The sequence below is a fragment of the Sparus aurata genome, chromosome 7 (genome assembly GCF_900880675.1).
Source record: "Sparus aurata chromosome 7, fSpaAur1.1, whole genome shotgun sequence".
Classification (NCBI taxonomy): Eukaryota; Metazoa; Chordata; class Actinopteri; order Spariformes; family Sparidae; genus Sparus; species Sparus aurata.
This window is the reverse complement of record NC_044193.1, coordinates 7,820,368-7,934,673: the sequence shown is the minus strand read 5'-3', so window position 1 is coordinate 7,934,673 and position 114,306 is coordinate 7,820,368. Positions and strand designations below refer to the sequence as shown.

The 114,306-nt window shown below is 40.3% G+C and overlaps 7 protein-coding genes and 1 long non-coding RNA gene across 11 annotated transcripts; 6 read left to right on the top strand and 2 right to left on the bottom strand.

Annotated features, from left to right (window-relative positions):
• Nucleotides 1-6,560: 6,560 nt before the first annotated feature.
• Nucleotides 6,561-89,859, bottom strand: LOC115585582 (uncharacterized). Of its 3 annotated transcripts, none has more exons than XR_003984726.1 (5): nt 89,789-89,859; nt 87,904-87,972; nt 45,167-45,225; nt 37,663-37,796; nt 6,561-6,992 (listed from the first exon to the last, which is right to left on the bottom strand). It is a non-coding gene; the product is annotated as an uncharacterized LOC115585582 (long non-coding RNA). The 3 variants fall into 3 exon arrangements; XR_003984728.1 differs by lacking the exon at nt 6,561-6,992 and adding an exon at nt 18,080-18,189; XR_003984727.1 differs by lacking the exon at nt 6,561-6,992 and adding an exon at nt 34,451-36,157.
• cebpb (CCAAT enhancer binding protein beta) lies at nt 11,297-12,835 on the bottom strand. Its single transcript, XM_030424045.1, has one exon. It carries the CDS (start codon nt 12,636-12,638, stop codon nt 11,772-11,774), a length of 867 nt encoding a protein of 288 aa, XP_030279905.1. The 5' UTR covers nt 12,639-12,835; the 3' UTR covers nt 11,297-11,771.
• peds1 (plasmanylethanolamine desaturase 1) lies at nt 16,737-24,208 on the top strand. Its single transcript, XM_030424046.1, has 6 exons — nt 16,737-16,940; nt 17,865-17,984; nt 18,065-18,156; nt 18,294-18,438; nt 18,593-18,805; nt 20,267-24,208. Exons 1-6 carry the CDS (start codon nt 16,805-16,807, stop codon nt 20,386-20,388), a joined length of 828 nt encoding a protein of 275 aa, XP_030279906.1. The 5' UTR covers nt 16,737-16,804; the 3' UTR covers nt 20,389-24,208.
• On the top strand, nt 25,611-30,663 carry LOC115585580 (ubiquitin-conjugating enzyme E2 variant 1-like). 2 transcript variants are annotated; one of them, XM_030424049.1, is made up of 4 exons: nt 25,611-25,744; nt 26,742-26,890; nt 28,497-28,622; nt 29,555-30,663. In XM_030424049.1, the coding sequence occupies exons 1-4, from the start codon at nt 25,645-25,647 to the stop codon at nt 29,699-29,701; spliced, it is 522 nt and encodes a 173-aa protein (XP_030279909.1). In that variant the 5' UTR covers nt 25,611-25,644; the 3' UTR covers nt 29,702-30,663. The 2 variants fall into 2 exon arrangements, with proteins under 2 accessions (XP_030279909.1, XP_030279908.1); XM_030424048.1 differs by having other exon boundaries at nt 25,616-25,744; nt 26,730-26,890.
• slc52a3-1 (solute carrier family 52 member 3-1) lies at nt 35,607-39,932 on the top strand. Its single transcript, XM_030424042.1, has 3 exons — nt 35,607-36,644; nt 37,696-37,819; nt 38,089-39,932. Exons 1-3 carry the CDS (start codon nt 35,644-35,646, stop codon nt 38,299-38,301), a joined length of 1,338 nt encoding a protein of 445 aa, XP_030279902.1. The 5' UTR covers nt 35,607-35,643; the 3' UTR covers nt 38,302-39,932.
• scrt2 (scratch family zinc finger 2) lies at nt 73,996-82,803 on the top strand. Its single transcript, XM_030424044.1, has 2 exons — nt 73,996-74,680; nt 78,098-82,803. The coding sequence occupies exons 1-2, from the start codon at nt 74,521-74,523 to the stop codon at nt 78,892-78,894; spliced, it is 957 nt and encodes a 318-aa protein (XP_030279904.1). The 5' UTR covers nt 73,996-74,520; the 3' UTR covers nt 78,895-82,803.
• A 30-nt stretch (nt 89,860-89,889) lies between the features above and the next one.
• srxn1 (sulfiredoxin 1 homolog (S. cerevisiae)) lies at nt 89,890-92,416 on the top strand. Its single transcript, XM_030424051.1, has 2 exons — nt 89,890-90,227; nt 91,279-92,416. The coding sequence occupies exons 1-2, from the start codon at nt 89,988-89,990 to the stop codon at nt 91,486-91,488; spliced, it is 450 nt and encodes a 149-aa protein (XP_030279911.1). The 5' UTR covers nt 89,890-89,987; the 3' UTR covers nt 91,489-92,416.
• A 6,700-nt stretch (nt 92,417-99,116) lies between these two features.
• tcf15 (transcription factor 15) lies at nt 99,117-100,685 on the top strand. The gene is made up of 2 exons (XM_030422168.1): nt 99,117-99,778; nt 100,340-100,685. The coding sequence occupies exons 1-2, from the start codon at nt 99,299-99,301 to the stop codon at nt 100,400-100,402; spliced, it is 543 nt and encodes a 180-aa protein (XP_030278028.1). The 5' UTR covers nt 99,117-99,298; the 3' UTR covers nt 100,403-100,685.
• Nucleotides 100,686-114,306: the final 13,621 nt, after the last annotated feature.

Genomic DNA, 114,306 nt, shown 5'->3' with positions numbered 1-114,306 from the left:
TGTTAAAGGAATAGTTAGACATTTTCAAATAAATGTTCATTTGCTTTCTTACCAAAACAAATCAACAGAAATCAACAGCACCCTCATGTCTGTATGGTAAGTATGAAAGGCACAGCCAGCAACTGGTTTGCTTAGCTTAGCATAAACACTTGAAACTGCTAGCAGGCCTGCATTAAAAAGGTAACAAAATACACCTATCAGCACTTTTATCTGTCTCTAATTAACTATCTAACATCTGAAGTGTGAAAAGGAGATGTTGTGGCGAGAGTTGGATGAGAAAAAAAGCACCTATCATCTCACTTTGATTTTTTTGTGAGATGTGATGTGTTAATTAGTGTGTGTTTTAGACGTGCTGGTAGATGGATTTTGTTAGCTTCTCATTTAAACAGTGATTCCCAATGTTTCCAGGCTTGTGACCCCTCAGTCTAAGCAGTGAGTCGGGGCCCCTTGTCAGTAGTTGTTAACATTTTAATCGAAGAGAGACATGGAACCAATCACAAAGGGCATCACAGACTATCTTAGATAGAATTTAATTGTCTTTTTCATGATGTTGTCAAATATGTCAAACACGCTAGGAAAAGCAATTTGGTGCTTAAAATAAGAACAGCAGAAAATGACATGAGAAATAAACAATTTAGCCTATTTCACATATCTCTGCAATGCAAATCAACTGCATGGAAGTGACTGTTGTTAATAATGTGACGTCACACTGATTCTGTTTTCACCTTCTTATCCTCTCTGACGATTTAACTCAAATAATTGTTTCCCACAGAGGTTAAGATATTGAAAATTCTTCCTTTCCTCTCCATTTAATCATTACACCACCAATCATATATTTATTTTTTTTGTCCTTTTAGAGGTCATAAACAAGTAGGTTGGGAACAACTGTGTCAAACTATCAAACTGTATATAACTTACTGTAGGTAAAGAAAGCTCCATCTCGACCAGTTAAACAGTAAAATGCTGCTCACAATCTGATGTTACCGTGTTGGTGCTGTTCCTGGAACATTATAATTAATGTTCCTCCAGGACCGGCAGCACAACTGACTAATCATGTTTTTAGGGAAAAAGACTGGAAAAATACACATAAGAAGTTTTCTTTTTAAACACATGTTTAAAGTGAAAGTGAAAGGGTCACTTTTGACACAAACCATGTTTTTCATAAACCTCACCAATGGTTTTTGTTGCCAAAACAAAAGTATTTTTGTTCCCCTACATAAAACCAAACAGCGTCAGGAAACTGAAAAGAAAACACAAAGTAAGAAGTGAGCAACATCAATTATGATTTTTCAGGAACAGCGCCATGAGTTTCAAAGCTATGATATCAAAACAACATGATAGGTGCGGTCTATCAGATCATGTGTTAATACTGCTGCATTAATTGAGCATTTTACTGTTATTGTCTGCTTTAACCTGAGTTGTATACAGTTTGGTAGTTTGGTCCAGTGGTATCCAACCTAACGGTCAGAGGAAAATCTGATGAGTCATGTGATGATTGATAGGAGGAGAAAGAAGAAGAAACAAAGTTCAGCTACACACATTTGTATGAATGTTTTCTTAACCTTTCTCTAATGTTTGCTTATTTAAACTATCAGATATACCCCAGTATTAACAAACTTATGATGTGACAAAATATACCACAGGGGCCTTTTTTTTCTGTATTTCAAGTATTTTTACTACATAGTAGATTCAGCAGATAATACTAAGGAAGGGATTTTAAATGCAGGACTTTTTCACATATTGGTATCAGTGCTAAAGTAACAGATGTCCAAACACCCTTTACTCCTTACCTACACAGCAAGTGCTCAGACTTGATATTTTCTCCTTGACCAAACAGCACGTATGTTTCTAAGTCTTATGTAAAACACGGTGTTGTTGTTCTCACCACTGTGTCAGTGTGATGTCTTTGGTTACGTCTGTTGAGACGCTCACCCGTGAGCAGTTCCTGTTCCTGTTCCTGTCCCCCTAAGCTGCCTCTGTTGAGGACCAACCGTCCGCACACACACTGATGTGACATATAGTTCCTCGACTGTCATAGGCTAAGTTCATGCATTTAGGTCATAGCGTAAAACTGGAGGGGTTGGAGCTGGTGCTTCCCCTCTAGGTGCGCTTCTAGCTCCCGCATCCTTCCTCTCGCATAACGCAAAAAAGGAGCTATGACGATATCGACGTGTCGTCCACATGTAAACAAAAGCTGGCTGACCTGTCTGCCTAACCGCGGATGTTACCACTGTGTTCTTTGAGGTTGTTGTTGATGTTTTCTTCATGGCAACTACGGAAAAAAGATTTGATGCATCGGATGTGTTATTGTGGGTTTTTATTTTTCATGATGCAACACTAAAGCCGTGTCAGAAAGCATGCGCACACTTGTCAATGACTTTGTGTTTGCATCAAAAACTTTTGGAATCGAGGTGAAAGGTAAGAAGTGGTAAACGTGAGGAAGGTCACATTGTTAAGACGGTGTGGGTGGTGAATGTTTTCATGGCTGCCACCATCAGCAACACACCCCACTTCCTGTTGAGTAATCTGTTCATGTCAAAGCCCACACATGACTACTACTATTGTGTCAAGCTGGTGTCTTTGATTTTGTGAGCGTATAGCTGAGAGTTTACTGTACGTTTTAGTCATTTACTTTGCAGCAACAGAAACAACAACAAAGATCTCGATCAGGCTGTCTTACACGCAGTCACAAGATCAGCAGAAAACAATCTTCCCACAGATTTTTTCTTCTTATCATTCTATCAAGGTACACACCTATCCTCTCTCTTTGTACGTTACGATAAACCAGTGAAAACATCAATTTCCGACAGAACTGATTCAATTAAACTACATCCATAATTCCTCTGATTTAATTAATAGATGCAATTTAAAGTAAGTGCCCTTCCCATGCCCTCAGTCCATGCCTTTACACAATTGGTAGCATTTCTTAAAATGACAGATTTTCACTTCCATAAAATTCACACTTTTTGAGGTGTGGTTGTCAAAATAAAACAGGATGTTCCTTTAGTGTCTGGTAATCTAGGAAATTTCTTTTTTTTTTTTAGAGGATCGCTTTGAGGAATAGTGCAGTATCTCTACCGCAGAAAATTCAGCCCCGCCAAAGACTAGCTGGACATCTTCCTTTTTAAGTCGTGCAATAACGAAAGACAAAAGTAATCATGGAGGATTGCATGTTTGTGTGGAGGAGCCAGCATGACAATGGCAAATTAGCTTTGAATCAATTTTGGCTCATATCTGGTGGGACGGAATTTGTTGACTAGGAATGATTCATGTGAGTTAAGCCTGAATGACTAAAATAACTTATATCCACAATTCCACTGATTATTGACCTCAAGGAAAATGGAACCAGTTCATCACCAGTGGTGACAGTTTTGGTTTCTGTCTCTCTGTCTGTCATCATGGCAACTGTGGTCCTGTATACACTCATTTTAGTGGGAATTGCCTCAAAAGCAGTTTTGAGTCCTTTGTGGACAGCTTTTTGTCAGCACAGTAATGTCAAAGCTGTGCAAAATGCAGTCACACGTTTACAAGTGTGTGTACTTGAGATCAAAATGAAGGCCGAGTTTGAACGTGGGTGTGGTTCGAGTGAGGGCCAGAAGAATGGGCTCTACTTATTTATGTCTGACATACAGAGTTTTAGATGCTGTCTTCTGTTCAGTGGTGCAAAGTAGAAAAGCACATTTAATGGTGACCTTTGGTACAATGTTAGGTACTTGTACTGCAGTCAGGCTTGGAGAGTAACAGAATACATGTACTGGGATTATGTAATCAGGATACAGAAAAAAGTAACTATTTCGGTAAAGAGACATAAAAGAGTATGTTATGCGTTTGTAATTCATTTGAATCACACCAAATACACAAACATGTATCCTTATGGACCAAACACTCGTTATTAAGATGAAATCATTGATAGTTATTTTCTCTATTCTGGTATTGAGGTTGCCCAAAACTAACAGACAGCAACAAAGTTACATCACTTTCATATTGTGCTACTTAGATTATGTCACTGACTACATTTTATAACAGGCAACTGTATCCAAATTCTTGTTTTAAGCAATTAAAATGTTATGCAACTTAACACACTCAACAGTTGAGTGGAAAGCTGCATTTAATTCACAGCAATACTTATATACATATTGAGATCTGACATAGAAATCATATGGTCAGCTTGTTAAATGTGATGCATTCTTATACATAACACTACCTATGTTGCTCAACCAAATACAACATTATGACTAAAATGTACCTATTGCATTGGTAAAATCTCTCTATAAAAGCAAGGAATCTCTGTCTGAGAGTCTCAACATGGCTGCTGCGTGGTTCAAGGGTGTGCAACGTCGCATTTGTTTGGACTACAATGATACCGTTAATAATTTATTTCAGAAATGTTTTACAAATTCCGCTAGCATTGCTAACCGTAGCCACCCAGTCACGTGCGCACCAGAGCCAATCACTGCAGAGCCCGACTCCACGACACACCTTAAGAAACAAGCGATTTATACCTGCAGCGGTGCGAGCTGGACAGGGATTTGGTGGCTCGGTCCCGTTCTGTGCATCTAAACTGACTGTTGTGGATTAATTAGACTAAACGAGTCCGGACCGAGTCTGTTCGGGTCTGAGGAGATCCGGATATGCGAGGACAACAAAGTGGAATCGGAATCTGTGGATGTTCGTGTGTAGCTAGCTGCTAGCCGCTAGCCGACCCACTTCCCGAGGCGACGGACCAGACGCACCGGCACGTCCGAAACCGGACTTAGGGTAAATAATGTCCGCCACACTGTTTCGCGAACATTGCCGTCACGTTTGCTTTGCGTCTGGTGCAGGAAGAAACGGTTAAAACGGGCTTTTGTCACGAAAGTGTCCAAGCAGCAAGTTTGGTTGTTGAGGAACAGGAAGTTGTGTGAGGGACAGAGGCGGTGATACAGACAGCGACAGAGATGGGGAGTTTTGAGAGTTGAGAGATTTGTGACATACAGCATGTTTGGAATGTATAGTTAGTGTGTAATGTAGTGTTTGGTGTGGTGTGTTTAGTGTGTAGTGGAGTTGGTTTTTTGTGTTGTGAGTCAAAACAAGGAGGAGACTGCTGAATGTGGAGCAGGCAGGAATGAGCTGAGGAGCCTGAGGCATTGCCTGCATTTAAATGTAAATAGTTACGTATAACTTTGTGAATTTCAAAAACTTATGCACAAATTTAGCAAACAACAATTTATATTTGCATTATAGCTAATGCAATTGGTTTATTAAACCGTTTGTGGTTTTCACAGTAAAAAATCTAACTTTTTCCTACTCTGATTTTATGTTATTTTGTGATTTTAGGTCCATAGTGTTAATATAATATGTCAAAATGAAAAAATAACTGTACAGTCACACATGTGAGGTTGTGCTGAAAATAATGACACCAAACAAGACAAGGTAAATAGTTTTTAAGGTGAAATATAATAGTATAATCGAAAGTAGTCAAAAACAGTCAATTATATCCCTGACGTCCCACCTTCAAACACAACCTCATTTGGCCATCCATGAAAAAGCTACTGAACCTCCCACTTTTCTATAGGAAAACATGCTTTCTACGGGTAATGCACTAGTTAATCTAAAAACACTTAAATTATGCTAATTATCTTATAGTTTACAGGGCTTTGTGCAAACTTGAAGTGTGATTGCTGGATTTTCTATCATAATAGCATGTATTTTTATTGTGGTATTGTACTTGTAAGTATGTCCTCTACCACTGCTATCTTTTATCAGTACATGACGTAATGCAGGATAGTAAAAAGTACCCAACACTCTACTTGAGGCAAAGAGAAGATATCGCATTTAAGCATTTTACTTTGGTAAAAGTGAAAGTCAATCATACGAATAGTACTTGAGTAAAAGTCTTAAAGTAACTGATATTGAATCTACTTAAGTATCAAAAGTGAATATCTGGCAATGAATGTACTTAACTATCAAATTAAAGCAAAAGTTAATAGCTATTATATTCACATGAATGTTTGCACATACTGCATACTTTGGGTCAACAGATAAACTGCCTGGTCAATCATCAGATCTTATATGATAGTTCAGCATATTTTGATCACCAGAATCATTGTGTGTTTTTGTTTTTTCTGATCTGATTGTGTGTAAAATAAATCAATTTGGAAATTAGCTACTTGGGCTCTGATGCAGCATGTAATCTGACTAGTATGTAATGGAGCAAAAAGTACAACAATTGCCTTCAAAATGCAGTGAAGTAGAGGTGACGTAGCAGAAAATGTTAAGTACAGTTCTCGCGAAAATCTACTTTGTTTACATTCCATCACTGCATAATGCTGTTGAAAAATAATCATGATTTGGTGATATTTTAACATTGTGAAATTGTGTGCTGAATAAACATTTCAAATATTTCCTGGTCAATCGTTCTCTGAGTGCTTCTTTTTGTTCGGAGCAGTGATGGAAGCCTTCTTTTTGTTTATTATTTAACAATGGAGGCCACTAAACCGCCAAAATTGCATTTCAATCAAATGGCATTAACATTTTTTATAAATGAATAAAATGTCATTGAAATCCAAATTAACACAGGGTTTGATCCCACACATGCTTCATTTACATGTCAATTTATACATGGATTTATTACTAATATAAAATGACAGTGTTCTGTTTGCAATAAGGACACTTAATTTAAGCTTCCACACACTTGGTGACTTGAAATGAACTCTTCTCTCACTTGTGTGTTGCTCTAATAATTAAACCAACATTCATTTTGCAAGGATGGCCTGGTGTTACACAAGACATGGGCAGTGATACTTGCTGTGTAGTGACCACAAGTCACTTCTGCACGTCAGTTTTGTATTTTCACAGTCATCCACAGCAAAATAGCAGAAGTGAACAAAGATGTTGAAATCTTGGTGCACTTCAAGTCAGATCATCTTTGGTCCGTTTACCGTAGCTCAGGCGGTTTGGCTTCCCGTTACACTGGTCCGGATATCCGCCTGCCCTTTCACTTAGAGAAGGAACTGTAATTAAACATGCAAAATCACAGTATTAAAATCACCAATACTTAGAAATCACATTTATCAATATCAGCTTTAATTGTGGCGGAGAAGACGACATAAGTTTGGCTACCTTAACATCGTATTTCAGAGTTTAGGGGGCCCGGACAAGTTGACCAACTTCTGTCTTAAAAGTCCGTCAAACTCTGAGCAAATGTCTATATAATATACATACAAGATCATTTAGGACCCTACAACAATTAAGATACAAACTTGAACTTTCTGAAAGATTAACTACAGCTTCTTGCTTAAATATTAAAAAACAAACAAACAAACAAAAAATTACAATATCTGACTGTCCCAAAAGACTCTAAAATGACTGCAAATCAGTGCAAGGTCTCTTAAACTGGGATCAGTCTTTGAGATTAAACAAGATTATGAACTTCATACACAGTTTAAACATTTTTAAAGAGAATGGATCATAAAATAGAAGAAACAAATGAGCTTGTTTTTTAAAATACTGACCAAGAAGTTGACCAGTCAGCTGACATTTTAACAAGAGTCGTTATAGTATCACAAGGTAACTACGTTTATCTACATTTATCTTAAAGTAAGTAAAAAACAAGACTCATGATGAATCATAATAGAGTCGTGAGGTACACCACAACTTTATTCTGATCATGTGGGTGAGAGAGGGTTTTGGTTCCACAGTCAAGGAAGGGAACGTATTATGGGACGGACAGGCCTGGCACACTGTTAGTCTTTAAATGTGATTTGTTCACTGTAATAAGAACACTTAATGTTGCCACATCATTTAGTTGCATGTCAAAAGTAGTTTTGGGCTACAAATGTGGACCAAATCCAGAGAAAATGGTAATTACTGTGTAGCTACTGTCATGTACTGATTTACATTTTGTAATTGATGTGATGAAAAAGTTGATGGATTAGAATCGATTTGGCCCGCCAGATGTTTTTTTATTGAAAAAAGAAATATGCATATATTTTACAGAATTATAGAATAAAGTGACGTTACTGCTGTTTTATTTTTAGTAAGGTAAAAATACCCTCCTAATATGTAGGATCCGCATTTACTAATTATTTTTTAAAGCACAGGAAGTCAGTGAATTAAGGGAACTTGGTATCTTAGTAACATTTTGCATCTTAATATTACAACACAATACAATACAAAACCAGAGACAGCACATACATTTTCTGCCTAAAATTACTAAAATTATTAATGTAGTACAGTATTTTTCTGTTGATTGACTTTTGAAACAATCGACTTACTGTTTTCATCTCAATACCATAGATTCATATGAACGTGTCATGCCTGATTCTATCCGTGGAGATGCAGTAGGACCTATTCAACTGCTGATCCTTTAACAACTTATGACAGATCTTTTGATCATTTTGTTCAACCCAGTGTCAAGGGAGTTCATGAAATAGTGATGAAATGTAATCTATAGGAATTGTGTATATCTGGCAAAAACTGTCAATGTTTGCTGCAAACTCAAGGCTCTCATAGCTCTATGTGCATGAATCCTGATGGTTTAATGTTGTCAGTGTTAAAAGGACTGATTGTAACATATAACAATAATCACAATCTTTACTTACGCTACCCAAAGTGAATCCTACAGATTAAATGTTGTGGCTGTTTGACAAACTGGAAATACATTTTCCTAACCTTAAACAAAGTGCATTTGTTGCCTTTGTTCTGCAGGCACAAAATAAAGTTTAAACAAATCATAATAACAAAAAATGTTTTGTTAGTGGGTAAATTGGTCAATTCATTAGTTATAATCTTTAACCTACTTCTAAGATTACAAAGGTGAATTTTTTCTTGTGGTTTGCATATCTGATGTGTCTTTTCACATAAAAAACAACTAATAAACAAAGAGTTGGGAAAAAAAATAGAAACTGCATTGTTTTAACGCATTTAGTGTTACAGGCCAAGAAAAGGTAATGTAAAAGTCTGGCTCTTGGCACTTTCCTGTGTTTTCTGGCAGTTTGCACATCCATTTCTCCATCTTCATGTTGTAATTTCAATTAACACATCTATGTGGGTTGTAATGTAGTGCTGCAAGCCAGCAAATCGGACCAAAGCCAAATTAAATAAGCCCTAAATGATTGAGGGTTGAGTACAAATCATTCCACTTTTTGATTAATTTGGGAACACAATGTGATCCAACGATGTACTTATGTGTTTTGAGGAACAAAAACCTGCGAAGACTTTTTAAAACATACGCAAAACACACTAGCGTGACTCATAGGTAAATAAAAATTCTTTCATTTCTCAACAGCTAGGACAGAGTGAACATTCGAGTGACAGGTGTGTGTGTGTGTATGTGTGTGTGTTTGTATTGCTTTATCAGTGGAGTTTTTTAGGAGGTCACTTGGCCTGAGGAGGGGCTCTGATGCAACGAGGAGTTTACGGACAGACACTGCCCATTGACGGTAAAATGAGGAAAGGGGGCTGGGCTAAACTCTCAAGAAAAGAGGTCATCCTGTGTGGGAATTTCCCTCTCTCCTGTCAGCATGTGAGCCAGGAGCAGGGAACGACTGCGTGGGGCTCCGATAGGAAACGGGGGGGGGGGGGGTCATCGAAGAAAGAATGCCTAGAATGTTTGAATGAATCTGTGCCAACACTGACAGCTACAACATACGCAGCAAGCCAGCGCAAGATGTGTGCTGAAGAAGTCACAACAACAGAGTGCTGGATCTTAAATTATCAACACAATATCCGACACATTACTCTGTTCCTGTGGCTGTGTTAATTATGTTGAAATCTGTTCGCAATAATCAGCGTTACTTGCACCATTTTGTACCCACTAGGGCTTAAAGCCAGGCCACAAATACTTAGAGCTATTGTCCTGTGTACACGAAGGATAACAATGTCTTATTTAAATGTGGGTGTAGCATTCTTCAAGTGATGATGTGTTGGAAAGGGAGGATATTGCACAACAGTTAAAAGCCAAACTGTTCCATCACTGAGTGTGTTGAAATATCCAAAATGTCAGTTCCCACTGTACAAAACAGCAACAGCACAGTTTTTATACTTTATTTAGAGAGTTTAACTTTTTTAGTGCCATCGTGATGAATGCCTCCCCTTGAAAAGCTAACAGAGGTGTTTTTCTTCCTCGTCTCTGCTGTTTGAAGTGAGAGTTAGAAAACAATCCCCACCCTGAAATGTCACGGATCACGTACAAATCCCACCAGGCCTCTTTCTTTATCCTCTCTGTCTGGGGTTTGCTTTGCTCATGACAGATAAGTTTCATATTGTGCACACAGTGAAATGCATGCTCAGGGCTTGGTAAATTCCACTGCAAAACCAATTGTCAACTTATCTGTCATGTCTGGTTTAACCTCCTTTGTCACTCCCAGTTTTTAACTTCTACATTTTCTGCTGAGGGTTTTCCACTTGAGCGTTAAACGACGTTTGCTTAGGATTATACATATCTCTCATAGCGCTCACTCCCCTCCAGGTTCTTGGCTGTTGAAGCGAGACCTGAGGTGGTGTGAGGAGGTTAGTTGCTGATTAATTTTCATGCAACCTTGAACCCCTCTCTGGGCCAGTGGACCCAGCAGACTATTGACAGAGCCGTGTGCTAAAGATAAAGCTAACATTTCTGTGCGGCGTGCAGTGTGATCGAGTCGGTTTTTTTCCCTTTTTTTGTTTTTTGCTGCTCTCAGCAGTATCGTTTCAGTCTAAATTGGTTCGATGTAAATCCTGATCTGACATCTTTTGTGTCGAATCATGTCGGATAAAGAGCATACAGAGGAAAAGCCAAAAGCATTACCAAATAATCGTGTGGAGAGTTGGCTTCTTGCTTTTCTTGGTTAGGTATAAACCTCTCCTTTGTATTAATGGCAAAAGGGAATCTCAACAAATCCTCATTTTATATTCTCGATTCAGGACCTGAGGTGGTTTCTTTCACCATACAATTGCCCTTAAAAACCACTTACATGCCATCGTTTGCTTTGTGAAATCCACGGCTGATTCCAAATTTTGGTCATAGTGATCCGAGGCATTACATAAATGTCACTGATGACAGCTAGATTTATATAATTCACCCCATATCTAAAAAGAAACATTATATTCCTACATTAGTTTGATACATCTAGAGATTTTGGCATTTGGCCTGAATTAAAAGGTTGTAAATGTGCCTTATCGTCGAGCCAGTTTTTATCTGCAATATGTTGTAAGTGACACACACCATACTACACTGTCTGACTATCGTGAGTCTGAATATTTAAAGCGAGCGTGCACGTCTGTCTGAGCCTACACCTGCTGCAAAAAAAGGACAGAAAAGAAGAAATTACAATTGAAATTGTTTAAACAAAGTATAAATCTGTTTAATTCAATAAAATATCAAGTACAATTAAAGCATTTCCCATTTCAATATTAAATAATTAGACTTATTTCATTCATTGCCAATAGTATTACAAAGAGTTGCATCATTTCACTGCAGCACAACTCTTCCCTTGACAACCACACTGCTCCAGATACACAAAAATGTAGAAATTCACTCGCATGTATGTAAAACCTGCACAGAAATACTGCATACACAAAATTACATCTGAGAATAAAGCTACAGTGACATGTGAAGAATGGTGAATGATTGCGCAATCCATGCACCCACTTCTACAGTCCCATTCAAAGTGTCCTTGTAAACTGGTGGTCACTGTCTTCACCTGTGAAGCGTACCGTTTTCACCTCCGGCTCTAAAGTCCACCAATGATTAGACAAGCGGCCCAGTGATCCGTAAGGAGTCACTGGAGGAGGTTTTTTTAAAAAAAATTTTTTTAACATTGTCCAGTGGCGGAGAGCAGATTGCGCAGGGTGGACAGCTCTCTGGACAGCTGCTCTACGCGCTTTTGTAAACGATCGTTCTCCGCAGCCAGTTCCAGCACTTTATGTTGAGTCTCCAAGTTGCGCATTTTTGCTTTGTCCCTGCTCTTCCTCACGGCGAGGTTGTTCCTCTCCCGCCTCACCTTGTACTCTTCACTGTCCTTGTCCAGGCGTTTCTTTGACTTCCCGCTGGAGATTTTGCCCCCGTGCGATGGTGACCTGCTTTTACCTGACGGGGCAGGTGTGCCGGGCGGGCTGGAGCAAGTCGAGGACGCAGTGGAGATGTTCCCGAGGCTGCCGCTGGTGGACTGGTAATGAAGGTAGGACCTCATGTCATAACCAGACGATCCGTTCTCCATCTTTGCGTCTTCCTGACTATCGTCTCTCTCGGCAGCAGCAGCGGCGGCGGCAGCTCTGTAGCGACTCAGTTCGGGGCTGAGCACACTATCCACACGGGTCTCCTGCAGATCGGTGTAACCCAGCGCGTAGGGCTCCCTGGGGTCCCTCAAGTTGTCGCACTGACTTGTCTCCAGCTCGTTCAGCAGCGAGTAGTTCTTGTAGCTCTGTAAAGCTGCAACTCTCTTGATCTTGTTCTCCGCCAGGAAATCTGAGTACACGTCCCCCTGTTGATGCTGCTGCGGACAGTGCAACGCTGAGTCCAGGTAAACACTGAAGTCTATCGCTCTCTCCCGCTCTTCAATGCCCAGCTCCGTCATCGAGTCACCGAGCCTCCAATATGAGCTGCCGCTGACGGGACTGATAATGCTGTCTCGGTTGTGGATAGCGAAGCTGCCCTCGTCGTAGAAGCCGGCCACTTCCATGGATCTTAACACCCGCCGGATTGCAGGAGCATGGAGGGCAGAGATCAGACGCCCTGAGTGGTTCTGGTCCGGTGGTCTCAGATGTGAAATGGCTCGAGTGTGTGAATGTTGTTTGTTTAAATCCCCTTAGTCACTGCCTGTGACAGCATGCAGTGAAACTACTTTGGGGAGACAGCGCGACTGGATAGAGCAATTGACAGGTCTTCCTGTCTCGTGGGGGTTTTTATGTAGAAACAAGGGGCGGGGTTTAGCTGGGCAGGTGTGTGACGTACATCGAGGAGCCAACCGGACAACCTGTGCTGCTTTTAGAGGGCCTTTCCCACATTCAAATGTCTGTCTCCGGACATAATGATTAAAAAAACAACCAAATCTGTGTTTTTTGTGTTTTGTTCTTGACGGATATCTATGTCACAGACTTCAGGATGCAGCAGCAGAATAAAGAGGGGAAATGCGACCTTTGTGGTTTTCATTAATAAGAAATTAAAGGAACTAAAACAGAAATAAAAAGTTGAACATAGAAACCCAGAGAGCCAGACAACATCTGTCAATAAAATGAGACGGATACTTCTGGTGGACAGCACGTCCCTTCACGCCATCTACAGTCACGACTCATTTACTCGACAATAATGGAAAAATCCCAAAGACAGGCAACCCTTTTCTGAGTTCATGCTTAATCGTTTCATAAGAAGACACCCCGGTAAGCAGTCGGGAACACATCACCAGACAGCTGTTTCCCCACAACATCAACAGACTTGTTAAAAACAGTCTGTGTGTGTTGTTGTGTGGTAAAAGTACAAGATGATGCATCAACTCCAACACTGTATGAGGGTCAGGGTGGGTGTTGTGAGAATTGCAGTCAGCCTGGTTTGTGTCTAAAATGGTTCAGTGTGTTTTCAATAAAGTCCAACAAGATTTTCTACATGTCACTGTGCATCTTGATTTTGTTCTAAGAAACATATATGCTCAGCAGGTCTAATCAGCCCAAATGACTGTCCATAACTTGACTTTTTGCTCTTGTCACAGAGTATTAAAGTACAAGCTCAATTTTGGATTCAATGTGAGGTCCTACTGCCATCCTGTGGTGAGATTCATGAATGTACATAAGCAACATATCTTACAAGAGGAAGTTTATCCAAGTGTGCTATTACTTCTTTATAAATGAAAATAAGAGGATATGCGTTCAGTTTACTTTGTATGTACTTGTCAGAGATATACTTTACAAAGTGAAGTTAAAGTTTACTTGGTTCATACTGAAAAGTATACAGAAAAGTCTAACCATTTGGCTCATACCTGTATTTAAGAGGTAGAATGTAATATTGGAGAAGGAATTAAAACTCAAATATAATATTATAATATAATGCTCAAGCTTAATATTCACAATATGAATGGGGACACCTTGGTACCTTTAAAACAGTAAAGTTGCACTACAAAATAAAACTTAGATATAAAGTAGTTGTATACAGAAAGTTACTAATCATACACTTTACGTATACTCAGATGTATATTTTTATAGACTAAAAAGTGGGTGCATTTACTCTCAAGAAGTACTGATGTAGTACACTTCTAAGTATATGTCTAGTACACTGATATAATTGCGTTTACTACATAAAGTAGACTTGGAAATTTATTTGAACTGTACTTTAACCGTCAATTGTATTCTGCTTCAACTTATCATGAGAAGTAAACGTTGATTGCAGGAAAAGGAAGTTGAGCTGGCGATACATTTCTATCATAGACTAAATGATTGAATAAACTCAAGTTTTATCCTGTGTTGTTGTTATTAGTGACTCTGAGGAAAATGGAAGCAATTCAGTTGTCTTTGCAACAGCGGAGGCGATAATAATAACACTTGGAAATGCTATGGGGGGAATATTCGTCTTTTTCCATTTAAAGTTGACTTTATAAATTTAACTGGAATTATGCTTCATTTTTGTGAGGGATAAGAGGGTTCATCTAAATGTTTAGGACACGTGTACCTCTTCATAAACTGTTTCACTGGTGTGCAGCCAAAAACACTTTCCTGTTTGGGTATGTCGTCAAAACACCTCCTGACTTTGACTCAAATTTACATCCTTCCCCTTTACAAGCAAAAGAAAGCGCTGGTGGTACATTTTATTCTGTGACTCATTGGGATCTGTGACCTAATTGCTATGATGTATCTTATCTTTTGTGTGGATTAACTGTTAAATACAAAAATTGTGACTCCCTAGATAGAACATACACTGCGCCAGATCGACATGGTGGAAGGCCCTGGAGCAAATATTTGCTGTTTGGCCCCTAACGACCAACCACCTCCAATCAGTTAAGTATGTCCTCGGTCACCTCCTGGTTTCAAGTACACTGACATTGTACACATGACAGCTTCATTATTTGGCCAGAAAGAAACCAGGACTCATATGCTGGGAAAATACCACCTGACAGACCTCAAAGGTCTTAAAGGAAAAATTCAGCCAAAAAAGTAAATTCAGTCATTATCTAGTCAACCCCATGCCAAGAGAAAGTCAAGTGAGGTTTCATAGTCCGCAAAGCATTTTTGGAGCTTCACAAAGAAACGCTGTACTCTCCTAAACAAGTAAAACAAATGGGACTTGTTTTGAAATATATTTAAAAAACCAGAATGGCTCCAAGTCTCACAATACCTGAGATGCCTGAGAATTAATTTAAGAAGACATTATTTACACCCTCTACACCTGGTAGAGTTTGTGTATCAACCTTAAACTGAGTGCGTTCTTAAAGGCTGTAAGTAACGTCTTTTCAAAAAAATAATTAGAGGGATAGATATTTGACACAGATTCTCTCAAAACCTGGCCACAAGATAAACTAATAATGTGAATCCTATCGGAGCTGATATTGTGATATATTGATGCATTAGTTACCAAATATGCAATTAATCAAATCAGCAAAACCAGTTGGCACATAGTGAACCTTGGACTTTTAAGGGGCCCTTGCCAGAACTATCTGGTTTTTAATCCAGCCTTGAACACACATTTTTGAGTATTGAAATCTTTGTCCTGGCTCTTACAGCCTACTTTACCTGAGTATTTTGACATAGTTTTACTTCTACTTCACTCAATTTCAGAGGGCAATACCTTACACCTTTAATACCACTATAGTTACTAACTATTGTGGATTCATATCCCTCAAAAATAAATAAAACCCAGGCGAGTGAATGAGACCCAACTTAAATATATGTAAGTGCTGTGGCTAAATACAAATTTGACTTCTACTACATGACTACAAATACTTGGTTTATACTGGAAGGTACACAAAAAAGTCTGTTTGGCTTTAAAAAAAAAGCTGGCCAAATTAGTCACTTCCAAATATATGACTAATACAGTGACATTAGTTAACTCACAACATTAAGTAGACTTTACTTAAACTGTCAATAGACAAGTTTTAGTTAGTTGGTTTTAGTGGTAATACCAGGACCAACAACTTACTTGTACAGGACTACTTTTTTGTCGTAGTAGTGGCAGTTACAGAAGAATGGAAAAAGCTAAATTGTCGGCTAACAGTATCACAAAGTAAAGTATACCTAAAGTTAGCTAACATTAGCTAACGTTAGCTACAGACAGCAACTGGTCCTACCAGACCAAGTGAGACTGACTGACCCTGACTGTAATGGACTAAGCAACGCTTCGTTTCAGTGTATATGGATTCAACTTTGGGTTTATAGGGGGAAGAATGAGTCATTTCTTATTTTGAAAGTTAGCTAAGTTACACAAGTTCTCCAAACTTCTCCCACTGAGCCGTTAACATCTCACCTGACTGAGTTGACAACCAGGAGTCTCCTCCACGGTTAAAGCTGTAAAATCAAACAATCTAACGGGTGACAGATGACGCTACAACACCTAACCACCCCACTTTTTTCATTTAATGTGAGAGGGCTCCATCTGCTGTACATCCAGCAGTAAAGGCTGAGCGAGCACAGCGAGCTTCAGAGAGGACGGGTGGGGTCAGGAAATGCGGTCTTTCCGCTCGCAATCCCTATTGGTCAATCGGCTTTCTGGGGAACGTCTCCCCGAAAGCTGATTGGCTGCTGCGCTCAACGGTTTGCACTTGATTGGTTGAAAACGCTACGCTGTCTGTGGGCTGAGAAGTTGATGATTCCGTTGGCTCCTGACTGTGAGTAGAGAGATTGAAGGGGCTGGGCCCACGGTGGAGAAATGGCGAGAATGGTTAACGAGAACGGTTGTGGAGCGGAAACACAGAACCCCGAGCCGCAGGGACCGGGCCGAGGCGCGGCCAGATGGGGTCCACAACACGCCGGCGCCCGAGAACTGGCCAATTTATACTCACCAGGTGAGTGGATCCTCTTAGCGGCTCCGTCTAACGAGCCCGTTCGCCCGGTTCAAGTGTCCATAAGTGGCGTGACATAACGACAGGCTTTACACAACGTAGTTAAGAAACAACAAAAAACTACTAAATTCAACAGCAAGAACACCGGTTTGTCTTCAGCTGCTACTGATACATGACACCGAACAATGAGCGACAGTACTGTGTTTGTCTGTGTGTGTGGGTCAGTCACACTTTTGTTGTTACACAATAGGAATCATGTGAGATTTGTTGAATTTGTGTTTGAGTCGCTGTTGTCCTTTTGACATTTCGAGCATCAGGCGCAGGTTAGAAGAATCCACTGCTGTGCTTTAGGCTCAGGAGCCTCGTTCGGACGTGGAGCTGCTGTGACCTTTCATAACAGCGCTGCTGCTGCTCAGTCAGCCTCATGGACTGTAACTCAGAGAGAAAAGCATTAACAACTGAGGATCTGAACAGTTTTTAGATTCCACTCAAACAGTCCTCCCACCACCTTACATACTCATTTTTTTTTGCTCTTGAATGTACAAAGTGTAAAGCCTTCACACCCTTTGTACAAATACTTGCTCCTCGTATCAGGAGAAGGACTGGTCTAGGATCTGAATCTCAGAGTTTTACCTGCCTTAGGGGCTTCTTTTTTAAATGGAAAGTGTGGACAGGTAATTCAGGCCCAGCTGCTCACCAGCCATGACACTAGTATAGCGAGAGGAACGTTACCTCACTGGGTCACTGTTACAAAAAAAAAAAAAAAGCAGCTGATAATGAACTGCGGTGACTAGATGAACTCAACCTTTGGACATTTTAGATGAAGTGATGTAATATCAAGTTCATGTGCAGGACTGGAGACGTGATATAACTGAGAATGTTATCAGGGAAGTGTTCCATGTTTAATCATGGTGTTTTTCCTTTAAGGCAAAAGATGTCAAGAATGGATAAGTGTCGTCCTCTGCTTCTCTCTCATGGCCTTCAATTTCATTCACCTTCTTGCCAATTTCCACCTGGGACATCTGTGGTACATCCTGTTGAGCATTGGTAAGAAAAATTATACAATGTTCTTCAGTTTTTCCGAGCTGTGTTGGTTGTTCTCACTTTTCTCACTCTCTCGTTTTCAGCGGCAGGAATACTCACGGCAGACTTTGCGTCCGGACTTGTTCACTGGGGAGCCGACACGTGGGGATCAGTGGATCTGCCCATCTTCGGGAAGGTAACCATAACCTGATCTCTCATCTATTTCTCCCTAAAATAGAATCATTTGTTTGTGTTATAAATACTGTGAACATTTTCCCGCATTTACATTGCGTACTGTTTCCTGTTTGACACCCTGTCTGATCTGTCCTGCAGGCCTTTATACGACCATTTAGAGAGCACCACATCGACCCGACAGCCATTACCCGTCACGATTTCATTGAGACCAATGGTGACAACTGCATGCTGACCATAGTCCCCCTAGCAAACATGGCCTTCAACTTCCTCACCCTCTCCCCCGGTGAGTTTTGTATCAACAAACTCAGCCTGACATTTACTTCTACATGAAACTGCTGTGTCATTTTCGAAGCCATCACTTAAAAGTAGCTGACCCAAGAAAAAAGGAAAAAGACATCAGAGTTCTGTCTCATCCTGCCTCTGTTTCCCTTTCGCAGCGGAGATTTACCATAACTACCCCTGGTACTGCTACTTGTTTGCACTGGCCATCTTCGTGACCCTCACCAACCAGATTCACAAGTGGTCGCACACGTACTTTGGCCTGCCTCGCTGGGTGGTGTTCCTACAGGACTGCCACATCATCCTCCCCCGCAAGCACCACCGCGTCCATCACGTCTCCCCTCACGAGACGTACTTCTGCATCACCACAGGTTCGTCTTCATTTCCTCGTTATGAAACTGTGCTTGTGTGTCGTGTTTTAAAGTGAAACTGAAAACTTTATGTTGGAGTTGGGCAATGTCTACCAAACTGGCATATGATGACGTCCACATTGAAACATGAATGATGATGACATTGTTGTTGGGCAGTGGGGGGGGGGGGGTTGTAGGTAGTGTGTCCCCTCTAGGTTGCCATATGGCAGGAGCTCAGGGCATTCAGGGTGAGACTATTTTGGTTGCACATGTGCACAAAAGACTCTCCAACAAAACACTGTCGTTGGTAGTGTTGGGGAAAAATATGATTCTCCCCTGTCATTCTCTCCATACAATCGGAGGTCATGCGTATCTTGTACAGATGTTAAAGTCTGGATAACGATAGTGACAATTGCTCTACAAGAAATCTTCTCATGGTCTCTGCAACCTAGATACTCAAAGCTATTGTAAATATGTCTACAGAACAGATGTCTGACGAACCAAGCCAAGGCTAAGCTAACTGTTTGCATAAACCTCGTAAGGAGGCCTTCGATCTATCTGTGTTAGCAGACTAAGTGTCTCTGACCTATTTTACCTCTTAGTCCTCTAGCTAGAGGGGAGAGAACTATGTATGGGAAGGATGCTTCCTGAAGCTGTAAGATATAATGTGGACATTTGGGAAGACTCTGTGCAGACAGATGTGATGTTATTTTGCTCCATCGGTTTCTCTGAGTCTTATTCATCTGTTATGAATAGTGAAGGCGATCTGAAATTCCACAACAGGGAGCACTGGTGAGCCTGAAATGCAGTTATTAATTTACATCATTAATTTTTTTACACAATTGAGGTTCTCACAATTTCTTGTTCCATGTGCATTGATTTTAATGCAGAAAAATAAATATTCCTGTTTAGAATCTTCGAAATAATGTGTTAAGAAATAAAATGTATTAATAGGTGCATCTAAGTGAAAAGGTTAGGCGACCTAACAGCAATCTCCGACTGTCTGATCCAGCCTAGAAAACTGTCTCCCATTACCAGCAGAGTCAGATCAACTCTCACATTCCTGGCTGGCCTGACATTCACCCTTGTGACAGATTTAAAAGAGTCTTCGTTTTCGCCCCACATCTTAAGCTTAGTTGTGTTCGGCTTCGGAAGCTGGAAATAAAAATAGAATGCTAGTAATACTGAGTCACCTAAGGTTTAATTAGTCATTTCAGGTTTAATTTGAAAGTAATAAATGGAACATGGAGATGTGGTGTTAGTGCATTGAGCAGCAACGAACTTCTTTTAATTTTCTCTCCGACATGGAACAAACGCCAACAACTCCCACCTCACGGCAGCTCTGAGGGGACACAATACTTTACTGCTCTCTCTGGTTGGGGGCCTCTAAAATCATGATGTTTCGATGGCATCTTCCAATAGGCCCAGCACTACTTTATGAATGAGAGTCAGGCACTCTGTCATTGAGCTTTCTCTCTCCAGGTTGGCTGAACTACCCTCTGGAGAAGTTCGGTTTCTGGAGGAACCTGGAGGATCTCATCCAGAGTGTGACGGGAGAGAAGCCCAGGGCCGACGACCTGAAATGGGCTCAGAAAGTCAAGTAAAGCTGCAGGCTAACTGCACCCTACCTCAGAAGACGCTGGTTCCGTCCGGCTCATCCCCTCTTTTGCCTCACTTAAAACTGTAATCCGTAGGAAGAAAAAACTAACAAACACTTTCTGATGCCATAGCTTTAAGTCTTGCACATTTTGTCTGTTTTTCAAGAAGAGGGCTCTGTTGACGGATTTTCTTTCATTACTCACTCACGGAGATCGCCATTTCAAATTGCAATATATTCTTCACTCTGCGTATGTCGAACACAACTCAACTCTGAAGGTATGGTCAGATACGGAATTTTGCGATCGCTTTCTGAGGAGATTTAAAGGTTTTTTTTTCCCTCACGACAGAAATTTCAAACAAACCCAAGACAGAATACTTGAAAGAGTGAACTCTCCCTCGTCCTCATCCAGAGCCACAGCCGTTTATTTGCGGAGTGGATGAATCGCTCTATATTTAGCACTGCTTTATTTTCTCTGGATCAGCCTTTTTTTCATCTCTTTTAAAGGGTCTATTGGTGTGCAGGTAATAAAATTGGATGTAGGCCATGGTAAGTAGTAGGGGTGGGGTGATGTAGAGGTTTTTGGATGCTTTACCAATGTTGAAAGCTTAAGAACAAATTTGTTAATTGCTGTTACATTTGTTGACGTCTTGCACATTTGATTTTCGCTGCACACTTTCATTTTGAAAGAGAGGTGATTACAACATATGTTAATGAATTAGATTATTTTTCATTACTGAGTCCCATTTTTGTTTGCTACAAATCAAGACGCAGCCATATTTAATAGTTTAGTCATGGATTTGTAAATCTTAGACAACGACTACAGTTACAATTGATGCAAAATGTGAGGTCTGACGGCTCAGAAAATGAGTTTTAAAGGAAAACAAACCAAAAAGTAAATAATAACTGTACTGCTAATATTGCTGTCAGATCCCAAGCTGGCAGTCTGATTAGATTTTGCATTGTTTTGGACATTGAAACATTCTGCATCTACATCTTTAAAGGGGCTCCGTGGAACTAAACTAATGTTAGCTACTGTTTGCTCTCTGTTGGCCAAGAGAGCCACTAGAGAAGGTGCATAAAGTCACATCGTTTGAACCGCATCCTTCAACAAATTAAATTCACAATCAGGGAGCATCACACAACTTAAGAAACTAAGTGAGATGGAAAGGTTCTAATTTTCACATTCACTCCCTGAGCCAATAAAAAAGTGATTCTTATGTGTAAATTGCTACACATTCTTGCACAGAGCCCTTTAATAATAATGGATGTGCAATTTTCAGGCCAAGCTATTCGATCAGAAGAAGTCACTTTGATAAAAAAGTGTGTGACTGAAGTCAGCGTTGATGCTTAACCATTAGAAAACCAGTCCAGATAGACTTGTATGATCTGGTTGTTCTGCTGAGTCAGAAGACTTCTTAGATGATTGTGTGTCCTCTGTGAAAAGCATTTTAAGTTTTGACTCTTTAATAGACTGTTCTGCAAAAGAGAGGCGCATGAAGTTTTGTCGAGCTGCCTTACACAACACAGATGCAGTACTTGTGTGTTCTTCGTTGTTTTGTTTCATTTGCAGCACTTCTCTGTCTTTCTGGGATTTGTGTCTCAGTGAATCAGACACAGATGCTCTTAATATGTGCCAACAGTGTGTAACATTGTTTTCACTCCCCACCTGTTGCTATTCTTTTGTATTGTGGGAAAGAACGGTCGGTTTTCAGAGCGTAACATTCCCTGTGAGTTATGTTGCCACCGTGTACCGTCTTGGTAACCGTGACAAACAGACTCGGTGATGTCACAAGGGCTTCGATGAAGGCTGACGATCCAGGAATTTATTCACGCTTACAGATGAGATTATGTAATTAATCGGTCGGTTGAGAGTTTTTCTAACGGTTTAGTCTGTTGTTTGTAAATGTATTGTACAGCTAATAACTATGCAGTTTAATAAGAGGCCCTTAACTATATGTCTTAACTCATCTGATTAGGTTAAAATGCCTTTCTTTTTCTAATAGTTTACACCTAGTTGCTAAGTTGGAAAACTGGAGCTCAAAAATTTAGCTACTTGATGAACTGCATGAAAAAATTACTTTTACTAATTGAGATGTCACAGACGTAAGAATGCGTGCATGCCTACAGCATGTCGGCTTGTGCAAGCAATACACCAGGTCACCAGCTTTCCTTTGAGTTTGTGTAAAGCAGACGCTAACCGGGGAGGATTGTGCTCGCTCCAGGTGAAATTGATCGTGCTGCTTACAAAAAGAAGACCCAGGTTCGAACCACCCCAAATATTCTCCCGTTCCAAGGAAATCCTGTCAGAGGTTTTTTTTTCGGGTTTAAATGGAAGGAGCTAATCTTGCTGTTCGGTTGGGTTGACCAGGTTAAAGGCTGAATTATTAAGCTTCTGGTGTTCTAGTCAAAGTAGACGATTTAGTGATAGTTAATTCTTAAGCCAAAATTCTGTTCTATGTTGTGTAATATTCCAGTTTTTTAAATCCTTCATACTTGATCATATGAAATTATTCACCATAGGTCAACAGCCGGCTGCAGATTGCATAGTGCTTGTAGAGTTTTGTGAGAAGCAGTTTTTTGTGCTCTAGGTTGTGTGATACATGCTGGTATACGGATACCGTTAAGTGTCTCTGCGTCACAGTTTAAGGCCTGCGTTCAAAGTCCTACTCCTGTAGTTCTTTTGGATCAGTAGTATTAGGCAAAATATTACTCGGGCACCACTAACTGCAGTCAGTAGACAGACAGCTTATTTTTGGCTCTACTGGATGTTTCATTGCTTCAGTATATTACTTTTTGTGATAATATAAGGTTGATGACGGTTGTAAGGATGTTTTGTGTTTTTGTAAAACTGCTAAATAAGACAATAGCTAAGGATAACGGTTAGAAACACAGATTATGATATGCCATAATTAGTCTGGAGATTGACTTAACTGACACCCTTTAAAAAATATGTGGTGAGCTCACAAGGAACCCAAACCATATTAATCTTGCTATAATTGCTATTTATGGCTGTCATAGTTGGGAGTCTGGTTGCGAGTATCGATCTATTGTGCATCGATTTATTCTTCATTCTTATTCTCCAGATGATCTCAGGATTGTGGTTAGAGCGATTTAAGGTAGTTTATTATGAATTTGTTGGGAAAACGAACACTCCGTTAGTGAAGTTAAGGCCTTTATTTAGTTGATAGAAGTCGTTTAAATCATTCATTTCCGTCAGATTCTGTTGGCCAAAGAAGCCGAATGATTTTAAATGCATTATAGCTTCTATTGTAGCCATATGTCAGTACAGTTAACTTGGCCTTCTGTTGTTGAGCTAGAAGTTGTGATTAAGTTGTGTTTGGTTTTCAGGCTTAGACAATGGGCTGCATTGGATTTGAAGGGTACTTTGTAATGATGATGTGTGGTAAACTAAATATTTCCCCCACTGGAAACAATTTTGTGAAAGCCAATGAACGTGTTGGTAAGTGGTGTGGGCAGTTGGTGTTGGTATGTTTGACATTCTGTGCTGAAATCACTTTTGTAATGATCCTTGATCTTTTTATTGAATTGCCTTATCCTCTCCCTGATTGATTTACTTTAAAACTTGCCAGCGATATGGGAAAAACAATTTATTGACCGACCTTAAATTTACTTGCCTCTCAATTCTTCAAGAGGCGAGACCCATATGGATGTTGTAGTTGGTTCTGTATGCTGGTGGTGATGGAGTTTTAGATATCAGAATAATGCCTCGATGCCTTTCTGTTGTCTTCAATTTGGGAGACTAACAATGTATATATTAAACTGTATTTATAAATAAACTAAATAAACAGTTGATAATTACACTACCTGTTGTGTCTGATTAATGTCTTTCTTTCTTCTTTGCTTTAAGATGTTGTAGCTATGATAATTCAACTGCACTTTCTTTATACTGTTACTCTCTCACTTTGCCTTTATATCTCACTTATTCTACTTTAAGAGTTTACATTCAGAGCACACTGCTTTGTAAGAAAAAAAAAATGAAATTTTTCATTATCCTATCACCCCCATGATGAACAAAGGTTTGGTGAAGTTTTGTAGTCCACAAAACATTTCTGGAGCTTCACAGCAAAACAAAATTGCAGCATTCTACTAAACAACTTAAGCAGATGGGGACTGTTTTAAAAAGTAAACAAAGAAAACATAAAATGAGTCTCTGATTTGAAAAGGCTACTTCTGCCATTTTAAAGCCAAATTCGTCACTTTGTCGCTTCTAAACCAAATGGGGATTATACGGGTTCTGTAGACTTGGATTAAGTCAGGTGAGCTTTCAGTTGTTTTTTTAAAGGGGCTCTGTAGAACTTCTGTTTTGTGCTTGACTCCATTTCTCAACTAACATTAGCGACTGTTACTCAGTGTTACCAGAGAGTGGAGAGAGGAACTGACACAAGGCACTTGAGAACGTGGATACAGTCACATCTTTTGGATTGTTGCGGACAATCCGACCCAAGTCCTTCACACAGAAATCCACAGTCCAGTGAAATCAAATAACGTATTCATCCACAGGCTTGTATAGGCAACTCAGAGAGACGAGAAAGGTCTAATTTTTCACGTCAAACTCCACTTTACTCATGTATGGCCAATAAAAATTGGATTTATGCATGTAAATTGCTACAGATTGTAACACAGAGCCCCTTTAATGTTTTAAAGATCCAACTTGTAAGAAATGTTGATATTTGAGTCTCGCTGCCAACTTGTCAAAAACTGATGAGTTGGGAGTGAGACTCAAAAATCTATTTTCTTTACAAATAGCACCTTTAAAACAAGTCCCCATCTACTTCGGTTATATAGGAGAACGTTCAAGTGCCATTTTGCTGTGAAGACCAGAAATGTTTTGTGGACTATAATAGCCGACTGTCCATCTACATGGAGTTGTGTAGATAATGACTGATATTTCCTACTCGGGTGAGCTTTTCCTTTAATAAGCTGGTATCTGTTGTGATGCTGGCCTCTTTCATGGTCTATTTAAACTAGCACTGCTGTCTGTGGCTTTGTTTTGTCCTTCAACACCAAACACATTTACCACTCATCCGTCATTATCACACCTCTGCTGCTATGTCACACCCCAAGTTTATGATTTAATCTACATAGTTTGCATATTTCCTTTGAAACATTAACACTTGTCTTATCCTCCTTTTTTCTAACCATCTCAGATGGGTTGAACAGATGTATCAGACTGTTTCAATTCCGCTTTAAAGCAGCCACATAATCTGCTCCCCACAGCGCGAGCTCAACAAAGGAAGCGATGCGCTGCGTTCCTCGCGCACGCACCGTCAGCCACAATGGCAAACGTGCGTGCGCGCTCCCGCTGTGCAGCGACAAGATGGCGGTCGCCGCCTCATCAGGTAAATGTTGGAGAGAAATAAATCGCTAAGAGATGCGGCCGTTTAATAATCGGCTCAGGGTATTTGATAATGTAGCTCACAAGCTCCATAGTGAGTTTAGTTATCTAATAATGCAACCGCGGTGTAAAAAGATGGGAGCTAACGGAAACTGGAGCTTGAATAGAGAACAGAGAGGAGAATGAATAGGAAGCGATGTTATTAGCTAGCTGTAAGCTAACGTAAGTTAAGTTAGAAAGGCGACGAGCTGCAGTATTACTGCCGAGAATTGAAATACATGTCTTACAGTGCGTTGATACCATTCGTCTGCACACTCAACATTATACGACTTGTTCGCTTTCGTTTAATGACGTGATTTAGCATGTTAATGGTGTATAGCGATGACGCTAGCGAACCAGTATTAGCATGTTTGCGACGTAAAACTGTATGCCGACTCTGAAAAAGGAAGTGTCACAACCCCGGGTAATTAGTGGTTATCGATAGATGTTTGGTGCATCAACATTCAGTTTCGTGCATGTTTAAGCGAAGGCCAGCAGACGTCAAAGACTATACGTCTTCCGAGACAGACCTCCAGCTAATCCAGACGACATGATCTATGTTGGCTTTAAATAAAGAGCTCCAGAGATGCCGGTCAAGTTAAATTGCTGCACCAGCTGGCAGCGTGACTGTTTTTGTTTGCATGGCTCAGTAAACGGTGCAGCACCACCTTGCCTCACTGCAGAGGCTAAATGATGCAGCATTGTTGAAGCCAGATGCTAAATTATGGGATATGAATGAACATCAATCATCAGAGAGCTGCTGAAAGCTGGTTACGGCAGCTGCTCCACATTTTCCTGTCACGTTGTCTGTGCCTGCATGAGTCATGCCAGCTCACACCTTTATAACTGCAAGTCATTGCTCTGGCTGGAGCTCTTGTAAATTGTCAGTTTGGTACGCTTGGTGTTTTATGTGTTAGGATAACAGTGTGGCTGTGGTTTTGTGTGTGTATGTCTACGAACAGGCGTTAAAGTTCCCCGCAATTTCCGGCTCCTCGAAGAGCTGGAAGAAGGCCAGAAAGGTGTGGGAGATGGGACCGTGAGCTGGGGTCTGGAGGATGACGAGGACATGACCTTAACCCGGTGGAGAGGGGTGATCCTTGGCCCTCCAAGGGTGAGTGGGGCCAATGGGTAACACTTAAGTGAGGATTGTGCAATAAGCCATAAAGTGGCTGAGAGATCAACAGACTCATGTAACCATGTCAGGTGTCAGGTCGGCTCAGCGCAGTGTACAAATCAGGATCTACAGTATATTGGGGGTGGGACAAATGTCAATCTTGCAACATGTTGTAGGGCTTCCTCTTGTGATAGGATTATTGATACACTGGTGCCAGATATTGATAATGGTATTTGAGCATGCAGTGGCTCTGAACAGCTTCCCTGGCAGAGTCCTTACTCAAATAACTCCTGTGGTGTAAACCTGATTTACACAGCTTTTAGTGCGGCATAGTTTTGTCCTTCCTCTAACATTTACCTCTAGACCAGAACTGTTAAGCTTCCTGGTGGTTGTTTCATCTCAGTTTACTTCAAATTCTGTGATACTGGGACCCAAATGCAGTAAATAATCACATTATTCCTGTAAATGACCATTTTAGGGGTATTTTGTGTTCTTCAGACAGACGGATATCACCATGTATCGTTGGGCGATTTTCTTTCAATTAATATACATCACAAAATCACTGTATTGTAAATCATACCTTGTGATTCACAGCCCCACATTATATGATTTAAAAAAGAAAACTTAAGGTTAGCTATATTTTAGGATTGATTGAAAGGGATTGAGTGTATTGAATGATGCAACCGTAGTTGTGAAATTGAATTTAAGGCAGCAGCGCATTAAACCCATTACTGACGATAAAATAACACATAATATATTACTGTGGAATTACAGGAGGCAACAGGTAATGCATCATAAATCACATCACAGAATTCGTTCCTTTTTGAAAGCAATCATCTGAAGCATTGATTCTTTACACGCTTGACTGCTTGACTGCCTTTTGGGACTTGTTGCAGCTTGATATGGATCTGCAATTTGTATAACTAGAAGAACGCTAATGCCGCATTCCAGTCAAACATTCGATAATTTCCACCTTCTGACAGACGAGTGCTTTAGTGCACAACGCCAAATGTCAACAAAAATCTTGGCTCACTGTAACACATTTATGTCTCTTTGACTAGACACAAGTAAAATCCTTGCAGCCTCCTTGCATTTATAAACCAATTAGAGGATGGATAATGACACATGACACCATTATACATTTTATTTCATAGCACTTTTACTCCTGGTATCTAAATATTTAATTCGCAAGCCTTCTACAAGTACTGCTGTCTACAAATACATCCTGCCCCCTCCCCATGGGTGTAGTCATTGTTTTGTGACGTCAGACAACTGCTCCCTCATGAAGTAGGTGTCGATGGATGGAAGTAAAATTCTGGTTGTGAGGGATAGAGATCAGAAATGATCAAATTCTGAGTTGCCTTAAATACTTTGCAGAGGACTGTGGATATCAATGTATGTCAGACTCTGCCATTTTGTGCTCTCTCCATAAGTTTAAACCTATGTATTTACTTTTCTTATGGAAGTGGGTAAAATATAGTTACCTTTCTAATAATTTGGGGTTATTTTCTCTCACTGGTGTTGTTGAAAACATTAACCACTGTTGACTGTTACTATTCACTGTGCTGTGAGCTCACCTCTCCCTCCTTGTTTCTGTCCACAGACAAGCTATGAAAACAGGATGTACAATCTGAAAGTTGAATGTGGGCCAGAATACCCAGAGTTACCACCGTACGTCAGATTTGTGACGAAGATAAACTTGAATGGCGTGCACACCTCCAGCGGTGTGGTATGTAAATCTTTAAACAAGTTCATTTTTTCTAGCATAGTTCCCTAAATGTGGATGCATCAGCAGTAGTCTTTTGAAATGGATGATCTTGTTCATGCAACATTGATGAACACGTCTGTATATCTGACGCATGTAGATTTTGTAATATCCAAGTATCTCCAAATCCAAATGAACTTCTTGTGATGAAGAGCATTTACATAATTTGAGCGTGTCTGCATGTAGTGCATGCTTAAGTCAAGTGACAGCTAATGCAATATTGGATTAATTTTGGCACAGGAGAATAATGTAAATGGTGTGAGTTATCTACATCTCCTTCATTTAGGATGGATTTGCACATTCTTTAGTTAATGTTAATTAGGATAGGATCCAGTTTATGATGTGTTTGTGATCTAGAGCACATTGGTTTAATTCCATTGCCAGTTTCTACCCTTACCCCTCATTTTTGAGTGCCCCTTGCCTCTCAAAACATAGTTATAAGGGTTATTGGTTCAGATATTCTCACTGAAATGGGGCAATCCTCCAGGACCCTTACACATCGTCGGTGGTTTTCGATGGTGTTTATGTAAACTGCTGCGACTTGACATTTACAATATGGTGCATGATATGCCATTTATCTGATGGAGACAGAAAATCTTAGATGGTTGCACTTTGCATTGACATTCAAAGGACAGAGAGTTGTCATAAGCCTTGGTTTGAGGTGTTAAAAAAAGGCTAATTTGGAGGGCCTTGTAGCTCTAACACTTTGCCCTCTATGATGAACTGAGAGACCCTATCCCTAGGTGTGAACACACAAAACAGAGGAGGAGGGCTAAGTGGTAGGAGCCAGGGGTGTAGGGGATTGGGGCATTGTCCTTAAAAAACCCTTCTTGGCAGTGTATGTTTGCTTTGCAGGATTCAGAGCGTCACAGCCTCTCTTGTTCTCTGTCCTGCAGGTTGACATGCATGCGGTGACTGCACTGGCCAAGTGGCAGAACTCCTACAGTATCCAGATGGTGCTGCTGGAGCTGCGACGGCTCATGACATGCAAGGAAAACATGAAGCTTCCTCAGCCACCCGAGGGCCAGATCTACTCCAACTGAGCCCCTGCTACTTTTGCCTCCACCACCCCCACCCACAACTCTTCTGTTTTGCTTTCATCCCTTTATCCCCATTCTACGCAATGTGACATTCCACCTCCTGCCGACACTTTGGCAGAGCGCGCACACACACACACACACACACATAATTACACATATAAGTACACATACACACACATAAGTACACATGTACACATATATCAGTATAAACACACACAGCAGAAGACTTAGTATACAGTAACAGATTATGCAAACAGACACACATTTATCTGCATACACACAAACACACAAACTTATTGAGCATCATGAAGGTCATTCCAGGCACTGGCCCCCTCGCTCTCCTATCACTGGAGCTCTGGGTGGACTCAGTCCACACCAGATGTGATCATTCGAATACTGTACATGTTACTAATCTTTTTTTATTATTATTTGTTAAGAAATGCAGATTGTACAATAACATAAATAATCTTATTGAGTGTACCTCGTTGTGTGTTGCCTTTTTGTAACATGGAAAACAGCCTCATAAATAACATAATTGCACATATTTAACAAGACGTGTGGTTGCTGTTGGTTACAAGATAGTATACAAAACCCCCTATCCAAAACATCTTCAGTAATTTAAACCATGTGTTCTCATGTGGCCAGATAAATTCATGACTGCAGCTCAGTGCGGTGCCTGGAATCGGTCACATTATTAACATTTTCCCCTTCCATGTCAGAATTGTCCCAAGTTAACATTGTACATGTACAGTATCTCCACCACTATATCTGATCTTAGTATGCAAATCTACTGTAGGTCTGCAGAAGTCCCATGCTTGAAAATAGAAGTGAAATCAGCTACCTCTTCAGGTCCTGTGTAACGTCAGGGGAGTGATCTGACTTGTGAAACTGTCTTTGCTACTTCATGTAACAATTTGTTTTACTTTCTCCAGTGCTACCATAAATCTGAAGTCATGCTTTTCACACATTTGTGTCGTTTCAGGTCACTACATGTAAGTGCTCATGTGCTGCAGGGAGTTCATGTGGAGCCTTCCTATATGATAACTTCTCTTATTTACCAAGTTATTTGCGTAACTTCTGGTCTCTGAATCACCCAAGCTGATTCTGCAGAAGTGTGATGCAATCAGTCTTGCATTTAGAGTCGAATTAGATGATTGATACCAGCCTCGAGTCCATTAACAACACGGAAGCTACAGCCAGCATGTGGTTAGCTTAACAGAAAGGAAATACATTTAAAGCTTAAATAAGCCTGTTGTATCCGATTCAGTCTGACTGGCCAGTACACAAAATAGCGAGATACATCTTGGAGTTACTTCAAATAGCTGCAAGAAAGTGTATAAGCATAGTTCAAAAATGTAGAACTATTCCATTAAACTTTTGTTTACAGTTAAGCTCTTACTGGATCGACTTCACCGTTTCTGCTTGTAGATAAAAAATGTTAGTGGTCAGGTTTGTGTGGAGACAACGTATACGATAAATTTTACTCCCAACATATAATTAACTATAGTTAAATGTCCAACTATTACTGTAATGTATATAATGGTTTATTGGAGGAAAAATAGACATTTTGCCACAATAGAACTTGTTTCCATTAGTCAACACAGGGATACAGAATTAGAACTTAAAAATACTTTTAATTTCATTGTCTTAAATATGGAGGACCATCTTCTAAAACCCTCAGTTTTAACTGTTATGAAGCCTTCAGTGATGAATGTTCTACATGTTTAATGAGGTTACTGGTTAAAATTAAAGACTATGGTGCCCAAGACTATCATAAATAAACTTTTGTGAAATTCTCTGCTCTTTAATGTTTTATCGAGCTGATGCATCCAACCTCAACATCCAGAGGGCAGTTTTTATTTTACCTTTGAGTAGATGACTCCTTGAGGAGACGGTGTCCTTACAGCTCCCCGAGGCCTGTAACCATATTTTTTACAGGTCGCAGTTCTAGACAAGAATCACAGAACTAAAACAGCTATTTAAGGTGAAAATGAATAGATAAATGAATTAATGGTGTCTCCGCCGCCTCACTTTCGTGGCGAGCTAGCAGGCGAGTCTTTGTCTATTTTAGTAGCTTATAATTAATTGCTGTGCACTTGATTCAAGGTCTAAGTATTTAAAAGGGGTTGCTATAGCAATTTGCCACCTGTTTGTACTTTTAGCCTACTCAAGCTCCGGTTCAAGAACATGTCTTTGTAATTCATTTAAAGGTCTTTTAATATTAGGTTCTGTGTGGATTGCTACAGTCTTATGTAACCTAACACTTAAAAAACATTGCTAATTATGCTTCTGATAACATTCAAGATAAAAAAAAGATAGCATCAGTTACGGTATCTGCAGATAATCACATTTAGATTTCAGTACTGGACCATAACAGAATACAGTGAGCATTGCTAATCCATCAAAAATCACACTAATCATTACTCCTTTCATAATCTTTCGACTAAATTAGGGCAGTGGTCCCATAAAGTCCCATAAACTGTTGAAAAATGTGAGTTGTGAACAAGCAGCATGCATGTGTACATATGTATTTGATCTTGTATTTTTAATTATTCTATTGCCTGTTGCCTGCCCTTTGTAAAGCACTTCATAAAACAATATGTTTTTTTCATTATCTTATCTTATCTTATCTTATCACCTATCATGTCAGTGACAATGTCATGACATGTGCTGACACCGCAGCAAGAACCCTTCCAGTAAAAACATCTATCATAAGTATTATTTGAGGTTTACCCAAAGTCCACAGGCAAGAAAACTGGTAAGGCAGTGGAAAAATACAGACTTGTTAAAGTGTAAAAGGTTTTATTGAAAATGCTCAAAGTCTTGAGCAAAACCTGAAATGTCAAACTCATTGTGTTCATTATGTGGTGAGACAGAAAGGTGTTCTTATGTTTGTCTCACAGTTTGTGCAAACATAAGAACACCTTTCTGTCTCACCACATAATGAACACAAAGAGTTTGACAATAATGTTAGATTTTATGACATTTTCACTACAGCTTGGAGATATTGGAGGTATTATATCATTATCCTAGTATGAGACTAGACGTCATCTTTTTGGACATCTTAATATGGTCATATGTCACAAGTGTTGTCTTTTGGTGTCCTTAAGGCTGCATTACACTAAAGTGATGTAATTTTCTGACCTTGGCAGACTGTTCTACTTACTACTACTCTACTGTTCTTTTACTCACCTTTACCCACTTAGTCATTGTGTTGTTATGTTGTGAAAGCTCATCCCTACAATAATATCACAATATCATTATGAAGTACTTTTAAGTAGATTTCAAAACATGTGGATCCTTATCGTGTATTGGGATACAACCTTGATGCTTTATTATTTTAAGGCCAAAAGCACTGAAGCCTAATTTTCAGTTTGAAAAGCACAGGTGTAACATTATCAACGACTGCATTCCATTCAGGTGAGCCAGTTACCCACCCCTGAACATACTGGAACACAAACAGAGCCATTGTTCATGTTATTGATTACACCTGTGCTTCTCCTGCTATGATAAGTCAAAATATGGTAGAAATTTATGACTCAGCACACCCACTTCTCAAGAGGCAGATGTTGTGGCCTTTGACGTGAGGACAGCCGTGTCTTGTTACCAAAGAGGAATGAAGAAAGTAGTTACTTAACAGCAATCATTTTGCAACAGACCCTTCTACTTGCTGCCCAGAGCTTGATCACATGCTGTGTCCTGCACCTGAGGCCAGCAGGGGGCAGCGCAGGCCGGGCCTGTCAATAACAACTACTGCAGCACATTCTGTTTTCTGCTGGAGCAGGCAAATGTAGGTGAGCAGTTATGTCAAGGGCACCTCATAGTGCTGCAACCATGACTTGACCTAATTAAGAAGTGGGTGCAGTAAAGACGAGTGGCGGAGTGGATAAAGACTCTGTTACCCAGTGGCGCTGATCAGCAGCTGCAGTTGGACTCTGACCTACCCAGAAGCCATGTGATTCCCATCAGTGTGTGTATTTAAGAACAGCCAAAGGAGGTCTGTCACTAACCTCTATATTAGATGACAGCAAGTCCTACTCAACGCCTCCAGGGACTGAAGACACCCGTGAGTATATTTCTCAAACATTGTCTACCAGGCAGTTTATTTGCTGTGTGTCACTAAGGTAAACTGTGTTATCTCTTTCTTGAAAACTTGAGTATCTGTTCTGTGACCACACTTTCTCTCCGCTAGCTTAGGTGATTATCAGACATTATTTAAAGGTGTAACACTGTTTTTTCTTCAAAAACTTTCTCAAACCAACACATTTAAATATCACGAGCCTCTCCACAAGTCATCGTTTTGTCCATCATGAGATCAGCTTGAGAGCGTCATGCATGCTGACAGTCAGAGCACTGAGGCCCACATGGTTTGGTGGACTCCTCCACAATGTGTGAAAGGGATGTGAAACTTGTGTCAGCTGCCTGAAACATGACTTGCATACCATGTGTGTGAACTGAAATGACTTAGATATCACACTGGCTTTATCTTCGAAGACGCTGTCCTTATTTACTGAGGGTGACTTATAAACTCAGCTGGCCTCATCTGACATGTTCTCTCATGAATTATCAGATGTAGGTGTGTTTCTATGTCTACAGTGTTGCATGGAGGAATCAAGTCTGAGCAGCAGTGGAAAGTACATGTATATTACTTCATCCACAGTAGCTACTATTTGTATTTTGAGTTTGTCAGTTGTGCAACTTTATAGTTGTACTTAAAAACTATTTTAGAAAGAATATTTATAAGCCAGTACATTAATTTGAGAGATATTTATTTATAAGTTCTATATTACAAGTTATATTGCAGAATAATATTAGAATAAGAATAAGAATAATAACACAAAATGTGTCATAGAATATGCTACGGATTAAACCGAAGTGTTGTTCAGACATTAATGTAATCATACTAGTAATTAATAAATACAGGTATTTCATACCATTAACACAGGGTACATTTACTTTTCATACTTTTTAAATATAGTTTTCCTTATAATACTTGTGTACTTTTACTTGAATGAAATAAGAAAACAGGACTTGTAATGGAGTCATTTCAGATTGCTGACTGATGTTATTAAAAAAGGATCTGAGTAACACTGGCTCTGACCACAAGTTTTAATGACTCACTGTATCTGATTCATGTGATCGACATCAACAGACCACAAAAAAAGTGTCCAATGTTCTTCTTCACATTTTTAACCTAATTTTAACAGTTATGATTTAGATGATGTCACCAGACAGATGTTTCGTACAAATAAACTAAGTCATTTATAGATTAGTCGATCACATGTGCATGAATAAAAATCTTCAATTTTCTCAATGATTCATTATCACATGAAAAAATAACAAGACTGGCCAAAACCAAGTACATAAAGTGCTCCTCCAGCCTCCCAGATGATCAGCTCCAGTTGAGAGACTGTCCTCATTTTCAGGAGTAATATTTTGTCTGCACAGGAGGCAGTTAACACCAAAGTATATTTGAAAAGGTAGTTGTTCTTCAAGGAAACTAAATACACTACAACTGTCATGTTTTGTAATAGGACAGAAAGTGAGTTTCTATACTGTAGAAAGAAAGAAGAAATAATATTTTCAGTATAATTTATTGGTTGTTGTCAGATTCTTCTTCCTGTTTTCCTTCTTTGCTGTAGGCGTTCAAACTCACACCAGAGCCTTGTGTGTGATAAAAATCTGAATGTTCTGACATTTTGTTACATTCAGATAGCTCAGTATTACAAATGTTACTTTCTGTATTTTATCTGACTTCTTCTGGCACCAGCATTTACCCTTTTATATTTGATACAGTTATTTGAAGGGCATTTCATTAAGATACATTTTGATGTACGTATCTTTGTTCATTTCTGCCTGACCTTTTGTTCAAGGTACGACACACAGCAGAGGTGGAACCATTCGCTGAGAAGGCTTCTTCTTCTTCAGACTGATCCGGCTTCATCATGGCTCTGCTGGTCCACATGCTGGCCTGTGCCTTCGGCCTGGGCTCTTGGGTGGCGGTGAACGGTCTGTGGGTGGAACTCCCGCTCATCGTCAACACTCTGCCGGAGGGCTGGGAGCTCCCCTCCTACCTGACAGTCATCATCCAGTTGGCCAACCTCGGACCACTGCTCGTCACCCTCATGCACAAACTGTGCCCGGGTCGTCTAAAAGAGCATGTTGTCATTTACTCCATCCTCTCCATCGGTGTTGTTTCCTGCATCTTGCTCGCCTTCTTCTGGGATGAGACTACGATAGTGTTCGGGGCTTCACACAGCACTGCCTTCTTCATCATCACCTTCTTCCTTTCTCTGGTAGACTGCACCTCCTCAGTTACCTTCCTGCCTTTTATGATGCAGCTTCCAGCAAAATACATCACCACCTACTTTATTGGAGAAGGGCTGAGTGGTTTTATTCCAGGTGTGGTTGCTCTGGCACAAGGTGTAGGCATGGCCAAATGTGTCAACTCCTCTGAGACTGCAGCAAACCAGACAGGAGAGAACATGTGGTCATTACACACAGAGTACCTTCCTCCCAACTTCTCCACTGAAGTGTTTTTCTTCTTCCTGGCAGCCATGATGTGCATCAGCCTGGCTGCTTTTGTTGCACTGAACAGGCTTCCTCGGACGTACGAGCTGTCCACTGAAAACCTCGTGCCGGACACTGCCGCATCTGTCAGCTCCGGCCTGGATAACCCTGGAGCAGACACTGATAGAGAGGCTGTGAAGGGCCAGGGTGAGGGGCCAGACCACAGCAGACAGGCCAACACGAAACACACCGTGTACCAGCTGACCTTCATCTACTTTATGGTGGTGTGGGTTAATTCTGCAACCAACGGCCTGCTGCCCTCTGTACAGACATTCTCCTGCATGCCCTACGGGAACCTGGCCTATCACCTCTCTGCTGCTCTGTCATCCGTGGCCAACCCAGTGGCTTGTACCATTGCAATGTTCTTCCAAAACAGGTAAAAATAACAATCGCCAGGTGCTCATATGATCATTTCTCCTGTTCATACTTGTGTGATAAAGGATACGTAAATGTGATGGCAGATAAAATTAACAGTCTGTTGTTATGAGAGCTGAAGTGAAATTGAAAAGGAAAAAAACACAATTTAAAATCCCATTAAATGTTGTAACTCTGCTAATAATCAAAAGATGGGGACAATCTAACGTCTACTTAATATTTTTTTCACAACTTTAGACTTCATCTTAAAGATTTCAATCTGGTTATTAATTTTTTTCCGCAAAAACAGGTTGGACACACAGTAGAGCATCCTTATTGTATGACTCATAAGCCCCAGATCTTAGTGGGTAAAATGAGTGATTCCATGAACAAATCGAGGCGGGTTCAGATAAGTTAGTTATAACAGCAGGACGGAGTTTTAAGACGGCAAAACTACTTAAGAAAATAGTGCTGGTGAATTTTATGGTTATGAAACCAAGTGACAGGTCTTAAGTACACAATGTTTTAAAAATGTGCTGCAGTGGACAGGTGCTGACTTTTCTTTGAAACTGTAAAGTCATCCACAAGAACCCATTTCATCTTTTAGAGGAACAGAAGTGATGTGAACAGAAGTGACTTCAGCTCCAACAGTTTGTGTTACTGTCCCTCCACTGCAGCTCAGGAAGGAAGCACAATTCAGTGAGGTCTCATTGACCTCTGATAAACTGGAATGTATTTTTGAACAGAACAAGGGGCTGTAGATTTAGTCCCCAAAGCTCATTAGAAAATTATTATTAAATTGAATGATCAGTATGACTCTGGCAAGCACAACCTGTTTCAGTGTTGATATGGGGACCTGACTGGAGAAACGTATCCTTTTATCTTGTTGTCTAATTTGTTATTTTTTATTTGAAGCGATCATTATCACTCCGGTAAATGGCTTTGGCACACAGTGAATTCTGGATAATAAAAGTCAATCAATCTCCCTTTCTAAGAAAAGTAATCTATTATTTCACACTGGCTTCTTAGAAATAAAGAACCTGCAGCTGGTAACGATCCTCTTGTGTGTTCAGGTCTCTGGTCTTTCTCGGTGTGCTGATGGTGTTCGGGACCGGGTTCGGCAGCTATAACATGGCGATGGCAGCCATGAGTCCATGTCCTCTGCTTCAGGGGTCTGTGGTGGGAGAGATGCTCATTGTAAGTGAAAAACAAACATGTTACACTAGAGAAACAACAAAATATGGAAAACATGGCTCCGTGGCTTTATCAGGGAAAAATGTGACAAAGTTCAACTCCTGTTTTTTAGTGTTATGTAACTCTGCTTCCTCTCATAACTGACGATGACGTGACTTTTGGACTGTTTGTGTGTAGCTGAGGTATCAGCATTTGAAAATGACGATTTATGATATCCTGATACCCATATCCTGATATGTCCTGAAGTCCTTTTGTTTTATCGCCCTCACCAGGTGCTCTCATGGCTCCTCTTCACCGGGACAATGACGTATGTCAAAGTAATGGTGGGTGTAATCCTGAGAGACCGGAGCCACATCGCCCTGGTCTGGTGCGGAGCTGCAGCACAGATGGGCTCACTAGTAGGCTCAGTCACCATGTTCCCGCTGGTTAACGTCTACGGACTGTTCAAGTCAGGAGACTTATGCAACACTAAATGTCCCTTATGACGTTGATCTGAGATTGACGGTACTAAGGAGGCTAGAGACTGACTTAAAGGAAAAGTTCAACATTTTCGGTAATATGCTTGTACAGTTCTTGCAGAGAACAAGATCAATACTGCTATCTTATCTGTGCGTTAAGTATTACACCAGAGGTGGGAGTCAATTAGCGCAGCTTACCATAAAAGCTGTAAGCACGGAGATACCGATAGCCTAGCTCTGTCCAAAGCAAGTGTACCAACTGTGATGTCACCCATGGGTTTGTGGACTAAGGTTTGAAACCTGGAGTTTGGCATTATGTGTTGCCATCTTGGTTTTTCTCATCTCGGAGCCAAAACTTGGATAAGAGGGTGAAACTGGGGAGGATATCCTGGTTTGATCTGACCAGCCCAGTCACCTGAATAAATGTTTAAAGTTGATGTTGAGCAAACATTTCAAGACTGCATTTCAAGTGGGAATTCACTGGACATTTTTAAGGAGTCTTCGGGACATCTCCTGCTATTTTCGTGGCAACCAAAGCAGGTATTTAAATCCTAAAAATGAGCTTTTCCTAAACCACACCAAATGATTTTTTTGTCTTTACCTAACCAGACCATAAATAAAGCATTTTTTAACAACATAAAATTGAAAAAGAAATGCAAAGTTATAACATTGCATAAATGTATATTGCCAACATTTATTTTGGTGACTGGCTTGAACTGACTGAGATCCTGAAGACAAGCTATGTTACAATGTCGCTTCACACAGCATGCTGGATTAAAGGACTTAAAACCAGCGAATGAGACTATTAACTTATTAGAAATGTATTAACTGTGTAATAAATCCAGTGAGTCCCCCCTCACAAGTTATGAAGTCTAAAAAGATCTGGCGTTGAGCAGCTGTGGTTTTGTGGTAATCTATTACTTGGTAGACAGCACAGCTGTGTATCCTTTGACATTTTAGGTTTGTATGATTAAACAATCAAGATAAAACATGTTAATTAGTGAGCTCTGGGGGAGCTGGTAAGCAAGTTTTTACCTAGACAGATTGTTTCCCTTACTTCCAGGCTTGATGCTAAATTAAGCTAACTGACTGCTCCATATTTAGCCTACACACACCAGAGTGGTATTGATCATCTCTGGAAAGACAGCGAACACGCAATAGGCCAGAATTTAGAACAACTTTGAGGTTCTTTCTGTTTTTTTACCATTATTTTATTTCCTTGCAGCGTTGTGATTTCGAAGCCATGTTTCCACTTAACGTTATCGATTTCTCTGTCGAAGTGATTGAATACACTAAGATGGAAAACCCTATTAACTTATATAAACATAAATATACATTCAACACTGGAAAGCAGCTATTTTTCTTGATTCAAACTTGTCAGCCCCTTTTTGCCCACTAGATGGCACAGGCACACTTTTATACAGTATTTTAAAATCTGCCACTCTTCATTCTGCAGGCACTGAACACCAATCCTCACATGAAACACATTTATATTGTGCACATTAAATTAATAATTAATAAACTGATTTATTTAAAAAAAGACATTGCGAGTTTAAGATTTAATGCTGACCTTTAGCCACATATTATATGGTATGTTTCTGCTCAGATATAACATGCATGTATAAAATGTAAAGCTAATAAAAGGAGGTTGTTGATGAGTTTCATTGCTGTGAATATGTTACATGTAGAATTATACTACCAGCAACAATCAGTGGGATGTAATGTAGATGTCCAGGTATGGTGAAATATAGTTTATACAGAGAGTGGACAGCACAAGTCCTGCAGTAACTATTAATCCTTGACATTTAAATAGATCAATTCATGTTGAGCTATTGTTATGTTGGACAGCAGATACTATACCGCTGGTGTTATGTGTACCGAGCAGTGAAGAATAACTAAGTAGATTATTGAATAACTGTAAGTAGAATTCTGACATACATGTACTTGGGAATTGTCCACTTCAACCCCACTGCTCAAATGGAATACAACACAAGATCAAAACAGTGAATCCCAACCATATGGCTTGTGACCCCTCACAATCAGTGTTTGGTTTGGGCCTTTTTGCCATTTTTCAGACGTCCATGAGTTGTTATCAGTTCCACCAAAAGAGACATTTATCCTCTAGACTTCTCATGTGTTTTAATCTAAATTTCATTTTCAAGGCTGCAAGAGTTAAAAACATTCAAGCTACAATGTCGTAGTGCACACATGTGCTACAGTCTCATACAACATCACATTTATATGTTAATATGTTTTTTGTGTTTTTGTAGCATTCAAGCTATTAAGATCGCAGCACTTGATAAACATTATCAGTAGCTGAGATTACATGGACCTCATATAACCATCTGAACTGACCTGACCGACCCGACCTGAATGAATTTTCAATCAGATCTAGAGGGGTGGGGTAAACCTTTGATTATCCTTAAAACTGTGCTTTGAGGTGCTTTGTTTACATGGACAATATTTCTTCATTCTGACTAAAGATTTGGGGTCAACTGTTTACATGAGACGGGATTATTAGGATCCGGTGGTTCCATACGACAGCAAAATTAATCGGACCAGCTGTGTGACGTGCACAAAAGTGAATGAATCCGGAAAGAAATCAGGTTATACATCGTTCACATGGCAGAATTTTTATTTTGATTAATTTATAAAAAGGTTTTAACTACCTATCTGCAAAAATGAAATGGTATTTTGGTTTTGGTCCGTTAATTCTTATTCAGGTGTTTATATGGACCATTTTTATTCTGTTCGGGCTTTTGAAATTATTTCAGAATTTCACAGCTAATGTAACTGTGTAACCTGATTGTTTCTTTGTGGCGTTAAAATCAGGTGACATTGCTGTCAGGAGGGACAGAAACATGGCGGTAGCAAAGCAGAACTGGTCTGCGGCCAATAAAACCTTTTTTAGTTGGACATCTTTAAAGATTTAGGGATTTTTGTAGGTCAAAGGCTCGAAAAGACGACCTGTTAAAACAAGTGTTTGAAAAGATGCCGAATTCACTGAACCAGAAACCACAGAAAACCAAAACATTGCTATGTCACTGTTTTCTCACAACACTGTTTAGTCCTAACTATAATCAAGCATATTTAGATTGCTGTAAGTGCTTTAAGTAAAGGATCTGAATACCTCTCCCACCACCGATGAGAATTCATATTATTTTGTCACCAACCCTGGTAAGAGCTTCATTCTTAGCTAAAGTGACCATGATAAGCTTTACAAATGTATTATTTATTGGCGGCCATGCTGCTGTTATTGTCCACTTATTGTAATTTATTGTTCACGTGATGAAGACTGCAGACTGGATTAGTCATGGAAATGGTCAAACAAACAGATAGAGATAAACAGCCGTGGAAAACCAGACAGACTTGATCCTATAATATGTCTGGTCAGAGCCCCTTCATCCCTATCAAAGATGCTGCTGCACATCCTCCGAGGAGGACGGAGGGACGCTGGTCATCCATGGGAACCGCAGAGTGGTTTCCCATCAGCAGCTGTTCCTCCTCTCTGCCCCCTTGCCCTTCAGAAGGAGAGCGAGAGGTTCCCCGGCCTGGAGGAGGAGGAGGAGGAGGGCTCTAATTACTGATGCTCAGCAGGGGCCGATGGCTGTTGCTCCTGCCGCTGGTCACTTGGGAGCTTCCCTGACCCCGACACTGAGTAAAAACAAAAAGATAAGGAAGGGAAAATGGGGCCACAATTAGCCCTATGTAGCCTCCAGGGCCTAGGATCAGTGGAGGAGAAGCACAGATGGGACTTTCTCACTTGGATTTGTTGAATCTACATTGCAGTATTGTGTAAGCTGCACAGGAATCACTGCAGTCAGTTGTTGCTGCAGGATGGACGTAATCACTTCAAACAATACATCAGATTTATTGTTTTTGTCTTGAAATAAAAAGAAAATCAAGACTGGTTATAAACCTGGAGCGTTCACCTGACGACTGCATATAAATGCGGCTCTCCAGTTGTTAACGTGACCTTGAGTATTTATGTGTAATCAAAAGGATTTTCTCTAAGCTTCATTAGCTAAATTCCTTGATTGGCTCAGGGCTTTTGTGTCGGGACAAAACAAAGCAGCAAAGAAAAGTGTATCATTTCCCTGCGAGTGTCAGATGGTCCCATCGCTCCTCCAGCTGGTCAGGAGGGGCTGTGGCCACCTGGATTCTGTGTCCCAGTCCTGTGAGATCCTGCAGTCTCCTCTGCCATGTGAAGACTCCACTTACTACGCCACTGAGAGGTCCATCTGCTCAGGACGACACCTCCCAAAGAGCCCCCCACCCCCTCTACCACTGCTCCCCCACAGCTCCCCTCCCTGCAGCCAACCACTGTGCCTCTCAGCTAAATGAGCAGCGTGTCAAATGGAAGGAGGATTTACCCTTCCTTTAACTGGATAAGAGAATGAATTCACAGCGCCATGATGCAATGAATGAATGAACCCACCTGCACTGCTGCTGAATCGACAGATATGTCACGTGTGTCTGACTTTGTCCGATCTTCTTGTTCAGCGGCGGGTTCACTGAGTAGCATGTTAACGTTTGACACGATGTAAGAGCATGGTCTCACAAAAGGAGGTTTTTTTTTTTTTTTATAGACAAAAATTACAGAACGCGTTGATATTAGTTTGAACCGTCAGGCCGACAGATTTTGGCAGCTGATGTTCAGGTGAACAGCTTGTGGGTAAACCAATTGCTGATGCATGCAGACAGGCACAGCTCAGACAGCATCTCTCCCATCAATTTCCACACACAGCCCATTTAATAAATGCTGTCATTTTATTTGAAATTGGATGTGACAGCCCTATGTCATTTCACTATAGTGTCTCGGAGCAGACAGTGATGCACATGGGCCCACTCCTCGTTTTCTATCAGCAGGTATTGATGTTGCTTTAATGAAGTGCCTAGCACTCCACCCTAGGAAGAGACAAGTCTGTCAGCATATGTAAATGCTTCCTGCCTGTCATTGTTGTGGGGGGTTCAGCATGGGTCAGCATAGATTCCCCCTCTGGGAACCCTTTGTTCTGGGGCCCGACTGTGCCACATGAGGGGACCAATTACAGAGCCGCACAGCAGGACGGGGGTGCTAACTTGTTACCCCGCTGTAGTGAGCTAATTATTACCTCCACTCTGTGGGAAGTATAGAGCCTCTGCAGCATGGATGTGTAACAATGGCGAGCTTGTCTGTATGCATGTAGCTTCTACATAAATTTTTTCTATTTCCAGTATATGACGAGACGTTTCGCTCCAGTGGATTGGTTTATATCGAAGATGCCATCATCACAGTTTGGGAAAAGGTCATCCTAATTTTCCAGCCATAAATAGCTACTGAACTACTTAAATCCCAGAGGAGCTCCTTTGCATTGTCAATGCAAAGGCAATTTACAGGCTACAGACTGCCAACCACATAACCTTGATGTGGTGTCAAGAAATGATTTATGAAAATGCATCCTGCTCTCCCTGTCCCGAGTGAGACCTGGTTGGACCCGGAGTGTTGACATAAAGCCCATACAGCCGAGCAAACAGACACTCGCTGAATTATCATTCATATCATAACATCTCAGTGGGCCTTTGTTCCCACTTCCTGATGAGATACTGGCAGCCTGTTTCTCATCAAGGAGTGCAAGACATTTGCCAGGTTTTCAACGAGCAGCAAAATGTTTCAGCTCCTTTATGCAGTCAGTAGAGATGTTACGTCAGGCATCTGATGCAAAGTAACAGTAAGCAGGTCGACCTAAATGTGTAAACACACCTCAGCAGTCGCTGCGTTTGAGAGGGTGAAATAAAGGTCGTATTTTTTTGGACAATATACCAAACACACCTCTTGATGCATATAGACGCCCTTCCCTTCTTGCTATTAGCCCCCTCCCCTTTCATGCGGCCCATTCATCTCCTTCTCCCCACCCCCAGTGACCAGTCTGGCCCAGCTGCTAGGGGCTACCAGTCCCCCTCGTGTGTGGGGCCAGTCAAGTGGAAAATGGCTGCTACCGAGAGAGCCCACTTTAGAGAGCCATCATCCTTTGAAGGGGCATGATGGCCTCTGACAGCCACAGTGTTAACATGGAGCCCAGACGAACACAGCACTGCTATTATCGTGTTTACTAAAGCAAGAGGAGAGAAGAGGGGATCAAGGGGAGACCCTGTTGGTTGATGTTTGAATCCAGGGGTGGCGGGGTGCTTGTCTGAGCCACGCCACGGTGGCATTGTGGGGAAACATGACATGGGATCACTCACAGCCAGGTGGAAGTTGTGTTTCAACATGTCAGTCGAGCTTTTAGCCAACAAGTCACTCGGTGTGTGTGTGTCGTGGTGATGCGTTTTTGTGTCTGTCTCGTGCTTTCTAACCTTGGTGCAAAGACACTATTCATTCACCTGTCTCAGGCAGATATGACAGGTAACATCAGTCCTGCACTTACGGTTTTTACAGTTGCTTTGGCACAAGGTTCTTGGAGTTCGATTATAATCAAATGATTCAAAAGTCTATTTTTGCAAATAGATTTATTGTGTGTATTTTAAAGGAAAATATCTGATGAGATGGTGTGTTTCAGAGGGATCTACATCTTGTTTCTAATTCTAAATTGTTCCTTATTTAAATTACTTTTTCTATTTCCTGTTGCTTCATATTGGTGGTCATAAGAATGTGCTTCATATGAAAATAAACCTGTAAACAAACAGGAATGTAATCTATCAACGTGTTCTTCCAGCAGTGGCAGTGAGGTGTGTACGTTTCATGGATGACATTTAGCACGTCCGCTGACACTGAAGAGGATAAAATGCTCTCAGGCAGGATGTGACTTATGACACCACGACATGTTGTTTTGACAGAGACCCCTATTTTACGCAAAATTTTGACATGATTTGATTTGATTTTTCATAGTGTATTATACTTTATCCAACTCACCTCGGCTTCATTATGGCCATCATCATCCTATCTTTTCCTTACAGACCAGTTCACCAAATCTGAAGAAAAGAAACATGTACAAGTCGTGAACGTAACATTAACACATCATCACGTTATGAATGGATATGCTTTTTGGCCTGTTGTTTGATGCTGAGCAGGTAGTGTAAAGTACGTTTTTAGAGCTTTGTTGCTGGCTTGCTTTGCCTAAAAAAACCAAACCACACCATGAGAGCAGTAAGAGTGAAAAATAACGGCTTCATTGCTGCCTGCACAGCTAAACAATGAGATGAAACTCATTATAAAGCTTCATAAAGCCGTGGGGGAGCTGCAGGTTTAGGGGATAATTTTCTGTTCTTCTGTTTCTTCAAGCAACCTTTCTCACATTGTCATTTAATGCTGGTATAAAAGTAGTGATTATAGCTGCTTTATGTAATTATAACAGAACATGTTATTTTGGCGGTTGTGAATTTATATAATTTGGCCTGAGTTAAATAGCTGCAAGAATAACTGCTGCATTGCGGTAGCTAATGGGGAGCCTAATAAACTAAAATACATGTTTTGAGTGTCTGTCAGCCTTCTGCACGACAACTAAACAACATAAACTGATGTGATGTTTGTATTTAGTGTTTTGGTGCAGAAATTGTTCCTGAGCATTTGGGAAAAACAGCTCATTAGCTCATTAGCTGGTGCAGTGCGCTCTAATCCACCTTTGACCTCATGTGATGTGTGCAGCCCAATTTATGGATGCAGTTTGGATCAGCAGCAGATAAAAGCTGACATCGTTTCATCCCGCTCTGCTCCGGCTGGCTCGACTCCAGTGGCGGCTGACTGCTGATCTATGGCTGTAACTCGACCAAACTGCTCTCGCAGCTCCGGCACATGTTGCTGGAGGACACACGTGGAGCTCAGAGTGAGCAACAGTGATTTTAACTGCAACAAATGGTCGAGGTTTGTCATTATCCAGATTTTTGGTGAAGGGATCATTACCTGCCACAGATGCCACTGTTGTTTTGTGTCTCCATTTGTCCTGAGGCTAGTATAACCACGATACTTGAAAAGAGCAGGAGGTGCCTTTGTTTAGACGCACACCTGATCTTAGCAATCAATTGGCAGCTCTACTCTCGCACAAGTCTCTCAGGCTCTGCCTCAAGGCCGTCCATCTGTTGCTGCCTGGATGTGTGGCTATGGGTGAGTGTGCTTGCGTACAGGTCGACATCTATCTGTGTGCACAAGCGTGTCAAGAGTGGGAGGTTGCAGAAAATATGTAATTTGTGGTTTTGTGCCTGTTGACACCTCTGCTCCCAGAGGTGTAGCTCTCGCACTCTCTGAAGCCATGAAACTGATATTTAAAGCAGAAAGAGGTGACAAACAAATGTGGCAAGATGCTCGGTGTGTAATTAGTGCAAAACAGATGTAGTATTAGAGAGCTGGGGGAGGAGGGGGAGGTCTATAAATCTCTACAATGTAAAGAAATGAGCATAGTACGCCTTTTATCTCCCCTGTAACCAGAGGTAAAGATTTACACGCAGTGTAGAAATCTAAGGTGAAAAGGACAAAAAGATGCAGTCTTTATACAACAGAGTATTACTTCCTGCTGACTCTGCACTAAGCTGCTGTTCATCCTCTCTTCTCTGAGAACATTAGAGAGGCTTTTGATGGCGGTGTTGAATGCCTTCCGCATTAAATACTCCTGCGTGTGTTTGTGAGTGGAAATGCCTGGACATTTAAACCAAAGTGTCTTATTTCATTGAAATTAAAAAGCAGTGCAGAAGAACAGTGTAGATGATCAGAACAGAAAGACTTAACGTTCTTGTAAAAAGGAGATTTTAAACTGAGTTCTGTCTCGTCTATGAAGCACTCGGATGGTCCATCGCTCAGCATGAAACACGATGACAATAACAGGAGGCGAGGACTGTGAAATAGCATCCATAGCTTATAATCATTTACACTCCTGAGAATAATGTAACCCACTCACTGCGATAAACGTTATGAATGTAAACCACGTATTTGTTTTGTTGCAACTTGAGGTTCCAATTTTCAATTTATAGTTGTGAAAACATTGGTTATGATGTGGTTAGATTTAGGTACGAAGACAACTTGGTTAGTGTTCGGAAAAGTTCATGTTTTTGCTTTTTTGGTCGCCGGAAATACAGCGAAAGACCTTTTATTTTGGCCATCGATAGGGTGACACTTTTCACCGTGGTTTAAGTCATTCTATAAATCAAGACAATGTCAAGACAATATTTGCTGTTCTTTCTGGTATTTAATCAAAGTAAACATTAGTAATATATTGTACATACTGTGAAGTATTATCAAAACAGTTACAATAAACAACCAAAACTGCAGGGGTACAAATAAGGTAACAAAAGGGGCATTGGGAAAATCCTTTGAGGTGGAGGGATTATTGAAGAACCTATAAAATATGTGGGTTATGTTCCCAGAAAGACAACAGTGGAACTCACCAATGTATAATTTGTTCTTACTGTGTAATTAAATAGTAAAAAGGGAGAACAGTCAATGCCTTTTATCACAGCTGACTGTCATTTTGGGAACATAACCCATTTGTTTTATAGGCTCTTTAATAACCCATCTGAGTGCCTACATTTATTACATGACTCTGTAAAATACGGGCCGTATTATAAAATGTTAACACAAATTGTACCAATTCAGTGCTGTTATATTATTTTTAAATATTTGGGGGATGGTGTTGCCGTTCCAAGTCGCAGGGAGGGTTTTCCTTTTTTATAAAGTGAAAGATAATGTTAGATCCCCCTCATCATGCCAATCCCTTTCATACAATCCCAAAAGGCATAAAATTACTGAAAAAGGCAGACATCAGAACAAATAACTAACAAGCCAAAGACATATAAGCAAAAAGGGCAAAAAGGTCAGGGCACAGCGTACGTATTGTTTTATGATGGAATACATAAAGCACAGAACTTGGTCAATTTCACATACAAGAGAAAAATGACCCGCCTCCCCTCCTGCTTAATTTTTATTAAACTAACCTCAGCAACATTTTGTATTCATTTTTTCATTTTTATTATTATCTGGTGATGGCAAAAATGTACTAAGCCATGACAGAGATGAATATCAAACCATGGATTTTGTATACCATTACAACCCTACAGATTTTTGTGTCCCTTTTGGGAAATTTTGACAGCAAATTGATGCATCTCTATGACGCACCCATTGCTTTCGGCACGGTGTAGATTTAATCATTTTGGACAACAGAGTTCAACAGTCCTTAAGGTGTCTAACCCTTTGGATATGCTTTATTTCCGTGACTAAATGATATACCCAATTTTGGTTAAAGAGGAGTGGCCTGTCTTTGAGCTGTTCTGTGTCATCTCTACTTTTTGCTGAACTCAAACCTCGTTGCGGAGCTTTTGTTGCTGTTAGCTGTGCTGTCGTACGACCAATAACCGATAACAGACCGCTGAACGGTGGCTAAGTCTGGGGGCACTCGTTTGATAATCCTTGCTTATATCCGACTCTGGCTACTTAGAGTAGAGATGGTGAGCTTATTGCGTTTGGGGAGATTCTTATGTAGAAGCAGCACTAATTATTCAGCTGATGAAAGCATATAGGGAAAACACTGCATAATGTATCCGGGCTGTGCATGACCTTGTAAATATCGAACCTCTCTGATGCTTGTGCTATATGTAACTCAATTCAGGGCTGTTCTGTGTTGAGTTTGGTCATTATTGATTACAGGATACATAAGAAACTTGTGAATGAATAATTAATTGATAATGGAAAAGAAGCATGTGTTGCACTGTTCTGAACGGTTACCTTCATTCTTTTCATTGTGATCAAATTAAACATTTAATTTGTGGTGTGCTTATGTGTGACATTTAGATCTTTTTTATTTTCTAATTGGTGTCAAAGGACTTACCTTGTTGTTTGTGACCTGTTGGGGTTTTTAATCTTTAATGATTTATTTCATTATCTCATACAGATTATTGATCTCTCTCATGCCTGCACTGCTGCTCAGGAAGTAGAGTAGTTTGTAATGAAAAACAGCGATGTGTCATGTTCAAACCAGTGCCCTCTCTCCCTGTGTGCTCTCACTTTAACATGATTTAGTTTATTATGGGGGATTTGGTGCTGGAGAGAATGTCATATGCTAAGTTAACCTCTGCATGGCTCACTGGCTTGGTGCCAGTTATTAAAGGACACGAACATGAAGACACTCTCTTTGATGACGACAACTGGCAAAGTCCCCAACCTTTAAAACAACTCGAGCCGCTGCTGGATGTATCTGACGGTGTGAGTGCACTCAATAAATCTGCAAGGGTCTGATTCAGACTCCCACACACATCGCTGTTCAGTGTCCTTGAAAGCAGCTAGCGAATGCCATATCAGTTCAGGATACACAAGATCTGTCCGCTGTGCCACAAGTCATTGAGTCACTGAGAGCCCTTTTAATTGCGTTGATAGCAGGTACTGTCCGTTTTATAAAAATATTGAGTAAAATACTCACAGATCATTTCAAACCGGCCCTCTGAGCTTGTCTTTTCATTGGACAGTCTACCGCGAGGACAGCCAACAATCCCATTGAGAAATTAGCAGGGTCCCCTGTGCTTTCCTCTCCTTTAATGAATAATTCAGCTGTCAGGGTGAAAGCAGGGCGAAGAGACCTTGTCGGTGATGACTGACTCAGCACTCTGTGGCCTGAGGGTGACACTCTAAACCTGAGCCCTGCATCCTGTTCCCTCCATAACAGGTAGCGGTGCTACAGTATGTATCATGTGTTGTCGGCCACATGATTGTCAAAGTGCAGCGTAAATAGAGATCCATATGGATCCACTCATCATCAGGCTCCCTTAAAAGTTCTGCTGATCAAGTTAGTTTTTTGGTTGCCGAAGGACTTTCATAACAGTAGCGGTCGACTCACCACTTTGACCACTGACTATTTAATGGATTAGCATGAAATTCTGTACAGACATTCATGTTTCCTAGAATATGAATCCTAATGACTATGGTGATCCTTTGACGTTTGCTATCCCAGAGTTTCCAGGGGGGGATACTGGGGAAACGTTTATGGGTGATACTTTCTCAACAATGTTCCTGCGATGAGCTGGCGACTCATCCAGGGTGTACCCTGGCCTTCGCCCATCGAGTAAACTGGATTTGGCCCCAGTAAGCCCTGCAACCCCTTAGGGGGAAAAAAGCGGCAACATCCCCGCGACCCTCACGGATAAGCGGAAAGAAAACGGAACAGAACTTTCTCAACAATGATTTGTAACGGTTGTTGGTGAACAGAAACAATTATGTCGTCCTGTCGACAATGGCTTTAGATTAGAAAATGCTTACGTTTAGTCATAGGTAGCAAATGTTAGCAAGCTAACACACTAAACAACGATAGTAAGCATGGTCAACGTTATACCTGCTTGGGTTAGCATTTAGCTCAAAACCTAGCTGTGAAGCCCTCCAGAGCTGCTAGTATGGCTGTAGACTCATAATCTTATGACATCATCTACACATGGATGAGATAGAGAATTACAGTCAAGACATACTATTCTTCCCACACCTCTTTGAGCTTATGTCAAACACATTTTTCCTTCCATGTGTTTACCCTCATTTCTAACACCAATTGTTATGCCAGAGTATATTTTTTCTTTCTTTCTGTCTTTCTATTGGCTGCTTCATGCCTGTGGCTGTCTCCTGCATACACAGCCATTGGAGAAGGAATGGCATTTCAGCACTGTTACAAAAGATGATTCCACATCCAGGGCACACAAGCCCCCTGGGCCTGGTGCATTTGCCTCCTATGGTCCACAGAGCTCTAAGCAAACATCTGTTTCGCTCTGGAGAAAACCTTTGATCTCGGAGCAAAGACGCGCTGTCAAAGTAATGAAGAAAAGTGATCATTACAAACCAGGAAAGTGAACGTGTCAAGTCGGTTTTCCTGTTATTGATCAGGTGTAAGTTTGAGGTTAAGGATGATTCATTTCTTCAGCCTCTGCTTGTGAGCTTATCACACTGGATCGATGCATTTCAAGTTAGAGACCCAAACACAGCGAGTGTCACAGAGAAAATATTACATATCATGACCCGCTGTGAGTTCATTAGACCTGTGCAGTTCAGAAATGTTGAAGTGTTAGGATGTACAGTATGCAGTATTTTACAAATACTGAGGTTACAGCAAAAAAAGTCTGAAATGTTTAACATTTTTAGAGGAAATATATTGACTTAGTATGGTAATTCATATTTTCTGAAAGGTTTATCTAAATTGAGCATTTCTTACAAGGATAAAAACAACTGCTCAGGTAACTAAAGTAAATGTCTCTGGAAAATCTGTTTGTAGTACTAAATTATCTCGTACAGACTTCCAATTATAATTATAGGGAAACTACTGACCCATAAAATTAAGCGTTTTTATTTCCCTGCATAGATAAATGCTCCTTCCAAAAAAGAGCATAAAGAGCTTTTTGACCTTTGACTGTTGCTAAAATACAAAAGACATGTCTTCAGGCTCCTCTGGCTTAATAGCAATAAAACATTCATTCTGTGCAAAACATTGGCATCCTGATATTGATTAGGCACTAAATAAAATCTGATGCTACTCTATTACAGTTGTTATTTCAGCCATTGCAACCGATTTCTTTAAATAGAGCTCAAATCTGCAACTTACACTGCTTTACTGCAGATTGTTTGCTTGTATTTAACAGGATGGCATTCAGTTGCTATACAATTTTAGACTTTTGGGAGTAAAAACAACAATAAAAAAAACCTATTAAAGACACTATCACATAATAATTTCAGAAGAGCACAGATATGCTCTAATCCCTCTTTCTGATGACTTAACCTTGAATATTCTGTTTCCCTCAGAAATTCATCCCATTACAGAAGATAAATACACTCTAACTGCTGTTTCATTCTGACTTCAAGCATTAGTGGTTTAGCTTTTACTTAGAGGTCTGATTTGTAAGCAACAGCCAGAATTCAAAGAAAACTCAAAAACCATAGGGTGCAGCATAAATGCATATTGCTGTTAGCAAGCAGCTCAGTTAGCTTCGGATCTCAGTGGCTCTAGTAGCTGATGGGAGTCTGTCTGGACACTAGACTGGGACTTAACACAGCCTATGAGACTGACAGATACCAGTTTGATGACAGGGGATACAGTATGGCGGTGATTTACAGTAGGTCTGACAAGGACTATAAAAAGACAGGGCAGGCAGGAACAGGACTAGCCGGTTATCATGTTTACTTAAATACACACATCTGCAACACAGTACATAGATTTCTTTGACATGATGTTAATACTGCTTTATACTAAAACTCTGGTCATATCTAACAAATTGGCCCTTTAGGAACAACCTTTAAACTGGCATAATGCCCATTACTTGTGTTATGAATAAAAGCAATAACAATATAATCATATTCCATGAGAAAGCCATCACTGCCTGTGTTAATCCAACCAGGTTAAATTTCCATCTATCCAACCACCCATCCATTATGTATACCTGCTTAAAACATGCAGAGCCACAGGAGGGCTGGAGAGGATCCCAGCTCACACTGTGCGAGAGGCGGAGTAAATTCTGGACAAAGCCCAGCCGACCACAGCCTGGATAAATATGGCACATGAATGATTCGTTTTGTGATTTAACGGGCGTATATACATTTTCATAATTATACAGTGTACACATCAAATAAGATCAGAAGAAACTGCAGCACACACTATTATTTTTTTTGTACCTGTTGAGGCTCCTCTGTCTTTTGCATAAAGCCGGCCGAGGTAGGCCACAAACATTAACTGGGTGGGGTATGAGGATGAGATAATGGACCATAGAACATAGATTAAAAAAAAGATTTTAGCTAACAGTCAGTGTGTACAGTAAAGAAGAATTGTAGCTTGTAACAGCTTTCCATCATTCAATCATGTCCGGATGCACATGGATGCATCAACAATTCTTTGACTGTTTCTCTGACTTTTGATAGCTGACTTGACAATCATTGTGAGATTTAATTTTCATCAACATAAACAAAAACATAGCTGTCAAAATCATAAAAAAAAAGAAGCAGACTACCAATTATCAGTGATGTAGAGAGAAAGATTAAGTGACAACAGCCTTCTCCCAGACATAAAAAAGCCTTTTATTGAGAATTCAAACAGGTGTCATACTGGTTTCTGAGAGGCAAAACAAATGACAGGCTACTGAGCCGTAAATAGCACAGCAGACGATGGGAGATTGGCCATATGTCCGCTGTGTGTGTGAGCGCCAGCTACACTGGCTTGGTTTGAGATAGGATTCTATTGGGAGCGTCCCAGTAAAAGCTCCTCTGGGACGGAGAGGGATTCAACTGCAACATCCATTCACTCAATTTTGGTCTGCTGAAATGCATAAACAGTGCACTTGCATCCACTGAGGTTTGGATGTATTAAAATGACAATCTTTTGCTGAGTGTCATCTGTCACCACGAAGCAATTAGAGACAATCAAAATGTCAAACACAGTCAGGAAGCATCAGTTGGTTTAAAATCTTGTCAGAGCATGATATCAGTTTAGAATTAATATTTGTGTACCTCATTAGCCCTCTTCATCTCCCCTCACTACCAAGAGTGCAGGGTCTCCAGACTCGTGTGTGTGTGTGTGTGTGTGTGCGCATGCATGGGTGTCAGGCAAGGATAGGGCGCTCTCCGAGGAGCACACACCTCCATCTGGGCCAAAGTAATTGGTCTGCTATTCCTATTCAGCAGTGTAATAGCCTCTAGCTGTTCATACAGTCACACGTGAACTAGTTACATTGAGAACAATCAAAAGATGGGTCGACCCAAGTGTCAGCTTTTCAGGAGGGGTTACCGAAGCAACGTGGTGAGAAAATCTAACCTAGTTTGATTGGACGCGTAAGTCGATAAATCCTTTTCTGATTGAATCTGTCGAACATCATCCACAGGCTTCCAGTCTGCAGCGTTTAACAGGAGATTTACATTTCTCTGATGCAAAAACACTGTTGGATTGTGCTCATTCCTGTGACTACTTAGGTGAAGAAATGAGTAGTGAATCTCCATTAACGGTACCTGCTGCACTTTGAATAAAAAAAATAAAAGAAAATAGGCCCACCTTTCATTGAGGAAAGCCTACAGCAGTCTTGCACCCTGAAATATATGCAGTGAACCTTCAATTACAGTGGCAGCTTATGGTGAATTATCATCATGATGAATAAATAATCAGGATATGCTAAAACACTAGAGAGTGAGATCATAATAACATGCACAATAACATGTTTACTGTGTTTGTGCATAAACATTTCCCTGGCAGCCAAGAATAAACTGGATCTATTTCACCATTATAACCATCCCTTACCACCATCAGTGCAGTGGGACCAGTTTAAAGCCCCCCTGCTGTAAAGGTAGGCTGTTACTGATGTTTTTCCTCTGTAAAAATACCTATAATTACCTGCGTAATGGAAGAAAGCACCCATCATCATCTGATCATTCCTCAACAAGATAAATATGGTGGTCAAGGCATTTAGAGACAAATGCTATCCTCTTGGTGGCAAGGGTTTGGAGTGGTGTATTTATCATGGTTTGAAGTGGTGTCTGAGTCTAACCAAAGTACTGATTATTCAGAGTGAAGAGGAGCTGCCAGCCCATTACCTCCGAGAAAATAACAATGTGAACACCCGCCTCCCTGGTCCTTCCCAATGTAGACTGTCAGAGCTTGTCAGCTGCAGCACCATTCATTCAATCTCAACAAGCACCGTGTTCCAGGATTCATTCCCCGTCCTGCTCTATCTCTCCCTCCCCTTTAGTTTCACTCTCCCTACACTGCCTCGTGTTACCTCCCAATGTCTTGCAGGTTGCCCCCACACCCCTCCCCTCAGCCCCACCCCACCCGCTCACTTCCTCCCATTCTGCAAGCCTCTGCTGCTCCACCCCTCCACCCTACTTGGTCCTGATGAGCCATTGTGAGATTCAAGCAGATGGATGGGGAACAAAGGGGTGAGAGGGGGGCCCCCTCTGCCTGTCCCCCTTGTATCACTGCCAACCAGGCTCTGGGTAATCTTCTCAAGCTTTCACGGCAGAGCAATGAATAACCTCAGCCTCCTCTCTGAGACCCAGGCTCCGCCGCAGCCGCCCCCCTCTTATCTTACCCTCTGCAGACTCGCCAGGGCCGGCTGCTCCCCGGATAGCATCTCTCACCCTCGCTTTCTACTCACTGTCTCTGCCCTCCACACCCAATCAGGGTTTTTTTTTGTTTCCAGGGGCGTGTTACAAGGCCCGGAGATTAATTGGGGCTGTGGCTGGATGACATCTGGTCCCAGCTTCATAAAAGTCTGGGTCCTTGAGGTCTGCCGGGTTTATAATGAAGTGTATATAAGTTAATTTTCTCATCAACAGAACGTTAATCAGAGCTCCTACAATGGCCTCTCCACACTTATCTGTGTTTAGTTCAGAAAACAGTTTGTTAAATTTGATTACCAAAACCTGCAAATGCAGCAAAAAATGAACTGATGACTGTTCACTTTTCTAAAGTATATTTAAGCTGTTTACCAGTCACATGTCTTTTTAAACTTTGAATGATATGCTTGGAGATATTAATTTTATGAATTATTATTTTTTCCTGTCATCAAAGCTTGAGAAAAACCCAAAACTGACAATGAATTGATCTTTCTGACAAGTATTGACTGTGTATCCAAAGCCTAATATATCTTATTCCCCTGTGCCACAGAGCTCCATTGTTGCCCAAAAAACTATTACGGCACATCAATGACTCACACTGTTGCACCGGGCGACCTGTCCCTTCATTAACATGAACTCACACAGACTGTGGTGTACTTTGACTCAATCCCACATACACCTGCTGCAGACAGACCACAATAAATACACCAATCACTCCTTGAAAATAAAAAAACACGGTGCCTCGCTGTTTTGTAAAACTCTGGATGGAAAAACACACTATTTATTACAATATGCAACCTTTTTTACAGGACTATAAACAAACAAGTAGTGACATGGCTCTCGATGTAAGAAATAGCAGTTTGCAAGAGGTAACATAAGTTTTACATAAATCTTAAGCTATGTTTACATTTTTTAGTAGACCTTTTGAGCAAAACAGGCTCGTAGATGGGACTACACGACAAAAATCGTAGTCACATCAAGTAACTACAGCTTACACTGCTAACTCTGACTTCAGTAACACAAACATGTGGAATGTAAAAGCGAAGCACCCCGATTTCTCTGTTGTTGTCTGCTAGAACCAACTGAAACATCTTCATCTACTTCCACCATCCAAGGAAATAAAGACCCAATTGATTTATTTTTATTTTTATGGAAATAAAAATACAATATCTGAAAAACTCTTTCAGGATATGTGTGCACTAACTATTTTACTTCCAACTGCTTTCTCAACGATGCACTTTACAACTCAAAGATGGATCGGTACTCAGTTTTAAGCTTAGTTAAGAAGTTTTGCTATTTCTGTTGCTGTTTATTTTGCAGGTAACCTGTTGAACTTAGCGTTAGCACAATCTATGGCTAATGAAACTAGCGTGAGCAATGCTGGAGTATTTAGTATTCGTATATTTAGTATTAGTCAAGAGAAATTGTGCAAACATTGAGTTTCATTTGAAGCCATTAAATAACTAGATAACCTACATCATCTTTCAGACTTCTCCTCCCAGAACACATGTAGGCCTATCCCCTTATTCCTTTTTGAAGCCAATAAACACGCTTTCTTAGGATATGACCCCTTTGTGAAGAGAGGTAGAAACATGTTTGAGTGGAATATCCCTTTTATGTGTGTAATACTATGATATAAAATTAAAGATTATAACATCCCTGCAAAACACACACAAAAATGCTGCGATATAAATCTTAGGCCATCTTGCCCATTGCTACATTATTGGTAAAAATGCTCCATACATAAATGTAAAAACTAGACATCGACATTCTATATTGATAATAATAATCGGCTCCTTGTGTAACCGATCACAGCACTCGGATTGGAGAATTTCCGAGTTAATTATTAGACCTAAGCAGAGAAGCAATAAGAGATTTATGCTTGTGCTTCTACACACACAACCCCCTCCCACACACACACACACATACACACACACACACACACACACACACACACACACACACACACAAAACAATCCACCTGTTCTACTCCACAGGAACAGCTCAACCACTCCACAGCTTCCTTGCACGGCCCTGTTAAAATATTGAGCATGTACTTAAGTGCTATTTGGCCAAGTGTCATTTAGGCTGAAGGGCTCTCCATCCACAAAAGATGTCTTGAAGTGACTGGATCAGAGCTGGTAGTGAACCGCTGAGGAATACACAGGTGTTGAATTATTTACTCGCCATAAAATATTTATACTTTTGTCCCACAAACTACTAACTACAACTAAGAAGTAGGGCTGCAGTCACACTGGGAGAGAGCAGGAGCTCTGTTAGTGAATCATGCTAACTTTATGTTACATGTGTTTTACTAACACCATATAAAGTCGTTGTCTGAGAACATTAAACCCCAATTTACTACAACTCGTAATACAAATTTAACAGGTCTTTAATTTGTGTTTCAGTGGACGTCGTTTATAGTGAATGTAATGTATGCTTTGCCTGCATGTACTTATAATATAGCATTTATATAACGTGATTTCAATTTAGACTTTGTAATAAAAGCTTTCTGGACTTTTCTCAGTCATCACTTCTTTAAACCTGTTGAATGACAAAAAAATATATCAAACAAAAGCTGTTATTTGTCCTCCATTGTCTGTATATATAACATCACACAGGTTTTACTTTGAGCTATCCTGAAGAAATCTCTTTTATTTCAAACTGATTTATTTCACTATAAGCATATAAATGATATATTGTTAACCCGCAGAGTGCCCTCAAACTGAGCCTATTGTTCACAAAGGTGATTGGCTCAAAGCAAATTCTTCTAGACCCTGTAAGCCCTCCATTTTGCTTCATAAACTGTGATGACATTCTCTGATTAAATTAGAGCTGTATTGACTTTTGGGAACCCACTTGCCTAAATCTACAAGATTAGCCTATGATTAATGATGGACACTTAATCCTTTGCTCAAATTGGACTGTTCAAAAAGAACTGTAGCGGGAGAGGCGAGACATTCACTTCTTACTCTTCTAACACCTGCCACCTGCTGAAAAACAGCCTGTAGAACTAAACAACAACAGCATGCGTGTTTGTGTCCTTTGTCCTTTCAGAAATGCCACATAGCGCAGGTGTATCACTTTCATACAGATAAAATGTTGACAGCGTTACAAGTCTGTCTGGGACCTTTACGTGATATGAAAGGCCAAGTAAGCTCCTGTAGCCTCAGTGCAAAGCATGCACTGTTAAATTAAGACTGTCTAGATTTTTATCCAACAAGAAAGAAAAAAAGATTCAGATGGTCCACTCATTTCTTAGGAACCAAGATGGAGTACTCAGTCTAACTGGATTGTGTGTTGCATATTAGCAGAATCGTCTAGACTTGTTTTTATCACCTAAGCAATTTACATTTCTGACAATAGAATACACTATAACAACTACGAAAATATAATAATAATGTTTGGTCTGAGGTTGTCAAAGAGAAACTTGGTGGCTGTTACCATATCAAGGTCTAAGATTTAAAGGAAAAGTTCACCCACAATAAAAAATTCCGTCATGAAGTTTAGTAGTTTACAAAACATTTCTGGAGCTCCACAGTATAATAATGTTGCAGCATTTTCCTAAAAAAACTGAAGTGAATGGGGACGTGTTTGAGAAATATAAAAACATTTTTTTTTTTACCTCCCATACAATTTTCCAGTCATAATCCAAGTCTCTGGAAGCCCAGAGGTCCCAAACAGATTTTAAAAGAGGTTATTTACACTTTCCACACACAATTTTTCAAATCAATCTGTGATATAAGGGCTTCTGAAGACTTGGAAAATGCTGGATGAGCTGCATGGAGTCATTTTACATTTTTATGTGTTGATTTTCTTATGTTTGAAACAAGCATCTACTTTAGTTGTTTAGGAGAATACTGCAATGCTTGTTTTACTGTGAAGCTTTAGAAATGTAATGAAATAAAAATCTTGACATACTATTGCAAAATTGATAATGAGTAATGTAGTCAAAGCATGCAATATTGTTTTTTCCTGCCAGTCCGATTTGAAAGATATTGAGATAAAAAGTATATCATCAATTTCTATACAGCCTAAAAATATGGTGATATTATTTAAAGCCTATTGCACCCAGCCCGATTGATGTACACCTTCCACATGTGCCTATATGTATTTTATAATACAGTACATTTAATCTGAGTAATTTGTTCGCATGTGTGTATTAATGTGTGTAGTATTTATGTAACATCTCTGTTTGATTTTTAAGGCTTACTTTTCTCAGATAAGTATATGTTTTATCAAGTTATTTATCACCATTGTTCCTTGTGAGCCACTGGTTTCTATACGTGCTATACAAATAAACATTATTCACTGCGGCTGTACTATTTGTAAAAGTAAAGCTCCTACAAAATGCTCTACTGTGAGATTAAATAATATTACAACTCAGTAGTAATCATGTTACCTTGGCAAATCTGCTCAGAATGCTTCATTTTTATGAAAATGTCATGATCAACTTGTTCTTTTCAAAAATGTGCTATTTTTGTTACAGCCTGTATTACCTGTCAGAGGAGCGTATATTCATGTGTCACATAAAGAGAGCGACCATCAGAGGTTTATGGATATTTCTGAGAGACAATGGGGAAGAAAGAGCTGCAGCCTTATTTAGACAAAAAGGGTTTGCTGGAATATCAGACATCATCGTGTGACACTTTAGTCACACACTGAGCGGTTGTTTATACATAATTCCTTTGTAGTTTCATGAGCTCGTTCTGTGGTTGATCACAGTCCCTTCTATCTGTGTTCAGAGGCTGACCTGTTGTGCAGAGATGTGCATATTTACTCTATTCATAGGCTCCAAACAGCACACATGCTACAGGCACATATTCATTACTAAGTAGCCTGTGGCGACTGTCATGTGCAGACAATGGTGGTAGACAAAAACAGTGTATCTACCACACAGGGAATCTTCCACACTTGTAGCCACACTATGCAGATAGCACGCCCAAATAGCGTGTATTTTTAATCATATTCACATAATCTTGTGTGAGTCGTATGTGGAATCACAGATAAGCCTCCTTATGTTGCTCAGATATTACTGCAAATGAGCATGTCTGAGAAATGTAACACCTTGCACAGACTCTTGCATTTTAATTTCGGTGGCATCTGTGACCAGTCCGTCATGTCCCTAACCCCCTCGGGGGACCCCCAACCTATCTGCTGCAGACCCCCAAAACCCAGGAGGAGGGGAGGGTGGGGTGGGTGGGGGGCAGGGACACATTTGATTGATGATGGTGTGAATTAAACAGAAAGAGATGGAGAGAATCCTTTTATCAGGCCAGAAACACGAGTGGATTAAAATGTAGTTGTACAACCCCTCTGTATAATGCAGCAGCCTGGCCGCATATCACGAAGCACCAGAAGCCAAGAAGAGGGCTGCTCGTTATTATTGCCCCCTCCTCAAACCACCGCATGAAACTTTGCTGAAGCAGGGAAACAGGGGTGAAACATGTGAAATGGGGCTGAAAATAGAGCTACAGTAATGTGCGGATCAACAGGAAAATATATCTGAAACTGTTCTGAAAATAGACATAACATTTTCTGTTTTTGTTTTTATATTTAATCAACTGAATATCTTTGGGTTTTGGAACAGTGATCAGACAAAACAAGACATTTGAAGATGTCACCTTGAACTTTAACAATATAATGAGCATATTTCTGTATTTTTTGACACTGTACTTAAAAAAAAAAAAAAAAAATTAATTTAGGTGAATAATGGTTAATGTAAACATTTCGTTATATCTCTAGATGAAAATGCATTTAAAACATCCAGATTATTATTTTATGATAAGAAAACCATCTGAATTCCAGCTGCTCAATAAACTTTTTTTTATCCTTTACAACCTGTTCACATCTCATCATGTATATTAATTATCACCTGTTTATATCTGGAAACATCATATTCATTCTGGTGCCTGTCTACAATCTGTTATTATGATTATACATACTACTTCACGGTACATGTTTACATCACAGTTTGTACATCTTACATCCAATGTTATAATTTACTTTACATTTTATCCTAAATTATATTTCATTCCTATATTCTAGCTGCTGCACTATTTTAGTGGCGTCTTGGAACACTTTTGTATTTATCTTTACACATAATTTTTCAACATGGTATCACAACCAACCATGTAAAAACCTGCCACTCAACAACCTGATGTCATTGTCGCATTTGGCCTTGCCTACCACGGTCTCTTCCATGGTTAAATAACCTTGAAGAAGAAGCTACATCTGGTTTTATTCTCAAAATAAAGGCAAAAAATGCATTAGTTAAATTTAGGAAAAGGTTGGTCATTATGGTTTTGCTTAAAATAAAACTTCCTCAAAAAAAGTAACCACCAATTGTTTGCATCACAAGGACTCAAACCTGGTCACCTGCCTCGACACAGAATTTCTGGATCTTTGAATTGCGTTTACCTATTGATCCGGTCATTATCGCCCACTGCTGGTAATGCACCTTTATACACAGGTGTACTTTTCGTGACTGATCAATCCAAAACATCAGCTACACAGACTGACCTGTCGTGGATCTGCAGGTCTTCTAAACATTTTTGTGTGAGACTGGACTGTATTTCTATAGACTGTATGGCATGGTAGAAAGGCGCTTGAGAATTTCATTGCCAGTCCTATCAAACTAACTTAGTAGAAGCAGCTATATAAATGTAAGAAAATGTCATGTGATCATGCAGGTGGAAGCCCTTGACTGTCCTTACACAGCATCACTGAGTCAACTCCTTCAAGACCACGTCTGAGGCTTTAATGGACCTGCAGCATGTCTCCGTCTGGCAGTAGCCTCTGTGCCCGACTCCACTGCTGCTCTGCTGATGTTTTGTGCCACTGCATAATTTATTGCCCTCTTTTCAGGCCTCTTTCCTGCACATCCCCTTCTTGTGGTGCAGGTGAGAGTTCAGCTGTTTAGTTTAACACATCACTGAGAAAGGCCTCAGACCTGGCTCCACAGCAACAGACCCCACATGTGACAAATGCAATTAGAGGGAAATATGCAATTACTGCAATCCCCGTTCTCTCATGCGGCCAGACAAGGACAATTTGTCAATGAGGCCCCAGTGGTATCTCCAGGGCCTGGATAGGGACCTGAAGGTACTATTGTCCCTGCCTCCTTTTCAGGAGCTGGCCTGTGGTGTTGGATGTCCTGAAGCCCCTGGGAGGCCTGGCAGAAGATGATGTATGGCCAGAGAAAAGATACAGGGTTCAATAATCAAAACCATACCCCTTGTCTTTGACTGTTTCTGTTATATGCCTCTTTTTGTACTGTTGACGACAGAGAGGCCACATTTAATAAATCTCACCTGCAGGAAGCAGTGCAAAGAAATACTGCATCAGAAAGCAATGTAAGAAAGTTTCTTTTTATGATTTGTTTAATTTCAAATTTTATTTCAACATCTTTTAATTAATAACTGTTTACCATATGGAAAGGTCTAATGTTATATGATAGAAATACGATAACCCTAAGCTAATTAATTTTTATACTCTGAAGGTTAAATAACAGTAAATAGTGAAACACGGCTAATAAGCTAAATTAGCTTCCTCAATTTTGGGCTATCTGGCTCTCCGTACCCTCAGCGCTGTAAAGACCATGGATCTGTTAAGGGAAATCTGGATACATCGCAGAGATGGAGCCTCAAAGTGTATTAACCTACCCAGATCTTCCCCATAGCTAGCGCACCTTAGACCTTTATTGGCTGAGCAGCTGATTTGAAACTAATCCACTGTTTTTCCAGCTGCATCTTTAAGAATGTGGAAAGGTCTTTTTTGGCCAAGAAGACCTGTTGTTGGTAAATAGCACAGTTTAAGAGTCAAAGTTTTTGTGTCCAATTTTAGCTAGACACAAAAATGTACCTGTGCTTGCAGATCCACTGGTTGCTGTGTTTTAATTGCAATTAATTGATTAAATCATTACATTTCACTTGAATGCTGGCATGACCTTGCCTTAAGGTGGACACTCATCTATGTTTATGTTTGTGTCAAATCAAATATGATAAATTAAACTCTCTCCTTATGCTCCTGTCATCAGTCTTCTTCTCCTTCAGGAGCATCTTAAGGTCCTTTGGATGTCACTGCATGGTGACCTGATTAACACTTAACATCTGTATCTCTTTTAAGAGACGTTGTCACCTTACACATACAATAATAATAAAGGTAGTAGTTTCATATCTATGTGTGGGTGAGTCATTTGTCCGAAATGCTCGACACTGGCTGACATGTGAAGTGCACGACCTGCTGCATGCCTTTGTTCTCTCTTTGAATGGACATGATAGATAGAACTGGAGCAATGGAGGCGAAGACCATGACAATTTGAGCACTGACCTGGTTTTCACTGTAGTCATCATAAAACACAGAGCCAGCGTCCTGGGGACATGTAATAACATCAGGCCTTTGGTGTAATTCACTATCTCAGTGTGTGGCAATACAGCAAAAGCCATTACATTTGCCTTGTAATTTGCTGTCGCCCCAGCCAGGGATTCAGGTGACTGCGACCCCCGTTAATGGAGTTCCAGTGATAAGGACAGGTCTGTTTATTAGCCACATGCGGTCAAGCGTGGCAGGAACAGCTGAGCGTAGGCAGGTGTCGGGCCCTACGAGGGCTAAGGCACTGCTGGCAGGGCTCGGCGCTCATTTCACGCACGTTACCGTCACACTAGCTAGGTTTAAAAAAGAGGTCGTTGGGTGCACAACAATATAACTGCTGAGCGATGAGGTTTCCTCAGAGTCACACTGGAGTGCACCACTCCTGGCAATTTGGTTTGTTTGTAGAAATCAATGAGTCATCTGTGTTTTTGTTTATAGTTGAGCAGGAGGAGGAGCTCTATCAATGAAACATCATGGTTTTTTTGGTTTTTGTTTTTTTTTGCCTTTTTGGAAGCCACTTAAATTCAAAAGGAATGCCCTATCCAAAATGTACACCCTTCCACGATGCCAAACTGTAGTAAATGATAAGTGAACATTTCATTAGGACACAAAAATAAAAAGATCACGCGCTGCAAAGAAAGGTTATCTCTTCCAGCGTGCGTGCTTGAAGACAGTTACAGAGCCTTGAGGAGAAAATGAACTTCAAATTAAAATGTCTATTTGATGCATTATCCTAATAGGGATGGATGGGAAAAGAGAACTATATAGTGCTCTCATCCTTCAGCCCGAGGGGACAGACTTGGGGAGTTGTCATTACCAACTTAGCCCACCAAGATGAGCCTGTTGGGAGGTGGATTCACAGAGATTGTCTGCTGTTTTGACAGGTGTCTGTGCTGGTTAATTTATCATGCAATTACAGAATAAATGGAGCTATCTTTACATGGGAAACATGATTGATCCTGTTACAGTATTACAGTGTTTAATTTTGAGTACTGGGTTGAGAATTGAGGAAAAACACTCAGAATAACAATATGAAGGCAACCTAACTGAAGTTCTAAAAGATTATTGCCTGATGATTTTATCTTCTTGATATGGTTTCCTTCATTTCTGAGACTGATGGCCTTGTAACTGCATCTTGTAACACCAAGTGTGACGCTATCTGCCATCTTAAATAGAAACACAGTCACACCTCACACAGGAGATTAGCTGCACAGGAGAAATGATAAACCTTCAACATTATGTGGGAATAGGGTGGGGCAATACATCAATATTATACCCTTATTGAGATTACATATTGTGGATACTTGGCATGATATGGCACGTCCTGACCTTTTCTGTTTTTAAAGACTGCATTACATTAACTAATGTTAATATCTAATTTTCTAGACTGACCAGACTTGTTCTACTTATTCTGATACTTGCCTACCAATTTAGTTCTCATATCAACATTAATGATGATTATGTATCAAAAGGTTGACTGTGTACCAATTGTCATCCCTACTATATTGTTGTGAAATATGTTTTTGTGGTCCAGTCTGAGTATTAATAAAGTGCTTCTGAGGAGATTTCAAAATATACTGTGTATCGTGATCCAGGCCAAAAATAACTGATGATGACTTAAATTGGGCTGCAACTGAGGAGATACAAGATGGAGGTTATTTTTTCAGCCATGTCTATTTGTTGGTTGGCTGGTTTGTCAGCAGGATTACACAACTGAACATATTTCCACAAAGTTAGACGGACAGTGTGTCTCGGCCCAGAACAGACCCCATCAACTTTTGGTGAAGATCCCGATAGAGGGACCGATCCAGGAATTATTCTGTCTGGAGTATTAACGTGACTGGTATCTATGAGTGCGTACAGTTTCATGCAGATAGTAATAAAAATCTATTTATTTGGATTAATTGGAGTAGTCTCCAATTAATAGTAGTGAATAAAAGGGGACTGTTGGGCCTTGCTGGGGGTATGCACTTCAATGAATGCCATTCTAGTTTTCATTGTTCATTATTCAGACAAATATTTTCTTAATTAATCAACTGACTGTCAAAATGATAAAAGACAGATCATTTTTTAGAATCACAATTCTCTAAAACCCTAGTTGGCACCTTAAAATGTCTTGTTTTTTTTGACTGACAGCCCAAAATCTGAAGAAAATCAAATTATTATCTTGACAGATAAAGAAAAGAGAAGAGAGAAATCCTCACAACTGAGATCCTTGAAACAGCGAATTTTAAGCATTTTTTCTTAAACAAAACAAACAATTGACAGATGTTTTTTTTGTTTCTGATTTTCTGACGATTGACTCATCAATTAATCAATTAATCATTTCAGCTCTAGACTTAGCAAAACAAATAGATTCATATTGTCCCTGCACTCTAAAGGCTGCATATCACAGCCGTTATCGATGGGCCAGACAGCAGACGGGCAAGCAGCCTTTATGTAGCCTATATAAAGTGTGACCCAGGAGCCAGAGCTTTCTGAAAGTGTGCCAACGTGGACGTGCTTCCAGCAATAGTCATGCTTCTGCCAGCTGCATCATCTGTGCCTGCACAAAAGCATGCCCTTTGAAAAGCGTTCAACACACACAAAAGCAGTGATGCGTGGTGCACATGCATCAGTGTGCAAATGAGCATGCTCACATTACTCTGTTAAAAAATAAAAAATAAAAACTATTTGATAACATAAATTTCACAATTTGGAAATTAAATCTGGTTTCTCTTGAGTTGGATTTATCGTGCTGTGTTTAAACATTTTCCTCCTGGTAAATCTTTTCTTTATCTAGACGTAAATCTTGCACAAATATTCAAAGAGAAAAGAAATACTGAGGCTGGTTTAAAAAGATTTGAGGTGAAATCTAAACACGTCTGCAGATTGAGGAAGAAGCAACAGAGCTCATCTGTCCTCTGGCAAAAGACTCACTGTGAGTCATACCAAGTGCACACATCACTGTTGAGACACTCAATTATGATTCAAATCTCCATAACGGGCCAATAAAGCCATTTGTCATGTGACCATCTGCAGTGCATCTCCACTGATTCCGCCCGAATGTAGGTAGCCTCCTGCACACTGCGAAAGTGCAAAGAGTGGAACGTGTGGATTTATTAGTGTCAGGCTCAAACTGTAATCACCACAGGATCAGTGCTGTGCCGATAGATTAATTTCATTTTCTGTGAATTCTGTAGCCTCCTGAAAATCTCTGGGAGCTTGGAAACAAAGACGTGCCCCGCGGCCGTCTTTGTTGTACTTTTTCTCTTCAGATTTAAAACAATGTGTGAAGGGAGAGAGCAACACCAGTTTAGTCCCCGCACCGTAATTATCGCCTGCTTTCGTCTCCCAGGGATGTTCATGGACAAGGGCCTCATAACAGGTGACAGAATGCCTGCCAGCCGCCCCCAGTTCCCCGCCCCCACCCCAGAATGGTGACTATTATAAACCAAAAACGTATGCTCTCAATATATATGCAAATGATGCTTGGTCCCAAGGTGAAGTTCGCGGAGCAGCAACGCCGCTTGCCTCTGTTTTGCTCATTTGCAAAAATGTTGAGAGTAACAAAGACCACAGGAAATTGAAAAATTGTTACTAAGTATTAGAAAAAGCAATCATTTTCCCCAGGCAGCCTAATCCTGTGGAAATTGATCTCACCTCTCTCTCTGACATGCAGTGGTAGGAAAAACACATAAGAGGAAAATGCTTGTTTCGATGTTGCCTGGTGGAAAATTTGTTTGGTTGCAGATTTCTTTTATTTTTTTCATAAAACCCAGCGCCCTGTGCCGTCAGGAACTAGTCACTCTGTTTGTCCCCTTGGCTGCGAACAGGTGTAGTGAATCCTCAGAAAGAAAATTAGTATCTGGTGTGTGATTGTTCTCTAGCCTTGCTGCTGCTGCTGCTGCTGCACACAACAGTGAGTAATCTTTCTGCTGGGCTGCTTCATCCATGCAGCATGCATGCAAATCTGTCCATTTGTTGTCTAATTTTAAACACGCTGATACCATCTCACTAATGCATTTGCTCTTCCTTTGCGTGGAAGTACAAATTGGAAACGACACTCTATTACCCACTGCTCTGACCTTCGTGATGGAACATAATGTGAAAAAACCTACGATGCCTTTATTTGAAGGAGGGAGGGCGAGGACACAGTGGTGATTAATTAACCCAATTAATTTAGACTAAGATTATCTGAACAATTATTTCTCGATAAATCAGAGCAAGGTGTGATGATGACTATTATGGTTAATGTTTAATTACAGTGCAGTACTAGGAACACACTGAAACGCTTATGAATGTCTTTGGCTGTGAATGAAGTTATTATACTTTTCTTTTGTAATAGAAAATAGGTTTTATGAGACGTGAAGAAGAAATCCCCTTTCCACAGCAAATGTATTCAAAGTAAAGCAAATTTTCGACATAAACAGTTATGGGCTTTCTTGACAAGAGTTATATGAGAAGTTTGATACCACTCACATGTTTACACTTAGTATAAATCTTAGCCAACAGCAGGCTAATGTAGCTTAGCATAACGAAAAGGAAACAGGGACAAACAGCTGAGCTTGCTCTGTTCAAAGATATAAAAAATACACTAACCAAGGGGTTTATGAGGGGTTGTGTACTGGACTTTTTCTTGGAAGGCACCAATCCGTCAAAATCATCAATCAACTCCATAAATTAAACAATAAAACATCAAACTACATCACTGGTCCATGCTCTCAAGATTAACAAGGGTTCAGGTTTGATAAGATTATGCTCTCAAACAACATGTTTAAATCAACCAATGTCATATATATTTGTAAAGAACAACTGAATAAAAAGCACCTCCAGTAGTTGTGGTGGGCAGGGTAGCAGTAGCCATTAGTTCAAGACATGACCACAAGACAAGAGGAAGATGTTTTAAAAATGGCGGAACTTTTTGAGGGAAGGTCATCATGGTTACTTCTGACATTACATAGAGACAAACAGTTGCTACAGAACCACTGGGAGGAGACTGGACTGTGGCGAAGAAAAGTAGAGGCCCATGCGAGACCAATTTGAAACAGCAGTATTCATTTTGGTGCATAAAACGGGAACAAAGCCTTTACATTCATCAGGTGGACAGAAAAAAAAAAAATGATACTGCAATTATTTAATATGTGGGTGAAAACGTGACAATGAAAGCAAATAAAATGTGAGCAGGGTTTAGCAACAAGATGGATCTAAATCCAATCATTTGATACCATAAAATGGCAAATTGCATATTGCATACACTCTAACACATTATAAGGTCTTCATCATTGAGCTTTAGAGGTGTTGGTAGGCTGATTTTGTTTCCTTTTTAAAGAGGTATGCTATCTGAGTCTACCTATTTCCAGTCTTTGTGCGAAGCTAACCATCTGCTGGTGGTTGATTCTCATTTAATATAAAGGCACAAGAGCAGCAACTTCACTTGAAGCTCTTGGAATAAGAGCTTCTCACAGAATCTCAAACAATTCCTTCAATACCAAATGTTTGAAACTGTAACCCACATTTTGATCAGGTTTTTTTTTGCCTGTGCACAAAAGAAATTATCTGAGCCTTGGAAGCTGTCACATTTGTTCTTAGTGGCTGACATGAGAGCGCCTTGCTGAGCATGATAGTGGGTAGCTGGTAGAGATTTCATATGGTTTATTGCTCCCACTTTCACTGAGGTTATTTATTGAACTGCCATCATGGCCCCTTGCTCTCCAAAGCCACCCAATGCCTCTGTGCCCCTCAGTGTGATAGAGGAATTTATGCCACATGAACAGCATACTGAGCTTGAGTTTAAGTGTTATTAAGAAGCATCACTCATGCATAGGATACTATTTACAGTAATACATTCACACATGCGGCGACTTCCTCCGACGGCTCTTGAAAGAAAAATGATGATAGATTGTGTGCAGGGTGTGAGGCTACAAGAGAGAGCAGGGGGGAGATGGAGGGGAAACTAGGCTTCAAGTATTCCACAGGCTAAATGAAGAACAAACATGCACCATACAAGACAGTGAAGGAGAAAAGATTATCATCTGGAGATGAAAGGCAGGGAGAGAGAGAGGGAGAGAGAGATTCATTCACTGCCACACAGCTGTCTTATTTGCAAGGTGTTGAGAAACCACTTTTTTTCCCCTCCAAGAGGATGAAAAGATTCTTCTGAAGCCAAAAGGGTCTGCTATCATTTTTGGGCAGCTTGAGCGGTAGAGATGTTATTAGCATAAATTATCTCCCCCACCAAAGAGATACGAACATGCTAGCTCCTTTCTGCTTTTCACACTTAATTGCCCTATTTACTGAACAGTTGCCCATGGACAACAAATGCACACACGCTCCGAGATGCATACAGGACAACAGGCAGACACAAGCCAAATAGGGCATGAGTGATACACTGAACTATCTGCCAAACAGCATTAGATACAGTGCGGCTGGGGAAGCTGTTAAGACCCATTCAGACTTCATGTTGGACTGTGAATCCACAGCAAAATGTTAAATATTGGCTTCATGACCTTCTTCACTGAGCCATGTTTGACCATGTTTGATAAAAAAAAGGGGGATTTTGGTGCAAAATGCATGCTTGAATGTTGCCACAAAATGTCTTTAAAGGAAACACTAAACAGGGATTTTCTTTTAAAAATGAATACTTGTTGCTTGTGTGTTCATATTCTATTTTAAACTTTTTAATCATCTGCAGTTTTCTAAAGAGCACAACAGCCTCCTGCTGCAGCAGCTCAGAAAAGCCTCATTGAAGTGACCCAGTAAGCAAGAGTGAGGTGAATTATAGATGGCCATGCTTAATGGACTCTTAGCTTCTCTTCACCTAACCCAACAAGCTCAGAGTGACGTTATATAAGCAGTGCCAAGTATGAGGTGCTTAAGTTTCAGGTTTAATGCATCAGAGTCATATTTTCTGTTTAGTAATTCTCCTTTTTTTCATATTGAGTCTCTGAATTAGCTGGAAGTTAAATGATTAAACAGATCCTCACATCTGTAAATGGAGATAATAAATGTTCCTGTGACGGGGTAATTGTCGGTGGTGTCTCTTGTGGAACAGTGTGAAGGAACAAATCAACTAGATTGAGTTCATTCATTCGGCCGGCCAGGTCATCTCCATAACCCTGGAGGGCCATACAGGATGTTAATGAGGCTGACTGTATCACAGCCTCCACCCCCTCCCATCTGACCAGCAGCACCGCAGCGTAAAAACCATTCCTCCAGCCTGAGGGGGTCTGTCGCTATGGTAACGTCCTGAGGCAGTGACCACATGTCAGAGGGAGTCTGGGGGCCATAAGTGGACCCAAGCTCAGGCATGAGGAGGAGGAGGTGGAGGAGGTGGAAAAGGAGGAAACAATTGGCAGTGAGTTGCCTGCTGCAGGATACAAGTAACCTGAGAGATGTTTCAATCACAGCGTTTCCTTTTGTTTGACTCAATTCACCTCTAACCTGTAGCTCACTTGTTGCTTTCTTTTTTTAATATATCAGTTACATTTATATGTGATGGGCTGGTGTAGAATTTGATAATAATCAATTTGTAGATTATCTTCATGTTAAGCACGAAACTGAACCTAGGCACAAACCTTTTAATCTAACACTACTGTAATCGTGCTGGATGCTTGATCTCTTTATTAGTTACAGGTGGCCTCCTCCACTATCAGCTTTGGCTGGATGACATAAACGGATGAGTTCACCCACAAAATCCAGTTATTATCTCCTCATCCTCATGCAGATGGAAAATCTGGTGATGTTTCATAGCCCAGAAAATTTCCGGTTCTTCACAGAAACAGTGTTGCAGCATTCTCCTAAACAACTGAGATAAAACATAAATAGCTCAAGAAACCACAAGATCCCAAACTGATTTGAAAAGATGTTATTTACACAAGATTTTGGCTTTAAAAAGGAACAAATAATGTAATAAATGGTATATAAATGCTAATTTGGGTTAAAAAAAATGTTTTGAGTGTTTTTCTTATAAAATCATTAACTTCGTAAACAAAACAATTGATAGAGTATTTAAGAGAAAATATGATCAAATAAGTTCCAGTTCCTGCCTGTAATTGAGTGATTGCCCAGTTTCCTCAAAACTCCACAAACTTGGCATATTGATGCGAATGTGCCATGTTTATACTTTAAAGAAGGAAACTGTTTGTGTTCTACTGCTCGGTACAAAGAGCAGAATAATGAGAGCTTCTGCCAGATATGAGCTGTAGTTCAGGAAGCATCAGGTTTGAGAAGCTGCTGGAAAAAGCTCAATATGAGTCAAAGAGGGTTCATTGTTTATTTAACCTCTCTTCTCCCTGGAATAAAGTCTGAAGAATAATTTAACAACAAAGATTTGTTTTTTTCTCATGAACAAAGCACGATCTCTGCAACAACCCAAACAAATCAACACCAGAATAATGTTTATGATGAGAGGCTTGATCAGTAAAGTATCTTAAAGAGGGGACTTGGAAATTAATACTTTTTGTAAAATTTTGCATCAAAGGATAACTCATAAAAAAGATACTTCACCCCAAAAAACTAAAATAAAAAACCCCACACCACAGCTCATCGTTTTAGACAATGATTCTTCCACTGACCTTACTCGTCCTTGCCTCTGCACTATAAGCTTGGCTTGGTGACAGAAATGTGAACTTGTGCTGTAATGTACAATCACATACGTGTGATAAATCCTAACCTCACTGATTTAATACCTTCCCCTCTCGAAACTGGCCGCGAGCAAGCTGCAGGGTCACTGTTTGTGGCAGGGATGATTTAGAGAGACCAAGGCGAGGGGGCACCCTTAAACGTCGGGATGGATCTATAGCAGTCTGAACTACATACAAGCACAATTTTAGGATTTAATGGAAAATGTTAATATATTAAATCTTTTAAAACATGCTTTTTTTCCCCAGGGGAATCTACAAGTGGGTTTGAAATGTTTTGGCAAGGCAGAATGTGGTTTTTGATGATGCAACAAAAAAAAAAGAATAATTTTGAATAGCCCTTATCAATCTAACAGCACTTCTTACTATACAGAACAGAAAGATAATGTGACTGTTCACTGTTGAAATAAATTAAATTAAGTAATATTAATACATTTTAATCTATTAATTGATTCAAGGACAGCCACAAAATTAAATCGCCATTATCTTTATCTTTGTAAGTTTTATTTGATTTTAAATTGAATAATTCTGGGCTTTGAACGGCTGGATGCAGGAAACAAGCCATTATAAGATGTGGTCTATGGTTTCTGAAAAACTGCAATGGGCCTTTTTCACAATTTCTGACATTTTATAGAATTAAAAAATAAAGACATATTTAAAAAATATGATAAGAAAATATTATAACTCAACCATTTCTGCTCAAACATACAACAGCCAACAAACAAACAAAATAATCTAAATAAAGCAGAAAAGAAAGAACATGCAGATGTGCACTTTTTCTGATGCCTGCACTTGCTACACTTATATTATGTGTGATACAACAGAAACAGAAGTGTTACTTTTCCTTGCAGTCATTAATTTAGTTGACTTAAGACATTAATTCATCAAACAAGTGAAGTGACACAAGTGTTTCCTGTTGACTGTGAATCAAACAGGTGCATCATTTCTACTCTATTTGAAAATGTTCCACTGTTGCTTTCAGAGACCACCACCAGATTTATTTTTTCATTACAGATATTCAGCTTTCATTAATGTAATAAATGAAGAGTAAATGTTGAGCTGAAAAAACAATGTATAATGTAGCATAAAATCCACAGAATGATCTAATGAGTCCACAAAACAACACAGAGAATATCTGGCCAATTTAGCAAGCATGGATCTAATTCTAGATTTCACCCTAATCAAAAAAAATGTAATTAATTAATCAGATAATTCACTGCCACGCATCGCAGGACACACATCTGTGCAGCGGTAATGGGGAGGGAGAGAGACGAGCTGTGCAGTGCAGCACAAGTACTTCCCCGTAGCCTGCTCGTCAACAGTGCTGGAATCTAGTGCAGCTTTAAAAAAAAAAAGGTCCAGCACTCCCAGACGCTCAGATAACCTCGGCTGTACTGTACTTGTGCTCCCAGCATGTGAGTACAGTGCAGTGTGTCGAAGGGGCACAAAGATCTGAGGCTGTTTGAGGTAACGGAGATGACATGAGGGAGGCAGTGCCTGTACAAGGCAAACATAAACTGTGCCACTTCATCTGAAAACAATGGGGGACAGGACACTGAGTGTGCTCTCATCCACATCTCCATTGTCTGCCCTCCTCTTTTACTCCTCCTCCGAGCATGGAGCATAAGCGGGGTGAAAGAGGGAGGGGAGGGGAGGAGAAGGGGGAGCAGCAGTGGGGGCAGTGGGGGTCTGGCTGTGTTCTTTCTCCTCTGTCTGTGTGCGAATGCACAGACGGTTCAGTAGTAATTTGATGTGTGTCCCCGGGGACATTTGATGGATTAAAGCTAAGCAGCTCCATTTCGCAGCACCACCTGATCTTCCACTGCCTGTGCCCCATATAAAGGCTGGCGTGATTGCTGATCTCAGCTAGTCTGACAGTCTCTCTCTCTCCCTCCTCTCTCTGTCTGTCTCCATCTCTTCTCTTCCTCACTGGTCCCTTAAGCCTGCTGCATCACAGGAGCTATCCAGTGCTGAACAGGATCGCTTTTATTTTTTATTTTTTTATTTTTCTGGGGGAAGCTGGGGGAGCCAGAGAGTATCACACAGCATTGCCGTCAGCCTTGTCCTCCACTGGTTTCCATTTTCTTTCATATCTTATGTTTTTGGCTGCTGTCTTCACATTAACCAAAAGGATTACCGTCAAGCCGGCTCTGCTCGTGTGCTTCCTCAGAGGGTCTTTTATTTTCGCTCATGCGTTTTTCTCAGCTCTGTGTTTTTATCCATTGAAACATGCCCCGCTCATTTTTGGTGAAGAAGATCAAGCTTGATGATTTCTCTTCGTCCAATGTGGCCACCTCCAATCATCACCACCACCTGGACGACTCGTTCACTTTTGCACGCTCCATCACAGACTCGGTGACCAGCCTTGGGGTTCGTCTTAGTGAGAATGGTGAGTTAACATGCCTACAGTCTTCTGCCCCGCTCTAGTTAAAGATGTGCGAGCACTCTCCCTTGTAGAGCACTCCGGTGCTGATTTTAGCTTGCTTGACATTTCCATACGCACAGATGGTATCCTCTTTTGTTTTTCTGTCGGGAGAGATTTAATTTTGCTTTAGCCAATAACATGCTCGTAGTGTGTAAATTAGTGTGAGATGTTTCGTTCAGCCAGCTGATTTTTGCATCAATATCTGAATTAATCCCCTACTGAGGCACCCCACCCCCATCACCCTGCTCCCAGACTTTTGTTTTTTGACTCCAGTGAAGGACAGACACAATTCAGGTCACAGCCACGGATTAGCTTATGTAAATAGGGAACAAAACGTGTGTATAATCAGGAGAAGCTCCTGTTACGTATTTGTATGACTGTACCAACCCACTGTTGGCTGAACACGCATCGACTGACTATATCTGGTCATCATGTGGACTAAAAAAATCATGAATATGAGAGATGAGTATCGGATGATACATTCGTCCTTAGCTGTTATTGTCCTTGAGTTCCCATCACGGTCCGATCCTCCCTTGCCCCCCTCTTCCCGTCCAAATGGAGCATGCACAGTCTCCCCACCCCCATCGCTCCACTACATCTTTCTCTTCCTTCCGGGCATTTGAAAACTAGCAGGGGTTAGAGTTTCAGCCGTGCAGGCCTATCGTCGCCACAAGAGACATCAACACACTGTACAGTACAGCCAGGAGGGAGGTGGGGAGCTGGGCTGAAGGGATGGCAAAGGGAAGGAGAAAAAGGAGACAAATATGCTTGGGGCAGCAATGAGGCTTGATCACGTGACGGAGGTTGTACAGTAAACATGAAGAAAGGCACATAGCTGCACTGTGGTCAACACACGGTCCGGCCACAGTGAGCTCCAGTCAGAGCTGAGTGGCGACCTTCACTTTCACGGTCTGCTTAAAGCTCGCCGCTTCCATTTTGTGGCCACGTTTAGAGGGCCATATGTGTGTCTTTGTTGTGATTTGTCAGGATATTTTCACAGTGAGAGAGGCTTTACAGTCCACAGCTAAATGTTGTGACGATGCCCACCTGTTATTCAAAAACAACACTCAGTGAATTTTCGAAGGATCCGGATTAGAGGCTTTAGCAAAATTGTCTGCATAGTTTAATAAAGTAAAGGTTTGCTAAATATTAAATAATAAGAATTAAAAACATGAGCTTTCTTTGTTTTTACGGGGTATATTTCAAAGACTGTAAAGGCTTATTTAGATTTCCTGCTGCAGGATTTGAAATTATTAAAATTATTCTTAATGTTTAATTATTGTCTCTCTCTATTGTTCCTGAATCTATTGTTCAACACCATGAAAAATAAGCATGGTATTAAAAACAAAAAAAGAACAATAAGGCACTACATTGGTGTCGACAAAAGCGCTTAATTCTAACAAAAGAATCGTCCTTTCCATGTCGGGTCAAAAAAAGAAAAAGAAGCAAAATAGAAGACATTTTTAGCGTGGAGCCTGAAAAACCTAACATCAGCACTTCTGCCGTGCCAGCAGATTTTCATTCCCCCCATTGTGGAGACATTTGACTTGAGTGTCTGTCTAACAACAAAGAGGGCTGGCTGAGAGGGTCCATTAATTACATGCTTACTTTGCATTAGAGAAATGAGTCTATGAGCTGTAAAGGCTGATACAGCATGAGTCCTGAATGATGAGCTCCGTGTCTGACCTTGGGTAATTGAAACATAGCAAACAGGTCTGCTTACACTGATACAGTATGTTTTGTTGAAATAAATCTCAGCAGAATAAAAGCCATGCTGTCAAATGTAGTACTGTGAAACAGGTGGATGTAGCCACGATCACTTGTTTAGGCTGCAGCATTTTAAAAACAAATTTTGGTTTGAAAAGATAAATAGTTTTTTCTCTTTTTAAATTTTAAAACAGACTGTTGCTCCCTCTCGGACAAACACAACCTGTGTAGCTTAAAACATTGAACCCATGTGGTGCAGCATAACAACATGTGCACAATCCTGGTATTTCCCTGTCCCCGGGTGTCATGGTCATGTCTTCGACAGAGAGGCTGTGTGAGCAGAAACCCTTGGGACTGGAGATGCTGTAGTAAGAGAGCACTTCAACTGATTTCTTAATGGCCTGTTTCTTGAAGGCACTTCAGCGTGCTTGCTGCTGTAGACAGGTGACCCTTCTTCACAAACAATGTGTGTGATGCCGTGTCTAACATTATCAGGCCTCAAGCACACTGAGCTCAATAAACTATTATTGTGTGTCGCAGATACTTGATCTGTTCCTCGCACTATTTCTATCTTCTCACTGTTCTAACAGCTGCACTATTTTACATATGATAGACTATTGATCAGTTCTAAACTTTGAATTTCATTAAAAAGCAGTCAATAACTAATTTCCACTGCTTGCTGCACACAGTGCTTAGGAATGGCTTTTTTTCTGCAGTTATGCACTAATTCTCTCAGGGAAGGAATTTCACCTCATTCTATATTTGTACTCATGTGTTCAGCCTAGAGAATATCAACTCTGGAGGTAAAATGCATTTAGTATGTATTAAGCTGCTGATATTCACAGCATAAGAATATATTGAGTTCTGTCTGGATGCATTGAGCTGCCAGCAAGCCTTTTAGCTCCTCTGGCACAGGGCTGCTTTAGAGGGAAAGGAAAGACATTAATGATGCCAACAAAAATATATCTTTCTGAAATCATGCTCTGTACAGTTCAGGACATTTAAATCACTTGTGGTGCTTTGTGCATAAACCTGTTTCAAGAAGTATCATGAAAATTAAACAGGATGTAAGAAGTTAATTTGGTCTAAAACAAAATGAAACAGAGCACCCAAATTCAGAGATACAACCTGTTGTGAGGTGTGGATTTTAGAAGACCACTAAAAAAAGAGAAAAACTTTCAAAAATAAAAATAAATCTGTAGAAATAAGGTATTTGTTAAGATTTAGAGTTGAAACATGATTCTGTCTGTTTGACTTGCAATGCCAGGACTCAGGGAGCATTCATTAAGGAGACAGGCCGCAGCCACGGGGGCTGACATACCGTGGATGAAGAAATGGAAGTCTAATCAATGAGACTACTTTATTTAAGAGGGGCTTTAATGTGCATCTTCTTACACAGAAGACTTCTTTGATGACCTATTATCTAGTGCTCATCCTCACTGTAAAATTGCAATCTTCCTAAATGCATCTTGTTTTCCTGCATCACTGCACTATTGTCCGTACAACCTGTGAGCTGTGGAAAAAATGCAATTAGCTCTGTGCTGCCACTCACTCTTTCACCATTTTACGAAGGGCAATCATCCAAGATGATAATCATGTAATCACCAGCATGTCACTGTGTCCTTATCCATCACAACCCCTGGCCAACTGTGTTTGCGTGTGTCTCTTACTCAGGCTACATCCAGGATTACATCACGCCATCTGTATACCAGGAGGAGAAGAAGATGGAGCACAAACTGGCGTCGCCGGTGTCGGATCCCCTCTACACTCCTGTGAGCAGTGGAGGGGAGTACTGTGACCCCGACCTGAAGCACCCCGACAGCCCCCAGTCTGGCATGACAGCCAGCGGCTTCTACAGTGGTGAATCGGAGGCCCTGGCCGAGGGTTACACCATGGATGCCTTCTTCATCTCTGATGGGCGCTCAAGGCGGAAGGGAGACAGCGAGAGTCATGGAGGAGGATCAAGAAGCAGCAGTGCCAATGGGGGCCAGGAGAGGGGAGCCAGCACGGCTCGTCACACCTGCAACGAGTGCGGCAAGACCTACGCCACCTCCTCCAACCTAAGCAGACACAAGCAGACGCACCGCAGCCTGGACAGCAAGATGGCCCGCAAGTGTCCCACCTGTAATAAAGTGTACGTGTCCATGCCGGCGTTGGCCATGCACATCCTCACCCACGACCTCAAGCACAAGTGCGATGTGTGCAGCAAAGCCTTCAGCCGGCCGTGGCTCCTTCAAGGCCACATGCGCTCGCACACGGGGGAGAAGCCCTTTGCCTGCGCACACTGTGGCAAAGCCTTTGCTGACCGTTCAAACCTCCGCGCCCACATGCAAACACACTCTGCCTTCAAGCACTACAGATGCAAGCGCTGCAATAAGACCTTCGCTCTCAAGTCCTACCTGAACAAGCACTATGAGTCAGCTTGCTTCAAGGGCTCTGCAGACGAAGACGACTCTGGATCAGAAAACTAACCACAAGGAAGAAGCAAAATTTTGAACCCCTGTTGTAGGTTCACAACCAATAACCCTGTTCACTCTGCCCTCCATGCCTTTTTTCTTCCCTTTTTTTAGAAAGCAATATTTTCACTGAGATTACGTGAAGAAACTCTAATGATTATGGCAAAGACAATTTCAAAAGATGCTGGATTTTTTCCCTGCACAGTAGCTAATCGTCCACAGAAACATACAATCAAACAACCTTCCCCCAAATAGAGACTGTAGATGATAGTTGTACACAATTAAGCAACATGTGCTCCTATGAAGTGGGCACATGTCAACACTCTAACAACACTCACACACACTAACAACACTTACACAGACATGAATGCACACACACAAACAAACACTCATCAATGTACGCACGTGTGCACACACACACACATACACACATTTACACACGGTTATATATGAGGCCTGGCATGTGAATTTTTATCAATGACTATAATGATATTGATATCAATAGTAATAATATTTAGATTCCTGATATTTTATAGCAAATAGTAATGAAAAAAAGAAAAAAAAAACATAAAAAAGGACTAACAGTGTTCTTTTGTTTTTTTAGAGACAAAATGACCTCTTGTATTTTTATGCTGCTTTTTATTTGCTAAGAATTGAATTCTTTTGCAACTGCCAACATGAACTTTTTATGAAAATGTGAACTATGACAGTATTTGCAAAAAAGGGAGATCATTTTAAAAGGTAAAAAGACAAAACCCTTTTTTCCACACCAATGTTTCAATTCAACGGATGTTATTTTTCTATTTGATTTTTCTAAATTTATTTTTTTGTGCTTATTATCCCTTGTTGGTCAAAAGCATCTTTGTAACTGTGGGTATTCAAAAAAAAAAAAAAGGTAATTTAAATAAGCTATAGGCCATAGGTCATTCAATTCAATTCTGCAAGAGCAGTGATTTTAAAATGTTTAGCAGGCCTGTTGAACAGGTTTTCACTCACTCCGTCTGATCAAATTCATAGTCTCACCCTGATGTACAGACTTGGAGAAAAAACACTGGGAGTCAGACCAAATGATCTATTGTTATAAGTGCCATGTGCGGTCGACTCGTCTATAGCAATGAAAACTCGCTGTTCTTCCTCCACCATGGTGGCTTGCATAAACTCTGCTGCCTTTATGGTGCATCGTCCCGTCTTAAAGAGCAATCTTCTCTTCACCCAGTGTTTGAGGTGCTCCCCCTCCACCAGTGTTACCTCAGAGTGAAGGTATGGACTCACACACCCTCAGTTACAAAGTGACATTCAAATTATTCTGTTTGTCTGTTTTATATGTCGCTCAAAGCTCCGCCCACGGTTTAGATGCTATTTCATCTATTTATCATGTAAATACTTTATTTATCAACCTATTTATTTATTTATTTACCTTATTTTTGTGTATTTATTGAAGACTTGCTTATTTGTTAATTATCATGTATTTATTTATTGTTTATAATTTAAAAAATGAACATCCATTGACCTTGTAAGATGCTGCTGATCTTCAAAGAAAATGTTTATATGCATGAAAACTGTAGAGAGTCCATGGGACTTAGTTTTTTTAAAGAGGAACAATGTACAGTACCAGTGCTAGGACACTTCCAAAACAAATGAATGCAGAAATACTTTTGTTTTTCGTGGCAATAACTTTACTGACAAAGCAATTGACATGTGTAACAATCACAGCTGTCCTGTTTTTCAGTCAATTTAGGGCAATAAAAAGAATCAATGTAAACGAAACACTAAAATATTCTCCATCGTGCTGTTTTCTAAAAAGTCCACTGGAGATTTTTGGCCCCTTTTTGTCTTTAAATCTCAGGCAATAATTCATTTTTAGAAACGGCCAACGCTGATGTGCATGTACACACCGGCATGAAAATGCAACACTATTGGTTTGTTAAATTTAGAGAGCCAAATAATGTAGGTGTAATCTAGTTACACCAAGGTTTCCAAGGTGCAAAAGCAATAATTATAGTTATGCAGTGCTCAATCCTTTCTACAGCGAGTCCAAAACTGCTACAAGTGTTAATTCAACTGGAAAAGGCCGCTATTCTATAATATTATTATTATTTTAAATGTCTCTTTTGTTTTAAAAAGCAACCAGGTTAAAAAAAATCTCTTCTGGCAGCTGAAGAGCGGGTATGATTTGACTGAATTGCTAGAAGGTTACGTATTACACAACAGGATTACAATAATTCTCATTTAGGTCACTGACATAATAAAGTATTTAATTATAGCCAAATTCAAAGTCATTACTGCTTCCAAATCATTCTGTGGAGTTTCAAACAGCCAAGTAAATCTCTGAGGTGTCAGAGGAGAGGATCCCCCTGAGACAACATAAGGTTGGAGGTATATACGTCTTAACCAGCACTAATGGAAATGATCTTGATGTGAACTGTCTTGGCGGAGAAAGTTTTCAAGATTATTGTAATGAAACGACGCGCTGTCATGCACTTCCAACTCCCCCATCATTTGTCCCTACTCTCCCCTCCCCTACCAGCCGTCCTCACCCCATCCCAACTGCCTCTAAACAGACGCACCGAGGATGAGATGTGCTGAAGTGGGATTGGCGGAGGGTGGCGGAGTGTGGGAGGATAACAGGTGTTTGCAGACAGACTGCAGATAGGGAGCGTAATTGAGTCGGTGAGCGACCTCCAAGGGGAAGGTCAAGCACCAGCAGGCAAATGCACTGTCAGCGATTTACATATTCCAAATGGATGACACGATCGCAGTAATGCTGAGCTCGATGTGAAAAAAACAAAACAACAAAAAAACATAAAAGTGTGGAGAAAAGAGAGAAAAGAGGAGTTTCTGCTCTGTTTGTCAGTCCTCTCCTCCCTGTTTCACCATCATCCTGTCAATGGTCGTTTAAGTGCCACAGCTGAATCACTGCATGAGAGCATCCAAACCACCTGTCTCCTGATTAACTTGCAGAACACACAGCTTGGCACGATGCTGTATTATTGAACTAATGCAGAAATCACTATTTCCTATGGATCCTTTTTTTTTTTTTTTTTTTTTTTTTTAAATGTTTTCTATTTTACTGTGGGGTAGAGATATAATGCATCTCCAAAACCTGGGGACTGTGTTTTAATAAGGCAGAAAAAAGTGATAAGATCATTAAAAACACTGATTGGACATGTACTGTAGGCTTCCAAATCTAGCAGTATTACAGATCGTCCTCAGAGAATATATTAATCAAAGAAAAGGAGGCACAGTTTGATGCTAAACTTCTGAATTTAGATGTAGGGAAACATTGTTCCTCTTTGATGATTTTGTACATAGATTTGTAAATATATCACAGCAATAATATGACAATGCATGTAGACATTTAATTGCTCTTTTTCTATTCATGTTGTCTTTTTTTTTTTTTTTTTTACTAAAAAAAGAGACAAATACAGGTACCAATTGCAGTCTGGGTGGCCATGTGAATCAGGGAGTGTCTTGATTAAAAAGCTATCTGTTGTAAGTTACAAACAAAAACTTCAAACTCTGTGTATTCTCAAAGATTTGATCATGTTCTGTATGATTTCTTTTTTCTGTTCTCGTTTTCTCTTTTTTTTTAATGTGCCCGGCTTGGCTGCGCAATGAAAAAGTGCCAAAAAGTATGATTTCCATGACAAAAGCCTTCAACATATGGTTGGCTGCTTGAATCCTTCCATATGGTCCTCAAAGAAAAAAAAAAGTGATTAAGATTTTCCACTTTCTTCTTCACTCTGTCTCTCTCTGTCTCTCTCTCTCCCTCTTTTTATCTTTCTATCTCTCTGTTCCAGCTGAGTATGAAGAAACTTAAGCCATGATTGCTGAGGGGTGTTTTGATTTATCCTGTTCTGCTACAATTAATAATGATGACAACAATAGCAATGATAACGTTAATAAAAACAATAGCACAAGGAACCTGCAAGTCCACTCTTATTTCTTTTAAATGGTAAAATCTGATTAAAGTACTTTTTTTTTTATCACACACACACACACACAAACACACACACACACACACACACACACACACACACAAACACACACACACCCTGCAGATGCTTGTTGACAGGCCAAGCTGTTCATTAAATTAACTGTGTACGAGTCTTTATATCTTTCGTACACCTTTGTCTCATGTCAATATAATATAAAACACACCGACAGAAACAATATATCTGGAATCTGCGTGAAATAGCCCTTAGTCAACATTAAAACAGTCAGTAATCATACTTGAATATAATGTGCCATCAGCTGTAGCCTCGTCTGTCAATGTTTGATCAATCTTATGAGCTTTACTGTCAATTTACCAACTTTTAATTTCACCGCTATGAGGCACAAAAATGCCAACATCCTTTGTTTTTTCTACAGCGGCTGAGAGCAGGAACCAGTCACAACACCAATATAGCTTTGAATAAGAGTTCCTGAGATGTCGGCGTTATCAAAAGCAGAGGCATCTGTTCCACCACTATTAAGCCCTTCCTGGTCATTAAATTTTAATGGAACATTGATTTTATGCTGGAACTACTCTTTCTGAGTGACTCAAAAGCCAGAGAAAAATATGGAACAAAATAAAAATGAATCATGACAGCGGACAGGGATTATTATTCTGGGGCTTTTCTTGATTGGTTTCCAGGGAATATACAACACTTGAATTCAATCGCTTCTGTCCTTCAGTGTCCTCCAGCAGCACAGCAGCAGTATAATGAGACAGCAGGCAGAGCAGAGCAGAGCAGAGCAGAGCAGGGACTCAGAAACAAGACACTTTGCTGCACTCTCCTCTCTTCAGTGTGGGAAAGCAGTGATTGCCTTTGCTGTTGTTACACGCTGATATGCTGGTTATGTTGCTTAAGGTAAACACACGCCTAAATAAATTGTCAAAAGACAAGTTAACAACCAAGTGTTGATTCTCAAATGCTACCAGTGCTGCAAATGGGGATGTTTCAGACAGCATATCAACATTCATGTGCAGTACTCACTCAAACTTTACCCTGGCAGATGTTGTCCCTTATCACATTTTATGATGAAAGTAAATAACTGATTTCATTACATGGCAATGGACTATAAAATGGGGACGCATGCAATCCAATTACATCACCCGTGGTTGTGCTGTGTGTGTAAAAACAGCGGCAATGAGTGATCAGCACCAGGAGGCAGGTATGGGGACTATGACCCTTCATACATATTCCTGCAACACTCCGCAGACAGCCACGCTCACTCAGAGCATATTATCGAGTAAATTATTGAAAACAAGCTGCAAAATTGAGCGAGCTCGATTCACACTTCAAAGATATTGACCTGAGAATGGCATCATCTTCTGAGTGACTGTCTGAGAGGAAATATAACAGCCTGCTGATGGGGTGAGGGGCTACTCTGAGGTTACTGCATAGATCTACCTACGGCATCAGATACAGCTGTAAGGCAACACAACCTGGAGAAATCATTGTTATTGCTGGTAAAATATGACAGGTAAAAAAAGGAATATGGAAAAAAAATATATTTGTAACAGGTGTTGCTGTTCATTTCAAGTTAATTAGTGGGAAGGTATTTTAGATGCAACTGGTGTCTTACATACGACACATTTACAACAGCTGAACCGTTAAGTCAATCAATTGATTAGTCCATCACAGAATTCATCAGCAACAATTTGGATTATGAAGTAGAATACGTACATAAAATAAAAACAGTCAAACTTCATCTGGATCCAGCTTAAAAATAGAAACATTTGCTGCAACAGTAAGCTGACATGGGGCTCTGGACTGATTTGAAGGTATCACTTTGGTGTTTAGCATTTTCCTCAGTTAACTGACATTAAATTGATTAATTGACAAAATAACCGGTGTATTAACTGATGAAAATATATATTAGTTGCAACTCCACAGCATTTAATCAAATTCTGATTTGCATTGATGAGCAAAATCATCTTTATTGTTAACAGAACTGTAGAGCAATAAGTTGAAGATTTGATAAGTCAATCATCAGACAATTTTGATTCTCAAGTAACTGTTTGAGAATTTGCTAATTTCTCTGTATCGAACTGAAAAATGGGAATATTTGCCGTTTTAATTTGTCTGAACATGATAGTAAACTAAATCTCTTTTGGGGCTCTGGGCTGATTTGAAGGTATCACTCATTTTCCACACATTTAATGGAGAAAACCACCAGCTGATTAACAGATTTAATTATTTGTTAGTTGCAGCCCCACAGAATTTAATCGCATTATGATCTTTTTTGATCAGAGAAATCATCTCTATTGTTGAAAAAAACATTAGAGATGAAACAATTAGTTGATGATTTGATTAGTCAATCACCAGATAATTAATCTGCAGCAATTCTGACAATCAATAAATCACTTCAGCTGTTTAGTAAAACATTAATCCCAAATATTTCATGGTTCTAGCCTCTCGAAAAGCTTGTATGTTTGCTATTTTTTGAAGATTAGTATTATTTTTACTTGACTATAATTGGGTTTTGGACTGTTGGTCAGATAAAACTTGACATCTGCAGACGGCACCTCTGGATTTTTTCTCTTGTTCTGACATTTCATAGAATAGACAATCCATTTATCTAAAACAAAGATGAACAAATTAATCAATAAAAAAAAATCATTTCTTGTACTCCTAAAATAATGTTGAATACAAATATTTGTGACTGGGTTTTCCCCAATGGGATTTTCATCAAATCACTATTTGCTGCAACTGGTGTTTCTCAGTTGTCTACAGGTTGACTTAGCAAACAACAGTTAATCTTTATAATTAGAAAAACAATCATTTCTTGATTCAACACTGCTTAACTGGTTCAGGCCTTCGCTCTGACCCTTCACATACATCTGGCGCCATCTGTTGGCTAATCCCCAACTGTCTGAGTTCACAATAAAACAACAAGCTATTTTTCTGTTGCTGATAGTGTCATCAGTACAGCTGGATAATTTAAATGCTCAAGGCTCATTTGCAGTAAAAATGAACACATAGCTCTCCACCAATATTCCTGTCACAACCAATGTTGCATACTGACCAAAGTCACACAACAAGAATAGGTTAGTAAAACCATTCGGTTCAACCTGTCAGGGCCAACCAACTGTAACTGCCCCTTTAAGAGCTAACAGTTTGTCTTCTCACATTCTGCATCACAGGAGAGATGCTCATTAAAAGCGCCTCCATTCCTCACTGTTTCATCAAGTGAGACTGCCAAGCTCTTTAACTCAGTGTTCTTGATGTTTGTGCTGTTTGTGTAAAACCCATCTGTTTCCTCGTCTCTCTGTTGGCAGAGGGTCCACCTCATCCGTATGCTTCTCTTTTTGAAGTCATGTCAAAATCGCATTTTTATGCATCTAAGATATCCAACTTGTCATCAGCACTCAAGCAAAAGTCAAGGAGGGCATTCCTTAAATAGCTCCTTTTTTCCCTTCATATACAATACATGTAGAAACAAGGATAGCAAATGAATTGCAGATGTGAGGTGTTTAGTATTTGTTTTACAGATAAATAGATAATTCTAATTGTGCTTTAGTGGTTATACGTGTTTGAAAAAGATTGAACACTTAAGAAAGTATTTTTCTGCTTCTGTTTTCAGGGCAAAGTATAAGAATTAATGTCTAAATGGATCTACACTGGAAAATCTATAACTCATCACATCTAAATAATATCACTCCAAAGCACCGCTTAATCTGTCTCTGGGTGAGGTTGGGGAGAAAATGCATTTCAAGGCAAGGAAGATCATTAAACAGAATTCCTGCTCTGGGCAGCTGTACTAAAAGCAGATTGCACAGAAAATAATTTCATAGGTTTAAGCAGTGAGAGCCACTAGTGAATAATCAACATCACTGAACAAATCAGTCACACATTCAGCCGCAAACACAGCGACATCCACTGTTGCTAAACCGTGTCACGATTTCAGACACATTCATCTATCACAAAGCATAGTTTGAAGACTGCAAATCGCCGTCAGAATAATTATTACTTTAAAAGCATGTCAACGTGTAAAAAAAAGATAAGGAAAAAAAGAGAAGGTATAAATAAATATAGCTCACTTCCCTGTCGGAAGGCTGGCAGGTAATTTTCTCCAGCTGCTCTAAGTGTGACAATCCCACGGGGACTGAAATCTAATATTAACAGCAAATCATTATGTGGGAACTGTTCTTCCGTGACCTGCCGCTGTACCTGTGTGACTAACTCAATCTAAGTAATTGAGATATGTAAGCGACTAGAATACAGTCCTGCTGTGACAGCATAGGGTCACGCAGAGTGTAGTGGGACTCCAAACACACCTCAGCACTGCAGATGATTTACATGTCTATATGCTTTGACTGACAGGATCTCTTCTCTTCGTGTGATGCTGGTTTCTTTTGTATGATGATGTGGTGTTTGATTGACAGCAAAGACGCTTCTAAATATGGTATTGTATAGAGTGGTGAATGCCCAGGGGGGTTATGTCACCATACATATTTACTATACTGTAGTTATGCATACAGAAACACCAAGTCATGCAGCAAGCTGCATGATCCCTGTCAGCATACTGCAGTCTAATTGGAGTTTTTCAGTTGTTTTTACACTGTACTGATGTCAGCTAAATTGCTTTTTGAGATAAAAAAAAAAGGAAGTATATAGCTTTCAAAACGAAGCTGTTCTGGGCGAAATTATGAACAGATTGTTGCTGCTACTGCGAAACTATCACTTGACAGTACGCCTGAAAAAATTGATTACATCCACCGCAACACCTATATTACAGTATGTCCTTGGTTCAGTTTAATCCTACAAGGATATATAACATACTAATGATTATATACTATATATAGACCTCCTTCATGTTGCAACTGATCCCTTTGTGACCAATTAATCAACATAAAAGGCACTGCCATTGTAGTTCAAAGTATTTGTAATAATTCAATATAATGGCCTGCCTCTCCTGTCCAAGAAATCATTTTTAATTGTCTCATTATAGGATGCTGTAGCTGTGGTGTTGGAGAAAACAACAATAGTTCTGTTTCCGCTCCACTGCCACAGATCTTTGAAGCTTTCCACTTACCTGTGCAAAGCTGCGGGCCCAGACGTCCTTTTTTGTAACCACAGCAACCTGGCTGGCTCTTTGAAATCCCTGCAAAAATAGAAAATCACCAAGTAGCACACTTTGAAGGAGGGAGGAGGCCTATATCGTGCAACAGTCGACAATACAAAACACTGACCTCATTAAAAACTATTGTCACCAAAGGATTCTGGGCTTGTAGCAGCTCTTTTCAACTGCACGGCTAATTGCTGGTGTGAATTTTAATGAGAGACAGTTTGGCCAAGAAATGAATAAGTTATGTTACAAAAGTGGTAAAGTTTGTGTTTGGTATTACATGAACATGCCAGGAAATAGTCAGTAGATTTTTACAACATGGGCCTTTTTACATGCTAAAAGGCAGACCGGTTAACCTCAATGTTCTGTTGAACAGTTCAAAAGACATACTTTACATTGTTTTATTAGGTTAAAGCTAACTGATATTTTCTCATTTCATAAATACTGCTTATGAACACCATTCGGGATGCATATTTCTGAGGTCAACACCAGAAAACTACATATTACTCTGTTAAACTCAGAGTTTCACATGTCCAATACCTTCTTCTGGTGTTGATAATACTTTTATGCAACATTATTCTTCGCACATTCCAAATGAGTCTATCAGGATTAATGTCATCGGAGTTTGACAACAGTTTGTTCATTAGGGGAATGACCTGGCTCTAACTGACCTTGAAATATAAAAGGACACAGTCTTCATGTTTCTTTATCTTTGAATGTCATTTTGGGAAGCAGAATGAATGCATAGCTCATGTAATGTAAACACATGAAACATGTCCTTAATTGATGTTACATCCATATGTTGCCATCTTCATCAAATGTGCATGTCCTGTTTCTGGCAAACAACGAACGGGGTTGGGAGAAAAGAAGACAGCACATTTAGAAGAAAAAAACGCAAGTTTCATATCATTGTTATTATGTTAACACGAACAGCATCAGGGTCTGTAGGACCGAAAAAACAAGGGGGGAGCAAAGCCGCTGTCAACAACAACAGAGGTCAGCAGCTGTGCTCAATGGAAACCCGACTCAACATTTAATAGAACAACACTACTATCTGTAGTTATATTTTAGATCTATTATAGCATCATAAGTAAGAACTACAATTACATTCTTAGTATTAGAAGTTGTCTTTCAAGATATCTTTAACATCGATTGGAGGATACTAGTTAGAACTAATATACTATGATATCTAAAAATCCTTAATAGTTCTAAGTGACATTGTAGATATCTGAAACTGTGTTTTTACTAGCAATAATGGCAATTTACTATAGCTATAGTGACATTGTGACTACACACAATACATTGTATTAAAAGTTAAATAATGGTTATATGTAATTGTTTTTTTCAATTTCGATATCTGAAATTAAAACTGGTTACAACTGAACTGCATTTATATCTGTAATGAGAGTTTAATTAGTAAGAACTGATTGAAGATGTCTAGACTGTTTATTCTGGCTTGTCATAGTTATCAGCTAGAATCACCTGTTAGCCATTGATTAGTTAGGTTAGCTAATGAACATAATGGGGCATTTAGCAGCTTAAGAGGTAAATATTTCCCTCAGGAGTTGGTGGACCCCGAAAACAAAGCTTACAGAGAGTGAATGCTGTACTTACATTCATCAGGTGGCAAGAAAAATAACTCCAAATGACATAAATTAGCATCTGTTTGCTAACAAGCTCGACATATCAATTTTAAAAGTTAGCTAGTAATATATCTTAGTGTAGTATTCACAAAGTAGCCAAGAAAATTATCTAATTCAAGCATTGTTCTTCTGTCTCTTCATATGAGAACAACGGCAAGGCTTACAACAATAATGCTAAATGTTAAAGAAACAACTAAAGACGTTTTTACCTTAAATAAAACAATTAATTCAACCTTTTCAACGTCGAGGGAAGTTCCAACGGTCCTCAGGGGGCGTGACCTATTTTATAATTGACAGGGGAGTAGACCAATGGGAACCCTCCTCTAAACTACGCACTTCGCAAGAAAGCTAGCATCCAGGAAGTGAAGGAACCCTCGCTCAAAACATTATATTACACTCGCAGAGTAAATGTTTCGGTTGTGGAACAGCAGTCATACAACTCTGGTTAACTTGATGGTTTTATCCCGCAGAAACATGTCGATAGAGTCCACTCAGTGCGGCCCCGCGGAGGTTAAAAACAGTGACAACAGGTCGATTCACTCGGACAGCGTCGAGGAGGTTCATAGCGTACCGATGAACGTCATCATCAGACCGATTCCTTCGGTGCTGGACGAGCTGAAAGTTCAGAGTCTGATGAACACAATAAAGGTAACTTGTGATTTTATATATACACATGTGACTGAAGATAATCGTGCAAGATTTAAACCTGGGACAGGAAAATGTGTGGCCTACAATGCTGTTAATGAGCTAACTACCCAAATGAAATCAATTGCAATAAAATCAATATTACACTTAATTCAGGGTCATTTACATATTTATGCTGTGCAGGACCGTGGTGTGATTGCTCTCACTGGCTGCACAGTTAATCGAAATATTATTGAAATCGATGTGTTGACCATGGTAAAATATGAGACAAAACAGGACTATAATGAACAACAATGGAATGTAACTAAGTACATTTATTCAAGTTCTTTATTTAGGTACAATTTTGAGGTAGCCTACTACTCCTTATTTGAGTATTTCCATTTTCTACGACTATATACTTTCATTCCACTACATTTAAGAGGCTGATGTTGTACTTTTTATTCTATGACATATATGAGATACATTTGATTATTAATTATTTTGTAGATTACATGCTGTATCAGAGTCAAGCCAATTTTTTTTGTCGAAATACATTTATTTTAAGAAGAAGAAAAAAACTGAATATCAGATAATTGAAACTGAACATCTAATGATTATTAGAATTTCTTGTGATTAAAATCTGTGTGTTTTATGATCAAATTGTTGATTAATTACATTCATTTTAAAACACCTAACTCTGATCTGATGGAGCAAAGTAAATAGTAAATAGAGTTATCAACAAAAAAATGTGAGCTGAAGTAAAAAGCACACTCCACAATGTAGTATAGTAGTGAATTTACTTTACGGGGTAAACAGTTTATACACTGTTATGTCTAATATATTTTTTACTAAGTAAGAAAACATGTTTGTTGGGTGTAGATCACCAAGTAATTTCACACCACTGTGATTTTAAATCTTTTTAACTGTGAAAATTATGCAAAATCTATGAAAATAATCACAGTATGAGAATATTTTTTTACCATATCATGCAGCCCTGTTACTTACTAATACCGTAATATCACTCTAATCATGACAGTTTATTTGCTGTATGAAATAATTGTCCGCTGTCTTCCAGGAGGCAGCGAACACGAGCGTCGTCCCTCCAATCGATGTGCTCTGGATCAGAGGCAGAGAGGGGGGAAACTACTACTACTCTTTTGGAGGCTGTCACAGGTTTGCTGCCTATCAGAGGTTAAACATGCCGACCATCCCAGCCAAGCTCATCAAGTCAAATGTCTCGGACCTCACCACTTACCTGGGGGCTTCTACGCCTGATCTGAGGTGACGTTGGAGCAGCTTGCAGTTTTTGCAGCTGGTGACTGCAAAGGAAAGGACCTACCAGCAGGGGGAAATGTAACTCTTTAGTAAACACATGACTTTTACCATTTAAAAATGACTGCGATGTGTGTTTGTCTAGCTATGTTTTTGTGACTTACACATGTTTCTGTCTTTTAATAACTTTAACTGTCATAAAAAGTAAATTGATTGATTGTTTTCCTGCAGTTATTTACTTATACACTTGAAAACCCGCAACACAGCCAATTTTGAAGCCTTTTTTTTTTCAGCAGACATTTGACCTTAAAGTAGGGAAAACACAGACGTTACCAATAACATTAACAATATCTCTGTTGTGTTCAATGTCTCTGTAATGCACAGTATGTTGCATTCAGAGCCTTTTTCGACAGCATGGGTTGAGCAGAAAGAAGTCCCATTAGCCTGACTTGGGAGGGTTCATTCCAAGATGGTTTGCCTTGTAGTGACACCTTACAAATAGTCCAAAGGGCTTTCTTTGTCTGTGTTGCTTTATGTGTTTACAGGAGAATACAGAGTCAAACAAAGTGTTGTTGGCTGTTTTAAATAACCTGCATTGACCGTTAATATTGCCTTTCAATATTCAGTTTTATTTGGATGTAAGTCCATCTTTTGCTGCCATTTTAACACTGATTTGATGAAACAATCTTTAGCCCTTTTTACTATTTACTACTCACAGCATTGACAAACAGGTCAGACACCGACATGAGGGATTTTCTTAACTCAGCTGCTCATGGTTACAGTTGTGTTGACATGATGAAAACCCAGCATGTGTCTGAAAACTGCAACCCTGATTCCCAAAAAGTAAGACTGCTGTGTGAAACACGAATAAAGAGGTCTTTTGACGTATTTTGGTTGTGACTTTGGGCTATATGAATAAAATGGACTTGATTGGACTGAAAGGGGGTTTGCTAGCGAAGGTTTATGAAGTGTTCTTTTATAAATATTTTATGTTTTAAATATCCAATTCTTTTTATACAATCGTGTCTTTCACGAAGTGGTGAACCTCTAGAATGACTGAGCTTTTTGAGGATGCGTCACCTGTTACCAGTGAACCTGTTAACCTGTGGAATGTTCCAAACAGGTGTTTTTGAACATTATTTATGTTTTACACCGTGTTGCAGCTTTTTTGGAATCAGGGTTGTACATACAATGGTCCAACCTGTGAGTGTGTAAATTGATGCGTCAAATAGAGTGGTGAATTTTAAAAATATCCAGCCGAGGCAGCCCAGTCGCCAGGAAAAAATGTTGGCAGCTTTTTCTGCAAACCACAGATGCGATCACATTTCTATGAGTAACAAGCTACGTAGCACAACATGGCATATCATGTTCACACTGGATGTTTGTGACTTGACTCTCATATCAGGATGTGTAGGGGGTGGTGCTGGAGAAACAGGTGAGAAGGTTGCCAAGCTGGTGACCCGAGTTCCACACTGTGTTTCGACACCGTTTGATATTTTTAGGAAGACCTCGGGACAATCTCTAGCTGTGTTTGTGCCGACCAAAGCAGATATTTTAAGACAAAACATGATCTTTTCCTAACCCTAACAAGGTGGTTTTTGTCCCTAAACCTAACCAGACCATAAGTGCAGTGTTGTAACTAAATGAAATTGAACCTGAAGACAATAAACTTGCAACATAAAGAAATGTTTCATCACATCCCTGGTTTTCAGAAACATACATTGCCAACATGTATCCTGGTGTTTTTCCTGCTGTGACATCTTTTTTTCAAGGCATGGACACAGTATGATTTCATTGAACTGCACCTTTAACTTTCTTGTTTTATAAAAAGAAAATATGCAAATAAACTCAACTGAGCTAGACGGGGCACCTTTTGAGTTCCTCCTGCTGAGCACTGAGGAAGATTTAAACACAGGCTGTCTCGCAGTCTTAAATTATGTCAAAACGTCCCTTTTACTCTGTTTCTTCTGTGTGTCACCGCTGTTAAATTTAGAAATCGATTGGTGCAGAGCTGCTTTGTGTGCAGCGGCAGAATAAGATGAAGAATATGCATTATTTTACTTACTAGAACAACGTGCTGGTAACCAATTAATAAATAGGACATATTTTTATGTACTATCAAAACATTATGGAATTCTCTGCTCAGTCAGCTTTGATTGTGAGAGCTCAGACAGCACAAGAAGAAGAGATGGTAGAAAGGAGCATCGACAGTGTACCAGGTCGTTTGTAGGAGTCAGGTGTGATGAGAACATCAGGCTGTATATGCATATTCTGTATTAGAACTAAAATATATGCATACTTAGACACCATTATTTCCAGTTGTACTCTAATTAGAGAACCAAATACACTATCACACATTTTGCAAAATCATCTCTATTGTGAATTAAATACCATGGCCAATAACACCAGGTGTAATTAGACGCCACGTTTGAAGCTACCAACATGCACATGATGGATTAACTGGACAACACAAACTAGACGAACATAATGGGAATATTTGTAATCGTCTAACAAAACACAGAGAGTTCAGGGAACTATTTATTTGGTCTTTAACATAGTTCAAACCCCATCGGTCACTATCTCGCCCATCCCTTGTATGCTGATGTTCCTCAGAGTCTCATGGAGTTTGTAGTTACTCATATATAACAATAGTAATATAAGGTCACTGATGCCGCCAGGACCTTGCATCTTATTTTTCTATTTTTTTAGTAAATGTATTATGCAACACCCTGTTTGTTGGCTCTGACCTTGAGACTGGTCCTGCTTATTAAATCAAGTCAGTTCCTTTACCTCTCTCTCTGTCTTTGAGGAAGGAACTGTAGGTTTGCAGATTGATATAGGCAGACTATACATCGCAGGTCATTACACAGAGACGAGGCCTTTCCGACATCGGCACCATCACAATGAACGCTTGATGGTCTCCCTTTGTGGCCATCGAGGAAATGAAGGGAGACCCGGGGCAGCTTTTACCGACCGGCCCTAAAGGACTCTAAATTTCTCCCCTGAATCGTCGCGTGTGAGAAGACTTCCTGTGGCTCGCTCACTGTCTGGAAGTAACCGTATCCTCAAAGGGTTTTTGACACGCAACACCGGTATGAAAAAGTATATTGCACCTGTTGCTTCGGGGAGCGGTTACCATGGGTGGTTCTGTACGCTTTATCTTTGAGGATTTAACCAGATCAAGGGGATTTGGAGGGGCTAAGAAGAGGAAGTGTTTCTGGTCATTTTCACAAATGGATTGAGGCATGTCAATGCTCTTACGCCTTTTGGCTGTTGCTGTTGTGTTGCTCAGTGATTATTTAACAAAATAACTTGTGACTCTGTTTAGATCATGAGATTTGTTGATGGGGCTTTTCGATGCCCTGAGCAGGGTTTGATTTTCTCCGCTAAGTGCTGTGTCGCTCTAAATATAACCTCAAAATGTTGTGTTAGCTATCGACAAATTTAACATCAACAGGATTAAATGATAAAGTAATATATTTTTATATCCAAAAGGTCAAAGGTCAACTTCAGTGCGACGTTAAAACTCTGCAAAAACAGTTTTCTGGCCACTATTCATAGTTTAATACTGAATCCTGATACAAATCTGTATTTTGTATGTAGAGACTATAGCAAAGCAAAAAAAGAAAGATCTCTGGTTAGCCGGTTCACCCATTTGTTCCACTCGGGGAGGTATTACAACCAAATCCTTTTGAAAGAGTTTAGGTTTAGGTGTTTGAGTCGCTGACGGCTTCTCACAGCTTCCTATCCGGAATTCCCTCAGACTGCTGCTGGCTGCAGGCGTGTAATCTGTGCCAGATTTGCAATGCCGTATCCGCCCTCTGACCTCACCGCTGTGTGCTCTGCGACACATCGCTGTGTAGCTTTGTGAATATGAACTTGTTCCCTTGGACGAGGAAAAATATGTGATGGGCTGATGAGGCTGTTGTGCGTTTCGCCTCGATTATGTTTCTTCTTGGCTTCATCTCAACACAGTGTAAGCACCAACCCCAACCGCCCTTATCTGTACGGGCCATCCCCTTCCGTGAGTCTGGACAGGGGAGACGGAGCTCCTAAATCCCATGAAAAGACCAAAGCCAACAGTTGGTAATTTCCATCTGTCGATACCTTTCGACCCCATTCCAACCCCATTCACTTTCGAATCTACTGAAGATACAGAGTGAGCCTAGCAGGGTGCAAATGTGTCAGCAGCAGAGGAGACCCGAGGAGTCAGCCCTTTTTTCTACTTTCACGTATTTCCAGTCTCAGTGACTCAAAAGAGACAAAATTCATGATGAGTGAATCAGTAGTGAGTGAGAAGCAGATGAGAAGCGGAGACGCTGCCCACCAGAATTATAAAGTTTCACTCTGATTCGCTACGCACTTGAATGCAACATCTAATGTGATAAGGAAACTAGATAATACTGGATCTCAGCCATACTTTGTGAAGTAGAGCTAAAAGCTACTCTTTGTTTTTTTCAGTGATGTCTTTTTTTTTTTTTTTTTTTTGGGGTTTGTTTGTTTAACCCGTACAAACCCACGGAGTAAAAATGACAGAAGCACATAACACCTGTAAGTCCACATTTCCCTTTTCTACACTTTAGAGAATTAGTGAGCTTGAGTGTGGTGAACTTGGTGTCCATCATCTAATTTAAATCTTGACAAGAAAGTAAGTAAGTATTAAAGATGCACTGGCTGCAATTTCCTCGGCCAATTCTGATTAAAAAGTCTGACCTGCTGATTGTGATTTTTTTTTTCTTTTTTTGGCCCACCACCACCCCCCTTCTTCGGAGGACAACTTTATTTTTATTCAAGCATAAGTATACAAAAAAGGTTTAAGCAGCTCCAAAACCGACTCACCCTGTGCAAACAAACAAACAAAAAAGGTTTAATAAACTGTGACAGACAGACAGACAAGGACAAGAATAACAACAAGCAATTGCATAGCGAAGATGGAGAAATGTAGAATGAGATTATATAAGACAGATGAACATCCAAGACATTTAGAACAATTGAAATCAAAATCTTAGCCAGCTGTTGGGCTACAGTGGAAATGGTTTGAATTTTTAAAGTTTTGCAAAGGACCTGCATTTAGAATTGTGATGTGTATTGTGTGGGTGTGTGTGCGTGAGAGAAAGTGTAGTGCTATGGTTGTGAGTGTTGTGTGTCTGTATTTCAGCGTGTGAATAAAAGGAGCTGTATGGGAGGAATATGATGTAGTTAATTGCATGTTTGCAGATCTTGTGGCCCTTAAGAAAAAAAGACAAGGGTCACCAAAATTATAAGATTTCATCCTCTTGGGACAACCAACATCTGCATCGAATTTCATGGTAGTCGATCCAATATTTGCTGTAAAGTTCCACCAAAAGGCAACATATGTCACCTTCAGAGAAGAGAGGAAGTCAGAGAATCGTCACAGTTATGAGGATTCACCCTCTGGGGACCATGAATGTCATCCGTCTTGGAAAGTGTTGGACCGCGTGACGTTGCCATCCACAGAGTGGCAAAACATGACTCAGTACAGACACAGAAAACATTTCTCTCTGTGCTCAGTTGTTCAGAAAGAGCTGCTGTTCTCGGAGATCTCTGAAGCGCAACAACACAGGACACGGTGGGTGGTAAACCCAACATGCTGTCGCCTCATCAGTGTGGATAAACGGATCTACGTCTTCCGGACGAGGAAAGGAGTGTTTCACTGTTCCATGAAATCAGAGAGTTGTTCTAAGAACGCTTTAACTTCTGTCATTAGTCCCATGTCAACGTGTTCAAACACATTTGTACCGCCAAGAATATACGCTGCTTCACACGCTATACAGAGATACATGCTTAATTCTCAGTGAGTCGTCACGGGTGCCACTAAATTAACTTAATGTAATTAACAGCAGCAGAGAGTGTTGGAGACATGGAACATAATTAGTTTGTTGATGGCTGATGGGGTTTATTGCCCTTCGTCATCAGATATCACTACAAATGAAACAGTTTATGTCTTTTTCATAGCTCACAGTTCTTTATTAATTAATATGTAAACAGTTGAATCTCTGGCAAGACTACCTTATGTTTGCTAATTGAAATATTCTCACAGCCTTTGCCACTGCAGGTTCCTGTTTGGTGCGTGTCCTTTGTAGGACCTCGGTGCTCCTTCAGCAGACAGTTGTGGTGTCTGATGTCTGATTGTTGTTGCAGCTGAGGCACGTTGGAGTGTTTGAATGTGCTGCCGGCTGTGGCTGAGGGAGACTCGTGTGTGTTGATGTGACTTTGAGGGACTAAATCATTCACTTGCCACTGCTTTGTTTGTCTGCACTCAGGGCAGCAAGCAAATAAACCCTTGTCATTCCAGGATCATCTGCTCAGTGTTTATTTACTCACACCTAACTTTCCTCTGCTGCCTGTAGGCCAGACAAAGCTTATATGATGATTTAACAGCGGGATCATTTACTCTAACTCGTCTACAGTTGCTGTGCAATCGTGACACAAGGCCGGGCAAGTCAGGCTTCCTAAAAAATATATTCAAATGATAGAACTTCTTACATTTGAATTGACAATTTCCAATGGAAATGTGAGAGATGTCAAGACAAACAGAATTTACATACACATCTACTGTCTCACAACACCTGCACAATCATATTCAGGCGCTGAGCAACTTCTGTGAAGTTCATTTTGGTCTTGACTGTATCGGTGCAGTTTACCCGCCAACAAAAACAAAGCTCAGTGGGTGGCAGCATCATAAACATGTCAGACTAACACAAGACTGTAAACTGTGAAATAGTGAAAAGCAAACTTTAGTCCCTTAATGCCTTTTAAAGACTCTATAATTTACACATCTGAATGTTGGGGGGGTCCTTATAAACTACATGCAGTAGGGGAATGTAACCAAGTATATTCCTTAAGTACTGTACTTGAGTAAAGATCTGTATGAAGTACCCAAAGGTCATGTATATATACACTGTATACTCTAATATTCAGTATTTTTTCTGATGACATGAATCCGTTTTTTTTTAATTTATTCGATTACTGATTGAATTGATTTAAAAATGTGCTACTTTGGCTCCGATGCAGCATGTTATTGGAAAAGTAACAAGTAACTGAAGCTTTCAAATAAATGTAGTGGAGTAAAAAAAGTACAACATTTGCCTGGAAATGTGTAGTGGAATGTACTCACATTCCATTACTGGGTTTTGATATACTGCAGCTCATTGTAAAGTATTATTCTTACTACTATATATAAATTACATATTTCACTTTTCACTCCATTACCTTTATTTTACAGCTACTAACAAGTTACTAGAGCCGAACCCATGCAGATCTTCTTAGGCCGATATCAGGGATTAAAAAAATGACTTTATTGATACGATATCGGACGATATTCTTGTACACACAGACTATGTTTATCCTTTATTGTGCACTTATTAATAGTTCATGTAGTCTTAATAGTTACTATGCATCGTATAAGGACTCTTAAAGGTCTTATTACCTACAGAATTAGCTCGTAATAAGGCCTATGACAAGGACCTTGATTTAAAGAGATTTTTGTGCTTTGTGATTTAGAACAATGTGTCATGTTTCTGATGAGACTGTTTGTGTGTGCAGAGTTTGGAGAGGTCACTGTAACACTGTGTGCTGCAGGCAGCTCCTCCCATCCAGCTATAAGAGCCCAGCTGACCAGGTAGTCAGGGTCCGTCCTGAAAATAGGCCAGAGCAAACTGAAGTGGGTCAGCTTTATTAAAAACGCCCTCACTAAAGTAGTGGTTGAATGCAGCACTATGTGTCGTACTGAGATGTAGGGTCGGTCCCAGAGTTGGTTTCCGGTCTGGTCTATCAGAGGATTTGGAGCTGGGACTTTTTTAATGATGACTTTCGCCATGCTGCGGCCTGTGGCGACACATTTGATCTATTCGGACTTCACTGTCACGTCCGAGGATGATGAGAACCGCAGCGAGAGCGACGGCAGCTCGGAGCAGAGCTACTGCGGCTCCACCGAGAAACGAAGACGGATTTCGCGCAATCTGGAAGGAGAAACTGTGGTGGTCATGAAGCAGAGGAGCGCAGCAAACGCCCGGGAGAGAGGCAGGACCCAGAGCGTCAACACGGCTTTCACAGCCCTCCGGACTCTCATACCCACCGAGCCGGTGGACAGAAAGCTCTCCAAAATCGAAACTCTTCGACTGGCATCCAGCTACATCTCCCATCTGGCCAACGTGCTTCTCCTCGGGGACGGCGGCGCGGACGAGCAGCCCTGCCTCGGCGCGGTTCATGCGCAGGGAGAGAGCGGGGCGCAGCAGCCGAGGACCATCTGCACCTTCTGTTTGAGCAATCAGAGGAAAGGGGTAAATAAATACTGTTTACGTGTTTATCCTAGAAACATTCCACTGCGCCTTAGGTGTGACTGATGCGTAAATGTGCGCAAATTTAACAAAAAGGCAGATTGACACGAATCAGGCTCGTCGACTTTGACATGTTTTTGCTCTCGATCAAACTTTTTGTTATTCTGTGTCTCTGTCTGTTTATCTGTCCTGACAATTTCTGTGTGACTCCGTTATTTTGTCCTCAAGCGTGTGCGTAAAAGCACTTTTACGCACACGTATGTCTTGGTGTTTGCTGTAAATTCCTCACACAGTCAGACACAGATGGGTTTTTTTTTTTTTTTTATTACTTTAAGAATTTCAGTGTTGTTCAAAACATAATATGATATCCAACATGACCAGCTGCTTCCTCTTGCATTTGGACATGTATTTGACACCGAGGCTGAAGAAAGAGTTGCTGATTTATGGACAATGAGCTGTAGTGGTGTCTTTAATTCCTCCAGAATGCAAATACAACACATCTGTTGCAGTTCAATTGAAACGTGTTTGATATTTAAATGACTGAGAAATTTCTCTTTTTTCCAGATAAAGGATGGGAAAGACTGTTTAAAGATGCGAGGGCTGGGTCCACTGCGAATGAGACGTTGACTGAAGACCAGTGAATGATCGGCAACCTGAAAATCCTCAAAGACTTTCTCAGGGAAGAGTCAACGCTGGTGTTACACAGCACACACACACACACACACACACACACATGTACACATGCTGGATCAAATGATGGAATCAAAGAAGAGACTATTTATACTTGACTGAGAGTTTTAAGCATAAGCCTTTCAAAGATGCAGTGCATTTGTTTGGAAACTTATGAGTTTTTGTCCCTTTTTTTCCCTCACAAAGGTTTTAAATAAAAATATATTTTATCAAAATGAAAGCGGTTATTCTTCTGATTGTCCCACGACGAACAAGCTTCGAACAAAATGAAGTGTCATGTCAAAATGTCCAGAAAATGTTTATTTCCGGGACCAACGATCTTGAGTGACCTTCTCCGTTTCAAGCTCGGTGGCATTATTTTTAGAAACTGCTCTTATTATATAACAAGCGGCTGAACTGCAGTTTGGAAAATGTCTGATGGGAAACTAAAATGTTTCTTTGTTTGACACTTCAATGCTCAATTACCGTTCTGTTTTTATCTTTAGCTCCATTTGTAAATACCTATTTTCTTAACACCCGACTTTGTGGTATCATTTATGCCCCTGTGGAAAGTTGTCTCTCACACAGAGACACACACATTCCCATTGTTTCCAGTAATATTGCCAAGACGTTGTTTATGAAGCCAAAACAGAGGTTTGGGTTTTTTTACTGTCAATGACTTGCTGTATTTTTCCCCCCAAGTCTCACGATTGGTGTTTTTTGAAGTCTGTTATCGATTAGTCACGGCAAATAGTAGCCCACACTCTGCTCGGAGCCCCCAACACAGCTGTTGGTATGTCAGAGGGATAAATCACTGCTGTGGGCCCAATGGACGGGGAGAGATGGGGTGAGAGGTCAGAGGTCACGGTGGAGCGCAGAAGTAAAACCCTGCTGACGTGTAATGACGGAGAATGATGCAAATATAACGCTGGCGTTGATCCTGAAGATAACTTCCCTCTCTGCAATTATATTTATTTTTAGTGTCAGCGGAGATTCACCCTGAATTTGTTATTCAGGCCCTTTGGTTGAAAGTAACTAAGTACATTTGCATAACTATTTTACTTAAGTGCAGTGTTGAGCTACTTTTATTTTACTTGATTATTTATATTTTACACTATTTGTCCTTCCACTCTGCCACATTTCAGAGATAAATATTGTACTTTTTATTCCTCTATTTTTATTTGTCAGCTTTGGTTACTTTTCAAAATAAAGATCTTACATAATAGATCATATATCAAATCAGAGATGGAATGTAACTAAGTACATTTACTCAAACACTATACTTAAGACACATTTTGAGGTGCTTTCACTTTACTTGAGTATTTCAGTTTCTGCTACTTTTAGAAGTAGGGCTACCTCACTCCACTAAACTTCTGAGAAAAATATTGTACTTTGTACTCAACTACATTCATTTGATAACTTTAGTTACTAGTTACAGATTGCATGCTGCACCAGAGCCAGATGTTGGTTTTTTTACGTATTTATTGGCAATCAGTGCCAATAAAAACATCATTAGTTTTACGGCCATGACTGTTCAACACCAGCAGAGACCAGGACAAACTAAACTGTTGGATCGTGTGAGAACCACCTGCTCTCTCTGGCCGACCAACCACAGCTCACTGCTGGGTGAACGCGTCACTAACGTCACTGCGCTGCGTTAGATTTCTTCTGCATAAGTCACCACAGACACCCAGTGTGCATCTTCGCTACTACAGCAAATGCAAGGGCATTCATCAGTGGGTCATAGGCTCAATCATCATTGAGTTTCCTCACTCAGCCATAGATAGTGTCTTAAAAGACATTTAAATCTTCAAGATTATTACTTTAAAGTGATTTAAGTGTAACAAAATGGTCAAATTATGGTACAGTGGGCACAGTTATTTTACAAATATGAAAATAATCAGACATCTGGCAACTCTAATCTCAGATCTGATCCAGACCACTTTCACTGGAAACATTTCATAACTGCTCAGTCATAAGTCTGCAAAACAAAAGCAGCCCAGTCTCTGCGGGCCTCTCTCTGCCTTCTCCACTCTGAAACAGACACTGGAGTGATCGGTCCAGCGGGCAGATTGCAGCTCAGACACTCAGACAGCTGAGCCAAAGTTCCTGTCTGGCATCGTTCTGAATCAGACTGCAGACTTAGCCCTCAACATGACAGTAGGAGTCTCCCCGGCGGTACAGGTGGCTGTATGGAAAGTGAATGTTAAGGCAGTTAGAGGTGCATGCTGGGGGTCCAAGCTCCCCTCGCCGCCCTCAATCCCCTGTCCCCCACCTGCCCTGTCAGGCTAATTGGAATTTGCTGGACTGAGTCCCTCCACGCTCGGGGCCCGGGCCTCCTCAAATGGCTCCCCGAGGCTCCCCCCGGCAGGAAGATGTCACGGAGGCACAGGAAGGGAAAACAACGCGCAGCCGACCTCTCTGAGGAACTCTCTGTGCGACGGGCTTTGGGTCAGCGCCAGTCTTGACATCATCCGGCGCTGGGACCCAGATGTACAGCTCTCTGGTGGTACTTTTTAGAGCGAGCAAACAAAATAGTGAGTTTTTAACAAAGTTGGAAAGAGACTCCCCCCCCCCCCCCCCCCCCCCCCCCCCCCCTCCACAAGATGACAGGGAACAAATTGATGGCAGAGAGCATCAGAAGAGATGTAGGGGAAAGCAGAGGAAGCGGAGAGAGTGTGGATCTGTCTAACATGTCTGACAGGCGAGGATGCACCTGGGGACGACTGCAAAGGTTTACTACCTCACTTCGGTGAGTTTTTCCTTTTTCTCAGACCCCTGCGTCTCTTAATCCCAGAAGTGATTTTGTGCAGGATGAATTTCACCTGAGATAAAAGCGAAGCCGGTCTGCAGTTTCAGCTCCTCCTGCAGGTTTGTGACCCCGAGATGAAGAATGAATTTGATAACCTGCGCTCGATTGTTTTGTGATGGATATAGAAAAAGAAACAATAACAGAATACTTGTTATCTCTTTTAATGTGTTCTGCTATATTATGTCATTTCTTTTTTGAGGGATGAAGCCTGAACTCATGTAACTTCTGAAAACAACACAAAGCCAAGAGGTGATTTTTGTCTTTCACCCCTCCTTCTGTCCTGCACACCGAAAATTACTGGATTACAAACTGACAATACAGCACGAGATGTGATATTAAGTTAACTTTACCAGTTGGTCATTAGTGTAATTTGTTTTCATATTACTGTTGGATTATTTACCCAAACGGCTGTAAAACATGATTATTTGGATCAGTCTCAAACACACTGATCTTCTGTGTGTTTTACCTTAAAACCAACAAATGATTTGTTTTCTGTCAAAGATTTAAAAACCTTTGAACCGACATTATCCGCATGCTTGTCTGATCAGTTGTGTTTTTAACGCTTTTAATTGAACTGTGACGAAATTAGCTGATTTCCAGGAATATATAACATTTTTTCTGTCTCTCAGCTGAACAGAACCTGTTGTCATGGTAATATAAAGCTTTCGTGAACATTTACATAATAGACATAAATAGACCTACAGTTACATAAATCAACTTTTAAGTCATTGAAATCCATCATTGGTCACATTTCGATCGGTGCATGAAGCACCTGTGAAGTAGCATCCTTTAACTGCTGATTTATTAAGTGTGAAGTAATTACATGAAGTCATTGTGACTCGATGATTTGTTAATGGCGAGCAACAGGAATTCATTACACATCATACATTGAATCATGCATTTATTAAACATTACTTTTCGATATGATTTGTTCCCTTATTATCAAAAAGGTGTCCAGGCTGTCCTCATAAGAAAAGCAACCGTGTAGGTCAACTGTGAAAGCAGCTTTTTTACAACCCATATTTAAGTTTGTTGTTTGGCAGCGACCTCGAATGGCTGTAGTAATTACTACAGCAGGAGAGGAGGACGTCAGTCGAAGTTGTCTCCCGTAGAGAGCACCAAGTCCGTTTAGGGAGGAGGCTGAAGACGAAGGCTCCGGTCAAACAAACACAGGACGTTGTTAAGTTACACGACATAACAAAGGTTACGTACATAAGTACTTTCTTAACTAAAGTCACATGAGTGAAATAGTTATTTCAAGCCAATCCACAATGTTTTCCTAAATCTTATCAACTCATTTTCTTGCCTAAATCAAACCGAACTGAGAGCGTCCGACCAACGTCCTTGTCGTGCTGCTTGATAAATGGTGAGAGTCACTGGCAGTCAGCCTGTAGGTCTGAGGATGTGTTGGAGAAAAACTACTCATTGTCTTGTGATCTCTTTGTCCACTTCATTTCTTGGAGAAACTCAGTATTTTGTTGGTGCTTTATCGCCCCAAACTGGGTCTAATTTGTAATTCCCAGTGTGTGGGATTTAACACCGACAATAAACCCAAAAAGAGTAATAGTTTTTGGAAGATAGGTGTTCACGACTTGGATGCCAGATGGCTGTGCTACAGCAGTGGAGTTCAATAAAGTTCAATTGTACAATAAATTTCACTTTAAACCTGAAACACTAAAATGTTTCTCCTTTATGTTGCTCATTGAGGAGCTCAGAGCTTTATTGTACATCACCGATCCGATTTAGCGTTCACGTCTCTACTGCTGAAGAGCGATTTGTGCGTAGAATCTGACATAATGTAGCATCTCAGCCTGTTTACAGTGATTGAATAACAGCTTTTGGTCAAAACAAACAACTTGAGAGGAAACGGTCTCGTTTCAGGAAGCACGGTTTAATGAATCCTGCTGAGCAATGCCTCCGTGAAAACATCTCTACAGATTAAACACAAATCACTGCTCTGACAGCTCCAACGTGTTCCTGTTTCTCGCCTCACCCAACGGAGGGGGAAAAAGCTAAAATAGGTGATCCAGAAACAGGAAGGATGTAAAGGGTTTTTTTCAACATCATCTGGGAGCTGAGTCCCGATTCCCAGATGGGTGCTTACCTTCAGTATTTTGTAGTCGTGCCAGAGAGCTCTTGTTAGAGACAAACCTGCACATGGTAATGTTTTAATAGCTTTTGCTCGCACAGTCTGTTTCAGCATGTTTCAAACACTCGCTGGCTGGGGAGATGGCCCCTCGCTCCACCTGCATGTCAAGGATATTAATGGTTCTGAGTCACTTTGTGGCTCAGGACTCAGATACCTCGCTTCCGATTTTACTGAACATGACCGCTTTCCTCCAAGCGGAGCAGAAGGAGGAGGAAGAGGAGGAGGAAGTCTGTCTGCCTGACCGTCAGCTGAGCCGTGGGGGGAGAAAAGCCCGTCTGAGGAGCCGGTTCTGTCTCCAAACATACAAGAACAATTGTTTTCATGTGCCAGAGAGTTTGGCAGGGCCTTCAGACAGAGGGAGGATGATGGAGGGCTGTACAGCGAGAGGATGGGAGGGCGGGTGGGGAGCTGGCAGGAGGAAATCCCAGAGAAGAAATTAGGGAACAATACAGATCGCCATAACGCGGCTCTGTGTTCTGCTGCGGGCCTCGGACAATCAACCTCCAGCACTCAGCGGCCTGCAAAGGCTCAGAGGCAGAGGTGAGAATACGGCAATAGAGACCGAAAGGGGTTTTTGTTTCCTTAAACAAACAACTGAACAAGCAGAGTGATGCCGCTCTGCAGCCTCACAAAGACAGGAACTATAACAGCCCGTTGCAGTCGGATTCAGTGGTACTGAACAAATGATTAATCCAGGTCAAACAGACGAAGACATCTTGGGTGATTAGTGGATACAAGAGTGTTCTCCGGTTCATCCTCTCAGGCACAGTCATTATGCTGCATGTTTAAAATGTGTTCATGTAAATAAAATCAGCAAATTTGTTTCTTTAAGCTGTGAAACACAACACTGGCATGTTATTGCTTTATGTAAAGCCAAAGCTCGAGATTCATGTGCTCGCATTGTAAGTTACTGTGAGACGTTCAGGCGCTCTGTATCCCTGCAGGTGCCTTGAGATAAAGGCAGTAATCCTATACATGCAGCTTTATAAAGTGGACGTGGCAAACTATGTTGTTTGGTGCTTAGCCGGTTTTGAGACGATGTTATTGTATATATTGCTATGAAAGTTGGTATCGACATTCATTGTCCCCAGAGGATGAACTGTAACAGCTTTGGTGATCCCCCGACTTCACATTGAGCACAATCATAAGGTTAGTCCAGTGATTTGCAAAACGAATGATTTTCGTTCCTGCAAAACAATTCCTGCAAAATAAATGATTTTCCTGAACTGCCAAGAAACTTGGACTTGCTGTTATTGTTATACAATCATAATATTGTTATATTAAATCCACTGAACCCTGTGTTAACATCCCAGCATCTATATGTAAACATGACGTCTGGGTTTGCAGTGACAGCAAAGTCTGGGCTGTCACTGCAGATTTAGCCAACATCTATTTGAAGACGTTGATTAAACTTCACATTTTGACTATATTCGACCGGGAATTACAATACTGGGCTTCAAGTGAGAAATTTAAACATCTAAGAGAATAAAAGGTGTCTTTGTGTCTTTGTATCAAAAAAAGAAAAGAAAAGCCGTGATAAATTCTAATGAGAGGAGACGGGGTTGTGTGCACATTCTTACAGCAGTAAGCGCGATGACTTACGGTCTATATAGTTCCATATTTATGACATTTTATATGAAATGTCGTCACGTAAAGTGTCACCCACCAGTGATTATAGAGAAAGACTTAAAACTAATCGACAACCATCTCTGTGTCAACCTGCACATGAACAAATTGTGAAGAATCATGAAACAAATGTGTGTCAGGTTGAAGTTGAAGCCACATTTTAGCTGGTTGATGCCAAACATAATCAGCACTGTGGCCAAGACGTTGAAATTCTGTTAATCATTTACATCGGTTTCACCTTAAAATCACTGTTGTCTTCTGTGGTGTGATATCACACCTCCTTCAAGCTGCATTAGCAAAAACAAAATCCAGACAATTTCAAGATGCTTTTGGCTGGAAGTGGGTTACAGAAAGTCGACAAAGTTGGGGCTCTATCTGTCAATTCACTGCAGGTTAATCACTAGGAGTGCTTTTACGTGCTTCCACATAGGTGTAGTGTAGCCATGTGATCATAAGTAAATCTAAAAACACTGGTTATAGCCACTTTCTGCGTCATGTCTGAGTGGGTGTGAGGCCTCTGGACCCAACAGGAACACGAGTATAATCACTGGTGAGCAGCAGCCTTTTGATTTACTGCCAACAAACTACACACCAGTTTACATCCTCTCTGAGTCAGATGTGTATTTAATGCTCTAATTTCTAATGCACTGTAAACTGCCTCTCGGTAGCCCTTTAACTTTTTCCTGTTCCTACTGATTTAGTTTCTTTTCTCACATTAGCGTTTATTGCATTCTGCACTACATTAGCAAAAGCACTTTTAATGTCTTCGGTGTCTAATTTTACAGTGTTTATAGTTTGTATTTTATTCCTCAGTTTCCTCTTGTGTGATGATATAGACCTGGTGCTAACTGATTTGATCCAGGAAGGATTTGATTTGTTTGGGTTTCGGCGTTGAGTTTTGGTCTTCTTACATTTCTAAATTTATCATTTCAGCTGATCCTCCTCCCGACGACAGTAAAACTCTGGGTCGAATTAGAAATTTGCAGGGATTATCTCAAAGTATCACCCATCAGCCCCTGCTGCGCTGAAGCACTGGCACTGTTACGGCCCATCAAAGAGCCGTATATCTGTCAAACCCCAGTAAACATGCACAGTCTTCATGGGAAAGTCTCCGTGTACAGGACCTGAGGGAGGGACGGCGGAACCATTGGGACGTTTCATTTTAGCCAACAGAGCAAACAGTCAGAGGATTTCCTCAATCAGAGGCGAAAGAGTGTGCGGTGAACAACCTCGCTGACAGAAACATGGAGACCTACGCTAGCAGCTGGGCGTGCTAACAACCTCTGGGATTTGCTGTGGCGTGCAACACCCTCTAACTGCAGCACTCACAGCCAGAATCAAACACATACATGCACACAGCACACGTGCACTCGCACACATTCACACCAGCGGTTAATCCTTCAGAGAATCACAACTTGGATGAGCCCAAAAAGCTTCAGCAGGTTTTGACGCCGAAGTTAATAAGCACATAATTTCCTGATAACACATAGTTTGTATAACTGTAAAATCTCCCTTGTGCTTGATTAAGAGCTTTTAACTAAATGCAGCACTGGAGTCCGCAGAGCAGAGCAGAGCAGAGCAGAGCAGAACATCTGCAGTGACCAGCACATGAAAGATATTTCAGAAATGTCAAGTATCGTGCTCAGCTATTTATTCCTCATGCTGTGATTACCTCCTGTCATAAATCTAAAGCTGCTCACAGCTGTGCTGTCCAATAGGAAGCAGGCAAAAAAGAAAATCCTCATTTCCACTAAATATCGGTGGTGAAATCAGTAGGTTTCTACGGCCCTGCGCTCGCCGTGCCAGCTGCTGCTGAATGAGGTATTGTTTAATGCAGATGGTGGAATCCAAAGACCTCATTCTTCCCTTTTCCATAAAGACAGCCGGCTATTAATAACCATATATCGACCTCCTTTGTCAACAAGAGCGACACATACAAATAATATGCTTGACGTGAGACAATGGGGAGTTCCCTGCAATGAAAACAACAGGATGAGCTGCCCTTAAGTATGCGTGTGTGTGTGTGTGTGGGTGGGTGGGTGTGTGTGCTTGATATGAGCTTCCAGTCGGCCTCTTTGAGAAACATCTCACTGTGACACCCGTTTCAGCGAGTCCAGGTCACTTGCTGGGTTGTAGAAAGTACCCAAAAGTCGTAGTTTAGTAAAAGTACAAAATATTGTTTGAGCGGTGCAGAAATGGTGAAGAAACTTTAAACAGAGGAGAAAGATCTTCACTGACTGATTTATTACGCATGAACAAACTGTCTACGTTTTCATAATTGAACAAACTGACCTTAAAGGACAACGCAACTTCATACTGTTTCACTCTGTTTATATGTGGCGGACCCTGCCACCTTTCTTGCTTCAAAGTGTTCCATCATACACTTATTGAAACAATATTGCATCCTGTCCATCTCCGGGCATCAGGTCAGATAAAACAGTTATTTTCAAGCACAACTTGGCCCTTGACCCTTTGAGGTCATAACGAGATGTTTTAAGGGTTGTTAAATGGGCAATTACATGATTTAGCATTGTACTTTTAGGAGGGTAAGTGAGGCAGTGCGTATTATTTGGTGGACTAAATCGTGAGCTGACAAACAAAACCAAACATGCAGCTAAGTGATCAATGCAGGTATAAAAAGAAATGGTGCCAGAGTTACTTCCGTCCTATTTGACACACATTTCTAGAACATCGTATCCTGTTTTTATTCCAAAATAGTCTGCCGGTTAATTCCTCCCTGTTGAATTATTATTGTACAACAGCGAAAAGGAAAAAAGAAATGACAGAGGATTCAACAACAAACCCAAAAATATACCATAATGAAAGGGCAAATTAATAGTTAATTCAACTTTAGTCGGTAGTTATTTCAGTGCTTTATAAACCATTTATCAAGTAATTTTAATACATTTGCAGCTGATATTTTTCTAATATTTTGTTAAGGGTTAGTGAGTACAGCGTAGTTCATCAATAATCATGATCTGGATGCATTATAAGGTTGCAGCTGATGTTTATAACTGATGTTTATAATAGATGCTTTACAAAGCATTTTGTTGTTAACTAGAGTTCAATTTCCTTTAACTTTATGATAAAGTGTTACTGAATTCAGTATGAAAAGGTAAAGACTCATGTCAGGTCTAGACATTTCAAAGTGAGGTTTTTACAAATGCACACTTTAATCTTTGAAGTTGATCGTAAGTCTGTTTTATAAATGAGGCCCCCGAGCTGAACGGAGCTGCAGGTGTTGACACCGTGACCCAAAACTGGAATGTTTTGTTTACAAGCTACAGTGACACAGGCCTCCACATGGTGGCACTCTCAGTAAGTGATTGTCTCCTAATGATTCGGTCCCATCTGACAGGAACTGACTCGATTTCTACTGAAATGAGAAGAATAACACTCTCGTTCCGACCGGCTCAGGTGAAGGGTGAGGAGTAAAAGATGTCCCAGGGGATTTTGTTTATTAAGGTATGTTAAGTCTGATTTCAGATCAGAATCAGAAATACTTTAATAATCCCAGGGGGAAATTATTTAACCATATTCATAACCTTTTTTGAGCTTTAATCATGAAATTCTTTATTATTTATATTCATATTTTGATAGTTAACTCAGCCACTGTGCTGTATCAACAGTGTGTGAGCATGTGGTTCAGTGTGTTGATGCTGTGTACACTAATAGAAAACATTTAAGCTCTCTGGATGCTGTGTTTGATTATCTCAGCTGCTGTTGTTGCATTACGCAACCCAGAGTTCAGATGTAACTCATGCAAACTGCAACGACGACGTCCCACTGATGTGTCCAGGTGTTGATCTTGACAGCATGAATTTCTACTCAGTCACATGGTACAAGGTCAGATAACCATTTCAGGCTTTCAGACACAAATGTTGCTATAACTTAAGATTGGTTTAAAAGTCTGTCAGTGACTTTCACAAAAGTGACCTTCTGGTTCTTGCTTTCAGCAGCTCAGCAACCTAAAAAGACAAGGCATTATCAGGAGGGATAAGGGTGCTGAGGTCCCACACTACTACAACTTCTCTCGGGAGGTCGAATTTGGAGAGAAGTACAGTCTGTTTCTCCAGAGTGTGAAGCCTGAAGACGCGGGGGCCTACGAGTGTTACATCAGCGCAAACGTAGGGAGTCAAAATCTGAACCTCCAAGTCAACCTGACCGTTGGTGGTAAGCTTTAAGTTTCATTCACACCTGACTCAGTTAGAGCATCTGATAATATGGATGATGGATGATACTAGCATTTTTTTTTCCGTATATCTAATCTTTACATTTTGGATCTCTAATGCAGTGACGAGATGTTTGTGAAAGCTGCAAATTAAACAGATTATTTTTCTCCATATTTGGCGGTGAAAGATTTGCAGGATAAGGTGCATGCAGGTCTACAAAGTAAATCATTGTTAGTATGTCATCAAATCTCATAGTCTTAAAGGGGCACTATGTAGCTCTGGAGAAGAAATTCATACTCAGAATTTCTTCCATAACTGACTGAACAAGCTGTTCTCAGAGGAAAAGAAGGGTTGAAACGAGAGAGGTGGCAGGGTCCGCCATATGTAAACAAACTAAAGCAGTATGAAATTGTGTTGTCCTTTAAGGTCATTTAGTTTATTCAGTTTCTTCGGTCATGAAAACAAAAAAATGTGTTATCTATTTACTTTGTTTAGACATGAAAATATTCAGTCAATGACGATCTTTTTCTTCTGATTAAGATTTATTCCCCAAAACTACATAGTTCCCCTTTAAAGATCACAGTTTCCCTGTGAGGTGCTTTAGGAACGGTTGGAATTTGGAATTAAGATTGGAATAACATTCTGTTGAACAGTTTAAAACACATAAATGTATCTCACAAAATATGTTACTAATGCTCAAAATTGTGTAGGTTGGTTACAGCTTTCGAAGATGCACCAATATTGAGAACTTTATCAACATATAAACAGCATTCATCCGATAGTTTGACAGGCGCTACATGAATGTTTGTGTAAATATTTGAATACATCTGCTTTAACCTCATTTTCACTTATCGTCACAGAGTGTGCTCCGCCACATAAAAGAGCAGGAAACATACTTGAATCCTTCCCCTCCAACACAAACAATATTTTCTATTCCACTGCATTTTCCACGCATAATATACATATTGTACCTTATTCAAGTGACTACCAACGGACAATTGCTACCTGTATGTGATAAAATTATTTTTATTTCAGGTAAAGACGTAGTTTTATCTTCATGGAGGGGAATTACGGTATTTTTTAAAGCTAACTGTCAAAGTTACGTTCTCTAAATGTTCTTGTTTTTGCCAATGACAGACTGTTACTGTAAGAGTCTGACAACTTTATGTCACTATGCATTTCCTTCAAATTGCCCCAGTTCACGAATAATTTGTCCCCTCAAGTGGCTGACAGTTTGTACACCAGCTAACACTGCTAACACAGGACACTAAACATTAAAGGAGAACTTCGGTCGATTTAAACATGCAGCTTCATTGCTCAAGCTACCCTTGACTTGCCAGTACCAAAGACGCGAACAAATTTGGTCCAGCCATTACAGAGCTCCGTGAACGGAGACGTAGCATTGAACGCTAACAGCATGGGGTCAGAACTTTACACTGTGTTTTAAGCGTCTTAACATGCTCCACATCTCACACCAAAAGTTATGCAACATCAGCAGACACCTTAGCACACAGCACTGTAGCGTGTATGACTCAAAATGAATAAAAAAGTAGTTAAAACAGTGTGTTTGTGCAAGCAGCTACTTACCTGTTTGTTGACATCCGCGTCTTCCGGTAGCTAGACCAAACTAGCATATCCACCGAGTGTGCACTTAACAGGCTTAACAGGCTATTGTAAGGCTCATGACTCATGACAGGCCGTAACATGGACATGTACATTATGAACATAAACACGAAAATGCTGGAATGCGTTTCCGTCTCCGCCAGTGAGGGAGTAAGCGCACGCTCGACGGATTGACTAGTTTGGTCTAGCTACCGGAAGACGCGGATGTCAACAAACAGGTAAGTAGCTGCTTGCACAAACACACTGTTTTAACTACTTTTTTATTCATTTTGAGTCATACACGCTACAGCGCTGTGTGCTAAGGTGTCTGCTGATGTTGCATAACTTTTGGTGTGAGATGTGGAGCATGTTAAGACGCTTAAAACACAGTGTAAAGTTCTGACCCCATGCTGTTAGCGTTCAATGCTAAATCTGTGTTCACGGAGCTCTGTAATGGTTTTACCAAATGAATTCGCGTCTTCAGTACTGGCAAGTCAAGGGTAGCTTGAGCAATGAAGCTGCATGTTTAAATCGACCGAAGTTCTCCTTTAACAATGCTAAGGCTGGCTAAACTGGCAACCTAAAAGACTCTTGATGCTGAAAACAAACCCTTTTAGCAGCCATGACTTTGACAGTCACAGTTGCCCCAAAGGATTATATAGCAGCTGTGTTGCAGCTACCTGTTGAGGTGATCCGCTGGACCTTTTCCAAATGTTTGGTAAAATGAATCATTTTACACCAAAGCATATCAATACAGGGCCCAGGTTTAAAAGCACCGGAGTCCCCCTTCAATTGGGAGTGAAACCATGCCGTGAAAGGTTTTTAGCAGTCTCAGATACTAATCTCGTCTATTTTTGTCTTACATACAGAATGTGTGACGCTGGCTGAACCCACGACAGTGACTAATGCCACAACTCCATCCAACTCACTCTGTAACAAACAAGCCCAGGACCTGCCAGTCATTTGGAGCATCGGAGGCTATGTAGCAGTGGGCGTCACCAAAATCATTTTATCTCTAATCAGCATTTTGGTAAATAAACTCCATTTATCTGCAAACATTGTATGAAAATGTCACAGGATATGACACAAACAAAACGTTAAGTGAGTTCATTTATTAAGCACATGACCAGAGTGGTTTATAGATGGATAATTAAACAGAAAATAAACATATTAATAGTAATAGTATTTATTTATATAGCACCTTTAAAAACAGTGTTTACAAACCTGCAAAAGGCAGAAAATCAGAAAGACAATAATTACAGATTAAACACTCAACAGTCAACCAAACACAAGGAAGTCTAGTTTAAGGTGAGTTAAAACAAGAAGGCAGAACATAAAACATAAAAAGAACATAGAACACACAAAAGATAAGAAAAAACTCAGTCATTGTCTTCTCTTCTCCTAAACAACTAAAAAAGATAGGGACAGCAACTGTTTTCAAATAAGTTTGGTATCTCAGGTCTTCCAATGACTTGTTGTCCAGATATGCTTTAGTTGGTCA

Excerpts from the sequence above, each read along its gene's own strand:
- cebpb (XM_030424045.1), bottom strand. The coding sequence starts at position 12,638 with ATGGAAGTGGCCGGCTTCTACGACGAGGGCAGCTTCGCTATCCACAAC.
- peds1 (XM_030424046.1), top strand. The coding sequence starts at position 16,805 with ATGGCGAGAATGGTTAACGAGAACGGTTGTGGAGCGGAAACACAGAAC. Across the intron at positions 16,941-17,864 it reads GGCCAATTTATACTCACCAG|GCAAAAGATGTCAAGAATGG; the intron begins GTGAGTGGATCC and ends TTTTCCTTTAAG. Across the intron at positions 18,806-20,266 it reads GTACTTCTGCATCACCACAG|GTTGGCTGAACTACCCTCTG; the intron begins GTTCGTCTTCAT and ends TTCTCTCTCCAG.
- LOC115585580 (XM_030424048.1), top strand. The coding sequence starts at position 25,645 with ATGCGCTGCGTTCCTCGCGCACGCACCGTCAGCCACAATGGCAAACGT. Across the intron at positions 26,891-28,496 it reads TGATCCTTGGCCCTCCAAGG|ACAAGCTATGAAAACAGGAT; the intron begins GTGAGTGGGGCC and ends TTCTGTCCACAG. Across the intron at positions 28,623-29,554 it reads TGCACACCTCCAGCGGTGTG|GTTGACATGCATGCGGTGAC; the intron begins GTATGTAAATCT and ends TCTGTCCTGCAG.
- slc52a3-1 (XM_030424042.1), top strand. The coding sequence starts at position 35,644 with ATGGCTCTGCTGGTCCACATGCTGGCCTGTGCCTTCGGCCTGGGCTCT. Across the intron at positions 36,645-37,695 it reads GCAATGTTCTTCCAAAACAG|GTCTCTGGTCTTTCTCGGTG; the intron begins GTAAAAATAACA and ends TTGTGTGTTCAG. Across the intron at positions 37,820-38,088 it reads TGGTGGGAGAGATGCTCATT|GTGCTCTCATGGCTCCTCTT; the intron begins GTAAGTGAAAAA and ends CGCCCTCACCAG.
- scrt2 (XM_030424044.1), top strand. The coding sequence starts at position 74,521 with ATGCCCCGCTCATTTTTGGTGAAGAAGATCAAGCTTGATGATTTCTCT. Across the intron at positions 74,681-78,097 it reads GGTTCGTCTTAGTGAGAATG|GCTACATCCAGGATTACATC; the intron begins GTGAGTTAACAT and ends TCTCTTACTCAG.
- srxn1 (XM_030424051.1), top strand. The coding sequence starts at position 89,988 with ATGTTTCGGTTGTGGAACAGCAGTCATACAACTCTGGTTAACTTGATG. Across the intron at positions 90,228-91,278 it reads GTCTGATGAACACAATAAAG|GAGGCAGCGAACACGAGCGT; the intron begins GTAACTTGTGAT and ends GCTGTCTTCCAG.
- tcf15 (XM_030422168.1), top strand. The coding sequence starts at position 99,299 with ATGATGACTTTCGCCATGCTGCGGCCTGTGGCGACACATTTGATCTAT. Across the intron at positions 99,779-100,339 it reads TGAGCAATCAGAGGAAAGGG|ATAAAGGATGGGAAAGACTG; the intron begins GTAAATAAATAC and ends TCTTTTTTCCAG.